We start from the raw sequence: 144179 nt of genomic DNA on the forward strand, positions 1-144179 counted from the left end.
TTTCAATTTCTACATTCAGTTCGAGTATATTCTAGAAGTATCCACAAATGTCAAGAATCTTTGAACTGGAATGTTCTGTAGCTGTATATACACTGTATGTCTTCTGGCCAGAGGCAGTTCGCTCCGTGCTGTTGTATGTGCAAGAGCTGACTAAACCTTCGTTAAGTGAAGTTAGTGTTCGTCCTTCATCTAATTACACCTTATCCTATGTGACAATATGTATACAACTCACACTTCATCAGAATTATTGTAATTGTGAAAACCTTTGCTATTGGGAATGTGGAAATTAGTTTCTAAGTGTGCAGACTCCATCAGAATTATTGTAAAAGTTGTGATAATGGGCCTGTGGAATTTAGTTGTAGTAGTAAAAAAGGATTTCCATATTAGTTTTTACTGTAGGTTTGTATATCTGAAAAAATTGTAATCTCATCCAGTGTTACTGGGAAAAAAGTAAAAAACATGGTCAACCAGTATTGCTACATGTAAGTTAAAAGTACCTCTACTTTGGAATAGAAGAGTTAGATCGAACCCAAAGAAATATATTGTACCACAAGAACTGAAATGTAATCTCAAGAATTGAAGTGTATTTGTGTGAACTGAATAAACGAAAAAAATTCGTTACCATAAGTCTTTTTTGTTTGATATATATATATATATATATATATATATATATATATATATATATATATATATATATATATAGGGTGGTCCATTGATCGTGACCGGACCAAATATCTCACGAAATAAGCGTCAAACGAAAAAACTACAAAGATCGAAACTTGTCTAGCTTCAAGGGGGAAACCAGATGGCGGTATGGTTGGCCCGCTAGATGGCGCTGCCATAGGTTAAACGGATATCAACTGCGTTTTTTTTTAAATAGGAACCCCCATTTTCTATTACATATTCATGTAGTGCATAAACAAATATGAATGTTTTGGTTGAACGACTTTTTTCGCTTTGTGATAGATGGTGCTGTAATAGTCACAAACGTGTAAGTACGTGGTATCACGTAGCATTCCGCCAGTGCGGACGGTGTTTGCTTCGTGATACATTACCCGTGTTAAAATGGACCGTTTACCAATTGCGGAAAAGGTCGATATTGTGTTGATATATGGCTATTGTGATCAAAATGCCCAACGGGCGTGTGCTATGTATGCTGCTCGGTATCCTGAACGACATCATCCAAGTGTCCGGACCGTTCGCTGGATAGTTACGTTATTTAAGGAAACGGTAAGTGTTCAGCCACATGTGAAACGTTAGTCACGACCTGCAACAAATCATGATGCCCAAGTAAGTGTGTTTTTGCTGCTGTCGCGGCTAATCCGCACATCAGTAGCTGACAAATTGCGCGAGAATCGGGAATCTCAAAAACATCGGTGTTGAGAATGCTACATCAACATCGATTGCACCTGTACCATATTTCTGTGCACCAGGAATTGCATGGCGACGACTTGAAACGTCGTGTACAGTTCTGCCGCGGGGCACAAGAGAAATTACGGGACGATGACAGATTTTTTGCATGCTTTCTATTTAGCGACGAAGCGTCATTCACCAACAGCGGTAACGTAAACCAGCATGATATGCACTATTGGGCAACGGAAAATCCACGATGGCTGCGACAAGTGGAACATCAGCGACCTTGGCGGGTTAATGCATGGTGCGGCATTATGGGAGGGAGGATTATTGGCCCCCAATTTATCGATGGCAATCTAAATGGTGCAATGTATGCTGATTTCCTACGTAATGTTCTACTGATGTTACTACAAGATATTTCACTGCATGACAGAGTGGAGATGTACTTCCAACATGACGGATGTCCGGCTCATAGCTCGTGTGCGGTTGAAGCGGTATTGAATAGCATATTTCATGACAGGTGGATTGGTTGTCGAAGCATCATACCATGGCCCCCACGTTCACTGGATTTGACGTCCCCGGATTTCTTTCGGTGGGGAAAGTTGAAGGATATTTGCTATCGTGATCCACCGACAACGCCTGACAACAAGCGTCAGCGCATTGTCAATGCATGTGCAAACATTACGGAAGGAGAACTACTCGCTGTTGAGAGGAATGTCGTTACACGTATTGCCAAATGCAAGGAGGTTGACGGACATCATTTTGAGCATTTATTGCATTAATGTGGTATTTACAGGTAATGATACATATGACAATTTTTCTGAAGATGGGTGCTATTAAGAACGTGAGGTTGCATGAAATTATGCCTATCGTGCAGCAAGAATTGGGTTATGGGAGAAGGAGGCACGTGACCACGCCTTCTTCCAAAGGAATATAGCAAACATACCTAAAATTGTATCTCTTGTGCTTGAAGAAAACCACAGACATAGGATCTCGACGAAACTGTATACTGTCAAAGTGGAAACACTGTCGAGAGAATTGTACACATATTATGAGGTAAAAATTCATTTACTTCTCATCCAACTTAAAAGTAATTTTACATTTTCATAAGCAGACACAGCAACACTGTTTTGACACAGATTCTTCCCGAGTCGATGGAGAGCAGGACACCTGTAGAATTCTGGGTCTTAAATAGCAGCACACTTGAAGATTCGACGGATCCTTGAGATCTTCTCCTTCCACTTCACGTAGATGATGGTATCTGTGTGGTCTAATAATCGAAGTGACGTCACCATATCTTTATAGGCTATGCCAGGATAATCCCAGTGAATTCCATGGTATAAATGCGTCAACCACTTCGCACTCTTCCGTGTTTTAGCGCACTTCACATCCTCGAAAGTCCACGGTGAGCAATGTTTGCTCAGAATGCCTCTATAATTCCCGCATCTTCTGTGTACACTATGAATGCAACATCTTTAAATATGAACTGTCTACGTTCATAATCATAGAAACCCTAAGCGTGTAGAATGATGTTCGCACCTTGAGATGCCATTGTGGAATGCTCTAGGTATGACGCAGCACCTGTTCATTTATACAGCTCGTTGTACAACACAGGTCAGTGGGCTGTAGTTAATCACACGGTCATGTAGAACTAGAGCATACGCCGCAGTGTGTTCCAGAAATATGCTGAAGATTCAAATTCGGTTCGTACATCTATAGGTCCAGACATAATTATCTCATTCTGTTTCGAGTAGTGTATTACGATGATCGGTGATAGCTTCTTGAATTTCCGTGGACTGAGTAGACACCATCCTCCTTCCTCTTCAGCACTTTCATACTAAGAATCACAAAACCTCGCACAGATGTCATTTGCTGGACTGTATACATTTTCATCCTCCTGCAGGTGTACATTTTCATATGGGTGCAGTTCTGAATTCAGGTAGACTCTGGCATTAGTTAACACGCAGTTGTCGAATACAGAGGAATCATTTGCTATACTCCCTCTTCTGTCAGTCTGAAACGCAAGTATGACGAATCTAGGCTTCTATAGCTGCGAAGAGGTACTAATAGCTCATGTTTGTCTGCTTGCAGTCATAGCACAGAGTACTCGAAAACCTCCCAAGAGTGAAATATTATAGTTCAGTTCTTTTATCTTGGCGGTTCGCGCATGCCCGCCCAGACGACGTGCCCTTAGCGCTAGGATTTCACCCGGAACAAGTCCCGCCCATTCAGCCCCCCTCCTCGCCTATCCGTAGTGTAAGGCCCTCCCCTAAACAGCCGCCAGTTCCGCAAACTGGAAGCTACAACAAAGTTGTTATCGTGATACTCCAACACATGTTACACTGTGACGAAATTCAGCAATGATAAGAAATTTAAGTTTTTCTGGATAGTAATATAACATGAATTTGCATTATTAAAGAAATAAAAATATTTACAGAAAATTGAAAGCATCGCCAGCAATAGAAAACAAAAAATAACGTGGTGTTATTTAAAGGCAATAAGGACAAATTTTCATTAACTAATTCACTTATTATAATACGTTTATTTGAGGGAAACAGCAGAGCAAACATACAATGCGAAAACAATGGTCTTGAATCTGTCATGTCGGTAGTAAAGCCACGGATGCAGTCGACTAACTCTGTTGTTTAAAATCAACGTTATATAGGAATAAGTGAAAGTCGTTTTGTTTATGTAGGCCCTCATAGTAACTAACGAAAATTAAAGAATATAAGAATGCCATAAAGTAGAAATGCCTAATGAAAGCAGTAAGATATTTGCGTATATGAAATATTTCATTAGTATTTACATGAGAAATGGGTGAATTTTAATTTGTAAATTCTTCCAATGCCATACCTGCGCATTATAAACGAGGTTATGAAGAGTTCTGGCTGTTTCTGTGTGATTAATGTACTATATGCTGTTGTAAACGTCTCAGGAAAATAATCTGTCGTTATTCTTTGTCCTGTCCATTTTTAACCAAAATATTTACTGATTTCATAAAAGTCATTCAAACCTTTTTTTAAAAATAATGATGATGATGTGTATGTTTGTTACAGAGCAGTTACGGAGGAAATAAATGCTGCAGTGCTTCACGGCTTTAAAACGTCCCTCATGCTGTGCTAGCTCTTCTTCCACCCCTAAAACTTTTCAGCAAAACTATTCAGTGAATAACACGCGAAAACAGCCTGGATCGATCTAGCAAGAACAAAGTAATTTTGATGCCCTCTGGAATTATAGTGAACACTGGTGCCTGTTTCGCGTATACCGTCTGAGTTCTGAAACTCGAGTGTCAGATATACCGTGGTTCCGATTTCTCCGAGCAAATTATTCTTTGATGGTAGGTTTTTCCCGTTTTAGCTTTGGGTGCTTTTTCTCACACAGAAGTATGTTTCTTCATAGGCTATTCATCTGAATACTGAGTTCTCGTATTTAAAGAATTCAGTGCTAAACTGTTTTGTCTTATGTTTGCTGTGGAAGTACCTGGCACAGCTGAGGCCAACTGTGCAAGTTTTTTGTAAGGTGTCTTTTAACCATGTGGCAAAATTTAACACTCACTCCGAGCGAGTGCAGCCGAACGCGGTAAACCACGTCGGTCAACTGAAACGATGCCCAGCAGCCGAACAAAGACCGGGGCTGAGTGGGCGGGACTCGTTCCGGGTGAACGATTCCTGCCCAGACGCGGGAAATTGCTGCGTTGCCAGTTGCACGCACCAAGAGAAGCAGCGCCATAGTATAGTCCGCAAAGTTACGTTTAGGGTGGAGCGCGCAGCTTATGAAGTAGAGCCACCACGGCCGCATTAACCCTTTCGCTGCTACTGAGACGTGCTCCCCGCATTCCGCGCTGTGCGGGATTTTGTCATCACTGCACTGCTCGCATGTGCAGACACGTGGTGTTTCGACTGCTTTGACACACTTTATCATTCGATTTCACAAAAACTATTTGGCCCAATAATTTGATTTTTACACATCTTCTTGACTGATACCTTCGCTGTTCAACGCAGTCATTGTGCAGCATTAGATGTAGTAAACCATTGCACGAAATTTTGAAGAGTTCGCAGAGGTAAAAGTTCATAGCGTATACTTTCCGTATGGTCGATTTTAGTTGTCACTAGAAATTTCAAAAAATTACATTCGAACGAATAAAATTCATGAAGTAAGACACTTCGATATTGTAGAGAAAATATTAAGCAACAAACAAGGTTTGAACTCTGAATCTTTCGTTTATCAGCCAAACACTTTAACCATTACGCTAAGGTCACTCTTCGTGCAACAGCTCCTCCAAAGGACTTGAAAAGAGCACGCAAAATACCGACAAACGCTGTTGGTATGACTACGAATTACTCACGTTTCGTCGGAGTACAATAGGAAAGAAATAATTACTGCTGTTCTTTATTGCGAAAAAGCGGTTAGTGAGAATGATACAAACGACTTTCCTTGTTATCGCCTGAATTAGGAGGCTTATTGCTTGTTTGGTTTAATTAATTAATAGAATATGAAGCAATTGGTATAAAGAATGCTTTTTTCAAACTTTCTATAAAAGAAAGTCTGCTATCAAGACATTGCTTTTCTTCAATTACTTTATTTATGACGGAACGTTTCCAAAACTGAAGACACTCTTCTGTACTCTGCACTGCAGTCGAGCTCTCGCAACGTCGTTCTCTGTTCATTGGCTGTCTGTGTATTGTGACGTCAGAAGCGCAGAACGAACCTAAACTCGGCTGCCGTCGTAAATGACGCGCACTTTAGTCATAGATATGTTTCAGAATCCAGAACTTTTAAAAGCTTCAAATGCTCCCCGTCTAATACACTGCTGTGAGGCATTTTTATCTTGCTGATTGTGATCATATTCTCCTCTTAAGATCCTTAAATGTATGAGTTACAGGGTTATTACAAATGATTGAAGCTATTTCACAGCTCTACAATAACTTTATTATTTGAGATATTTTCACAATGCTTTGCACACACATACAAAAACTCAAAAAGTTTTTTTAGACATTCACAAATGTTCGATATGTGCCCCTTTAGTGATTCGGCAGACATCAAGCCGATAATCGAGTTCCTCCCACACTCGGCGCAGCATGTCCCCATCAATGAGTTCGAAAGCATCGTTGATGCGAGCTCGCAGTTCTGGCACGTTTCTTGGTAGAGGAGGTTTAAACACTGAATCTTTCACATAACCCCACAGAAAGAAATCACATGGGGTTAAGTCGGGAGAGCGTGGAGGCCGTGACATGAATTCCTGATCGTGATCTCCACCACGACCGATCCATCGGTTTTCCAATCTCCTGTTTAAGAAATGCCGAACATCATGATGGAAGTGCGGTGGAGCACCATCCTGTTGAAAGATGAAGTTGGCGCTGTCGGTCTCCAGTTGTGGCATGAGCCAATTATCCAGCATGTCCAGATACACGTGTCCTGTAACGTTTTTTTCGCAGAAGAAAAAGGGGCCGTAAACTTTAAACCGTGAGATTGCACAAAACACATTAACTTTTGGTGAATTGCGAATTTGCTGCACGAATGCATGAGGATTCTCTACCGCCCAGATTCGCTCATTGTGTCTGTTCACTTCACCATTAAGAAAAAATGTTGCTTCATCACTGAAAACAAGTTTCGCACTGAACGCATCCTCTTCCATGAGCTGTTGCAACCGCACCGAAAATTCAAAGCGTTTGACTTTGTCATCGGGTGTCAGGGCTTGTAGCAATTGTAAACGGTAAGGCTTCTGCTTTAGCCTTTTCCGTAAGATTTTCCAAACCATCGGCTGTGGTACGTTTAGCTCCCTGCTTGCTTTATTCGTCGACTTCTGCGGGCTACGCGTGAAACTTGCCCGCACGCGTTCAACCGTTTCTTCGCTCACTGCAGGCCGACCCGTTGATTTCGCCTTACAGAGGCATCCAGAAGCTTTAAACTGCGCATACCATCGCCGAATGGAGTTAGCAGTTGGTGGATCTTTGTTGAACTTCGTCCTGAAGTGTCGTTGCACTGTTATGACTGACTGATGTGAGTGCATTTCAAGCACGACATACGCTTTCTCGGCTCCTATCGCCATTTTGTCTCACTGCGCTCTCGACCGCTCTGGCGGCAGAAACCTGAAGTGCGGATTCAGCGGAACAAAACTTTATGAGTTTTTCTACGTATCTGTAGTGTGTCGTGACCATGTGTCAATGAATGGAGCTACAGTGAATTTATGAAATCGCTTCAATCATTTGTAATAGCCCTGTATTATCTGTCACACTCCACATCAGAACGAGTTACTGTTTAGCATTCATAATAATCCGCTTCATGCGATCAAAGTAGCCTATAAGCATTTTTAGAGGTATGCATGCAGTAAATCGTTTGTACTCTGCAACTGTTCTATCCGCCAGATCGTCTATGACAATCCTGCATTTTCTAAACCATTAAAATCCGTGGATGATGCAGAGACATATGTTTTAAGGGTTGATGTTATGCCGACATGGCGTGTATGGTCGATCCCAGACCCATTGAGTTTTTATTGGATTTCTTGAAACAGGAATACTTAAGCTTTATGTGTAAGCTTGGATCCTACTGTAGTGCTCCCATTGGTTTTCTTGAATGATCCCTCCAAATATATGAAACACTTGCGCGTCTTGGTGTTGGGTGACAATTCCATCATTCTTGTTAAATGTGGTTTAAACACAAGTTATATGCGAGAAGTATTTCTGACATATAATTCGCTCATTGTACGCTACTGGACTGGGTATAATGAGTGAGGACGTCATTGCGTGGTTTCAAGCCAACTGATTTAAGAAACTCATAGTTCGCAAGTGTTAACACTCTGCGGTTTGGCAGTGAAGTCATGAGCTGTAGATTGCGTGCACTGGTTTTATACCGTACACTCATCCTTCCTTAGATGCATTTGTACAATGATTTCCTCACCACGAAAGTCAACAAGTTGATTATTCTGGCCCACAATACGCAACTCCAGATAGTCCGATGTCTGAATTGTCACTGAAAGGTATATTGCATTGGTGGGAGTCTCAACAATCTTATACCCTGTTTCAACCGAGGGGAAGAATCCGTAAACAGGATGACTCAGACAGTCGTTGATGAGACAGGAGTTCGTTGCAGTGTTACACTCGACTCGGATTGTGCTGACAGGCAGTCTGACCTGACTTGTAAAATTTACTAGGAGCCTTTTTCAAAACCTGTCCTTTTGTGAAACCCAGTAGGCACCCTTTTGAACCTTTCTGGTTAAAGTCAACCGTTTCATTCACAGTCCTTATTTCAGATTTAAGTATATTGATGTTTGCACGTAGCTCAATATCTGTTCCAGACTGTTTTAAGACTTTGTTTAAAACGTCGATATCCTATGCACCAGTTTCTATTTTCACAATACCTTTTTTACCATAAATATACAGATGCAGTTGGTTGTTAGCCTCGCTGATATTTGGGATGCTGTTGTACGTCTCCAGTCCAATCAAAGCAATACTCCATTCACCATTGCTCAAATTAATTGGTGGGAAGTAATTTGCATGTAATATAGATGATCGTTCTTTTAAAGTCAAAGTGCACAACATTGCGTCTGAACCTCAGCTGATGAAGGAATGTTTAAACCTCATCTACATATACATGGATACTCTGCAAATCTCATTCAGGTGCCTGGCGGAGGGTTCATCGAACCACCTTCACAATTCTCTATTATTCCAATCTCGTGCAGCGTCGGGAAGAACGAACACCTATATCGTTCCGTACGAGCTCTGATTCCCCTTACTTTATAATGGTGATCGTTTCTCCCTATGTAGGTCGGTGTCAGCAAAATATTTTCGCATTCGGAGGAGAAAGCTGGTGATTGGAATTTCGTGAGAAGATTCCTCTGCTACGAAAACCGCCTTTGTTTTGATTATGTCCATCTCAAATCCTGTATCATATCAGTGCCACTCTGTCCCCTATTACGCGATAATACAGAACGTGCTGCCCTTCTATGAACTTTCTCGATGTACTCCATCAGTCCTATCTGGTAAGCACAAGCGTAGGGTAAGTCGTCTCCTTAGTAAATCTGTTGCATTTCCTAAGTGTCCCGCAAATAAAACGTAGTCTTTGGTTAGCCTTCCACACATTTTCTGTGTGTTCCTTCCAATTTAAGTTGTTCGTAATTGTAATTCCTAGATATTTACTTGAATTTACGGTCTTTGGATTTGACTGATTTATTGTGAAACCGAAGTTTAACGGATTCCTTTTAGCACTCATGTGGATGACCTCATACTTTTCGTTATTTAGGCTCAATTGCCAATTTTCCCCCCATACATATATCTTTTCTAAATCGTTTTGCTATTTGTGTTGCCTTCTGATGACTTTACTAGTCGATAAATGACAGCGTCATCTGCAAACAACCTAAGACGGCTGCTCAGTTTGTCTCCCAAATCGTTTTTATAGATAAGGAACAGCAAAGGGCCTATAACACTCTACTTTGGGGAACACCAGAAATCACTTCTGTTTTACTCGATGACTTTCCAGCAATTACTACGAACTGTGATCTCTCTGACAAGAAATAACGAATCCAGTCACATAACAGATTCGATATTCCATGGGCACGCGATTTCACTACAAGCCGCTTGTGTGGTACAGTTTCAAAAGCCTTCCGGAAATCTAGAAATACGGAATCAATGTGAAATCCCTTGTCGATAACGCTCAACACATAGTGCGAGGAAAGAGCTAGTCATGTTTCACAAGAACGATGTTTTCTAAATCCGTGTTGACTGTGTGTGTTAGTAGACCGTTTTCTTCCTGCAATGTTCGAACACAATATAGGTTCTAAAATTCTGCTGCATATCGACGTTAACGATATGGGCCTGTAATTTAGTGGATTACTCCTACTACCTTTCTTGAATATTGGTGTGACCTGTGCACCTTTCCAGTCTTTGGGTACGGATCTTTCGTCGAGCGAACGGTTGTATGTAATTGTTAAGTATGGAGCTAATGCATCAGCATACTCCGAAAGGAATCTAACTGGTATACATTCTGGACCAGAAGTCTTGCTTTTATTAAGTGATTTAAGTTGCTTCACTACTATGAGGATATCCACTTCTACGTTACTCATGTTCTTGATTCGAATTCTGGAATATTTATTTCGTCTTCTTTTGTGAAGGCATTTCGGGAGTCTGTGTTTAGTAACTCCACTTTGGCAGCACTGTCTTCGACAGTATCTCCATTGCTATCGCGCAGGGTAGGCATTGATCGTGTCTTGCCGCTCGCATACTTCACATACTACCAGAATCTCTTCGGATTTTCTGCCAGGTTTCGAGACAAAGTTTCGTTGTGGAAACTATTATAAGCATCTCACATTGAAGTCCGCGCTACATTTCGAGTTAAGCTCTTCAGACCAAATTTAAATTCATTTGTCCACTTGGCAACAGTTTAATATGAAGGAGCAGAGTCCCCCAGTGTATTCTGGAAATCGGCATGAATGTTCTTTCCTTTCATACCTGTCTTTACGAAGTACTTAATCACTGCTCGAATCTGGATATTTTCCTTCTTTGCAAATCACTACGCGGGAACACCAACAGAGCCATGTCACCACCACAGCTCTCTTCCAAGAGCACTGATGTGGCACGTGTTTACAGGCAACAGTCCAATGAATATCACGTGAACAACTCGTTGCGCTAGAGCTGACCTCTTGCGGTGATTTAAGAACTTTTCATACCACCCTCGTACATTGTTAATTTGGAATGACTGGAGATTCTCTGTCAGGAAGGCGTCAAGTGAATTTTTATCTGCTTTTTTGAATAGGTATATTTCTCCATTGTTTTTGGAGGATTTGGGGGTTACAATATTCAGTCCCACTACGACAACCCTGTGTTCACTAATCCCAGTATCCGTTTTGATGCTCGTTATTAACTAAGGATTATTTGTTGCTAAGAGGTCTAGCGTGTTTTTACAACCGTTTACTATTCGTGTGAGCTCATGAACTAACTGCTCGAAATGATTTTCAGAGAATGCGTTTAGCAAAATTTCGGATGATGTTTTACGCGTACCTCCAGAATTAAACGTGTATTTTCGCCAACATATCGGGGGTAAATTAAAGTCACCACCAACTATAATTCTTGAGTTGGGTACATGTTTGAAATCAAACTGAAGTTTTCTTTGAATATTTCAGCAGTTGTATCATCGGAACTGGGAGGTAGGTAAAAGGATCCAATTATTATTTTATCCCTTTTGCCAACAATGACCTCTGCTCATATTATCTCACAGGAACTATCTACTTCAATTTCGCAACGAGATAAACTACTTCTGACAGCAACAAACACGCCACCGCCAACTGTATTTACCCTATCCTTTCGGAACACCGTTGGGTTCTTCGCAAAAATTTCAGCTGAACTTATCTCCGGCTTTAGCCAGCTTTCAGAGCCTATAACGACTTGAGCATTAGTACTTCTATTAGCACTTATAGCTCTGGTACTTTCCCAACACAGCTCATACAATTTACAACTGTTATACCAATGGTTCCTGTATCTATGTTCTTCCTGTGACTGAAGCCCTTTTTGTGCTTTCCCGAGACCCTCTAACATAAAAAAAAACGCCCAGTCCACGCCACACAGCCCCTGTTACCCGTGCCGCCGCCTCCCGCGTGTAGTAGACACCTGACATATTCAGCAGAACCCGAAACCCAACCACCCTATGGCGCATGTCGAGGAATCTGCAAACTACACAGGCACAGAACCGACTGAGCCTCTGATTGAGACCCTCTTTACCAGAGGTCCGCAATCGGTCCTATCAACTATGCTGCAAGTGGTCAGCTCTGCTTTCATCTCATAAGCTAGACTGGCAGCCTTAACCACTTCTGTTAACCGCTCGAAACAAGAGAGGATCCCTTCCGATCCAAAGTGACACACATCATTGGTACCAACATGAGCCACCAAGTGCAGTTTGCTGTACCCTGTGCTCTTCATGGCATCCAGAAGGATCCTTTCCACATCTAGAGTGACTCCACCTGGTACGCACACTGAGTGCACATTGGCTTTCTTCCACTTCTTGGCAGTCATGTCCCTAAGGGTCCCCATAATGCGCCTAATATTGGAGCTCCCAACTATCAATAATCCCACCCTCTGTGATTGCCCGGATCTTGCTCGCTGAGAGGTTTCCTCTGAAACAGGACAAGCAAATTCATCTGGCTGAGCGGCAGTATCAGTCACAGACGGCACCTAGAACCTGTCTGGCAGACTAACTGGGGAGTCCTTATGTGCGGCCCCCTGCCACACCCTGAGGCGACCTCCCACTCGACAAGAGAGGGGTCAACCTCAGCGAGAGCAGTAACTGGACTGGCCACCAGAGAGGACCGATCGGAGGACTCGGACGTGCTGGACGTCCATTGGAGCCCCACAGCTGGCCCACAACAGTGGTGCCAATCCACTGCAGCTTCAGGCTGTGTAACCAAAGCCATCACAACTTGGAGTTGAGAGCGAAGTGTCACCAACTCGGCTCACATCCACACACAACAATCACAGTCTCTATCCATACTAAAGACCATGGAAAACTAAACTACCCAGATAACAGGTTATTGGCATATGCTGCAGAACTCTACTGTAGATGCTTTTGAAAACGCAGGAACTGTGTCTAATAAATTCGATTAATATGCAGAGATTCAAAGACCTAACTACTGAAGCACTCAGGTGAAACTAAATAATTCACCTCTGATTAAGTTAAATTAATGCGCAGAAACTCAAGCAACTAAACTACCAAAGCACACAGATGAAATTTTACAATTCGCTCCTGGTTAGGAGCTGTGTCTGTCCCAGCTGACTGCTGCTCTTCCTTGCATATTCTTCTTCTTATATGTAAACGTCAAGAGAAACATGATGCACAGATGTCCGAAGAGGTTTGTATCAAAGTCCTGATAGCGCCGAAAATTGTAGAACACATATCTTCTGCGTGTGAACCATCGTTGTAATTCTTCTGGCGGTTGCAGGGTATCAAATGAGTCACAACAGTGGACAGTATTTACATGTTAGTTTTCCACATAGTCTTTGGTAATGTATCCTACGTAAATACACCTCGGAATCTTGGAATGTTGAATTTTTTTCTAACGAACTTAAGAAGATCAGTATTTGTTAGTGGCTGACCTGATAGGACTGCTAATGGTTTTTTTTTTTTTTAATTTATGAATAGACGAAGCCCTTTTCTTTACGGTCTCAAGTATAGTCCTTTTCTGATGGCTGTGTCTTCCATCATATGGTTATGTCTTCTTGCTTCTTCTAGCTGCGCTTGGGAGTTTTGCGCGTTCTTGGCTGTTCGAGTAATAGTTGCACCACCACCAGCTAGGCACTGACCGCCCAGAGAGCGGACAGGGCTGGGATGAGGAATGGAAGAAAACCACCAGACGTCTTAGGTATTAGTAGAACTCGAAGTGCTTTAACCGATCCTCTTCTTCTTCCCGCACTCTTCTGCTTCAGAGCGTTTTTAGCTGCATACATTGCTGTCGGGATATAGTTCTTTAAACACCTCTGCTTCGCACCCTTCTTCTTCTTCTTCTTGTTGAGTGCACAACGTGCAGCATTCATAACTTCCTTGAAATTCGTCACCCTAAACCCAACTTAGTTTTTCCACACATGGCTTTACCAACTACAAATGCTGCAATGCACTGACCTATATTAATATCCTTTCTTCTGCGTATTGCCTTAGCCTTATCAGCTAAAATCCGATCTCCAATGTGACGACTTGGGAGATATTTATTTGCAGCATATGCAATGTCGTGTTCCATACATGCTTCATTGAGCACATTTATCCCCGTATCACCTCGTGCCAAGCGTTTTTGAAGCTTTGCTCTAGGCACACAATAGTTATATACCTGAATGTGTAATTCCACTAGCAGTTTGTCTAGAACACCACCACCGCCTCTAATGCGTCTCCTAGCATGCATGTTATGCTACTGCTGTGGGTGGGGACTGCACACCTCATTATATAGCATCAATCCAAGTGTTTTGCGCTGCAGGAAAACCAAGCCATTTGACTAGCGCTCTATTTCCCTGACGTCTTATCACTCTCTCCAAGAGAAACACATCCAGTTCTGAGCTTATCTGCAACTCCTCAGTGTAGAAGTAACCTGTAGTTTCTTCACCTTTACTGTCCTTCAAAATGTAAGCTCTGGGATTGGTTCTTTGCACCTTTGAAACTGTAAAAATCTCTGTTGACCAGTTTGGTAGGTATGATTTCTCAAATCCAGTATTTTAATGCGATAGTACATGATATCCATGAGTCTTTTAGCATGAACATCAATTGGTCTCATTTTTATTGTGCTGTTTGGTTCGATTACACTGAGCAACTATGTCTGGGAGGATATCTGTCCATTTGTATGATCTGCGAAGATTAAAACGCATCCACATTTGACCTTTTAATTTTCTGTTCAGACGTTCCATGATACTCGCATTTAGGCGGGTGAATGTCATGTATTCCATACCGCTGCTTCACAGTCTCGAAATACCTATTGTAAAACTCTCCAGCGTGAGCAGTTTGGAGGTTCTCCAGACATCGATTCATCCCTATGCTCGACATTTCTCCCCATTTTTGTTTTAATAGGTGACGCTCCGGCAGATTTGGAGAACGTATCAATAACCATTAGAACATACTTGAATCCATTATTTTCATGTGCATATCCCCTCACAACTACAAGATCAGCCTGCCATAAGTCATCCAAACCTTTAACCATAACATGCCTACGAGGGCATGTTTTGTGTGTTGGTTTGTGCAGTTCTGTAACTACTGTCTCCATACTTACTCGAGGATACCTCTCTCTCTAACCTCAGAGATTACTCGAACGGCCTCATTCGAATGAGCTATATTACATACAGCAGCTGATGCCATGATCAGACGTAGTCGATCTATTAGCTTGTTGGGGTCGTCATAATACATTCATTGCGGGATTCAATTGTTCTCTGCGTTATGCTCAATGTCAGTACCATTGCCGCTGCTGTTGCTGTTGTTGTCGTTGTTTTCACCATCAAGTATTGGTTTTATGGTGGTTTTATATTTATTGTTGCTCTGGCTTTTTGCGATCTTATGTACATCACTCAAATGCAGTATCTCACAGCACATTTCCCTACCATTAACTGAATAATTTATGGATCTTTTCGTGGGTCTTAGGAAAATAAGATTCATTTAGCCAGGTGTTCTCTCAACCCTCCCTGAAACAGTGTCTTTGAAAATGCACAAACATGTTCAAATTGTACTTCATCTATGTACGGTAGCAGCGTCATGAGGACATTAGTCTTGCCACAATTGGATGGACCTACAACAACTGCTTGTATATTATCAGGAAGGAGTATTCCAATCTTCTTCTTCTTTTTCAGGCCTTCTTTTGTATCTTCACAGGACCTGTCAACAACAGAGTCCTTGTGCTGAGGATGTTTCACCCACCCACCGACTAAGTCAGGTACTGACAAGTAGTAGGCATATATAGAAAGATACACTTGTAAGGATGGTAATATTATTGTAGCCAATATACGTCAGTTGGTTAAGTGATGCAGCTATAATGGCTACACCCAGAATTCAGCTATATATTTATCCATGAAGAGTAACTTCATCATTCTTGTTGACAAAGAGTGGTGAGGAGGTGTTCGAGTCAGTTATCTGCTGCTGCATGATTATAGGTGCAGCACTGAAAATAATGATATTAATAAGTGTAATACTTGGACTGTAATAAGAAAGATATGAAATAAAACACAAACACAGTTTGACATTATATATTCACATTATTTATTTAAATATCACACATCGGATGCAGTATTTCTTTATCCTCTTCTTTGCATCTGCACAGTATTTCCCAGACAAAGCTTTTTGATGTGCATTAAATTTCGAGTGTATCTCCTTCAGAACGATGGGTACCTCACAATACTCTGGTTCTTCACACACACATTTAACCTGTTTCTCTTTTGGCTCTGCATTCATGTACAAACAGAGGTACTGCCCCAAATCATCAACAAGTATACTATGCACATGATAGTTTACAACATCACTGTATGCAGAGTCTATGTTTGGCAACCAGCGACTCAGTCTCTCCAATGCAAGGCATGCCACAGTATCCACATCGTGTAAGTTCATAAATCGGGCATGCCGTAGATGAACACTCTTGTCACCCAATTTCAACATAGTGCAGAATCATCATACATTCTTGTAATAGGTAGTGCCACACCATTAAGACGAATGTCAAGGGGGGTGTGAGTTGGATTATACTCTGTGGTCATCTGCTGATTGAAGTAGCACTCTGCACGACATATTTAGCTCCAGTCAAGCTTAGAAATAGAGACTTTAAAACCCTTCGAGACATTTTCAATTTCTATCCTAACATCCAAGCCCCATTCAAGATATGCTTCTATACCCACATTTATACTTTTCATTCCACTAAGAGTTAAATTGCATATAGAACTGAAAAGCATGGGTACGTTCTTATCCACAGTATCTGCACTCGTCCCTGCACTAGCACAAGGACGTTCTGCCGGGATGGGTCATGTGTTAGTGACCAGTACTGTCCTCCATCTTGCTGTTGCTTAGGAGCACCAGCAGCATTTGAGGTGTTGGGAGTGGACCGTGCATCCTCGTCACACAAATCAATGAGTGGGACAGACAATAAAAACTCTGTGTCCTGCTCCAGGAAGTAGGCTATGTGCGCTACAGGACCGTATGTGGTTTGGACATACTGGAGGTTGTTGTTATCATGGGTCTAGAGGTCGGTGCAGGTCTCAACAAGATGGCAGCTGAGGCTGATGCAGGTCCAGACACGGCAGAGGTAGATATGTTGGCGCTCGCCCCTGCGGGCTTCAATGTGTCGAAGGCTATTGCTAAACAAAGAGGAGGAGGAAGCATTACATACAGACCAAGACATGAAAACTGTGGTGTCACCGCCAGACACCACACTTGCTAGGCGGTAGCCTTTAAATCGGCCGCGGTCCATTAGTATACGTCGGACCCGTGTGTCGCCACTGTCAGTGATTGCAGACCGAGCGCCGCCACACGGCAGGTCTAGAGAGACGTCCTGGCACTCGCCTCAGTTGTACAGCCGACGTTCATAGCAATGGTTCACTGACAAATTACGCTCTCATTTGCCGAGACGATAGTTAGCATAGCCTTCAGCTACGTCATTTGCTACGACCTAGCAAGGCGCCGTATTCAATTGATATTTATTATGTGAAGCATGTACCGTCAAGAGCGATGTACACCAATTATGGATTAAAGTTAAGTATTCCAGCAACAACGTACCTTATTGGCTATATTAATTACATTTAACTGTTCCAGACCTCACGCCAGTCTGCGTGTAATTAAACGCGTGCATTTCGGCCTCCTCTAGCAACACGGTGTTGGCTCTTCTGCCAACACATCAAAAACAACCAATAATAATAATAATAATAACGCTACCTACAGACAAAGATGTGATATGGAATACTTACTTTTCCGTTTCCTTCTGTTCTCCAGGGCTGTGCTGGATCTCAACTGCTGCTGATGCTTCATGGTTCTTCTTCTTCATCTCCTTCTTCTTCTTCTTCTTCTTCTGCTGCTGCTGCTGCTGATAGCTGACTGGCTGAGATAGAGGCCAAGGTGCTGCCGAGCCTACCTTATATCCACAACATTGATGTCACCAGATACTGCCATCCTATTGCCCAGAAACTATCATGACCAGATTCAGGGTTCCTATTGGTTCCCACCCTTTTTTTCTGGACCGCCATCTTGGTTTACGTCATGGAAGGGGGGAAGGAGGCAGGGCTGACAGTACACTCCTATGGTGGTATTGTCAACTAGGCCAGTTGGTCGCCAAAACTCAAGGTGAACACCTATGGTTTATTGTGGAATAGGGGGAAGGAGATGTGGGGTGTTAGGCAATTTCAAAAAAGGAAGGCAGCATTAGTACTGAAATACATCTTCATGCCATCCTGCTGCATTGTCATTATTTGTTGAAAAGTAATCACCACATTTCATACATTATATTTTTTTCCACTCATTTTGTAGGAAGCTATGGATGGAGTCCTCAGCTATGTCTTGCATGTAGTACACTTACTAAATTCATCCCTGCTCATCACCAGCATTTCCTCAATTGTTGACATGGATGCTTGCCCCAGAATGGGTGAACGTCTTGCCTCTTGAGCTTCGGAAGAGTGACTGGACTTTTATCAAATTATCTACAATCACAGCACATGCATTTATCAGCATGAGTTGTAAAGTGCAACGTAGTCACATCCTGCTACATCTTCATCATTTGAATTCGTTATCAAATATCATTGCTATCGACACAGTCCTCAGCTGCATGATTACAGCTAATATACTCGTTAAACTCCACCTTCTCCAGCACTGACATCTCATTGAATGAATACGGTAAACAGTTACATCTGTCCTCCCAGTCCAGAAGCTAGACACAGACTGACTCCTTTTCCTGCCATTTTCCAGATGAGAGAGGGGAGAGGAGGGGAGGGGACAGAGAGAGAGGAGGTGGGTTAGGTTAGTGAAGGTAGCCCAATTGACCTATCTTCCCTCCAAAATCTGAATTTCTCGCCATGACGTCACTGTGACGTTGCCATATCTATGGCCGCCATCTTGAATCCGACATTTTGAATAAATTTGACAACAATGCAGAATGGGACAGTGTCCTTGTCGCCCTATTACTCTCTATACCTCTTCTTCTAAGTGTTGTGGGCAAACACATTACAAACTCATCACGTAAAGTGACCGCAGTGAGAAAATTAGGAGCTTACACGGAAATTTTTACCAAGAGACAATCAGCAGCGAAATTTCCATCTTTTGTTTTCTCGATAAATACGAGACAACGTTCTTCCATGAGTTGTGTGTGCCTATAAATGGATGGACTGATGTCTTAATAAGTAGACTAAATTTATATTTACATCTATATGCTTACTTCACAAGCCATCATATGGCCTGCTACCACTATTAGTCACTCCCCTTTCTATTCCACTCGCAGATAGTGCGGAAGAAACAGACTGCCTATATGCCTCATTATGAGTGCTGATTTCTATTATCTTGTCTTCGCAGTCCTTACGCAAAACGTATTTTGGCAGTGGTAGAATTCTTCTGCAGTCAGCTTCAAATGTCAGTTCTCAGTGGTGTTCCTCAAAAAGAACATTGTCCTCCCTCTCATATTTGAGTTACCTGGCAAGTGTAATCCGACTGATGAAAAAAAAAAGTTACTTGCCATGCAAAGTGACTCTCATGATCAATTTAATTAATTAGCCTCTCAATCTGGTATCAATTATGTGCTGACTGGCTGGTGGAAGCGAGGGCTAGGCTACCACAGATATGATTTGGCAGTTGGAGCGGTAATCAGGCGTTTTTTCGTTTGCAACGATATCTTTTAATGAAATTTCGGCCGCCCACCTACACAGGAAGACATGACCATCGTAATAATATCACACGTATTGCCGAATTTACACACATCAAAAAAATTTTTGCATCACCCTGGTTCAGAAATGGTTCAAATGGCTCTGAGCACTATGGGACTTAACATCTGAGGTCATCAGTCCCCTATAACTTAGACCTACTTAAACCTAACTAACCAAAGGACATCACACACACCCATGCCCGAGGCAGGATTCGAACCTGCGACCGTAACGGTCGCGCGGTTCCAGACTGTAGCGCCTAGAACCGCTCGGCCATCCCGGCCGGTCATCACCCTGGTTCCCAGAACTCCTGAAGATAGACGTTGACTGTGGATGTTGTATCATAGACACAGTCCCTTTGACTGTTCAGAGATGTTACTGAACCCTCCCAAAGATGTAAACAACCACGTCTGAGCAGCGCCTATTTGACAGAGGGGGTTCGACAGCTGATCAGTTCCAGTCATTCCACCAGGAAGGAGGTACACGGCTCGTGTTGTCTGTAGTTCAACCGTGCCTAGACGGTCAATACCGCGGTTCGATCGCGTCCACATTGTTACTTTGTGCCAGGAAGGGCTCTCAACAAAGGCAGTGTCCAGGCGTCTCGAAGTGAACCAAAGTGATGTTGTTCGGACATGGAGGAGATACAGAGAGACAGGAACTGTTGATGACATACCTCGCTCAGGCCGCCGAAGGACCACTACTGCAGTGGATGACCGCTACCTACGGATTATGGCTCAGAGGAAATCTGACAGCAACGCCACCACGTTGAATAATGCTTTTCGTGCAACCACAGGACGTCATCTTACGACTCAAACTGTGTGCAGTAGGGTGCATGAAGCGCAACTTCACTCCCGATGTCCATGCTGAGGTCCATCTTTTCAACCACAAAACCATGCATGGCGGTTGAGATGGGCCAAACAACATGCCAAGTGGATTGGCATCACGTTCTCTTCACCAATGAGTGTCGCACATGCCTTCAAGCAGACAATTATCGGAGACGTGTTTAGAGGCAGCACGGTCAGGCTGAACGCCTTTAGACACACTGTCGAGCGAGTGCAGCAAGGTGGAGGTTCCCTGCTGTTTTGGGGCGGCATTACGTGGTGCCGACGTACGCTGTTAGTGGTCATGGCAGGCGCCATAACGGCTGTACGATAGGTGAATGCCATCCTCCGACCGATAGTGTAGCCATATCGGCACCATATTGGCGAGGCATTCGTCTTCATGGACGACAATTCGCGCCCCCATCGTGCACACCTTGTGAATGACTTCCTTCAGGATAACGACATCGCTCGACTGGGCTTCGGCGTCAGGTACACGGGCTTGATGAAGTCTCCCCGTACCCACCGCGACATGCCACTGTACCAGGTTGTCCTCCTAGACACCTGGAAAATCGGAAGATTTTGCAGGTGCAGCGGGTCGGCAGCGTCAAGGTTGAGGTTGAACCACTCCAGGCCAAAGGCAAAAGGGCTCAGTGTTTCTCCTGCCAGCAGCTGGACCACGTCTCCAGATACTGCTCCATGCCTCCCCGCTGCGTCAAGTGGGCGGGGCAGCACGAGAGCAAATTTTGCGGCCTTGCCAGCGAGGACAATCCGACTTGCTGCAACTGCGGCGAACCGCATGTTGCCTGTTATAGAGGCTGTTCGGCTTTCGAGAGGGGCCGGAACCAGCGGCGAGGCGAGGGTGCTCCTACCCGTAAGGTGCACTCTTCCAGCAGCTTCGCTGCCGCCACCGAGAGCGGGTTACCTGCCCCCTCCCAGAGCTCTGACCAAACCGTCGGAGAGAGACAGCAGCCGACTGCGCCGTCCACGGCTTCGCCCGAGAAGGCGGCTACCCCCGCGGCCGCTTCTGACGAGCTGGTTGCCCGCCCGCGCAGGTGTCGCCGGCGCGTGGGGCGTGCCACCCTCGCCGCTGTGCAACAGACTGCCACTCCAGCGGCCCCCGCCGTCTCCACTGCATCACAAGCAGCTGAGCTCCGATCACTTCTGCGGTCGTTGAGCCAGCTGCTCGAGCAACTCCCGGTGCTCGTCACCGCGGTCACGGCGACCCTCCACGTCGGCGTTGTTCCTCAACCCCGCCACGAATAATCACGATATCCGTGGCCTCACCGTCTGCGCTTTTAACGCAAATTAGCTTGTACCCACAGCAAGGGGAATTCGGGGAGTTCTTGCGCGACGAGGCAATCGATATTTGCCTCGTGTGCGAGACCTTCCTGAAACCTGGGATACGTGTCAAGGTGGCCAACTATCGGTGCTACCGCACCGACAGGTTGACCCATGGCGGAGGGACGGCCGTTTACATCGAGGCTTCCCTGAAGCACCACGAAGTGCACCTTACGTCCCTCGCCGCTGTGGAAGCCACTGGGGTGGCTGTTACCACTACGGCAAGGGTCATCACCTTCATTGCGGCCTACAGGCCGCCGAGGGGACTGCTCCAGGAGGCCTGACTTCGATGCTCTACTGGCGCTGCGCGGGAAGATTTTCATTGCGGGCGACCTTAACGCCAAACACACGCAATGGAAATCCCGCATCACCGACGCCAGTGGCCGCCGCCTCATTCGCGCCACGCAACGGCGTGGCACCATTGTGCTGGGGCCTTACGACCACACTGTCTTTCCCCACCGAGGCCAGCCCGACGTGCTCGACATCGCTCTATCGAAAGGTGTCGGGTACTTCACATCTGCCACCGTCCGATGCGCCTTGTCGTCTGACCTCCTCCCAGTCGTCTTCGACACGGATGTCACCGGCGCGTCCTTGCCGGCTGCCCGCCGCAGCGATGAGGCCCGTTTGTGGGCAGAGGTGTTAGACCGCCTCGAGGGAGCACCTGATCCGGACGTGGAAGGAGCCGACGAGGCGTTCGCCTTTCCACGCGCCACACACTCGCAGCCGCCGAGGTGGTCACTCCCTGGCGGCCAGGACGGCCGCGAGAGATGTCGCGCCAACTCCCGCCGCATATCCTGGAGGCGATTACCCACAGGAATCGCCTCTTTCGGGAGTGGCAGCTGTCGGAGACGAAACGCCGCCTCAACAGGACGCGGCGCGAGATTCGGGGCGCCATCGACGAGCACAGAAACCGGGACTGGGCATTGTGGCCACCCTCACGACGACGGACGGCAGCGCATGGCGGACCGCCGAGCGCTTCCCTCGTCGACACCAGCGCGTTCCGCCTCTCCGAGTGGGTGCAAACGTTGTCTGCGAGCCCGACGCAAAGGCCAGCGTCCTCGCCGATACGTTTGCAGACAATTTTCGACCCGCTGAAGGCGTGGTTGATGTCGACCACGTCCGCCTAGTGGAGGACCGCCTGCCGGTTTTCCTCGCTGCGCGGGCCGACGACGACGAGATCGAAGAGATATCGGTGGAGGAAGTCGATTTGCAGCTTCGTCGCCTCAGTCCCAAGAAGTTGGGTGGCTCGGACGGAGTCATCAACTGCCTGTTGAAGTTGCTGCCGCCGGAGGTACACCAGACACCTTCAATAGCAAACTCTGCTCTGGGACCTTCCCTTCCGCGTGAAACGACGCGGAAGTGGTTGCCGTTCCTAAGAGCGGGAAGGACCCCTGCCAGGCAGCGAATTACCGGCCGATCAGCTTGCTCCCGTCCCTTTCAAAAGTTTTTGAGAGGCTGTACGTGGGCCGCTACGCCACGTCTCGAACCAGCAGCTAATCCCTGAGGAGCAGTTCGGGTTCCGGAGTGGCCATTCGACCAGCCAGCAGCTGTTGCGCCTAGTGGAGCAGGCGATGCGAGCGCTGGAGACGCGGGAGTCCCTAGGGGCGGTGCTTCTTGTCGTCTCCAAGGCTGCGACTGCGTGTGGCATGACGGGGTACCGACGTCACACGTGGTCCTGCTGCGCTCCTATCACTCAGGACGAACATTCCACGTCCGAGCAGACGGAGGCATCTCCACCGATCGGCAGATTCGCGCATGAGTGTCGCAGGGGTCGGTTCTCGGCCCCCTGCTGTACTCCCTCTACACAGCCGACGCTCCGAGGGTGGCACGCGTGGAGTTAGCACTTTATGCTGACGACACGGCGTTGTTCACCCGTAGCATGAACGCGGCCGAGATGCGCCAGGATGTGACGTCCTGGATGCCTGGTCCACAAAATGGCGTTTAAAATTTAACGCTGCGAAGAGCCAGGCCATCGTCTTCAGTATAAAGAGGCTGCCTCCGGACCTACAGCCGGTCACGATCATGGGAGGCCGAATCCCACGGTTGCGGACTGGCAAATACCTCGGGGTGACGCTCGATCGGCACCTGACGTGGCTGCCTCACGTCCGTGACGTCAGGGGGCGAGTAGAGGGGCGCCTTCGAGCGCCGTACTCACTGCTCAACCCTTCCTCCTCACTCCCTCCACGCCACGGCCTCTCTCTGTACCTGGCCCTGGTTCGGCCGATACTCGAGTACGCTGCCGTGGTGTGGGGCAACGCTGCCGACACGCACATCGCGACGCTCCAGCGCGTCCAGAACAGGGCGCTGCGCCTTGCCCTTCACAAGCCGCTTCGCTACGCAACGAGGCTGCTTCACGAGGAAGCAGGCGTCCCGCTACTGCGGGATCGCTTCTGGCACGTCGCCAGAGTGTTCTACAACACTGCAGAACACTCTGGCAGTCGCCTGATTCGTGGACTGGGCCGCCAGGTCCACCACAGGCCGTCCTCCTGCGGGAGTAGCCAAACTCCCGCGTTGTCGATGACGCCACTTACAGCGTCTCCATAGTCAGAGACGCTCCCTGAAGGTAGCTTAACCTGATAGGCAACTCAGTTCAACCCTGAGGTCAAAGCAGGAACAGCAGTTACGCTGCTTACACTGTCCTCACACCTGGCAGATGTCGCCAGTGTTTTACAGCAGCAGCAGCTCGACTAGAGTGGCCAGCATGTTCTCCAGACATGAGCCCTATCGAACATGCCTGGGATACATTGAAAAGGGCTGTTTATCAACAACGTGACCCACCAACCACTCTGAGGAATCTACGCCGAATCGCCGTTGAGGAATGGCACAATCTGATCCAATAGTGCCTTTATGAACTTGTGGATAGTATGCCACGATGAATACAGGCATGCATCAATGTAAGAGGACATGCTACTGGATATTAGAGGTAACGGTGTGTACTGCAATCTGGACCACCACCTCTGAAGGTTTCGCTGTATGGTCGTACAACATGCAATGTGTGGTTTTCGTGAGCAATAAAAAGGGCGGAAATGATGTTTATTCCAATTTCCTGTACAGGTTCCGCCGGCCAGGGTGGCCGAGCAGTTCTAGGCGCTACAGTCTGGAGCCGCGCGACTGCTACGGTCGCAGGTTCGAATCCTGCCTCGGGCATGGATATGTGTGACGTCCTTAGGTTAGTTAGGTTTAAGTAGTTCTAAGTTCTAGGGGACTGATGACCTTAGAAGTTAAGTCCCATAATGCTCAGAGCCATTTGAACCATTTTTTTGTACAGGTTCCGGAAATCTCGGAACCGATGTGATAAAAAACTTTTTTTGATATGCGTATAAAGCCATTGTGGTGTAAACCTGATATTTACAAGTTCCCTGTGCTGTTACCTTAAGAGACTTCGTATGTGGCGAAGTATTTGGTTACTTTAAGAGAATTCGAAAATGAGGGGCAGCCAGTGGCAGAGCTAGATCTTAGCACTCCATCAAGAGCCAAAAGTGGATGTAATATTCTAGTCCTGTGATGCAGGGCGTAATGGATATTAAGCTGATGAGAACAGATTATTTTACCTGATAAGGGAACACTTAGAGGTAATATAGGCTATGCTATGCTGTTACAGGATATACACAAGTAACGATACTTTACGTATGTGAAAATGCATGTATGCCCCAATTTCTTCTGTCTTAGAAAATACCTGCGATAAAATGGAGAAATCTACATTTCGCTTGAGAAATTCGAGGTGTATGGTCCACAACATCCCTGTCTTGCATTGGGTAAAGGGGATTTTTTAAACTGGGGGAAGGGGGTCTATGTTGGGGTGGAATTGGTTAGCACTACTGTGCTGTGCTTCACTCACTGTGTGCTACAGCTGGCGGCAGAAGTGGTCATGAGGAGTCGGCGACTGGAAGTCTCAGAATACCTTACCATGTGATGGGCAGTTAGGTACAAAGAATGCTCCGACCTGTGTGCTCTTGCCCGCAGCAGCAGCGGCTAGCGAAGTGACCAGTGTGCTGGGTGCGCAGTGACAGAAGCACACGTGTGTGTTGCATGAGAAGATTCAATATGCCGGGTATTTGCGCTGGACGATTATTCCCTTCATGTAAATTTATCATTTGACTGCTTGATAACAGTTTCTCTGACCTCTGAGCGTTCGGTAAGGCCGTCGTGTGGATACTGGGGGATGGGTGTGCAGCTGCCAGCATGGCCAGTACATGTGTGGATCTTTCCTGACAAGCGCCCACAGAACGAAACGATGTCCCTTCTGGAGTCTGATGACGTGACTGCGGCTCCCAGAAGTTGGCAGATGGTGTCCTCTTCGAGGTTCTGAGTATGTGCGATCCGTTGGATTTTTTTCACCATATATGCTTAGTGGAAAAGTTGCAGTCGAGGAATGTGCTTGTGTAATCAGACGTTGGTGCATACAACATCTCAGATATGTTTGGCTCTACGATCTATTGGGGGCAGAAATTTAATTACTTGATTTGCATTATGTTTGCGTGTGATACTCACACACTGAAAATATGTTTTTATATGAAGAAGGATCATTGTAAGGTGGTGGTTAGTGTTTTAAGCGATCTATTTCACTGCTGTAAATTGTTAAATTATTAATTTTATATGAGTAATAAAGTGTGTGATATCATGAACCGCTAAATGGTTCATGATATCATACACTTTATTACTCAGTTGGTAAGAACCTGGTAGTTGTTTTCCCATGTACGCTTCCAGTTTTAGGATATAAAATGTCTTCGCAACTACAAGCGCATATATTTTTTATATTGAAATTGCGTCAGCTCTCCCTTCTTCCCCACCATTAGTCAATAGGAACACAGTATTCTGGGGACAGATGAAAACCTCCATCTGCGTATCTGGAGATGTTGGTTCACACCACCGACAGGAAGTAGCCTCTTGAGAGAGACAGGGACAGGAAGCGAGTCTGGAATTTCCCAATCAACAGACTACCACTACATGACGCTATTGTTAGGGACCGCGAGATCAAGGGAGACTTACATCCATCTCACAGTCCATAATATATAGTATCATGATCTGTAGTTAGGACCTTGGGTGATTTTTTACCTCCTTGGCGGCCCCTGGTCGACAGACACACGCTCTTGTGCCCCCAAACAGCAGCTGCTATACCGCACTTCATTCCATTCCTCGGTGCTTACAGTTATTACATCATGGGAACTGGGGGTGGGGCCTGCTGACGTGAGCTCTACCCGTGAGGGGGGAGCCCTGTCTCCTGCAAACTGATTAAATAGAGAATACGCATCAATATATTATTGTCACTGATATGTATTTCGTGTTGTGAGATCCTTAATCTAATGTTCAAATGTGTGTGAAATCTTATTGGACTTAACTGCTAAGGTCATCAGTCCCTAAGCTTACACACTACTTAACCTAAATTATCGTAAGGACAAACAAACACACCCATGCCCGAGGGAGGACTCGAACCTCCGCCGGGACCAGCCGCACAATCCATGACTGCAGCGCCCTAGACCGCTCGGCTATTCCCGCGTGGCAGATCCTTAATCTCCAGCACAGAGTGAGTATTTTTCCCACCAATTTTATCTTGTAGGGGTAGAGGGTCAGCTGGTTGAGGGGTGTCGGTACATTCTCTCTTCTGTATCTTTATCATGGTATAAAGTTGACATAACCAGCACAACTTTATATTTTTAGGTACGTAGGACACCAATGTAATGTCATTCTGGAACGCAAATCGAGAGCTATTTACTTCTGTTCCTTTTTCGAAAAGCTTGGGTACACTTAATTGTTTTATGGACGGTGTCGACAGAAGTCAGTGAATGTTGTCTCAAGAGATGAATCGTCAGTGGGTAACAACTATACCAATTACCGAATGTGAAATTCCTAATTGTTTCGTTATTGGTTCCATTAAATGGTTCATGATATTACACACTTTATTACTCAGTTCGTAAGACCCTGGTAGTTGAAACTTCCTGGCAGATTAAAACTGTGTGCCGGACCGAGACTCGAACTCGGGACCTTTGCCTTTCACGGGCAAGTGCTCTACCGACTGAGCTAACCAAATACGACTCACGTCCCGTCCGAGTTCGAGTCTCGGTCCGGCACACAGTTTTAATCTGCCAGGAAGTTTCATATCAGCACACACTCCGCTGTAGAGTGAAAATTTCATTCTAGGAACAACCCCCAGGCTGTGGCTAAGCCATGTCTCCGCAATATCCTTTCTTTCAGGAGTGCTAGTTCTGCAAGGTTCGCAGGAGAGCTTCTGTAAAGTTTGGAACGTAGGAGACAAGGTACTGGCGGAATTAAAGCTGTGAGAACGGTGCGTGAGTCGTGCTTGGGCAGCTCAGTCGGTAGAGCACTTGCCCGCGAAAGGCAAAAGGTCCCGAGTTCGAGTCTCGGTCCGGCACACAGTTTTAATGTGCCAAGAAGTTTCATGTCAGCGCACACTCGGCTGTAGAGTGAATATTTCATTCTAGAAACAACCCTGGTAGTTGTTTTCCCATGTACGCTTCCAGTTTAAGGATATAAGATGTCTTCGCAAATACTAGCACATGTATTTTTATACCATATTTGGCTGGTTTGTTTGGAATGTATACACAGAAAGGACATTGCCCTCTGAAAGATATTAGAAACTCATCAATAGTATGGTTCTCAGAAGGCATTTATTGTTGTTGAATATTTTCATTAAAATTATCAAAAATATCTCTTATAGAAACCATATTGTGCCTTTCTTCTTTGGTCCTGGATGTTTTTATCGTCAAATCTCAAACAGTTTTGGAAAAAGTAAAACCTCTGCCGTGACACTGTAGTCAAAGGACTGCAGCTCCAGTATCATCTATACGACACAAATTGTTCAAGTTTTGAAACTTCCTGGCAGATTAAAACTGTGTGCCCGACCGAGACTCGAACTCGGGACCTTTGCCTTTCGCGGGCAAGTGCTCTACCAACTGAGCTACCGAAGCACGACTCACGCCCGGTACTCACAGCTTTACTTCTGCCAGTACCTCGTCTCCTACCTTCCAAACTTTACAGAAGCTCTCCTGCGAACCTTGCAGAACTAGCACTCCTGAAAGAAAGGATATTGCGGAGACATGGCTTAGCCACAGCCTGGGGGATGTTTCCAGAATGAGAATTTCACTCTGCAGCGGAGTGTGCGCTGATATGAAACTTCCTGGCAGATTAAAACTGTGTGCCCGACCGAGACTCGAACTCGGGACCTTTGCCTTTCGCGGGCAAGTGCTCTACCAACTGAGCTACCGAAGTGGTAGAGCACTTGCCCGCGAAAGGCAAAGGTCCCGAGTTCGAGTCTCGGTCGGGCACACAGTTTTAATCTGCCAGGAAGTTTCATATCAGCGCACACTCCGCTGCAGAGTGAAATTCTCATTCTGGAAACATCCCCCAGGCTGTGGCTAAGCCATGTCTCCGCAATATCCTTTCTTTCAGGAGTGCTAGTTCTGCAAGGTTCGCAGGAGAGCTTCTGTAAAGTTTGGAAGGTAGGAGACGAGGTACTGGCAGAAGTAAAGCTGTGAGTACCGGCCGTGAGTCGTGCTTCGGTAGCTCAGTTGGTAGAGCACTTGCCCGCGAAAGGCAAAGGTCCCGAGTTCGAGTCTCGGTCGGGCACACAGTTTTAATCTGCCAGGAAGTTTCATATCAGCGCACACTCCGCTGCAGAGTGAAATTCTCATTCTGTTCAAGTTTTGTCTGTTTGAGCAGTTTGGGCCTGCTATACATAGAAGTCCCATAAACGCCTTCAGATACTCCAAAATTGTATCTTTCATGTGGTACTGGTCTTTATTTACTGGACATTTTCCGCTTTTACTCCTTATTTGATTATTCTCATAAGGTATGTAAGTATACTATTCAAAATACTGTTTGTTATAAAGAGACTCCAACATTTAATCTCTGTTTTGGTGAGTTTTGTGACATCTTTTATTCCGGAAGAATAAGAAATAATATTCCGAGACCGAATACCAACATTTTGTCCAGGACAAACCTACATCTATTCTGTACTATCTTTGGATGTATAAAAACTGACATACTTCAGGTGACTGACTAGGAGCCACAGACACAGATTTTGGCTCTTCCTAATCGTTCAAAATACCCTACTGCTCCGAATCACTTTGTTCACTTCTCTGAGAAACGTTGTCAATCTCTTCTTTGCTCTAGGAGTCACAGGAAGTAGCATTTCAACAGTTTTCTAGAACTTCTTCTAATAATTTTTGTAGCTGACATTCATTTTCTTCATAAGACGTCTCGAGAAATATAAAATCTGAAAATAAATGAAAGAATACTATAAATAACTTTATCTCATAAACTTGCTGACAAATCAAAAATCTAACACCAACAACGATTTTGGATGTGACACACCCCAGCCGCCATTGCACACGTGCGTGTCCCATTGATGCCCATCACGACTCTAAGTGCAAAGCAGAGAAGAACAGAGTAGAAGGATATGTTATTTTGTGAACGTATTTTCTACATGATACTTAATGTAATCATTACAGTGTGGAGAAAAGGCCGTGCGCGTAATTTCAGTTCGGGGGGGGGGGGGGGGGGGGCGGAGGGGGGAGGGCGTTGATGTTCTGTTCCTATTTCAGCTAGGGACGTGGGATCAAAAACTTTTGGTTTAATCCACACCGGTGGTAATTTATATAGTCATTCGAACGTCTGTCTTAAATGTAATTTTTTTATAGTACATTAAGAAAGGTTAGAGCGACAAACCAGAGCTGGCACGCAGGCAATGTGTGCGAATCGATTAATTCCTTTTGCAAAAGATTTTAATTGGGCTGAAATTAATCCTCGGCTAATGGTACCATTTGTATGTGCACCGTTCAGATATTACGTGCAGAAACAGTCACCCTCGTTTGTATTTTACGTGCCAAATCAATCACCGTGGGGGGGAAGGGGGCTCTGATAGCTTAAATTTGGTCCACCGATGTATCCGACCTTGGTCTGAGACAGTTTTTCATCCTTTGAGAAAATTTTGCATCGTTTAAATTATACACGCAAAAAAACACGCTTTCCTGGGAGGTTCCTGAAGTGCACCACTTTTATATTGTACACATGGAGGAATCGGTTCTAACTTTCCACAAACTTAGATAATTCGATAAAGTCAAAATGAAGTTTTTATATCTAATAAGCTATATTCGTTGTCGAGATATGATGGTCCTTTCAAAAATCTAGCTTCATTCGCATTTTACGTGCAAAAGAACCGTTTTTTTGTCAGCTTTTTACTCATGCCACTTCTATACTTCGAACTTGTGCCAATTGGATAAAATTTTGTAGGATATCAACAAATACATCTATTTAATGGTCGTCCTGTTGTTTTGTGGAAGCTTTATCCGCTACCACGATATACTGGTTCAAAGTTGCGCATAAAATGCAGGTAAAATGTGGTTTAAAGTGAGACAGACGATAATAAAACGTAATTTCTTACAGTAATTATAAGAATCATTTGCAAAAATCTTTCATCATTCGGATTTTACGTGCGAAAAATCACACTTCTGCACACGAAACTGCATCACTGAAATACGTTGCATTTTAAGAGGTGCACTTGGATACAGTGTAATTAAAAGAACTTGTTATTACAGTTGATTATGGTATCGTTTGTTTATAGGTTAAAGATTTTTACTCACCAGAGACTAAAGACCACCGAAAATTTTTTGGATGTGCAAATAAATGATATACCAAACCTTAATTTTGTCCAGTCCTATACAAAATGATATACTGTTTGATTGAGCATTTGAAGTTTTGTCGATGATCACACAGAAAATTAAAGTATTTTGAAATTACTGTAAAAATAACTGTGAGAAAAAATATCACCTTGTTTCTAACCAATAGCAAATGCTTCTCTGCATTTTCTTCAAAAACTACTATACCATCTTCTACAAACTTTATTTTCAGACAAGACAACCTGTAGTTCTCCAGTTTTCGTACAGGATCGAAAAGTTGCTAGTGTTTTGTCATGCATACTTTGATTCACAATTCTGCTTGTTTCAGCCAGTCACACTCATACTTAATTTGGATTAGTTGTGGCAACATTTCACACCAAAGTTATTCATGTGAATTTCTCGAGCAGCAGATTCTTAATTTTATATTTCTGTTATGGCATACTTTAAATAAACAATGAAAAGAATTTGAAGATAAGAGATAATAACAAGATGTATGATTGTGCATTGTATCAAGTATTTATGGTTATTTTTAACATGTTTATGTATGCAGTCACATGTGTATATGAGTAAACTGTAACAATAAAACAAAAAATGAAAAACAGTTCAACAAAATTGAAAAATAATTAAAAATGTATAAGTTATAATAAAAATAATAAAAATGAAAATAGAAAAAAGTAAAACAAAAAGCCGCCCATGGGCATATCACCATGGTGGTTAGGCTTGTGTGCTCCCAGGACACAGGCAATATTGGATGGGTTCAACCATACCAAGCAGGTAACCATATAGGAGTCAGACTAACAGTGCTCAACTCAAGCAAAATGGTTAAAAACACAATAAAAAACCTATACTGGGTCAGTCATTGCCTGAGTCAACGAAAATATACATTGGTTGCCAAGCTATGGTAGCCTAATATCAATATTACTGTGCAATAGATTTGTAGAGTAATAGTTGGGGACCACAATGAAAAGCGATCCTATCATAGCACAAAAAATGTGAATATATCCTAGACACAGTTAGGGAGATAAGAAAAGAAGGGAACTAGTTTTTCGATTTATCTGGCAGATTGAAAGACATTTAAATCAAAACATCTTGATATATTCATGCTTTTTTAAAATCTTAGTTCCCCAGTGCACTGAGCAGTCTTAGCTGCAAGGTGCTGGCACACCAGGCTCTTGCAATTTATAGGTTAAAGTCCTTGATTCTGTGCCCAAAATCCAGACGATTTACCAGTCATAGTAAACAATGTTCAATATTGTATGACTGAAGAGCATACATTTAATAGCTAAAAACGTTTTTCTGGGTGGGGAGGAGGAGGGGGAATTGCAGGGAGACAGGGAGTTCAGAGGAGGATGCTGAAACAATTTCTTATTTCTGAGTATGTGGATTGATTTTTACTCCCAAATCAACCCCCCATTACATGTATAATGAGAGCTGTAAGAAAACATACAAATTTATGTGTGTCTATAGAGTGGGATGCACCTACAATAGGAAGTACCCAAAAGTGGTGGTGCATCTATAATAGGAAGTATTCCAGAGTGGGGATGCATTTACCTTAAACTTTAGTGACATATTGTGTCATATTGCGTTACATGAAAATGCCGACCGATGACCTCGCTGTTTGGTCTCTTCCACCATATCAACCAACCAACCAACCATGAAAATGCCATGTTGGATGACGTGATGGCATGTGTCATATTAATGGCATTAAATCAAGTATCTCGTTACCTTACATGACATGATGCATTATATTAAGTGATATGGGTACTAATACTGACAAGTAAAAAAGTGTGAATTGTCAAGGTGCTCTAATTTAAATGTCTTCGAAGGTGCCAGGTAAGTCGAAAAGCTAGTTCCCTTCTTTTGTATCCCTAACGTGGCCAAGAATATATTCACCTTTTGTGCTATGCTGGGACCATTTTCCATTCTGGTAAACTTCTGATTACCTCTAACTTTAAACTGTGAAACTTGTGACTTTGTAGACACATATGCGCAAAACACTTTATTTGCTGTCTATAGCTTTACTGCTTTGTGTGTTATGCATAAACGAAAAGCTGTTGGCATCCCAAAATTAGAACTTATCAGATCATTTAATAGAATTGAAAGCCTTAGCCTTCCCAACTGTTATTTTACAGCCTCACCCCAATTAATTTAGAACTTATCAGATCATTCAATAGAATTGAGAGCCTTAGCCATCCCAACTGTTATTTTACAGCCTCACCCCAATTGCACCGGGACCAACTTGTTGACTGGGGAAAAGGCATCTATTGAAAATCTCGGGTTAGTGGAGTATTGCAGAATCTCTGTGTTCTACCTTGAAGCAGCAGAAAACAACTAGTCCCCTCGCATGTCCTGCATTTCCAGTACAAATGGAAACAGTCACATGTCATTTGTGGATAGATACATGAGGCAAGTGGAGGAAGAGTTAACGTGGTGAATGAGTGTTGATTTGGAAGTGAACCATACTCGTCATATTCAATAATTAGCTCAGTTAACATTCTACTTGTCAGGAATACCATACAACCCTTCATTTCGATCACATCCGATCATTCTTCGTTTCTTTGTACCACTGTAAGACATCATCATCAACTCTAGAGTCACCAAGGCTTTATATGCCAGGAGTAACGACAGAAAAAGTTTTTGTGTCTCTTTCTTCTGATGAACACATTCAACATCGTATACATCTTTATCCTGTCATAGTCAGTGTACTGCCCAATGCAGCTTCGATATGAAATACAAATAACAACATACGTATTAAAGGGTTGGGTTGGGTTGTTTGGGGGAGGAAATTAGACAGCCAGGTCATCGGTCTCATCGGATTAGGGAAGGACAGGGAAGGAATTCGGCCATGCCCTTTCAAACGAACCATCCCGACATTTGCCTGGAGTGATTTAGGGAAATCACGGAAAACCTAAATCAGGATGGCCATACGAAGGATTGAACCGTCATCCTCTCGAATACCTATTAAAGAACAGCTACAGGACAATCAATTTGAACCTTACAGTTGCAGAATTATGTTATGACTTGTAACATATTTGGAGACGAAATGAAGATAGTAGGCATTGTGGGACTTCCCTTCGACTTCCATTTGAAACTCTTGGACAGTTCCCACTCAAATGGGAAAAACCTAAACAGTCCTCTCGCATATGCACTCTAGAATACCTTGAGCTTTGTGTTACCTTCATTTCATTTCATTCTTCATAAATTCAGAGATACTAGATATTTAACGTAATTTTTTATTTTTGTTGTGGTGTTTTAAGTGAGTGGAAAAGTTATTGTATTATTGTTTATATATAAGAGCCCAAAAAGGGACTACCTACATTTATGATTAGGTTATTATTTTCTCGAAATTTGCCAGTACACACTAACAGGATCAGAAATGCAAGGACTTAAAGTTCTATTAACCATTTTATAAAACTAAGCTGTTTAATGAGAAACAATCAGTGGTTGAAAGGCTTATAGAAACTGCACCCAACAAGTGCAAAGCGGCTTGGCAGATTATCACACAAGACATTCCCCTAATCATACACAGGAAGTATCACTTGAACCATGCAAATTGAACGAGTTCTTTGCGTCTTCAGCGAAAGAAATAGGAAACAGAATAAACTTTATCAACACATCTGCAAGTGAACTACTTGGTAAGCAGCTGCTAGTGAAACAGTCTTTCCAGTGGAAAGTTATCACTTCCACTGATGTAATAAAAGCAGTACAAAAACTCTCCAACTCTGAAACTATGGATAATTACTGGCTATCAACTTACATTATCAAGAAAACTATCAATTCTATCTGTGAACTTTTAGCCTTCATTTTCAACGTATGTCTTTAGTTCTGAACTCTCCCTGTGTCATTAAAAATGTCAAAAGCTATACGATTTTTTAAAAAGGATACAAAAATCTCCCCCAAAATTATCGACCAGTCTCAACAGTTCCCGTAATTTTCAAAATATTTGAAACTCTTATATACAATCAATTAAATGAGTTTTTGAAGAAAATAACCTCCTTTCCAACAAATGGTTTGGTTACAGACGAGGAAAAATACCACCCCAGCAGTTCTTGACATTGTAAACCAGAAAATTACTGCCTTTGAAAATAGGGATAAGGCCTCACTGGTTTTATGTGACCTAAGTAAGGTCTTTCATTGTATCCCTTTTGAAATATGGCTTGGGACACTTGAATGTTATAGAGTATGAACTACAGCACTAAAAATAATTGCTTAATTGCTTTATATTTAAGCCACAGAAAACAATAAGTTTCTGTGAGAAACAGAGATTCTCAACAGAAAATGATATAGACAGGATACCACAGGGATCAGTGCTTGGACCAGTCTTTTTCCTAATTGCCATCATTAATTTGCCATATCATGTTTCTCAGTCTGTGGTCAGTTATGCAGATGACACAGCGATAATTGCAACTCACCAGGAAACACGAACATTACAACAAATGTCAGCGGAATCACTAAATGCTGCAGTAAAACGGTGCTCTAACAAACTGCTGTGTAATCCTGATAAGAACCAGCATCTACTGTTAGTACTACGTAATGATATAGAAACTAGAACATTTAAACTTTTAGGAATCCGTATTGACTCCAAACTGAGCTGGGGAGAACACATCAGCCACAAGAATATTAAGGGTAAAATACCTGATGTGGAAACAGAGCGATTTATTTACTCCTAACTATTTAAGACTGACATTTTTTCGACTGTTCCAGTCTCACTTTTATTTTGGACTGCTATTATGAGGCCACTCTACACATATCAGTGATATATTGAAGATACAAAAAAAAGTTGTAAGAGAAATATGTAGGGTTGGAACAACAGACCACTGCTGACCTCTGTTTAGAAAACTCAATATACCAAAGGGTGTCCCACTCAAACTTCCCTGGTTTCGAGGACCCAGGAGAGAAAAACCACAGTAGATACGACAATGAAAAATGCACCACTCAAAGAATTTATATTCCCGCTTCAGAAGTGCCAAGTATCGTCGCCAGAGTGCAACATAGTCGCATGAAGTGCAAATGGCGACTCCACAGCAGTGCACGCAAGCAGTAGTGTGGTTTGAAGAAACAAAATCGCCGATTACTGTACAATGAATTTATCCTTGTGTGTATGAATGTTAGCCAGCTGATGTGAAAACAATTAAGGAATGGTATAGGAAGTTTCTGGTAACAGGAAGTGTTCTGAAACATTCTCACCTTGCACATTATGGAGTTTCCGAAGAGACAGTGGAGGACATCAGACAAACAATTCTCAGAATCCCACGTAAGTCAATTTGTAAAGCATCTAGGCAACTCGATGTACCTCGATCAACATTGCATCGTGTAGTTCACCAGCATCTTCGTGTGTGTGCTTACAAAATGCAAATTCTGCAACATCTGATGCCGAACGACAAACCATGCCGACAACAATTTGCTGTGGATTCGCTGCAGCATATTGATATGGATGCCAGCTTCACGAAAAGATGTTTATTCTCAGATGAGGCTACCTTTCATCTATCAGAAAGGGTTAATAGACATAATGTTCTAATTTGGGGTTCGCAGAATTTGCCCGTTGTCATTTAACATGTTCGTAATAGCCCTAAGCCCAGTGAATAGGTCAGTGTATCTGGACATGTTGAAGCAGTTTGTGTACCCTCAGATACAAGACTTGCAACCCAACGTCATTTTTCGACAAGATGGAGCCCCACCGCATTGGTCAACAGCTGTTCGCAGGTTCCTGGATAGGAAATTTCCCAATAGTTGGATCAGATGCGGAGGACCCATTGCCTGGCCACCACTTTCACGTGACATTACGCCGCTTGATTTCTTCATGTGGGGATTCGTGAAGGACGACATGTACGCGACGAAGTGGATGATATTCCTACATTGCGACACCATATCACTAATGTGATTGAAACAATAACGGAGGAAATGTTACAAAGAACTTGGCAAGAAATTGAATATAGACTCGATATTCTTCATGATACAAATGGTTCACGTGTAGAAGTGTATTGATGATAAACAAATAAATTCTTTGAGATGATCTACTATGTGGTGCAATTTTCATTGTCATATCTACCATGGTTTTTTTTCCTGGGTCTTTGAAATCAGGGAGGTTTGAGTGGGACACTCTGTATGTGCATGTGTGTGTGTGTGTGTGTGTGTGTGTGTGTGTGTGTGTGTGTGTGTGTATCATCACTATACATTAAAGCAAGTATCAAAGAATTTCATATAAGAGGATATATACACCAGCACAGCAGCAGAGGAAAAATTAAAATGGATATTCCAAGACACAGACCACTCATGCCCAGTCAGCTCCCCAAAAATCTTTAAGAAATTACCACCCTAAGGGTGGCTCATACCTTCAAATTATTTCAAAGAAAGCTGTATATCTGGCTGGCTGAAAATCCATTTTATATTATAACAGAATACTTTAATGAAAAAATTTGAACATATGTCTAAATGTTTGTAGTTGTGTAGATAATTCAGTATAAATGCTTGTAACTGTGATTATAATTAAGAATAAATATACATGACTGAGCATGTACTAAAGTATACCAAACACATGTTAAAACTTGAAGTGTACAGTTAAAGTCTGTAATTGTGTATGTAACTAAAAAGATCAGTATTATGTGTAAGACATAAAGCCTATTCCATTATGTTAATGGTCAATGGCAAATAATGATGAGTAAGGATCAATAAACATTAGATTCTCTCTTTACACAGTTTTGCAGCACATAAAGCTTTGGTGTAATATCGAAATATGTTACAAATAGGGGAATCATGCTGTTCAACAAACAAATAGCAGTCAAATTAAAATAATATTTTTATCTACTGAAAAAATAGGTTTTATTGTCAGCTGCAATATAAATCAAGCTTGATCTACACTGGCGCAATATGAACACTACAGACAACATTCATTTTAAAATGACCATATACTTAGATTCATTATGAAGCTGATCTACTCTCCACTAGGAGCCTACAGGTTACACAAAGAGAAAAAACTACTGTTAATGGGCGTGTCGGCCATGATCTGTCATCAAAATAATCTTGAAATCGTGTTTGTTAATGAAAGGAATTCACCCATCTGGGTATCACGAAATAAAACTAAAAAACCAAAGACTAAAGAGGAAATCACTCACATGATCTCTGTCCAAATATCTTTCCACTCCACTCATGCAAGGGCGCATGTATGATAGTCTGTATGGTGCACCAGGGGGAAGGAGGAACCACACCTGGGGGTATAGTGTATTTTTAATATTTTAGAAGACGAATGGAGACTTGTGAGTAGCCATAAAAAGTTTCAGATATGACCACATTAAAAACCTGTGTAATAATGACTTTCAAATCATCTTCTTAAAAGAAAAACACCTGAATATACTACATTTTCCTTTTCCTGGTGCCTTTGTCCTCATGGAGAAAATACGCATGGCAAAGGAAAGAGTAACCAAACTGTTAAATCTGGCTGTGGCATAAATATAACTGCTGATGTTGAGCTGGCGAATGCAAGTGAAAGGAGTACTGTATATGATTTTATGGGCGCTGATAATATTCTCATTGAGCACCTATAAACTTCTGTTTAATTGTAATGAAGATTCTGATGTTAAGGGGAGATTGTATGTGAAATTCATTGAAATTTGACATTTTCTGTTTTCTACTCCATCATATACTTTGGACTTTCCTGAACATTTTCGTATATAATACATTAAAATTAGATAATTGTGAGACCTTGAAATAATATTTTGAATGTTGACGTCTGATTGTCAAATTTTGCGGCTATGCATATACTGCCACAGTTCAGCAGTCATATCTTGGAAACTACATAGTCTAGAAGGCTATCAATTGCTTTGTTTTGTGCCTACTGCTACGTCTCAGAAGTTGGCGTTTCGTTGAAAGTAGTGTGATTATCGGCTGTTTTTGTAGTAAGCTAACTTCTATTCCTTTTTGTACCTAAATAAAATGACTAAGCGTAAACGTAATTTCGAGAAATGCAAATTTGCGGGTAACAGGTATGTGAGACCTGCATTTTCTTATAAAGTACTTGAAAATACGTGTGCTAGCAGTGAAGGAAACTACGATAATGTTTCTGAAGTGACTACACCCCCTAGTGCATCCAAAAGGAAAGTAACTTTAGAAACGGGTGACACTGGTAAAAGTAATGATATTATGGCAATCAAACCTATTTACAGAGATTCGGCAAATCCTGAACAACCAAAGAAGTGTTTACATGGGAAGACCGAGAATGTGAATGAGTCCTTCAGTAATGTTGTGTGGTGCCATGTGCCTAAAATGTATTTGTTGGCCTTATGACTCTAAAGTTAGCAGTGTCTGATGCTGTAATAACTTTTAATGGTGGAGGCTATGAAAGACTTAAGGTTCTGGAGACGTTAGGAGTAAGATTTGGACAGAACGCAGCTAAAGGACTGCAGGAACTGGATGAGCTTTGTGTATGTGAAGCAGAGTCAACTGCTCAGCACATGACACAAGAAGGAAGTAAGGAAAGGAGGAGGCAAGCACTGAGCTGATGTGGCACTGAAGAAGACACAGACTATGGGCCAGGGTAATTCTAGTGCATAAAAAACGCAGAAATGCAAGTCTGTATAAGAATTTGTTATAAAAAATTTTTAAACCTCAATATCTCTGCACTACCTTTTTTGAAATAAATTACCCATTTTCTAAAAAAGTACTGATGGTAGAGACATGAAATTTTCACCATGACAAGTGTGAGATTCAACACATATGGAACTAGAATAATTAAAATATCCTTAATTGTTTTGTTTTTATGTTCATTTATTTACGAAATTCTGTCAAACACTGAGTGTTTGAAAAAGAAAGATAACAGCCCACAATACAATTTTAGTAATAATTCTAGTTCAGTCTGTCTAGAAAGGTGCATTCAATAATTATGGAAAATTGTAAGTTGATGTCTTAAAAAGTTTCCATGATAATGGGTCACAAAATTCGATAATTTAACATTGGTGGCATTGGACATACAATGTCCCCTTAATGAGACGGAAAAAATGATAAATGTAATAATTATGAGAAAATTACTGAGGGTGAACATATTTCTGATGCATCTGACTTCAACTCTCCTTCATACAGTGATACTGCACATTTCTCAGAATTGTATTTGATCAAAAGAGTAGTGAAGTACATATCTCAAAACAAGGAAGAACTTTTGAACCTATATAACGACCAGGTGAATAAATTCAGAGAACACATCGTTGTTATGGTTTTACTTGCATCTGAAAATGACTAAATATTTAAGAAAATTGATGCTATACTCGCCATTAACAAAGAAACTACTGTTTTTGCTGGCGATTATGTGCCTGTATACAAACAAAAATAAATTTATTTCTGGGTTCTCTCAGTTGTGAACATTAAATCCAAAGATATCAAAGCATGAATGATGACATTTATGAAATTTAGAAAAACATTCTCTCTTAAAACCAGGAGGTTGTTAATGATGAGAACAGTAACTGGAGAAACATTTGACATCACCTTTTAGATATTAGACTATTTTTAGCCCAGAAAAACTTTTCTTTCCACAGTCATTGCGAAGATGTTTCATTGGTAAACAGAGAAATTTTTTTATAAATGGTGCAACTAATGGCGAAATATGATCCAGTATTGAAAGAGTATTGTTTAAAGCTTGAAGAGTATGCCAGTTACTCCAAGCGAGCGCCCTCATATTTGTGAAAATTTATACAAAATGAATTTAGTTTTATTTTGGGTGAACATGTTAAGAACTAAATTATTGCAGATATATAACAAAATAAACATTAAGAAATAATTTTTGAAAGCACTACTGATGAAAGCAGAATTGACCAACTAAGTCAAATAACTAAATACATCTACATAGAACACCACATTGTGGAAGTCAGAGAATCACTTTTAGGTTTCTTTATGTCAGACAGGACTGCAGACGTCATGTCGAAAGGTATTCAACAGCAGCTAGAAAAAGATGGCCTAGATATTAGGTTGTGTGCGGCTCAAGGTAATGACAATGCTGCATCAATGTCAGGTGTACATTAAGGTTTACAACATAAAATTCTAGCACTCAATCCAAAAGCCCTCTTCAGTCCCTGTGCTACTCATGCGTTAAATCATGTGGAGTTCATGCATTCTCATGTGTTCCTTTTAGCACCACCTGCTTTGGAGCCATAGAGAAGTTATATTAATTCTTCTTGTCTCCTACACATAGGTGGGAATTACTTGTAGAAAAATGGAAAAGAGAAACGATTGTGTGAAGCTCTCTGGAGTACTCATTAAAATTCAGTTAAGGTCAAAAAAGAAACTGTGAAAAGAATTATTATCACATCCTAGCATGTGTAATATCCAACCAAGGCAAACCTTGACATTAAATCTGCAGCAAGCTTGCTCCTTCAGCTACATATGATTTTATCTTTTTGATTTACATATATCAACTTTTGGCATATGATAATGGAGTTAGTAAATTTAGTTTGACGATATATAGTCTCCAAAAATCGCTTTGGATAAACGAGTCGCCAAATTACAAACTCTGGACGACTTTTTAGTGAGTGAACAAACTACAGTTATAGACAGATTCGCATTTTGCGAATACATATTGACGTCAGCTGTTTGCAAAACGTGAACATTTCTGACAAACTGGGATTAGAACCCAAACTTTCTGCTTATAACAAGTGGTTGTCTTAACCACTTCAGTTATCTCAGCACTCCTCCAGAACTTGCTTATATCAGTGAGTCCACAACCCTTATGTTTGCACATTTCGTGATTCTCACACAGTGAGAGACAAATATTTGGTCGTCATTTTAGCCCAATGAGTCATAGATACATCAGTAATGATTACAGGGTCTGTGTTTATACAGTGTCTGTATCTTCACATTACAAAACAGACACTGTATGAACACAGACATTGTAACCATATCACTACTGTTACCTTTGCCACTAAAAACTGCAATGATATGAACATTAACATTGACTGATGAGAAAGAAGCAGCGTAATTGAAAGAAATCTGGGTGAAATAGCTTGAGATGCTGGAATATCCATTCAAGAAGAAGTTCATCAATCAATGTTTGAATCCATAGACCAAATTATTATGAGACTGTGGACAACGATACATAGCCACGAAAGAAATCACCAACATTTTCCATGTTGTTGAAACAAAATTTATGATTTAAGGCTCTGCTGACGCTCTGGCTGTAGCTCTGGAGAATCCAGTAGAAATTTTAGATCAATTTGCTTAGGAGTAGGTGCTGCAAGAAATAAAAAGGTATTGTAGGCAATTATGTGCAACCAATGCGTGTGTGGACGTTGCTGCTAAATGGACAGCCCAAGAAATCCTTCAATTTGTAATTAAATTAGACTTCAGTGAATCACTGCCTGGTACATAACTTATAATTCAATACTTCTCGACCATTTGTGTTTTAGTCTCATCGTTTAAAAGAATTTTTTCGAAACTGAAATTTAAAAAAAAAAATTATTTGGAATTTCAGTACAACAATGTGTGACAACATTTACTACAATGATATAAATAATAAATACTATCTCATATTAAGGTTGTGAAACTAGCTGATGTTATAACTGTAGAAGCTTCATTTACAGACATATAAAATAAAAATCAATTTTCTCACTCTGTTCTTTATTATTTTTTTGCACTGTACACGATGGTTTCTAAGCAAAATGCAGATTTTTGATTAGCTTAGATTTACTTTCATTCCAACTGATCTGTAGTGAGGAGGTCCTCCAGGATGTAGAACATCTCAGAAAAACAATAATACATGACAAATATTTACAACTGAAACAAATAACTTACTGTACCGTCCACAGATCCCAAGTGGAATGATCATCACTTTTTTAATCAACACTAGAAGAAAGAATCATTTTAAAAACACTAATGCACTGAATTTAAAATAAAAAAGTTCTTTTATTTATAAGGTAACAAACATGTAATAGAACTACTACAATACTTATTTACAATGAACACATTACTGCGCTGAAATTACGCAGAAGTTACATTGTACTTACACACACACACACACACACACACACACACACACACACAAACACACAAACACACACACATACACACACACACACACACACACACACTTATTTAGAATCAACACATTACTGCACTGAAATGGTGCAGAATATATATATATATATATATTGGTTCTACCGAAAAATTCATCAGTGGAGTAGAGAGAGTTGGCCATCAATAAATCCTTTAGGCCTCTCTTAAGCTGAATTTCATTGGTTGTTAAGCTTTTTATGGCTCCTACAAGTTATTGAAAATCTGTGTTCCTGCAAACATGTAATAGAACTACTACAATACTTATTTACAATGAACACATTATTGCGCTGAAATTATGCTGAAGTTACATTGTACTAGAGAGAGTTGGCCATCAATCAATCCTTTAGGCTTCTCTTAAGCTGAATTTCATTGGTTGTTAAGCTTTTTATGGCTCCTACAAGTTATTGAAAATCTGTGTTCCTGAATAATGCACACCTTTTTGAACAAGTGTAAGTGACTTTATGTTGTGGGTTGGCAGGAGAGCCAACACCGTGTGACTAGAGGAAGCCGAAAGGCACGCGTTTTAGCTCACACAGGCTGGCGTGAGGTATGGAACAGGTCAAGGAAATTAGAATTTAGAAAAACGGACGTAGCTGGTGGAATACTTAACTTTAATCAATTAAGGATGAGCGTCGCTCTTGACTGTACATTATTCACAATATCAATAGTAACTGGTAATGGCACCTTGCTAGGTCTTAGCAAATGACGTAGCTGAAGGCTATGCTAACTATCGTCTCGGCAAATGAGAGCGTATTTGTCAGTGAACCATCGCTAGCAAAGGCTTCGTCAGTGTTGCATCGCTAGCTAAGTCGTCCGTACAACTGGGGCGAGTGCTAGGAAGTCTCTCTAGACCTGCCGTGTGGCGGCGCTCGGTCTGCAATCACTGATAGTGGCGACACGCGGGTCCGACGTATACTAACGGACCGCGGCCGATTTAAAGGCTACCACCTAGGAAGTGTGGTGTCTGGCGGTGACACCACACTTTAAATCATGGAATTCATGGAATCAATATTGGAAATATGGATAATTTCTAATATTGATTCCATGAATTGATCTGTTGGTTTGAAAAAGTGGTATATTTTTAATGACAAATTTCATTAAGGAATAACTATATTGGGAAGCAGTAGTTAGAATCCCTAGTTCCGTAAAGAGGGTTCTGCAGGATGTTCTTGAGTTCACATCACATATAACTCTTACTGCACATTATTGTGCCCAGAAAACTTTAGCTTGGCTTCATGAATTACCCCAAAAAATAATTTCATATGACATTATGGAATGAAAGTAACCATAGTATGCCAGCTTTTTCACTTTTATATCCCCTATGTCTGACACACTTCACATTGCAAATAGAGATTTGTTAAGACGCTTGAGCAGTTTTGTGGTGTGCTCCTCCCAGTTGAATTTTTATCAAGCTGTAATCCCACGAATTTAACACTGTCCACTTCTTCTATGTGCTTCTCATTCTATGTACTAGTGGGACACCCCTTACCAGTTTTGAACTGCATGTAGTGTGTTTTCAAAGTTTGGTGACAAAGAATTGGCTAGGAACCAGTGATTAATGTCCACAAATATTTTATTAGCCGACCTTTCTAAGACTACACTTGATTTGCTATTTATTGCAATGTTTGTATCATTGGCAAACAAAGCGAAATAGACATCTGGTAATGTTACTGATGAAAGGTCATTGATATACACAAGAAAAAGTAAGGGCCCTAAAATAGAATCTTGTGGGACCCCACATGTAATTAGTTCCCAGTTGGATGATACCTGATAGCTTAATATATGTCTCTTTCCTAATAACAGCCTTTGTTTCCTGCCAGAGATATAAGATTTGAAAAATTTTGCAGCATTTCCTTTTATACCATAATATTCTAATTTACTTAAAAGGATATTGTGATTTACACAGTCAAATGCCTTTAACAGATCACAAAATACACCAGATGCCTGCAATTTTTTGTCTAATGAATTGAGCACATTTTTATTGTAAGTGTAGATAGCCTTCTCAATATCAGAACCCTTTAGAAATCCAAACTGCGACTTTGACAGTCTGTTATTTGAGATAAGATGGTTATTAAGACTATTGTACATTACTTTTTCTAAAATTTTTGAGAGTGCTGGCAAAAGCGAAATTGAACGGAAATTTGATGCTATTTCTTTATCTCCCATCTTAAACAGTGGCTCTAATTCAGCATATTTCAACCATTCAGGAAATATTCCAGCGATAAACGACTGGTTACACAGGTAGCTTAATATGTTACTTAACTCAGAATCACATTCTTTAATTAACTTTGTTGATATTTCATCATACCCACTAGCTGCTTTTGATTTTAAAGATTTTATGGTGGACATTATTTCTGTTGGGGCAATGAGGGTCCAATTCATATTAAGGAAGTTACTTGAAATGTCTGGTCTGAGGTATTCCATAGCAGCATTTACAGAACCTGACAACCCCATTTTTTCAGTAACAGTTATAAAATGTGCCTTAAAAAGTTCTGCAACACTATACACATCTGTCACCAATGTATCATTTACTCTTAATGCTATTTGTCCCTCTTCATGTCTGGTTCTACCTGTCTCCTCCTTCACTATATCCCATATTGTCTTTATTTTGTTATCTGATATGACTATCTTTTCCTTGTAATATATTTGCTTTGATGTTCATATTACAGTCTTTAAAATTTTGCAATATTTCTTGTAATGTGCTATACCATCAACATCAGAACTGTTTCGGGTTGACAGATACAGTTTTCTTTTTGTTTTACAAGATACCCCTATTCCTTGAGTAATCCATGGCTTCTTTGTAGACTTTGGTCTAACGTTCGTTAGTTTTGGGGGGAAACAGTGTTCAAATAAGGTAAGCATTTCATTAGTAAAAGTGTTATATTTTCATTCATGCCATGAGCACTGTGAACATCAGTCCAGTGAATGTTTCTGAGGACTGTCCTAAAGTAATCAATTTTTGGCTTATTGATTACCCTCTAGAGCTCAGATTTAACAGATTTTATGTCCTGTTCAGTATTAACATTTAACAGGAGGAGCTGCATGTCATGGTCTGAGAGGCCACTGACTACTGGTTTTGTAATATAGTTTTGTTCATTGTACTTTTCTATAAAGATATTATCAATGGCTGTTTGTGAGCAATTGGCTATCTTAGTGGGGAACTTCACAGTGGGAATTATGTTGAATGATAGCGTTACTAACTCAAATAAGTTCTTATTGGGAGAGTCTTTAAGGAAATCTACATTGAAATCACCAGCAACCACTATTTCCTTGTTTTTGGTTGTTAAATTGGCCAGTACAGCTTCAAGGTGGTTTATGAACAGATTAAAGTTACCTGCAGGCGTTTGATATATGCTTAATATTATGAAGGATTTTTTGTGAAATTCTACTTCTGTTGCACATGCTTCCATATGCTGTACTAGGCAAAATTTATGAATGTCTATGTTCTTAAATTTATGACAGTTCCTGATGAATGTGGCAACTCCTCCTTTCTCCATTTCTGCTCTACAAAAGTGAGATGCTAACCTATACCCTGCAACACTTAAATGTTCTATACCAGTGGCCACATGATGTTCAGAGAGGCAGATTATGTCAGCTGGGTTTGAGGACTCTAATTCATCTATGCAGATAATTAATTCATTAATTTTATTTCTCAGTCCTCGAATATTTTGATGCAATAAAGACAGCTAACATTTCGCATTGACTGAGTTAAAATTGGGTAGAGTTGAAAATTGTTGAAAATTCTTAACCAGTAGCTGTTTATGTTGATGTAATAAGCTAGAATTATGTTTTTTGGTGTCTTTCTCAAACGGAAAGTTTGTCTCAGTCCTAACCACTCTTAAAATTTGATTTCTTTCTGTCCCCCCTACCCTAAAAAAGGGTCTTTTTGTATTACAGTTACTTAGAACTTAGAGTATACACATTTAAAATACTTGATTTTCTCAGCCATTATATCTATATTACTTTCTACAAGATGTACATTACAAACATACCAATTTCTAAGCAGACCAAGGACCTCATTTAGTTTCACCACCCCAGGCCTCGGACGACTTAGTCCACCATTGTTTACAGGTACAATGCTTAATTTTGTAAGCAAATTTTATATGGCTGTGCAGAACATACATTACTGGGTGACTGCCAACACAACCACTATTGTTTATATAGGATTTTAATTAGGGTCTAAAGCAACTTTAAATCTCTAAAGGCACAAATAATTTTTGTATTTCCACTTCACCATGGTATTTACACTAAAATACTAAAGCAAAAAATTATTATTATGCACTGGTATAAAAACATTTTTACAATATTGTCTGTTCTGCAGGAATATGAACTTGAGCAAGATCCACTTTCGGTTACTGGTACAATATTTTTCGAATATGTACATCACTTCAAACAGGTCTGTGTTACTTTACTACATATAAGTGATTACAAGCAATTGCTGAAAACTAGAATGAGATTTCTGTCTCACCATTTAAGAACATTTTGTCACTTAACATAGTATAATTGAAGACTGAAGCTTCCAGCAACCTGAGGATGTCCCTCATGCCATGTATTTCCCGCAGGATACCTTCTCAGACACCATATCTGTCCACATTATCACCAAGACCATACATCCCCATTGCTCCAACCTTCCCCTGCAAGCCCTACTCCTTCTCCAAGAATCCTGTCACTTGTACCACTTCTTCTTGTGGACTCATGACTGGGATACACTTACACACCACCACCAAATACAGAGACACATCAGGAATTTATTACCTGCAAATAAACTGTGGGACTGGTGCACCAGACTCAACACTACATTCCCCATTAACTCTTTGAACTATTGGAAACGATTCTATCGACTCACTGGCAATAACCCTATCCCTTACTACCTGTTCCTAAACAACAACCATCCCCTACCTGACAAACTGAGAACAGTTGTTCTCTTTGCATCGTATATCACGAACATCTCCAACCCTGACAATCCCCAGTTTCATTATTCCCTGTTCTCTACCATCCATGAACGCACAAACACCACTGTCCCACCTCTGGTTCCCAGCTTCCAGTACTTGGACAATGTATGACAAACAGAATTAAATACACCAATCACAGCACATGACACATTCTATACAAAAAACATAACTGAGAACTGTACCCTTACAACCCTTTACACCACTATTCTCTCCAGAGGTTACTATATTCAACTATGGAAAACGTCCAAAACACTACTTTTCCTGAAACTGCAAAAGCCTCCAACTGATAGCTCCTTCTACCATCCCATCTGTCTCACCTCTTCTTTAGCAAGGTCTTTGAATCCATCAACCATTGAACCAACACCACCTGTTTCCCATTAACCAGTGTGACATCCATCCCAATTTCTCCTCTAATGACCAGCTCCTGAACATTGCCCATCTCCTACCCCATCAGCTCAACTCCCATAAAATCGTTATTTTTGTCTCCCTCGACCAAGAGAAAGCCTACAACAGGTATGGCATTCTGGGCTCCTTTTAAAACATCAAATACACACACGTTCACCTTCTTGCATTCTTCCTGTCTGGTCAATAATTCTCTGACACCATTAACAAAACCAATTCCTGTACATCCCATCTCACTGCAGGAGTGCCCCAAGGCTCTGTCCTCTCCCCTCATTTATCTCCTCTATGATGATGGCGCCCTATTGGGTAAAATATTCCGGAGGTAAAATAGTCCCCCATTCGGATCTCCGGGCGGGGACTACTCAAGAGGACATCGTTATCAGGAGAAAGAAAACTGGCGTTCTACAGATCGGAGTGTGGAATATCAGATCCCTTAATCGGGCAGGTAGCTTAGAAGATTTAAAAAGGGAAATGGATAGGTTGAAGTTAGATATAGTGGGAATTAGTGAAGTTCAGTGGCAGGAGTAACAAGACTTTTGGTCAGGTGAATACATGGTTATAAATACAAAATCAAATAGGGGTAATGCAGGAGTAGGTTTAATAATGAATAAAAAAATAGGAGTGCAGGTAAACTACTGCAAACAGCATAGTGAACACATTATTGTGGCCAAGATAGACACAAAGCCCATGCCTACTACAGTAGTACAAGTTTATATGCCAACTAGTTCTGCAGACGATGAAGAAATTGATGAAAGATATGATGAGATAAAAGAAATTATTCAGGTGGGGAAGGAAATACAGTAGAAGAAGAATGGGTAGCTCTGAGGGATGAAGTAGTGAAGGCAGCAGAGGATCAAGTAGGTAAAAGGACGAGGGCTAGTACAAATCCATGGGTAACAGAAGAAATATTGAATTTAATTGATGAAAGGAGAAAATATAAAAATGCAGTAAATGAAGCAGGCAAAAGGGAATACAAACGTCTCAAAAATGAGATCGACAGGAAGTGCAAAATGACTAAGCAGCGATGGCTAGAGGACAAATGTAAGGATGTAGAGGCTTATCTCATTAGGGGCAAAATAGATACTGCCTACAGGAAAATTAAAGAGACCTTTGGAGAAAAGAGAGCCACTTGTATGAATATCAAGAGCTCAGATGGAAACCCAGTTCTAAGCAAAGAAGAGAAAGCAGAAAGGTAGAAGGAGTATATAGAGGGTCTATACATGGGCGATGTACTTGAGGACAATATTATCGAAATGGAAGAGGATGTAGATGAAGATGAAATGGGAGATACGATACTGCATGAAGAGTTTGACAGAGCACTGAAAGACCTGAGTCGAAACAAGGCCCCGGGAGTAGACAACACTCCATTAGAACTACTGACGGCCTTGGGAGAGCCAGTCCTGACAAAACTCTACCGTCTGGTGAGCAAGATGTATGAGACAGGCGAAATACCATCAGACTTCAAAGAAGAATATAATAATTCCAATCCCAAAGAAAGCAGGTGTTGACAGATGTGAAAATTACAGAACTATCAGTTTAATAAGTCACAGCTGCAAAATACTAACACGAATTCTTTACAGACGAATGGAAAAACTAGTGGAAGCCGACCTCGGGGAAGATCAGTTTGGATTCCGCAGAAATGTTGGAACACGTGAGGCAATACTAACCTTACGACGTATCTTAGAAGCAAGATTAAAGAAAAGGAAACCTACGTTTCTAGCATTTGTAGACTTTGAGAAAGCTTAGACAACGTTGACTGGAATACTCTCTTTCAAATTTTAAAGGTGGCAGGGGTAAAATACAGGGAGCGAAAAGATATTTTATAATTTGTACAGAAATCAGATGGCAGTTATAAGATTCGAGGGGCACAAAAGGGAAGCAGTGGTTGGGAAGGGAGTGAGACAGGGTTATAGCCTCTCCCCGATGTTATTCAATCTGTATATTGAGCAAGCAGTAAAGGAAACAAAAGAAAAATTCGGAGTAGATATTAAAATCCTTGGAGCAGAAATAAAAACTTTGAGGTTCGCCGATGACATTGTAATTCTGTCAGAGACAGCAAAGGACTTGGAAGAGCAGTTGAACGCCATGGACAGTATCTTGAAAGGAGGATATAAGATGAACTTCAACAAAAACAAAACGAGGATAATGGAATGTAGTCGAATTAAGTCGGGTGATGCCGAGGGAATTAGATTAGGAAATGAGACACTTAAAGTAGTAAAGGAGTTTTGCTATTTGGGGAGCAAAATAACTGACGATGGTCGAAGTAAAGAGAGATATAAAATGCAGACTGGCAATGGCAAGGAAAGTGTGGTGTCACCGCCAGACACCACACTTGCTAGGTGGTAGCTTTAAATCGGCCGCGGTCCATTAGTACATGTCGGACCCGCGTGTCGCCACTGTCAGTGATCGCAGACCGAGCGCCACCACACGGCAGGTCTCGAGAGACTTACTAGCACTCGTCCCAGTTGTACGGACGACTTAGCTAGCGATGCAACACTGACGAAGCCTCGTTTATTTGCAGAGGAGATAGTTAGAATAGCCTTCAGCTAAGTCAATGGCTACGACCTAGCAAGGCGCCATAGCAATTGATAGTTATCGTATGAAGCATGTCTCATCAAGAACGGTGTATACAAATGATGGATTAAAGTTAAGTATTCCAGAAGCTACGTACTTTTCTTTATAGCATTCATTACGTATCCTGTTTCAAACCTCACGCCATCCTGCGTGAGCTTATAGCGTGCATTTCGGCCTTCTCTAGCTATATAACAGAAAGCGTTTCTGAAAAGGAGAAATTTGTTAACATTGAGTATAGATTTAAGTGTCAGGAAGTCATTTCTGAAAGTATTTGTATGGAGTGTAGCCATGTATGGAAGTGAAACATGGACAATAAATAGTTTGGACAAGAAGAGAATAGAAGCTTTCGAAATGTGGTGCTACAGAAGAATGCTGAAGATTAGATGGGTAGAGCACATAACTAATGAGGGGGTATTGAATAGAATTGGGGAGAAGGGGAGTTTTTGGCAGAACTTGACAAGAAGAAGGGACCGGTTGGTAGGACATGTTCTGCGGCATCAGGGGATGACAAATTTAGCATTGGAGGGCAGTGTGGAGGGTAAAAATCGTAGAGGGAGACCAAGAGATGAATACAGCAAGCAGATTCAGAAGGATGTAGGTTGCAGTAAGTACTGGGAGATGAATAAGCTTGCACAGAATAGAGTAGCATGGAGAGCTGCATCAAACCAGTCTCAGGACTGCAGACCACAACAACAACAACAATGCCCATATACTCTAACCACATCCACCAGTCCAGTTCCTTCAGTATTCTGATGCCATCACATTTCTTGCCTCTACCCTACATTCCAGAAACACTAATGATCCCTACAAATCCACCTCAGTCAGTTTATCTGCTAGTGTAACTGATGGCTCCTCGAGATCAACCCTTCCAAAATCTAGGCAATAATTAAAAGATGAACCGCCTACAACTTCCATCTCCATGACCTGTACCTTATCATTTACGACTGTATTATCCATTTACGACTGTATTATCCACTAATAGACTAAATATCTTGGACTGACCCTCGACCAGCTATTTATGGGGAAACCTTATCTACTAACCATTCAACAGAAAGTTCACTATAGACTGCAACTACTAACACGCTGAACTTGTGGATTACACACCTACGCTATTATTCACACATACGAAACACTGATCTGACCCATTCTCTGTTATGCAAATGCTGCAGAGACCCCTGCCCCATCAAAGTTCTATAAGTCTCTCCAGATCCTCAAATCCCATGCACTCCATCTCATTTTCCGCATCAGTTTACCTTCCCTCACATGGAACCTCTACCAGCTCATCAAATTACCACCCCTCCTACCAGCACTGAATACCTCCACATCCCCTATACCATCTGCAAACAAGAGTACAATAACTCCACTGTCTGCACTCTGATCATCAACCCTAATATGCTGTCACACATTTACAAATGCACCCCATCATCCTTACATCTACACACACTCCATATCCTATCCCAACACAACTCCAATCAACTCCCTCTCCCATACAATGCGATTCGCCCTGGTATTTATATTTCCTAGCAACTTGAACGCTCCCCCACATACCCCACTCCACATCAGGGATCCTCTCTCCTTTTCCTTCTGCATCCATCCCCACCCCTTTCCTCTTGTTACCACTACCTTATCCACATACCAAGCTCCACTTTACCCTCTTTCTTTCCTACCTTCTGTCTTCCCACTATCATCCCCAACATATGTCTTCATCTCGATAATTTTCCTACCTAGCAGACCCCATATCTTTTATTCTCACACCCCTCAACACTATGAAACATATTCCCTCCTCCTGAAATACTTCTTTCCCAGTGCAGTACTGCGTTTCATTGCTTATTCTTATAAGAATTTCACGATTCTACAATGTTTTTTTTCTATTGTGTCTATTTTCATTTGTAGCTGTCCATCTTTGACGTTGAATTTCAGAAACAAAAGTAATCCTAATGTTTTCTGTCTGCTCTTGTTTTTAAAGTGCCTATAAAACACAAGAATTTTAATAGGGCTATGCAAGAGTAATCATTGTATATGTCAGTTTAGGATGATTAATAGAGGATTATCTATGACTCTGCTTACTGCATTAATTTGAAAATATAGTATACATTGTTGTGTTACTTAGCAGTTTTGAAAAACACTCCAATTTCTAAAAACACGCCATATATCTGCAATTACTAGGGAGAGATCTGCGAAATGCATGTCAGTCTCTCTAACACATCACAAAGAGTAATAAAAATATTACTTTCATTGTCTCAATAGGTCCTTGCCAGGCAGTTACAATTTCTTCACACATCTGCATAGAATTTTAGCAATTGAGCTTGCTGATATTACAGAAGTAAACTTTGAGCATTAGAATGACGTGTCTGTCGCCAGACATTTCCAAATTTCTCCTAAACTCTTGCTGACTGTGACTGCCTTTCACATTAACGTATTGTACTTCTGTACTTTATTTTGTATCAACGCTAATAAATTGTTGGAAAATAATTTAGGAAATCTTTCAGATCCATGATTCTGATTTCAGTCAGTAAATTCACATGTGAACAGTTGCTCCTACTTTTCAACCAATCTCGGACCCATTTCCACTTTTTTTTTTTTTTTTTTTTTTTTTTTTGTAAGCAGTAGCTAATATAATTGGGTGTTTGACATCTTGTTGTTGTGGTCTTCAGACTGAAGACATGTTTGATGCAGCTCGCCATACTACTCTATCCTTTATGAGCCTCTTCATCTCCCTGCAACCTACATCTTTCGGAATCTGCTTACTGCATTTATCTCTTGGTTTACCTCTATGACTTTTACGCCTCACGCTTCCCTCTATACTAAATTGGTGATCCCTTTATGTGTCAGGATGTGTCCTAGCAAGCCGATCCCCACAAATCTCCCGTCTCCTCCATTCTTTTCAGTACTTCCTCATTAGTTATGTGATCGATCCAACTTTTTTTTCTGTAGCACCACATTTTGAAAGCTTCTGTACTCTTTTTATCTTAATTGTTTATCATCCGTGTTTCACTTCCATACATGGCTACACTCTACACAAATACTTCCCGAAAAGATTTCATAACACTTAAATCTGTATTCAATGTTAACTAATTTCTCTTCTTCAGAAATGCTTTTCTTCCCATTGCTTTTCTGTATTTAAAATCATGTCCACTTCAGACATCATCAGTTATTTTGCTGCCAAAATAGCAAAACGCATTTACTACCTTATGTGTCTTGTTTCCTAATCTGATTCCCTTAGCAGCACCTGACCCAATTCGACTACATTCCATTATCCTTGTTTTGCTTTTGTTGCTCTTCATCGTACATCCTCTTTTCAAAACACTGTCCATTCCATTCAACTGTTCTTCCAGGTCCTTTGCTGACAGAATTACAATGTTATCGGCAAACATCAAAGTTTTTATTTCTTCTCTCTGAGTCTTAATTCTTACTCCAAATTTTTCTTTGGTTTCCTTTAGTGCTTGTTCCATGTGCAGATTGAATTATGTCAGGGATAAGATACAACCCTGTCTCACTCCCTTCTCACCCATTGTTTCCCTTTCATGCCTCTCGACTCTTATTACTGACATCTGGTTTCTGTACAAGTTGTAAACAGCATTTCACTCCCTGTATTTTACACCTGCCACCTTCAAAATTTCAAAGAGAGTATTGCAGTCAACATTGTCAAAAGCTTTCTGTAAGTCTACAAATGCTATAAATGTAGGTTTGCCTTTCCTTAAACTATCTTCCAAGATTAATCGCAGGGTCTGTATTGACTCATGAGTTTCTACATTTCTCTGGAATCCAAATTGATCTTCCCTGGGGTCGTCTTCTATGAGTTTTTCCATTTTCCGTAAAGAATTCGTGTTAGTATCTTGCAACCATGACTTGTTAAAATTATAGTTCGGTAATTTTCACACCTGCCAACAACTGCTTTCCTTGGAACTGGAATTAGCACATTCTTCTTCAAGCCTGAGGGTATTTCGCCTACCTAGCACACTAGATGGAAGAGTTTTGTCATGGCTGGCTCTTTCAAGGCTATCAGTAGTTCTGACTGAATATCATCTACTCTCAGGTCTTTGTTTCGACTTAGATCTTTCAGACCTTTGTCAAATTCTTCTCGCATTATCATATCTCCCATTTCATCTTCATTACGTCCAATTCTCTGTGTATAATTTTTCTTACAAGTTCATCTCCCTTGTATAGGCCCACTATATATTCCTTCCGCCTTTCCTTTCTTTGTTTAGGACTGGTTTACCATCTGAGCTCTTGAAATTCATACAGCTGCTTCTCTTTTCCCTAAAGGCCTCTTTAATTTTCCTGTACGTAGCGCCTGCCTTTCCCCAGCTGAAATATGTTTCTGAATGCATACATTTGTCCTCTAGCCATTCCTGCTTAGCAAACTGTGCAGAAATAATGGGCATCATTAGCTCCCTAAAACCCTCCAATTCAGCTGGGCCTGATGACCTAAATACTAATGTTTTAAAAGCCGGTAGCCAAAATGTCACTGTACCTCTGTCTGCAGCAGTCAACAATATAATAGAATCAGGCACCTTTCCAGACAGACTCAAAATAGCACAGGTAACACCCATTTTTAAGAAAGGTGACAACAACAAAATAGAAAACTACAGACCAGTCTCAATCCTTCCTGTCTTTTCCAAAATAGTTGAGAAAGTTATATACAACAGGATTATAAACTTTCCTAACAAACACAACCTGATGTTCGAAATTCAAAATGGATTCCTAAAAGGTAAATCAACTAGCACTGCAGCTGCTCAACTAATTGAAGAGGTGATAGGGGGTATCGAAAGCAAGGAACATGTGGCAGGTGTATACCTAGACCTGGAAAAAGCCTCTGATTGTGTGAACGTTGACATCCTATTAGACAAGCTATGGAAAATGGGCAATAGAGGCGCTGCTTATGACCTAATAAAGTGTTATATGAGCAATAGAAAGCAGTTTGTTCTACTTAAAACGGAACGTGGTGTCTACAAATCAGAGATCACGTACATAAAATATGGTGTGCCCCAGGGCTCAGTGTTGGGCCCCCTTCTGTTCTTGATCTATGTAAATGATATTAAATACTGTACTATAAATTCCAAAATTGTTCTGTATGCCGATGACACGTCCATTGTATGTAAAAAGAAATCGTGTAATGAACTAGAGGCAGAGTGCAACAATGTGACAAAAGAAATTGTTCAGTTTTTTAATGAAAGCCACTTAAATGTAAGCACCAGTAAACCATGTTTGATGGAGTTTAACAAAAGTAGTTTGAATAATGAAATTAAATTATACATGGGCATCGAATTGGTAAAGAAAGAGTCTAGTGTAAAATTCCTTGGCATAACAATCCAAAGCAACCTGAAATGGGACACACGTATTGACTCCCTAGCAACTAAGTTGTCAAAAAATGTATTTGAAATCAGTACTATTAGCAAGTTGTGTAGAGACAACGTAGTCCTAAAGACTGCATTCCATGCTCTTTTCTCCTCTCACTTGAACTACGGTATTGAAATTTGGGGGGCAACAACCAAAGCCAATCTAGATAAGCTACTCATTCTTCAAAAAAAGGGGTGTGAGAATAATCTGTGGAGCAAAATGATGTGTTGGCAAATGTACCAACACCTTGTAGATAGAGGAGGCCGAAATGCACGCTATCTAACGCAGACGGGCGTGAATTCTGGAACAGGATAAGTAGTGAATGCTAATAAGAAAAGTATGCAGCTCCTCGAATACTTAACTCTTATTACTTAATGTGAATACAGCATTCTTGATGAGACATTTCATACGATAACTATCAAACTATGTAAGGCTAATGGCGCCTTGCTAGGTCGTAGCCATGGACTTAGCTGAAGGCTATTCTAACTATCTGCTCGGCTAATGAGCGATGCTTCGTCCGTGTAGTCGCTAGCAATGTCGTCCGTACAACTGGGCGAGTGCTACTCCATATCTTGAGACCTGCCTTGTGGTGGCGCTCGGTCTGCGATCACACAGTGGCGACACGCGGGTCCGACATGTACTAAATGGACCACGGCCGATTTAAGCTACCACCTAGCAAGTGTGGTGTCTGGCGGTGACACCACACAAAATATAGGGAAGCTTGTCGCAACTTGTTTCCAAAAACAGAGGTGTTAACTGCTATAAACACATACATTCTAAAAGCCATATTGCTTGTGAAAAGACTGCACCCAAACACTTATTCAGATTTCCACCAGTACAATACTAGAAATAAAGAAAGATTTTACATTGGCAGCCACAGAACAGCACTTTCCGAAAGGGGGCCTCAGTATGCAGGTATAAAATTAGCTAATGCACTGCCTAGTGCAGTCATGGCTCTTCCTACAATTAAACTGAAACATCAACTTAAGAAATTTTTAGTAAAACACCCTTTCTACTCATTAGAAGAGTACCATACTTATATGAAGAACAACAAATGCTTTGTGAAATTATGTGAATAGAAATCAGTAAACATCTTATTGTAATTTTGTTGTAAATTAATGACGTATTCAGAAGAATGTGTCTTGTGTATTGTACAAATAAATTTAATCATTACTGTTTCTTTGCAAATGTGCAGTGTACCATTCGATGTTGAATAAAGCTATTATTATTATTATTATTATTTTGCCCTTCCTGTCAATCTCATTTTTTGAATGTTTGTATTCCCTTTCCGCTGCTTCATTTGCTAAATTTTAAATGTTCTACTTTAATGAATTAAGTGAATATCTCTTGTGTTATCCAAGGATTCCTACTTGCCTTTTTATCTATTTGATCCTCTGCTTCCTTCACTATTTCATCTCGTAAAGCTACCCATTCGTCTTCTACTGTACTCCTTATTTCCTTTCCCCTCTTCTAGTCAACCGTTGCCTGATGCTCCCCCTGAAACTCTCAACAATCTCTGGTTCTTTCAACTTTTTCGGTTCCCTCCTCCATAATTGCCTACCTCTCTTCCAATTTTTTTCGGTTTTAATCTACAATTCATAACCAATAAATTGTGGTCAGAGCCCCCATCTGTTCCCGGGAATGTTTAAAATCTGGTTCCTAAATCTCTGTCTAACCACTATATTGTCAATCTGAAACCTTCCCAGTGTCTCTAGGTCTCTAGGTCTCTTCAAAGTATACAACCGTCTTTTATTATTTTTAAACCAACTCGGTTTACACTAGCAAGTTATTGCAGCAATTTACATCCGCGGAGGAACTTGCCGCGCGATTTGCGAGTGTAAACATATCGCCAAGACGACTTGCGAACGTAGCAATTTATTGCGGAAGTGACTTGCACACGTTTTCCCCTTCCAGTGTAAACACCACGCAAGAAGTATCTGCAAGTAACTTGCAGCTTTTAGGATTTATTTCTATTTCTTGCAAGTAGGAAGCGCAAGTTATAGTTAGCATGTCGTCTACATAACACTCATATTTAACATTTTACTTAATGTGGTGACTTAATTTTATGCAACCATTTTATGTATTATATGCAAACAAATTTCAGGAATGGGGAAGAAACGGGAATGGATGAAGCAGGATACAGAACATTTTATTGAAGCCGTGGAGAGCTACCCCGAAATACGGAACGTGCATAACCGAGACTTTAAGGATAGAGTAAAGAAGATGAGCGCATTAAATGAAATCTCGTCGATTTCGACACATCTATAAAAGAAGTACATAGAAAGTCTGTTTACTTAGCTTGTCACTTTCCATTTTATGAGCATTAGAAGAAAAAAAAACATTTTTATAAGCATATCATTCTGTAAAATGCAGTTTATTTCAATGCAAATTTAATTTCATTGTTGTGTTTTCACATACCTTCAAATAATTTTCCCTTTTCAAGACGTTAAAATGGCTCTACATACATCGGGTACGATCAGAGAAATCGTATGAGTCTCCTACAAAGAAAAGATTTCAAAATTCAAACTTTTTTTGGTTGTATGTTTCACATAAATAAATGAAATGCCTATTTTATTCCTAGCTCACCGGTAGCTATAAACCAGAGTGACTAGCAAACGTTCTTTTGCTGAAATAGCAGTACCGAAGTTTGTGTCTCGTTTTGATATGACTGGCGTTGTTAACATCAACAAATATTCCAGATCATTTGAGGACATTCTGCAAAAGTTTTCAAAAGCATCTATGATCTTGATACTAAGTTCTTGCAAAAGGCACCAATTTGCGATGTTCTCATTATCTACTCTCTAACCCAAATACTTCTCTTTTTCTTTTTCACGTTTTGCATTACAATTACAAGAGCTGCAGCATATCTCACCCGCCTACTTGTCATTTTACACTTCGGCTCACACTTGTAGTGGTACTGAAAGCATATGTGAACAGTATCAGCAAGTTGTTGACGCAAGTTTCTTGCCAAAGAACTTGTGGAAGAATCTTGCTTAATTCTTGCGCTGCTGTGTAAACACAGCTGCAAGAGGCCAGCAATAACTTTCAGCAATAACTTCTGCAAGCGACTTGCTAGTGTAAACCCAGCTTTAGCGATGATTAAATTATGCTCTGTGCAAAACTCTACCAGGCGGCGTAGAAGTCTTAACCTTTAAAATCGCCTTGATAATTGACAATTTTTGTTAATATTATTGATAGTGTGAGGTCGCTTCAGTATATTGAAGTTTCGATAAACTACTATTATCAACAAATATTGAACGTGTTCTTTGGTAGTCATTCATTCGGCTGCGTCCATGGAGGTAATTCTTACCTCCATGGTTGCGTCTACTGGAAGTTCTTTGATGGTCATTGTTTGTGTAGTTGTGTACAGTAGCACACACACACACATACGCACACTGAATGTTGTGTATACAGTTATACACCGGCTGGCTGCACTGCGTAGTGTGTGTGGTGCCGTTTGGTTTCTGTGGGGAGAGGGTGGCTTAAAATGCTTGAGCTATAGCTGGTGTTCACCGTTAATTTACTCGTACAGTTAATTTGTATGGATAAAATGTGCGGTATTAATTAGGTTGACAAACAACGTTTCTCCGGTAGGTGATAGACAATTACATTATAAGAAATGCTAAGACATCTTACAAAAAATGCTAGAGACATATTTGGCAAATTTAGTTTTAAAAATTTGGTGAATACCTGTGAGTTACGCAAGGTCAGTTCATGTATAATCAAGTCGAGAGGAGCAACTTCATATTATGCAAATAGTTTACAAAATAGGAAATATGTCAACAACCGCCTTGGTGATGCAGGCGTCAATACCAATAGCGAAGATGGATTTGGACGAAATAAAAAAGATTCATGGACAGATTCCATACACTTGGAGCATTCTGCACTTGAATTTTTGGGATGGGTAAGTTTTCTATGCTTACTATTGTTAAATATAACAGTGTTGAATCGTTATTTCGAGTGTAACAAATTCGTGTAAATATTTGAAAGAGGTAAAGGCGAAATGATAACGCTGGCTTTATGATATTCTGCATATTACCAATAGTCTTCCATTCTCAGAAAGGGTGCTCTTTGCCTTTCAGGCATTCTGCGTGTCAGTTGAACTGACGAGTTCTTAGGTTTTTAATATTTCCTAAAACAAAAACAAATTTGCCCCTACGATACTATGAACTTTTAAATATACTAAGTTTAAAACATATAATAACATTGAGACAGAGCTGTTCACCGAATTTAGACACCATCAGTCAGAAAATGTGATAGTGTCTTCCACTGGAATAGTGTTAGAGATGAGAGACTGAGCGGGAAGTTACACAAAGCCTAGGTTAGGTTAACATGTAATAACTTGGGGGGGGGGGTGGTATTAATATGAAATTAAGGTTGTAATAATGGATGAATCATAAGTGTAGTCCAAAGGTTTAAGTTAGCTCTATAATTAATGCAATTTAAGAACCAAAGTTTCGAAGTTAATTCAGAAGACCTGTTTTACGTAATACATAAATGTGGACGATTAGTTTGATGCCGATTATGTACCGCTACATATAGTTCTATGTTACATAAAAACTGAAAAATAATCAAATTAGCGAGGGGGAGGGGTAGAACACGACTTTCCATCCCCACTTAATTTTGCTATTGACGCTCCGATGGTTCAGTGCCTAACTACATACATTATTACCTCTTGCATGTAATTGGTGTTTTTCCCCCCCACAAGGACGTTTCACGTAGCATCTGTGAAAGGCATGTTATTATTTTTTAGAAATATGTATTACTCAACCTTGTTTCCTGACATAGTCTGCATGCTTTAGGATCTCCTCCCTATGGATCTCTGAACGAAAAAGTATATCTTATCTACTTTTCGACCATCCTTTCAGGTTTAGATTGGACAGCACTAGGAATTACACCAGGAAAGTATTTAATTTTCTATATTTAATTGTTTCGGGGAAATTTCCTCATTCCAGTGATGGGCCAACCTTTAGTATTGTCGTGTTCTGTATCAGAATATAGGCTTAAAACAATCACACGTGGGTTGAACTACCTAATAAGTAAGAGGTTTGATAATATACTATGCCGGTCCATTCAAATTTGCCATTTTAGAAGGTTAACTACCTCCATTTGTCACATGTTGTCATTTAATAAGACACGTGGTAGTCTTAAAAAGTAACTATTAGCTGTAAATATTTCTGACTTACACAGTCACAACATTATTTACATAAGAATATCGTGCCCTATTGCAGCAGAGTCTGCTTAAAGTCAAAACACAGAGCAGCGTCAGCAACATCCACTGTTTGTGTATCATCAATTTTATTTTCATGCTGCAAATAAAGTGAAGGAAGCTGTAAAAGAAATTGAAACAAACAAGAATGTTTCATGTAAAAGCAGGTCACAATAGTATCACAAGCTCACTGCATCGATTTAGGTAAAGTGGATAAACTTGGAGAGGAAAATGGTGAACAATTACCCCACAGCACGACCACCACTGGGTCGTTCCACGTGAAGTGGCCTAAGGCTCCCAGCTCAACCATCTTCAGTTTTGATGAAATTTGTACAGTATGTACCTGAGGGTGCAAAGTTTCAGGGTCGCCTGTAACTTGGTTGAAATGCTAGAGCCACTTTTGTGAAGACCAGTTTTACAAGAGGTCGAAAAGTTGTGAAGAAATCTTCAGGTTTGGCATTCCACTGTTCCTAATGCAAAAGAGCTAGGCTCTTGCTTCTGGGTATAGTGGTACAACTTCTTGTACTATACCCACAAATGATGGAAGTAGAGTTCAGAAAGCAATGCATTTGGCATAGTCTCAGTTCAAAGTGGACAACACATCATGTCACAAGAAATTTGTCCCATATTTTAATGGGACGTAAGTGGTGGAGAAAGTGGGCTATAGGCCTGGTCTTTTGCCAAACTACTGTCTGTCTGGGAGTTTAGTATATCACAAATTTTGGTCTGGCTTCTGTGTTTAATTAGTGTGCTACCATGCTGTAAATTTGCTGAAAAACATGAATGTATCAAAATATATCTGTGTTCAAAGTCACGTATCTCAAAATGAACACCTACCGCATTACATTCATTAGCAGCATTTAACAGAGCATATTTTATACTATTAGAAAAATATATTTTCATTTTGGTGTCTCTTTGGGTAAGGTGCAAAAATTGTGCCCAAACTATTGATTTTTTTTGTAATTTGAGAAAAATCCTTGCATTGCTCCATAGTGGCTACACCATTACCAATCTCAGTGACTCGTAGCCCCATTGCCAAGGGGCCTCGCCTGATAGCCATGCAAAGTCAGCCACAGGTGGGTTTCTTTACTGCAGGTTCCCAAACCGAAATTTGAGCATCTAACAGGTTGTCAGGCCTGACTGTGGGTATCTAGCAGGTTCCCAAATGTGAAAGTGGGTATCCAACAGGTTCCCGGGCCTTGTTTGGGTCTCTTTGTGGTTCACAAGCCATAATGCAGAATTTTTCAGTCATTAAATGCTTTAAATTTGTTGCTGATGTCCAAAACTAGTGTTGCGGCAAACTGTATTGCCGCCCTATCATTGAAGCAGCTGGAACTGTTATGACTGTAATTATCTGTTGTTCTGAAATGCAGCATATGTCTCTTCTAACTGGCCAGTGAAATGATTGAGCAGCTCCATGAGGATTCATGACATTAATCAAGGCATCTTTTTCTTCACATGAAAGTTCAAATATTTTCTATCTACCATTTTCCCCCATAAATGCAAGCGACATACTGGCCAGGCTGTAGTTGAGTAATGACAACATGTTTACTAGCAACTTTAGCGCACTGACTAAACTCTTCATCATAAAAATATTCTATGACTCTTGCCGTCACAGCCTCGGGAAGCTTTTCCCCACATTTACCTTGGGCTGTGCCAATATTCACTGTTCAGCTTTTAAATTTCTAGCCTTACATACCATTCTTTCTGAAAAACAAAATTCTTCCATAGTCTTTTTGATAGACCAGCTTTGGGGAACAAAGGTCAAAGTTTGAATTTCCTGATTATGATTTGATATATGTAATTTGTCTTTCAGTACTAGGATCAGCTGACTGTAATCTGAACGAGTCAAGCATTGCTTGCTTGCAGATGGTTGCTCCAGTTCACTGGGATCAAGTCCTCCCACTTCTGCAACTTTCTTAATAATTGCACCTTCAGCTTGATGTATTTTTCACTTTGCATATCCTTTTGTATCCCTTGCATCAATTCGTTGAAATTTTGATGGTGATATTCCAACAGCTGTTAAGCTTGTACTCAAATTGTGAGCAACATTAGTCTCGTCATCTTCATCTGACCGAGATGTAACTTCCATCTGTGAATATTTCAGTGTATCAAATTCTTCTCAACAGGAAGGGCACTTTTTTTGGCTTGGTTTAATACCAGACACAATTATACTTTTTAGAAGGTCAGCTGTTGCTATGTTGATCAAGTGCAAACTTTTTTGTGTAGTGTGGTTTTTCTTACCAAACAGGTTGCGGCACGATCTTTGCAAAAATTCAAATCTTTGTAGGAGTAAAGTGTCATGGTGGAAGCATAGTTGAGCATTTTCAGTAGGGTGTAAACCATTCCGTCTAGTAAGTAATTGTTGTTCTTTTAAGGAAAGTTCCTTTACAGCTTTTTGTCCTTTTAGGACACTGTACGTTATTAAATGGCATGGGGAATCAGTATTTCCAAAACTGCACACATTAACTTGATCTTGGGTCATTCCATGTCAAGTCATCCAGGCCATGACACCCATTACCTACACTCCTGGAAATTGAAATAAGAACACCATGAATTCATTGTCCCAGGAAGGGGAAACTTTATTGACACATTCCTGGGGTCAGATACATCACATGATCACACTGACAGAACCACAGGCACATAGACACAGGCAACAGAGCATGCACAATGTCGGCACTAGTACAGTGTATATCCACCTTTCGCAGCAATGCAGGCTGCTATTCTCCCATGGAGACGATCGTAGAGATGCTGGATGTAGTCCTGTGGAACGGCTTGCCATGCCATTTCCACCTGGCACCTCAGTTGGACCAGCGTTCGTGCTGGACGTGCAGACCGCGTGAGACGACGCTTCATCCAGTCCCAAACATGCTCAATGGGGGACAGATCCGGAGATCTTGCTGGCCAGGGTAGTTGACTTACACCTTCTAGAGCACGTTGGGCGGCACGGGATACATGCGGACGTGCATTGTCCTGTTGGAACAGCAAGTTCCCTTGCCGGTCTAGGAATGTTAGAACGATGGGTTCGATGACGGTTTGGATGTACCGTGCACTATTCAGTGTCCCCTCGACGATCACCAGTGGTGTACGGCCAGTGTAGGAGATCGCTCCCCACACCATGATACCGGGTGTTGGCCCTGTGTGCCTCGGTCGTATGCAGTCCTGATTGTGGCGCTCACCTGCACGGCGCCAAACACGCATACGACCATCATTGGCACCAAGGCAGAAGCGACTCTCATCGCTGAAGACGACACGTCTCCATTCGTCCTTCCATTCACGCCTGTCGCGACACCACTGGAGGCGGGCTGCACGATGTTGGGGCGTGAGCGGAAGACGGCCTAACGGTGTGCGGGACCGTAGCCCAGCTTCATGGAGACGGTTGCGAATGGTCCTCGCCGATACCCCAGGAGCAACAGTGTCCCTAATTTGCTGGGAAGTGGTGGTGCGGTCCCCTACGGCACTGCGTAGGATCCTACGGTCTTGGCGTGCATCCGTGCGTCGCTGCGGTCCGGTCACAGGTCGACGGGCACATGCACCTTCCGCCGACCACTGGCGACAACATCGATGTACTGTGGAGACCTCACGCCCCACGTGTTGAGCTATTGGGCGGTACGTCCACCCGGCCTCCCGCATGCCCACTATACGCCCTCGCTCAAAGTCCGTCAACTGCACATACGGTTCACGTCCACGCTGTCGCGGCATGCTACCAGTGTTAAAGACTGCGATGGAGCTCCGTATGCCACGGCAAACTGGCTGACACTGACGGCGGCGGTGCACAAATGCTGCGCAGCTAGCGCCATTCGACGGCCAACACCACGGTTCCTGGTGTGTCCGCTGTGCCGTGCATGTGATCATTGCTTGTACAGCCCTCTCGCAGTGTCCGGAGCAAGTATGGTGGGTCTGACACACCGGTGTCAATGTGTTCTTTTTTCCATTTCCAGGAGTGTAGTTGTGAACTGAGATTTTGTGTACTGCTTTTGTATCTTATATTGAACGTTGGCCAATTTTATTTATTTATTTATTTATTCTTTTCTTACACCCTGGATCTAACTGTGAGAATTTCACATGGATGTAGTGTGTGTCAATTTTGACATTGTCAATGACAAGTACTTATAAACTACGTTTACAAGTAAAGATTAGAAAGTTACGTTACTGCTACAATGATCCATAACACAATATGATGAAATGAGAAACCTTAGGCCTACAGATGACAAAGTATAAAACATAGTAGATTAAATATAAGGTCATATAACCTAGATAGGCTAGTTAAATATAAGCAGTTAACACTGAAAGTGTTACATGTGTGGCAAGAATGTACAGCTTAATGTTCAAGTTATACGATAATACATTGATTTTAAGGCAGTTTCTCACTGTGTTTCATAAACTCTTTCAAACTGTAAAATGACATGGCTAAAAGAAATTGCCTCAGAAGCTCTTTAAATGTAGATTTGTTGGCTATTTCACATTTGATTTCTGGAGGAAGAGCATTAAATATCTTTATACCACAGTACTGTACACGATTCTGCACAACCTTCAAATTTTTACCTTCAGTGTGGAAATCATGTTTCCTCCTTGTGTTGTACTGATGGTATTCACTGTTACATTTGTATAAATCTGTGTTTTTACTTATGAAACACGTAAGTGAATATATGTATTGAGAAGTAGTTGTAAGAATTCCCTAGATTCTGGAATAGGCTTCTGTAAGTGCATCTAGGGTCTACACTACACATCACTCTTACAACATGCTTCTGAGCAATGAATGTTTTCTTTGCAAGAGGTTGATTTTCCTAGAAAATAATTCTATATGCCACCAAAGAGTGGAAGTAACCATAGTATGCTGCTTTGTAAATTTTGAAATGTTTTCTGGCGCTATACCATCTAGTGAGATATCAAGAGTTTCAAAATACTTCTCAACAATCTCTTTACTCAGAACTGCTCTCATTGTAGCAATGTTACTACACTGCTTCACTGATAAGTGTTTTGTGCATGCTTGGGGATGACTTAGCCCAGTCTAAGGTGGGAAGTCCCAAACTTAGCTACCTTCCGTCTCATTCTATCCGACAAAATTTTACTGCTCGCTCTTTCAAACAAATCGAATCGGTACCCCCAGGCACCCATTTGAATCACACAATTACACAGTTGTTGCTTTTCTTTGTATGAAGTAAAAACTATTCGTCCTCCAGGTTTCTCCCAGTGCATATTTTTCATTTTGTAGCACAAGGTCCGTGTACGTATATTGAATATTTGGGAGACTTTGTTTAGTGACATCTTTCGCGAAGAGAACAATAGTACTCGAGAAAATTGTAATCTCGTAAAAGAGTTGTTGCAACTCTCATAATTGTTTTTAAATTACGAATCAGTTCTGCACGTCTACCGTTCATAAATCTGGCTTGGTACTCTTCTATATTAGATCCTACTTGTCTCTCTATTCTATTTTGCTTTATATACATTCTGTTGGTAGCAATTGCTGAAAGTTTGATGCAGTGCGTTACTTCAAAGCAAACTGTAAAAATTTGAAAATTGGCTGCAGTTTTTAAAGAAAATATGGTATGCTGACAGTTTTTTCCCTGAATATCCTTTCGGACATGTAGTTTCTGAAAACATGTTAGAGTTGCCCAATTAAATTTTTGTAAATTAATGTTATTGTTAATTTAGAAAAATATTTTGGACAAGTGTCCCCCCCCCCCCCCCCCCCAATAATAAAGTTTTATCCCACAAAAAATCAGTTTTGAAAAATGAATGGCACTATCCTGGAGAGAAATACAATTACTACCCAAAAGACATTAACAAGATAAGTACACATAACAATATCCAAATTGAACATAAATTGCAGTACATTACATGACACATGAACACCTTCTTACTTGTGTCATAACCAAATTAAGTGAATGTAAAAATACATAGCATTTTGTTTAAAATATTTAAGCATTTTGTCAAAAGCCAATATTGTCAACACTGCCCAAAATGGTGGTGCTGCCGTCTGCATTAAAGTTGATTCGGAATTACGCATGTGACAATACATTTTGATCTCAGATAATATTTTTTTTGTATGAGAACCACTTTTCTTCCATCAACCTTGAGGACTCTTTGCTCAGAGAATAAGTATGGCAAGTTGCAGTGATGATACCAACTTAACTTAGAATACGAGGTGTGACAATAAAGTAATGAGGCTGATGTGAAAAAAAAATGTTGCTTACCGTTTTAGTCAAGTTTAGTGTTGTCTCCTTCAAAGTAGTTCCCTTGTGACTGCACACACTTTTTTCAGTGCTTCTACCATTGATGGTAACATTCCTGGAACTCATCTTCTGTAATATCCTCCAAGACCCTCGTCACAGCTTTTTGGACATCTTGTGTTGTTTGAAAATGGTGTCCCTTGACCGCCGTTTTGACTGTTGGAAATAGAAAAAAGTCGCATGGAGTGATATCTGGTGCATAAGGTGGCTGTGGTTGTACTGAAATTTGTTTTGAGGTTAAAAATTGCTGTACTGACAGAGCAGTATGGAACCATTTTTGCACAAATCTTTCTCATACCAAGATTGTGAGTTATTATTAGATGAAACATTTCTCAATTGATGTTCAGTTCTTCTGCAATCAGTTTCACGGATAATCTTAGATCAGATCGCACGAGTTCACGCACCCTGGCCAAGTTTTCATCCGTCCGTGAGGTTGATGGTCATCTACTGTGGTCTTCATCTTCAACATTCGTTCTGCTTTCACTAAACATTTTATGCCAAGAAAAAACTTGAGCTCTTGACATTACCTCCTCTCCAAAACCCTTCTGAAGCTTACCATAAGTTGTCGTTGCGTTTTCACCCAATTTAACGCAAAAAGAAATGGCATACCGTTACGCAATATTATGCGGTTCAATTTCCACGACAAATGACACAAACATGTGTTAACTTATTACAGCACATCTCACGACTGAGCAGTTGCATCGATGTGCCGCTTGGACTAGAAGCAGCTTATAGACCAAGGTCAAAGGTATTGTGCCTACGCAAGCCTGCAGGGTTGCCACATCTTAGAAAGAAAATCAGTCTCGTTACTTTATTGTCACACCTCGTATGAGAGAAAGAAACATCACAAACATCATTATCAGTCCAATAGAATGGGAGTGGTCCATGAGGATGCGTGAACCCTACTGTAACATCTCCTCCTTCACAATTCACCTTCTCAACAATTCCCAAATACCAAGAAAAGTCATATGCACATGCAACATAGCAGTTGGACTGCACAGTGCATTCTGGCATTAGTGGTGTAAGTGCATCTGAGAAATCATGCACGATACTAAAATCCGTATCACAGCTCAGCCTTTTTGCTCCAATCTTGGTTGGTGATATTGGTACAATGTGATGCATAGATCGTGTTTCAGGAATTGTTTTTGCACTTATTAAGTGCCGAGAAAGATAATGTCTGACTTGTAGCATTTCATCTTTTGAAATATTGAGAACTGAAGTGCCTTGCAGGTTCTCGTGATAGAATTCAATTACCTGTGAAGTTGTAAGTATTTGATCTTTGTAAACTCTTTGCAAACTTGTTTCTGTGACAAGTCTTTTAACAGTGCCACCAATACCATCACAGGGAGATTTGCCATGGCTGGTAGCAAAAAAGGAACAGCTGCACTTTATGCTAAAGTCATGTTCATGGTAGCAGATATTTCTGAAATTCTTAATAATTTTTATATTGTGCACCACAACCACAGCGAAATATTCAACATACACAAGATGAATTTCTGGAAATTCACACTTTAAAAAAATTCAGTACAGTCTTCTGAGTCTGGTACACCAATGCAACATCATGTTCTAGATAATCAGAAACAATACAAATACTTTTTGCTTCAGCTGTTTGTCCTTTCTGTAATATATATGGGCAGTGTGAACAGTGCAGCTGCCATTGTTCCACTGGTACCCCTGTACTTCATCTTGAACAACAAACTTGAGATTTTCACTGAAATCCATTAAAATTAACACTGATCCTGCATCAAGTGTTTCCTTCTTCATTTTCAAATAATCAGATTTCGATTGAGAAATAAAAGAGTGTGGAGTAAGTTTTTCAATTTTATTAATTAGTTTTCACAGAATTTTGATACAGAAGTGATTTGAACACTTAGTCATTCTATCGATTGATACACATTGACTGCACTATACCATCTCATTAGGATCATAGTCTTCTATTGCATTTTGTGTGTTTTATGCAATGAACTGATGGGACATTTTTCGCACAGATGAAACATATAGGTTCAGTTGTTTATATCACATGTTACTATTTTAATTATATCTTGGTATGTTTCCTTAATAGAAATGGAATTTAGAAGCAATTTAACGTTTTGGTGGTAAATGCGCACACACACACGCGCGCACACACACACACACACACACACACACACACACACACACACACACACACACACACAGTATGTACTCCTGATGGTCCTGCAAGTATACACTGTTTTGGTCGAAGAGAAGCAAATTTTGAGAATCCTTCTTTGTCTTCAGGATAATTTTTTAATAGAGAGAATACAGTTCAGTTAAATTGCTTAAAACAAGACACTTTTGTTATAGGTATTTTTGCTGGTGCTCACTTTGGCTTTTTTTCCCAGGCATTATTCTTGTGTTTTCGTCATCCAAATAAAAACTCTGTACTTTTTGCACTGTATTGTCTGGCAATATTTTTTCTCTTTTCTGCTCACTCATTGGTAAAATATCCTTCTCCATAACCCTCTGCAGGTCCGGGGTTAGAATAGGCCTGAGGTGTTCCTGCCTGTCATAAGAGGCAACTAAAAGAAGTCTCACAGTTTGGACTTCACGTGGTAGCCCCCTGTAGAGTTTGACCTCCATTCTTCAAAATTTTCCCGAAGAGTGAGCCACTTGGGGAAGGGCGCCTTACATGGTGCATTGTGTCCATCGTGTGCTGAGACCTTTCGCATCCTTCATCGATGTGGATCTGCACTTCGGCTCATTCTCCAGCTGTTGGGCGAGGCCAACCTTCTGGGTGCATTTTCCTCCATCCATTGTGCAGGAACGTTCTCTGCGCTGACAGTGATAATGGACTTGTTTACTTGTTTGCATCTGATATACAGCATGGTAGCCAGTCCATTGTGGTGGGGCTGCCACGTATCGTGTTGGTTGTAGCCCCCTGACCACACTGGAGTCGCTCTGCTGATGTCTTTGCCATTAACTCCCCATGTATGCCAAGGAGTAGATGCCCGTCACCCTGGGGCATCAGAACTCCCAGTAATGGCCGTCCTGCCAGGTGGCCTTTGCTGCGGCTGGGTGGCACCCAAGGGGAGGGCCCCTGGTCGAAGTGGGTGGCATCAGGGTGGTTGACACTTCATGAAGCGTACTACATCACCTCTTGCTGGTGGTCAACCACCAGCAGTCTCCAAGCATTCAAGGGCTCAATTTAATGCACGGAAGTATAACCACAACTCGTTCCCCCCCCCCTGACGATGCCATGGGAGGAACGCCAGGCTAAGGACGACAGTGAATCTTACTCGCCCCGGTACCCAGTATGTATGAGAGCTGATGGGGAATGCTTTGTGTCGATGCAGCATCAGTTTTTTGTAGAACATTTGGAGGACAATTTTGGGGAGGTGGAAGGATTGTCCAAAATGCAGTCAAGGTCAGTCTTAATAAAAACAGCCTCCTCTACCCAGTCACAGGCATTACTCGCTTGTGACAAGCTGAGGCTGTTTCTGTTACTATCACGCCCCATAAGAACGTAAATATAGCCCAGGGTACTATTTTCCACAGGGATCTTCTTTTGCAGTCTGACAACGAGCTGCACGCCAATTTACAGTGGCGAAGTGTCCATTTCGTCCGGCGCATCTATAGGGGTCCGAGGTATAATCAGGTTGCCACCATTGCCTTCATGCTGGCCGTCGAGGGTGACACATTACCCGAGAAGGTCAAGGTGATGGTCTACCGCTGTGATGTTATGCCATATATCCCTCCCCCGATGTGGTGCTTTAAGTGCTGGAAGTTCGGCAGTATGTCTTCCCGCTGTACTTCCAGTGTCACCTGTCGATATTATGGACAATCCTTCACATCCCAATATTCCCTGTGCCCCGCTTCTCATCTATGTCAACTGCGCAGGATTTTACAGAAAGAGAGGAAAATTATGGAATACAAGACCCTGTACGACTGACCTACACTGAGGCTAAGAGGAAATTTGAATGCTGCACCCTGTGCCTATTATATCTTCCTGTGCCGCCGCTACAAGAACAGTTATCACCCCATCAGTTCCGCCAATTCCAGTCGGGTCTCAGAGCTGTAAAACTACACCTGCCCCATTGATGGTGGGGGCGCTTCCCTCCCTGTTGCTCCTGCACACCTACTTCACGAGCAATTCCCACCATCGGGGACATTAGTCCCACCTTGCAGCTGGAGAAGTGTAAGTCTTCTTCAGCTCCTCTTGCTGTGAAGTGGTCCCTTGGCTCACTCCCTTCCCAGGATACTACCAGTGGCAAAGCGGACACCCGCCAGTGGCTGAAGTGCACACACAGGTAGCTGGTCGTAGGGCTTCACAGTCCTCCTCAGTCCCTGAGACTGAATCAGTGAAGCCCTTCCTTGCCCGAGAAACCTAAGGAGCAGCGAGAGAAACTAAAAAAGAAAAAGACCCGCTAGAACCAAGGCACTGCGATGGCACCCACACAACCGCTACCTACAAGCCCTGCATCTGAGGATGAATTGGTGATTGTTGTGTCTGCTGAGGACCTAGATCTCGCTGGGCCCTTAGACAAAATGAATGTTGATCGCACAGGTACTCATCTGGTGGCAGCAGGTGATCCTGAGGTGTAGACTGCCTCATTGAGTGTTTCATGCCTTCCCAGTCTCACGATAATGTCATACTCCAGTGGAATTGCGACGGTTTTTTCCCACCATCTGGCTGAGCTACAGCAACTGTTAAGCTTAACACCTGCTTTCTGCATTGCCCTCCAGGAAACCTGGTTCCCGTCAATGTGGGCCCCTGCCCCCCACGCTATAGGGGATATTACAAGAACCATAGCAAATGTAATAGTGTGTCAGGTGGGTTGTGCATCTGTGTCCTGAACTCGGTATGTAGTAAACCTGTGCCCCCTTCAGATGCCTCTTGAAGCTGTGGCTGTCAGGATACGGACGATGCAGGAACTAACTGTCTGCAACGTATATCTCCCTCCAGATGATGCAGTACCCCTGAACGTATTGGCTACACTGATTCAACAACTCCCTACACCTTTCCTACTTTAGGGAGATTTTAACGCCCATAACCCCTTGCAGGGTGGCACCGTGCTTACTGGCTGAGGTAGAGGTACCAAAAATTTACTGTCTCAACTTGACCTCTACCTCCTGAATACTGGGTTCACCACACATTTCAGTGAGGCTAATGGTATTTACTCGGCCATTGATTTATCGCTTTGCAGCCCAGGACCTCTCCCATCTGTCCACTGGAGAGCCAATGATCGCTTGTGTGGTAGTGACCACTTCCCCATCTTCCTGTCACTCCCCGCAGCGTCATGCCCATGGCCACCTACCCAGATGGGCTATAAACAAGGCAGACTGGGAAGCTTTCACCTCTGCTGTCTCCGTTGAATCTGCCCCACATGGTACCATCGATATGGTGGTTGAGCTGGTCACTCGAAAGATTGTTTCTGCAGTGGAAACCGCAATCTCTTGTTCCTTAGGGTGCCCGCGGTGAAAGTCAGTACCTTGGTGGTCACTGGAAATTGCTGAAGCCATTAAGGAGTGCAGGGGCTCTACAGTGACATAAGCGGCACCCTTCCCTAGAGCACTTAAAAGATCTTAAATTGCTCTGTGCCTGCGTTCGCCACCTTATAAAAAGACAGAAACAGGAGTGTTGGGAGAGGTATGTCTCAACCATTGGGTGCCATATGTCACCTTCCCAAGTCGGAACGAAGAACGGACGTGTGTTTGGGTACCAGACCCCAACAGGTGTCCCCGGCATTACCATAAATGGCGTATTTTCTACCGAAGGAAACATGATTGCCGAGCACTATGCTCGAGCCTCTGCATCAGCAGATTACCTCCAGCCTTTTGCAACCTCAAACGGCAGATGGAAAGAAAGATCCCCTTGTTCACTACACGCCACAAAGAACCTTATAACACCCCATTTACAGAGTGAGAGCTCCTCAGCGTCCTTGCAGTTTGCCTTGACACTGCTAATGGACCAGATTGGATCCACAGTCAGATGCTTAAACATCTTTCGTCCGACTACAAGCAATATCTCCTCGTCCTCTTCGACTGAATCTGGTTCGATGGTGTCTTTCCATTGCAAAGGCGGGAGAGCACCATCAACCCAGTGCTCAAAACCAGTAAAAACCCACTTGATGTGGATAGCTATTGGCCCATCAGCCTCACCTCTTTGTAAGCTGCTAGAACTTATGGTGATCCAGCGGTTGTGTTGGGTACTGGAGTCACGTGGCCTACTGGCTCCATGCCAGGGAGGTTTCTGCCAGTGTTGCTCTACCACTGATAATCTTGTGTCCCTTGAGTCTGCCATCCAAACTGCCTTTTCCACATGCAAACACCTGGTTGCCATCGTTTTTTATTTACGAAAAGCTTACGACACGACCTGGCGACATCATGTCCTTGCCACATTATGAGAGTGGGGTCTCCAGGGCCTGCTGCGATGTTTCTGTTTCCATCACGCCCCATAAGAGCTTAAATATGGTCCAGGGTATCATATTTCACACAGAGACCTTCTTTTGTAGCCTGACCATGAGTTGCGCACCCATTTTAGAGCAGTGAGGTGTCCATTTTGTCTGGCGCATCCACTGGTGTCAAAGGGATAATCAGGTTGCCACTTGTGCCTTCATCTTTGCCTTCGAGGGTGACACATTACCCGAGAAGGTCAAGGTGATGGTCTACCGCTGTGATGTAAAGCCATATATCCCTCCCTTGATGCGGTGCTTTAAGTGCTGGAAGTTTGGCCACATGTCTTCCCGCTGTACTTTCAGTGTCACCTGTCAGGATTGTGCCTTCACATCCCAATACTCCCTGTGCCCCACCTCCCACCTCTGTCAGCTGCAGAGAGCACCATTTGCCTTACTTGCCAGACTGCAGGATTCTTCAGAAAGAAAGAAAAATAGTGGAATACAAGACCCTGGACCAACTGACATACACTGAAACCAAGAGAAAATATGAGTGGCTACATCCTGTGCATATGACGTCAACCTACACTGTTGCTACGACAACAGTACTACCATCTTCCTTTCTGCCATGCACAGTTGGCTCTCAGAGCCGTCAGACTCCATCTGCCCCTTGGTGGGGGACACTTCCCTCCCTGTTCCTCCTGCACACCTACTTCAGTCCCTGAGACTGACTCGGTGAATCTCTCCCAGCCGGACAAACCTAAGGAGCACCAAGTGATCGCACAGGTACTTATCCAGTGGCAGCAGGTGACCCTGAGGCGTAGACTGCCTCATGGAGTATTTCATGCCATCTCAGTCTCACAATCAGATAATCCTCCAGTGGAATTGCGGCAGTTTTTTCCACCACTTTGCTGAGCTACAGCAGCAACTGTTAAGCTTTACACCTGCTTTCTGCATTGCCCTCTAGGGAATCTGGTTCCCGGCAATGCAGACCCCTACCCTCTTAGCTGTAAGGATTATTGCAGGAACCGTAGCGACTTCAATAGTGTCAGGTGGAGTTTTCATCGGTCCTGAACTCAGTATGTAGTGAACCTGTGCCCCTTCAAAACCCTCTTATGGTGGCTGTCACAATAAGGATGACACAGGAACTAACTGTCTGCAATGTATATCTACCTCCAGATGGTACAGTACCCCTGAACGTATTGGCTGCACTGATTGATCAACTCCCTAAACCTTTCCTACTTTTTGGAGATTTTAATGTGCATAACCCCTTGTGGGGTGGCACCATGCTTACGGCCGAGGATCTGAACAGCCTTTTCCAGATGCCAACATCTGGTTGCCGTCTTTTTTGACTTACGTAAAGCACACAAGATTACCTGGTGACATCATATCCTTGCCACATGGTATCAGTGGGGTCTCCAGGGCCCACTCCCGATTTTTATCCAAAACTTCTTGTCGCTCCATACTTTCCGTGTCCAAGTTGGTGCCCCCCCCCCCCATATCCAGGAGAATGGGGTCCTCCAGGACTCTGTATTGAGTGTATCTCTATTTTTAGTGGCCATTAATGGTCCAGCAGCAACTGTAGAGTCGTCCATCTCACCTTCTCTGTATGCAGACGACGTCTGCATTTCGTACTGCTCCTCCAGTACTGGTGTTGCTGAGTGATGCCTACAGGGAACCATCTTCAAGGCTACAGTCATGGGCTGTAGCCCACGGCTTCCAGTCTTCAGCTGCAAAGTTGTGTGTCGTGCACTTCTGTCGGCGTCGTACCGTTCATCCGGAACCAGAACGTTTCCTTAATGATGATCCACTCACTGTAGTGGAGACATATCAGTTCTTACGACTGGTTTTCGACGTCCGAATGACTTGGCTTCCTCACCTTCGTCAACTTAGGCGGAAGTGCTGGCAGCACCTCAGTGCCCTCTGCCGCCTGAGCAACACCAACTTGGGTGCAGATCACTCTACGCCTTTCAATCCTGCCTTGATTATGGGAGTCTGTTTTATGGTTCAGCGGCACCCCCAGTGTTGCGTTTACTCGACCCAGTGCACCACTGTGGTGTTTGCCTAGCGACAGGAGCATTTAGGGTGAGTCCAGTGACCAGCATCCTGGTGGAGGCCGGAGTCCCTCCATTGACAGTCAGGCGTGCACAAATACTGGCCAGTTACGTTGCACACATTCATAGTTCTCCTGAGCATCCGAATTATCGTCTCATTCTCCCAACCACTGCAGTTCATCTCCCGCATCGGCGGCCCGGGTCAGGGCTTACAATAGTGGTTCGCGTCCAGTCCCTTCTGTCTGAACTGGAGTCCCCTTTACCACCTCCACTTGAGGTCCATTCACTTACACCTCCATGGTGTAAACCTTGGCCAAAGCTTCGCCTGGACCTTTCACGTGGCCCCAAGGACTCCATTAACCCTGCGCCACTCCACTGTCATTTCCTCTCGATTCTCGACATGTACCTGGGCCATGAAGTGGTTTACACCGACAGCTCAGTGGCTGGTGGTCACGTAGGCTTTGCGTATATTCATGGAGGACATACTGAACAGCACTCCTGCAGATGGCTGCAGTGTTTTCACTGCAGAGCTGGCGGCCATAGTTCGTGCTCTTGAGCACATCCACTCGTGCCCTGCCAAATCATTTCTCCTGTGTACTGACTCCTTGAGCAGCCTACAAAGCTATCAACCAGTGCTACCCTTGTCATTCTGTGGTAGCATCTATCCAGGAGTCCATCTATGCCCTGGAACGGTCCTGTCATTCAGTGGTGTGTGTGTGGACCCCAGGCCACATCGGAATCCCAGGAAATGAACTTGTCAACAGGCTCGCCAAACAGGCTACACGGAAACCCCTTCTGCAGATTGGCATCCCCATAACTGACCTGCGTTCTGTCTTCGGCCACAGTATTTTTCGGCTTTGGGAGATGGAATGGCATAACAGTACACACAATACACTGCGTGTCATTAAGGAGACTACGAATGTGTGGAAGTCTCCGATGCGGTCCTCTCACATGAAATCACTTGTCCTCTGCCAGCTCCGCATTGGCCATACGTGGCTAACGCATGATTGCCTCTTCCGTCGCGAGAACCCACCTCGGTGTGACTGTGGCTCACAAATGACGGTTGTCCACTTTTTGCTGGACTGCCCACTTTTAGCCGCTCTGTGGCGGACTTTTAACTTTCCCAGCACTCTACCTTCAGTGCTGGGTGACAATGCCTCAACAGAAGCTTTAGTTTTACATTTTATTCGTGAGGGTGGGTTTTATCATTTGATCTAAGTTTTAGCACATGTCCTTGGTCCCTCTGTCTTCTCCACCCTAGTGCTTTTAGGGTGGAGGTTGTAATGTACTGCAGAGTGTCTGGCTTCTCCTGTTTATTCTCATGGTCAGCCAGCCATGGTAATCTGCTCTCTTGTTTTGATCTCTTCTACGTGTTTCTTGCATCTCTCTGTGGTTTCCTTGTACAATTTTGTCCACTTTAGTGTTTGTTGCTCTTCTGTCATTCTTGTGGTTTTCTCTTTTCTTCCAGCTGTGTTTTGTATGTCTCGATTGTTTTACTCCCAACCTTGTGAAATTGTTTTAATGGGAACAAGGGTCTGATGACCTAGCAGTTTGGTCCCTTCCCACCTCTTTTAAACCAACCAACTCTTCTCCATTAAAAGAGCCCTTGCTTGTCATACCAAATATTCAGAAACCTGAAATTTGAAACTGACTTTTTGTTCTGGCCAAGTTGGCAGCACAAGAGTAAGTAACTGAATTTTTTCACCATTATTTGCATATTCAATTTTCTGTTTGATTTTTTCCATGAGTTCATAATGATGTTTTACCTTTTCTTCTAGTTCTATTAAACCACTGTCAGGGATAGTGCTTGCATTAGCAGCCAGCTCAACTTCATATGTATGTGAAATTTTAGTTTTCAAAGCCCCAGCTGCTGATTCCAGTTTTTGTTTGGCTGTTGCTTACCGACTATGCTGAGCAACTGAATGCAGCTTTGCAGGAGATACTGCTAAGCTAGTTAAGCCAGTATTGAGCACAGATTTTTCTGGAGCCTGCACCTTCACATTACTGTCATTTATATAGTCTGGTGATGAGTCGTCACTTGCTTGTTTTTCATTAATAAGTTTTATACAGGTTGGGCACATTTTCTCGCCAGGAATAACGCTAAAGCCTCTCATTTTGAAGGTCTTTGCCTTTTCTAAAGTAATTTCATGCAATCCAGATGAAACAGATTGTTTATGGCACTTGAAGGGATCACAGCAAATTTTCTTGCGTAGAGAGAATCTGCGCAGGTACTTGTCCTTGTGTTTAACACACGCACATGAAACACTTAAATCACAGAATGAATGACTATTGCTTCGTCATAATAAAAGTTCTTGTTCTTCACTAGTCAGTTCATTCACACAAGTCAGGACATTATCACACATATCTTGCAGATACTTTCCAAGAAAACACTGCCTGCTTGAACTTTCCGTACTACTTCAGTCATAAAACCAATATTTGTCGTAAATAATTCAAAAGATGATTGGTATAACCTAAAAAGTAATTAAATAATGAAAAATAATTCTATCCCATTGTTTCATTACAAAAGTATTTCACATTGTTATTGTAACATTAGGGGACTTTCGGTTTGGAATGAATACTTAAAAACTGCAACAATTGAATTTTTAACCAGTAATTGACTCTGGGTACGACTCAGTACAAGACTCTGGGTACAACTCAGTACAAGAGCTCAGAACTGCATGCTCGGTGAATACATGACCCAAAACAAAAGGAACCAGATGATGCAATACATGTTGTGGCAATAAAGCAGTGTTCTCAGATATTATTGTTTCCTAGGGAATTTCAGTGTAACCAAATTCAGCAATTCAGTGGTGACATGGTAGTCATGAATTAGCAGCTTCAATATATCTTGTACTGTAATGTTGTTTTTCACACTTCCCATTGTTTCTGCAAACTGATTCTTTTTGTGTGACATAATGGAATATTTATAATAATATTGTAAATTTTCAAAAGGTATCTATGAGGGGTTCTACCTTTAAAAAATTATAATGTCCATCCATGGATTTTGTTTAAAAGAAATTATTTACAATTTTTTCTGAGATGTGTATGGTATATATTCCCTACAAGAAGCCTGACTATAAAAATATAAACCTTCCTCTTTGGGGGGGGGATCAAGCTTCCACTGCAAAAACTGTAGGAACTATTGCATTTTTAAATTACAAAGTAGCTCATCTATGAAAGCCTGAATTCCTGAACCTATACAACTTCTTTTTATCATAAGTGAAAAAGTAATTGACTTTCAACAGTTACATTTTGGAAATGTGAAAATATACACATAAACTTGCATTACACAAAATTTCAAGGATTTGCGTGATGATGGGTGTCATTTCCTAAAATTTCTGGATGATTTGATGTGGAATCCCGCTCTTGTTTTTCCATTTTAGCGACAACTTGATGTGCTTCAGGCACAAAAATCAAATTGTCGAGTCCTAAATAAAGTAAAGAAATAAAATTAACTATCATTCAGCTTCACAAAAATTACGTAGCAGTCTCGAGTACAGTTAAATGGTTAAATTTAGCAATGTACCTGTCACAAACAGGTTTAAAATCACCAAATAAAAAGCAAAATGGACATTTAAAGACTGCAGACATAATCAACAAAATTTCAAATTTAAGGTGCAATTTTTGCACCTTACCCAAAGAGACACCAAAATGAAAATAAGTTTCTCTAATAGAATGAAATATGCTCTGTTGAGGGGTGTTAATGAATGTAATGTGGTAGGTGTCCATTTTGAGACACATGACTTTGAATGCAGATATATTTTGATACATTCATGTTTTTTAGCAAATTTACAGGATGGTAGCACAGAAATTAAACACACAAGCCAGACCCAAATGTGTGATGTACTAAACACCCCGACAGACAGTAGTTTGGCAAAAGACTAGGGACATAACACACTTTCTCCACTACTTATGCCTCGTTAAAGTATGGGACAAATTTCTCGTGACGTGATTTGTTGCCCTCTTTGAACTTAGATTATGCCAAATGCATTGCTTTCTGAACTCTACTTCCATCATTTGTGTGTAGAGCACAAGAAGTTGTACCACTATACCCAGAAGCAACAGTCTAGCTCTTTTACATTAGGAACAGTGGAATGCCAAACTTGAAGATTTCTTCACGACTTTTTGGTCTCTGTAAAAGTGGTCTTCACAAAAGTGGCTCTAGCACCTCAACTAAGTTACAGGTGAGCCTGAAACTTTGCATAAGTTCATGTAGTGCCCTCAGTTATATACTGTACATATTTCATCAAAATTGGAGATGGCTGTGCTGGGAGCATGTTCTAAACTGGGACACTTGACATGGAATGACCCCACATTATTTTTAAGTGGGTATTACTTAAGTATAGTGGCTGGAAGAACCATAGTTTTGAGGGCATTACAGGAGTGTCCGATTACACCTGTCTTCTTTGACCCATGATGCCATCAATATGGCGGAAATGGCTACTTCCAGCTTATACAAAATGACTACAATGATGTCACTACATACACACACCAATAAACGCGAACAATAATAAAAATGACAAAATGATGACTCACTCCAAAAATAAAATGAAACTTAATGGGACAACCATGGAAAATTGGGCATTTAGGGCGGGGACAAGCTAAATATACACCAGTGAAAAAACACGGCACAATCTCAAAACAAATAATATAAAAAATTAAATTACTAAATTCCACTACACCAACAGGAATTGGACATTTTCCTCGACGTATATAGCTCGGCCACAGATTTTATTTTATTTTTTTTTTTTTTTTAAAGAAAAAGAAAACACCAACACCTACAGTCCCAAAAAGTGGAATTGGAAACTTCCTTTGATATATGCAGCTCAACCACAGCTTCCAATACCAAAAAACCAACAACTACAACTCTGAAAAGTGGAACCAAAACCAACTCAAAAACCCAAATATCCCATATTCGCGACATCAATTAAAACACAACTGACCTTCCATAAATATACAACACACAAAACATCATAATCACTATAGAATAAAACCAAAACAAATATTACTTACCAACAAACGCCTCTGAGACACACACACACACAATGCCACATGTCCATGGTGACCAAAAATCTGCAGAAGCTGTATGATAGTCATTGTACCATCACCTATCTCAAAACGTAGCGATACCCTCATGAACTTAACTGCCTTATCTGTACCTAACAAAAAAAGCAATAAAAAATGAGTTATTTCCCCACAACAAACACCAAACTAATCAGGCCCAAGAAAAGCGCCAAACACATAAACAAAACAAACCTTAATAACTCACTGAAAACACTTCCTCAACACTCGTTATAGCAACAAAAACATAAACTCAGAACCACGTTAGCATGATGACAACAACAACTCAAATGAACCCAATACCACATGTTAAACTCAGCATGTCCACCTCCACCTCTAGAGGGCACCATCAGATATAACAACACAACATCTACAAACACAACCAACTCAAAAACTCCATGCCGTAGTGACGTCACACACCACAACACTATTATGTCAAGGGTCAGAGCAGACGGGTGAAATCACACACTTCCATTGACCCTTTTTGAATGGATGAGTACATGATAATCAGCAAAAAATATAGTAGTGGTAATACAGGACTAGAAAATAAGAATATGTGGAACCAATATGAATAGGGAATGCGTTACAATTACGGACATAGACTAGAACCCAACACTCACAACAGTAGTATAAGTTTATGCGCCTGCTAACTCCACAGATGATGATTTTGGGAAAAATATTTAATGAGATAAGATCTTCAGACATTTAAGGGAGATGAACTTTTATTTGTGATGAGGGACTGGAATTAAATACTGGGGAAGGTAGGAAGGGGGGGGGGGGAGGGATTGGCATGAAAGAAGGTTGTATATGTGAAAGAATCCTGGAGACACCAGAATGCTGCCAGTAGATTACATAATGGTAGGAAAGAGAATTAGAAATCAGACTTTTTTTATATTCAGAAATTTTCCTCAAGCAGACATGGACTGAGTCCATAGCTCTTGTTTATGAACTCCAGATTAAAACTGAAGAATATACTTGGGAAATTCAGGAGATAGGGCTGGGATAAACTAAAAGAACTAGAGGTTTCTAAAAGATTCAAAAAGAGAATTAAGCAACAATTGGCTGGAACAGGTGAGTGAATACAGTACAAGTCAAAGAAAATAATGAAAGCAGGAAGTCAAATAGGCAAAATCCAATGGCCAGTAGAAATTCTTGTATAACACACAAACATACTGAATTTTTTGTACAAAAGGAGAAAATATAAATATCTAGCTGGAAAGAGGAATTGACATCTAAGGCATGAGGTTGGCAAGTAATAAAAAATAGTGAACCAGGAATGGCTAGAGGAGAAATGCAAAGCTGTCGATGTATGTGTGATTGTGGGAATGATAGAGGTCACCAATAGGAAAATGGTGGAAACCTTTGGAGAAAAGAAAAGGACCTGTATCTATATAAAGAGCTCAAATGGAAAGCCAGTACTAAGCAAAGAAGGGAAGGCTGAAATGTGAATCAAATATATAGAACTGTTCAAAGGAAAGTAACTTCAAGTTGGTATTATGGAAAGCAAGAGGAAGTACATGAAGTGATGGGACATGTACTGCTAGGAGAACTTGACAGAGCACTGGAAGACCTAAGTCGGAACAACTTCCTTGGAGTAGATAATATGCCTTCTGAATTACTGACATTCTTGGACAGCCAGCCATGGCTATATTATTGTGTCTAGTCTGCAAGATATATGAGACAGGTGAAATAACCTCAGGACATTTATGGTAAAATGTAAAGCAAGTGGAAGGCAACATTGGAGACAGGTTTGGGTTCCAGAGTCATGTTGGGACACACAGGGCAATACCAACCCTGTGACTTGACTTAAAAGACAGAAGCAAGTAATGCAAATCTGCCTTTACATCATTTGGAGAATTTAAAAAAAAGAAAAAAGAAAAAAGAAAAAAAAACCTTTTGACAGTGTTGACGGGAATAAATTTTTTGAAATGCAGAAGCTAACTGGGATGAAATACTGACAGCAAAAGGTTATTTTCAACCTGTACAGAAACCAGACTATAATTTTAAGAGCCGAAGGACATGAAAGGGAGGCAGTAACTGAGATGATGGTGAGAGAGAGCTGTAGCCCATCCCCTGTGTTTCACAACATTTATGTTGAGAAAGAAATAAAGTAACCCAAGGAGATATTTGAAAGGGAATAGGCTTCAGTTGAGATTACCAGTGACATTTTAATTCTGTCAGAGACAGCAAAGGACCTGGTAATCAGTCGAACAGAATTGATAGTGACTTGAAAAGAGTTTATAAAGAGAATGTCAACAAAATTAAAACAAAGGTAATGGAGTTGAGTTGAATTAAACAGGGTGATGCTGAGGGTATTAGATTAGGAAATGATACACTAAAAGTCATGGATGAGCTTTGCCATTTGGGCAGAAAAATAACTGATGATGGCGCTGAAGTAAAGAGGATATAAAATGTGGAATGACTATCGAAAGAAAAGCATTTCTGAGAAAGAAAAAATTATTAGGAAGTGCTGTTTGATAATGTTTGTCTGTATATAGCATGGCTCTATATGGAAGTGAAAAGTAGGCAGTAAGCAATATAGGCATGAAAATAATAGAAGCTTGTGAAATATAGCGCTGCCAAAGAATAATGAAGATAGGATGAGTCACTCACATAACTAATGATAAAGTACTGAATTGAACTGCGGAAAAGATAGTATTACATCACAATTTGGCGAAAAGAAGAGATCGGTTGATTTGGTATATTCTGAGGCACCAAAGAATAGTCAGTTTGGTTATGGAGTAAAATTTGTAGAGGAAGACCTATGTTTGATTGCAGTAACCTGTTTAAACTGGATGTAGGTTGCTATAATTATGCAAAGGCTTAACAGGGTAGAAAATGGAAAAAAAGGTGCATCAAACCAGTCTTCAACCCGAAGATCGCAGTTTTTGTTCCCAATTCCATTCATAACATACATGTGCCGTGATCAGTGCACTCGTGAGCTTGCGTCGATTGCAAGGAAATGGAGCTGTGCTCAGTGCTCCATGATGTAGAATGGAATAGGGAAGGACACTGTCTGAAGAAGGAAAAAAAAAAAAGGTTAAGCACCCGGAAAGGGAGAAAGAAATGAAATTCCACAAATTGAGACGGTTTTTGATGTTACTTCATTGATTACCAAATAGTCAAACTTCAAAGAACTTGACAGTATGAGCCCACCTATCAGTATGTCACTGCACTCCATCTGTCCTGGATGCATGCACTAATTCATTGGAAAGGGTATAATAAAGCCATAGTATCTTCTCCTGAGCCAAGTCGGCCCACAACTTTTGTAACTGGTTCGTGATGTCCTTGGTACTGGCACTGGATCAGAGTTGATGTCTGTTACATGTTTCATCAGGGTAGGTCTGGGGATCTTGCTGCCCATGTGAGCACCTTACCATGCCGGCAGTTTGTGGAAACACGTGTCTCGTACGGACAAGTATTGTCGTGTTGAAAAATGACACCGAGATACTGTCACAAGAGAGGTGACACGTGAAGACTGTGTATGTCCGTGACATGGCATTGTGCCATTTGACTTCCTTCAGTCACTGCCAGCCATGACCTAAATCACACTCAGTCTCTCTACACTGTGACACCAGGAGTAAAAGTACTGTGCCTGTCCAAAACATTGAAGACTGGACCTCTCGCTAGGTTGCCGCTATACTTGCCAAGGATTATCCAGCATACTACACTATTGCAATTTTTTGCTGAACACAATACAGTGCCATTCAGCAGCATCTGTACTTTCCAACCACAGCACCATCGAAACACGGCCATTTTTGTGGTGTTATTGGCAGCCTGTGCGAGTAATTCCCTAGTCTAGCTGCCACTAGCCTCCAACCAGTGGTGGGGGATGATGGAATATTGCAGGGAGTGCATTACGTGTTCTTGGGTGGTAGGCACAGTGTGAAGGGGTCGTGATGTGCTCCATGCACAATATGGTGATCCTACCATGTGGTGTCGAGACATGATCGACTGGGAGCTTGACGATGCATATGCCTGCCCTCCTATTCCCATGCAATCCGACATTCCCATGCAATTCAACATCGGGATGCTGTCACACCTGAATGCCCCACACATCTGGATACTGCACGATTTGACCAGCTGGCCAAATGGCGACACACAATGAGGTCCCTATCAGACTCTTATCAGGTGCTGATAATGCTGTCTCACAGGCGCATGTGGCATCTCCGTGTCCTTCAGTGGTCGCTAAGTCTGATGCTGTTCACTCTCCTTATTTATCCTACGAGGCATGGTAACAATAGTAAACGTGAACAACACTAGTGCACTCCAGTGGCTGTTCTACCTATCACAGAGAACTGCAACTTTAAATCATTTACATACCTGCTTATAGTGTGTATGAGTAAGAAGTTACATTGATATCAGACCATGTCTTCTGGGTGCTTAACTCCTTTTGTCAGGCAGTGTAGAACAGGAAGATGGAAAATCCAAAGAGGAGAGAATGAGTGCAGGTTGAGTGAAGTTACAGTTACTGGGCAGGGGTCTGTGTGGGACAGGGAGATTGGGGGTTTAGAGGATTGAAGGATAAGTTGCAAAGACAATCCCCATCTATGTAATTCAGAAAAGCTGGTGTTAGGAGACGATTGAAATGGTTTAGGTTGAGAAACAGTCATTGAAATCAAAGCAAGTTCTGAGCAGAATTTTCTGTCATTGAATGCTCAACTCTGTCCTCTGCCATGGTTTGGCTCTGGTTATTAACTTGACTGGACAGCTGTTTGGTGGTATTGTCCACATGAAATACTGCCATAAGTTACAGGAGTACTGTTATGTGATAAGACTGATTTCACAGGTGACACTGCCTCTGATAGGATAAGATGTGCCTGTGATTGGGCTGCAGTAAGATGTGCTGAATAGATGTATAGGACAGTCTTGCACCTGGGTCCTCCATAAAATGTGACCTATGTGGCAAGAGATTGGTAGTCAGTGCAGCATAAAGATGGACTAGGTAATTTTGTAGATTGGAGAGTATCCCTGAAGGAAGGATGCAAAAGATTGTGGCTGACTAAAATTTGATCTTCTCGTGACCAACTCTAACGAAGGCAAGTATAAAACAGTGTTTGAGAAGTGTGTGAAACTCTGTTGCAAACTTCAAGTTGTGTGGCATTCTCACTAAGACATGGTAACAGTAATAATGGTGGTGAAGATACTATCATGAGATCCACCAAGTAATTCAAATTAAATGGCTGATAGAATTAGTTGAAACACAGTTTTATCTAAAGTAAGTGCCGAAGAATAGTATCTGTTTCATAGAGCAAGTTGTTTTATGTTGTTCTTAATGAAAATGGTAGTGCTATTACTAGAATCAGAGAGTGTTAAAATCACTGATTAGGCTCAGGGTGTGTTCATAAAGTAACACAAGTGGTGTTGTAAAAAAAAAAAAAATATTCAAGATATAATTACAAAGCCAGGGCAGAAAGGCGGTCTGTATCGGTTGTAATGTCATCTGTCAAATTGGACTAATGCTTGTACGTGACTGAGTTAGATTGGAAAATGTGTCGTCATAATTACGTTCAGTCTACATCACTACTTGTAACAGTATGTAATTGTGGATCTGTAATTGTTGACAACTGTGACATGGCGTTTGATCAGTGTGCTGATGACAGCTGCACTGTCAATTGAAATCTAGATCTGCAATGCAGTTAAAAGAGAGAAGGCTTGCTGAATCAGTTGATTTGTATCAGTATAACTCTTGCCAAGTTTGGCACAGAACTTGATCACATACCGTTGTTCAATCATTTACTCCATTACAGATGAAGACACGATCTCGGAGATGAGTTTCACTGAATGAAAAAGACGCTGACACAACCACTGCTCAGACCAGACTGACTTGGGGTGCATTGTGAACCTGGTGCATCCTCCTCTCTTCCTCCTTCCCCTTCAGAGTCTAGCCCAAATGATCCAAATGCACTGCAACACACGGTCACTTCACAGTGAAATCACTTGAAATACTTTATGGACACTCCCTGTATACACATTGCATCTCAACAGCCACTAATTTGAATGGTCATAGAAGACAATCACAATGTGTTAGTAACACTTCAGAGTGGCAGAAAAGAAGTGAGGAAAGAATCCAAATTTCCACATGTTGGAAGAAAGTAGTTAACTGTTGGCAGCAAGATCATTAGAAATGGTACCTGGTGGAACACACAACCGAAATCAAGGCTACTGAGCAATTTCTTATCTTTCTCTGAAGTGAAATTGCTGCAACTGTGGGACTATCCCTCTCATTCATACCAACAGACTGGGGGTTGTTATGACTATCATAGTGAATTGAACAAGATTATGTTTGCTAGTATACAAGGCGATACAGCTAAGCTATTCTTCCCAGTTGTTTCTTGAACTGTTAAAGATACCATAATTCTATTTTCCCTGAATGAATTATGATAAATGTCTTCACTAAAGGATGCATATTCTCTCTGCATAACTATGTTAGAGATATTGGTATCAACTTTGCTTTTTCAGGTAGAATTATATTAATTTCTGCTGCTAGTCTCATAGTTCTAAATGATGAATTCAGTGACACTTCACTCTTCAGAATCTGATTAGTAGTTTTGGAGAAATTACAATATTTGGAACTTAGGATATTTCTGTTTTGCACTGGAAACCAGTTGTTACCTCATGTAGAAGTTCGCATTGTTATACAGAACTGTCATGTCAGGCTGATGGGGTGCTTTGGCTTGATGCATCTAAGGGAGACTACTTAAAAAATTGGAATAGTGGAGAAAAGTTTGATTTAAAACTGATACTAATAACACTAGGCTATGATGATTTGACTGACACATGAATGGGAATGCAAAGAACGTATCATGTAAGGATGGTTTGCCAGTTAACTATGGTGACATTTTGGCTTTTGTTCCTGCCAGAGCTTTAAAAGAAAGATGTATGTCAAAAATTACATAGATTTGTAATACAGGGGACTGAGTTATAAAGATTGGTAAATAAGAACTTTGTTTTATGAATTTGATGTAAAGATACATACTCACATTGCAGAATTACATCAGCAACAGTAGCAGAAAGGGTATCACAAAACAACTTGATCATAAACTCTTCTCTAAAATTCCATTTATATCATGAAGTTTTTTTTAATGCTGACCATCTACTGCAATAAACATTGTTGTTTCTGGTGTGAGGACTCGTAGACAGACAGATGAGATTCCTTTGACGTCATTGCATGTGCTGCTACAGTTTTGTGTTTTAAATCCTGTTAGATCATCAGAACATATGCATGGGCATAATCTTTGAGTTTACCACAGAGAAAAAAAGTCTGATGGTGTCAAATGTGGCAAATGAGCAGGCCATCTGATAACACCCACATGTCCTATCCATTGACCAGGAAAGAGCTGGCTGAATGCTTTCCTAGAACCAGATGTTCACTCTACAACCTCTGATGTTGAACCTGCCTCGGCCAGCATGGGTTCTCAACTACTTACAGAATTCTGTGTGTTCTCTGCAATCTTGTTGCTTAATCTGCTGATAAAGTGACTCGTGATACAGATGGAAGCTGTGTGGGTGCAAAATGCAAACACTAGTCGGACTTACTCCGGAGGCACTCACAATATATTTTCACCTAAGATGTGGATTATGAGCAACAGATGCTGGAACATTTTGTTTTCTCCTTACCCTCTGCCTAATATTCCAGTGCCCTTCCAACATAAGCTTTTTGCACATTCGCTGAATTGTCGTTCTTGTCAGTCACTGTCAGTCTGGATATCTTTGCACGTACAACTTAACTGTTTGCATTGTGTTCCATCTGCATTAAAGCAGTAGTATATCCAGTTTCTCTTGGTTTTTGAAAGGCTTTTTATTTTTCCTCCTAACAACCAACACTCAACACATGTAAATGACATATACAGAATGAAAGTGATATTTCTTTTTTGCTGCTTTTACACAGGTATTGTAGTGGTGCAAACAGTCTGTTTCTTCCGTATCTGGCATGATGTTTTTCCTTATTTGGGTACAAAGTTACCAACTTCCGTATGAAACAGCAATCGATTTAATGTTCAAAATGGTCAAATCTTAAGTTCTAAATGTTTTAATTGCTCCAAAACTGGTACTCAGATTTTGAACGGTAAAATACCATTGAGCTTGTCTCTCTTAGAATTACAATATTAGGATTTTCATTTTAAAAAGTGAAGTTAATACTTATGTCTCTGTAATAAATATATTTATGCAAAGAAACTGCATATTTTTTAATGAGAACCTCCTCACAATTCATCTAGGTGAAAACAAAACTAAAAACTATTAAATGGTTCCTGAAATACTGGAGCTGATCAGCTTAGCTGAATCACCATCTATAATGTGGTTGGCATGTAATATGTCATGTGTGGTAGTTATGTAGGACATGTTTCATATCGTTGATGGTTTTAGTATTAGGGTTGATTCTAATTTATATACCCAACAGGAATGTAAGTACATGGTGCAGCCAACCTACGACAAATCTGAAGTTCTGTAATTAATGAACTGTCATAGGCTGTCAAATAATTTGTGAAAAACAGAGTGCCCAATAATAACTAGTGCAATAAATGAAGTCTTGTAAATGAAGACTAATCCACTCGAAGGAGACTCCGAGTAACAGCCAAGGCCATAGTATGTGCAGTTGTTGCTATTCTCATCAGTGATACCAGTAGGCTTCTGATAAACGATCTAGTGTATCTCTGTGTAGCAGATTCTGATGTTATTGTATGATGCTGGGCACAGGTAGTGCTGATGCTCTAATGCAGGTTCAACATCAGAGGTTGTAGAGTGAACATCTGGTTGCTAGTGGAATTTGCTCTTTTTGAAGGGAGTGCTACCTAAATATTATCATCAGTGTCACCTATGCTGAAGTCCATATCTGTATATGTGAAAGCAATTAGATACCTACCCCTTATAACCAGCCCATTGGGTTGCTAGTGATCTGGATGGTATCTGTATTGATGAATGCATGTATCTCCACTGGTGCCGTTGGAATAGTGGGTGGCAGTTACTGTGTTGGCACTCTGTCCTGCAGCATTGGTGGCAGCTGTGGTACAGTGGCTGTATCTACAGAGATCAAATGGCAATACGGGACATTCAAAACCTAAATGCAGAAGATGACAATAACAGCATAGTCTGAAGATGCCCTCATTAGGTTCTGTGCAATATATCGCCCCACACTCGTTCACCATTATACGACTGACAAGGTGGTTAGTGGTTACAGGCACACACCGTGACTAGACCTGCTTTGCGTTTCATATTGAATGCAGGCAACACAGTAATGCCCATACTACTATACAAGTTCTGACCTCTAGAAAATTAGCCAGGGCTTTGTTGTGGCCAAAAAGGAATGATGGCTGACATGCAACTGGTACTGTTGGGAAACATGGTGTTAGTAATGCCTACCCAAAGTCCTCACCCCTCACACTGAGCAAGCAGATGTACTCTGTAACATACCAAACACTCTGTCCCCCCTTTTCCAACCCAACCACTCTGTGCTGTGGTTGAAAGTATAGTTCTTGTGAGAGAAGAGAACTAAGTAAATTGGAACAAGATAAGACTTGTCATCTTCCCTTACAGCAGAAATGAAAACTTCTCAGAGGCACTCATAATATGAAAGTGGATGGTGATTTGAGAAATCCTGCAGCACACTCCATTAGGCAATTTCAAATAATTGGTAAAAATACAGGGTGAACTGAACCTTCGTGCGCAGGATGTCGGCTTCATCCCGTAACGTAATGATGTGGCATTTCTTGTTGTGTGTGTGTGCAGACAGACAGAGACCAGAACAGTGACAGTACTTCTTATGAGGCTATGTAAGTTGTGGTGACAGACTGATCTGTAGCATAGTCTCAGGTCTGTTTACATTGGAAGCTAAGTTTGGTTGTGACTACAAAATCTTAGCTGTGCTGCCATACTGATCTGTAGTGTAGTCCAAGGTTTAGGTTAGGTTGTAAGTCGAGAGTTTTTTTAATTGGTGAAGTGGTATTGAATGCTTCAGTTAATCCAAAATACATTTATAAGATCGTGAACGTGATTCACTGTGGAAGGAAGAGATAAGCATCTGGAAGATGGAGTAGCTTATCTAATATGGAAATGGAGTAAAATTAAATTTATACAGGAGAATAAACTCTTAATTTTATCATGTAATAATGCATTGTGTTTTGTTTCTTATAGAGTACAGCATTGGCCATAGGATGGTGCATGAGCCAGCCATTTTTCCGAAAGTGCATTCTACCATCTGATGGAAATAAATTTGATAAAGCAGGAATTGCTCCCAATTTGACAAGAACGGTATTTGCTCAGCCGAGTACTGGAATAAATAAAACTAACAGAAGCTTCAGTTATGAAGTGACAAGAAGTACCATTGCACAACCAATTGTTGGAGTAGTTAAAAAAGACAGTCTCTCCACTCAGACTACAGCTCACAGAGTTGAAAATAGTGCACGCAGTACACTAACAGTGCAAGAGGTAAGAAAGTGCACACTATGTTCATAATCTGTTTCTTTACATATATTTAATGAAATCCATAGTCATTATATCTTATAAGCAGATTGGAATCAGTCAAGAGTTACAAGCAATTTTGCTCACATTCCTTCTACTTTGTATAGTGTGGTCCAACTAAAGGCAATTATTTGAGGATTTTTGTTTGTATATGGCACGATTTACTCAGCCAGTTACAAGGGGACTTGCAATTTAGTGTGGGTTCTGAATTGCTGTACAACTTGGCATCTTTCGCATTAACAAACATTGCTAGAGCTGAAAGAAGTGAAAAATGACACACAACTCGTTGAACTGACTGGGAGTCAAAACTAAGACCTTTGGATCTGTAGTGTGACACTTTGCCAGAGAGCCAAAAAGATTTTTTATACTTAAGAGCTATATTACATGTTTTCAGCTCTACAGCAGGTTGGCCCTTGTGTATGATGGTTCCATAATGAGTAACAGAGAGTTTGAGAGTATTGTCATTGTAATTAAGATATATAAGAAAAATTTGAAGTAGGAATTAAAATCCATGGAGAAGAAATAAAAACTTTGGAGTTTGCTGATGACATTGTAATTCTGTCAGACAGCAAAGGATCTGGAAGACCAGTTGAATGGAATGGATGGTCTTCAAAGGAGTATATAAGATGAAAATCAACAAAAGCAAAACGAGGATAATAAAATGTAGTCTAATTACATCAGGCGATGCTGAGGGAAATAGATAAGGAAATCAGACATTTAAAGTAGTAGATGAGTTTTGCTATTTAGGGAGCAAAATAACTGATGATGGTAAAAGTGGAGATGATATAAAATGTATACTGGCAATGGCAAGAAAAGTGTTTCCTGAAGAAGAGAAATTTGTTAACATTGAGTATAGATTTAAGTGTCAGGAAGTCTTTCCTAAAAGAATTTGTATGGAGTGTAGCCATGTATGGATGTAAAACATGGATGATAAATAGTTTAGACAAGAAGAGAATAGAAGCTTTCAAAATGTGGTGCTACAGAAGAATGCTGAAGATTAGATGGGTAGATCACATAACTAATGAGAAGGTACTGAATAGAATTGGGGAGAAGATGAATTTGTGGCACAAGTTGACTAGAAGAAGGGATCAGTTGGCAGGACATGTTTTGAGGCATCAAGCGATCACCAAGTTTGTATTGGAGGGCTGCATGGATGGTAAAAATCGTAGAGGGAGACCAGGAGATTAATACACTAAGCAGATTCAGAAGGATATAGGATGCAATAGTTACTTGGAGATGAAGCTTGCACAGGATAGAGTAGCGCACATGGAGAGCTACATCAAACTGCTCTCTGGATTGAAGACCACAACAACAATTAAGATAGTCACATTCTTCAGAAAAGTACATTAAAGGTACATCTCCCCCCAGTTGTGGTTATTAATGTTAATATGAAAGAGAACAAACTGCCTTCAGTCACAAATTGTGATTTTTATTCCAATACATGATGCATTTCAAGCCCTTGGGGGCTGAAGTTGAGCCCCCCCCCTTTCCCAGGGCTCAAAATGCATTGTGTATTGCAATAAAAATCAATATTTGTGACTGAAGATGGTGGTTTTCTTTTTTACAGAAGTAATATAATCACAGCAGTAACATTGCCAGTAATGGACATAATTAGGTGGTAATGTAGGTGGAAGAGGTGTTGGCTCTCCTCTTAAGTCTCACTTTGTTATCTCATTAACTATGATACTTCATGGGCCACTGTACCATGGAAAGATGGCACTGATAATTAGTTATTTTTTCAGCAAATGAATCATTATTAACTATTTAGTGCTTGATCCTTGTAGTATTAAAAGCTGAAAAGTTCCTGATAAACACTTACCTCTGTTGCATTGTGTACAAATCTGCCAAAATTGACAAAACCCCTTTAAGATTTTTACAAAACAATTGGTCATAGCATTAGATGTTATATGTCATGAATTGATGATCTGTGGTTGGCTTCACTTCTCTGATGGCCAAGAAACACAGATTTGGATGTGGAATGAAATAAATCTTTTTGTTAACTAGTTTCAAAATCTTGGTTTAGTTACATTCATTTTAAGTAAAAATCTCAAATTAACTTAAACCTGATTGTATATGTCTGTGTGGAGAGAAATCATTGGTTTTAGTTGTAGTATCATCAGACGTTAACTACCATAAGACTTGTGTATTGTATTAAAAGCACTCTCATACAATATGAGAGTACATTTTAACAAAATGAGAGGTTGTCAAGATGCAACCTACCTCTCATGTAGAATCCACTACAGGAATACTGACTTCTACACTCACTACACTGTACAAACTACATTGGATGAAATAGAGCTATGGGGGAAGTTGAGATTAAGAGCAAACGATGCAGCACATTATTAGTCTATTTCTGCCCACTTACTATTCAACATAGGGTCCATTGCTTTCTGCAGTCTAGTTATGCATAAAAACAAACAAGTAAGTGGCTTTTACAAAGATTGCAGATAGACGACCATACAAATGACATGGACTAGATTTAGGATGTCACATTCATTTTGCACATCCTCTGCATGTGCCCATGAAAAGTCCAAACACTAGTTGCAACATTCAACATATAAAAACGTAACATCGCTAATCATAGTAAATTTGGAAGAAAGTACTATGAGATGTGACACTGATGTGTTACTTAATACGAGGACATACGGAGCATTGCTCATTGCTTTCCACATTAGTGTTGGTTAAAACTCAACCTTATGTGTATATGTTAACAAGGACAACTGCTGTGGCATTTTCTAACTTTATGAACTCTCCATACTTTGAATAACAGTTTGTGCACATCTTCACAAACATTCAGAAATAATTTGTTTCATGGTTGTTTTAGTTAATATTGAAGTAATAATGTTTGCATACCATTGTGTAATAATTAATAAACAAATTAAGTTTCTCTGTAGTATCTGTCTTACATTGTTATTGGCTTTAGTTAACAGTTGTCAGTAATTTTTGGCAGTTTGAGCGTGACATCAATAGCCTTTCTACCCCTAGTAGCTGTAATGGTCAACATTCACTGTCACATTTTTGCAGCCACATTACTCCACTCTCAGGTTGTAACAAGCCTCCTGTCACTGAATAGAGTTGTATGCTTGATGTCAAATGAGGTGAACCCTCTAAAGTCTTGCTCTGCCAGTGTTCTTCAGTAAAATTTTACCTGTTGGACTGGAGATGTCTTACAACAAGCTATATTAGACTTTAAAAGTATAACAACGTAGCAAAAAAAAAAAATTGCGAGCTCTCTGATGGAGACATCACAAGAAACCAGTTTCTCCTCTCCCAGCTCACTTAGTGCATTACAGTCTGTCCAGCAAAAATACCCAGCTCTCAGAATAATTCATAATTATCCAGGCTACGCACCAGTGTTTACAAATAACAAGTCATGGTGTTGTATGTTGGTATGTTACTCCATGACAACTCAACAGACAAGTTTTAGTGTATACAATAACAGAGACTCACTTCTTTGCTGATAAAAAGATCAATAGAGTATCACTGAGAAGAAAAGTTTGTGAATTCAGAAAACAGTAAACTGTGATATAGTGTAGACACTTCAACATAAGCTGGCCACTAGCATGAACAAATGACGACTTAAGCCGCCGTGGGAAGAGGAGCAATTCAGGGGAATAAGTCCCACCTGCCTCTTACACGGCCAGCAACCTACATTTGTGGTTTATGCTTCTCTAAAAGTGAAGCTGTCGCATCGTGATGGTAACAATCGCTGATTATTTTTAGGGTTGTAGAAGTAGCACCAGAACCCCATGATGGACCTGGAGTATCTTCTTCACTCATTTTGAAATAAGAAAAGAAAGCAGCGAGGAACACACAACATAATGTAAAGTGGACTACACAGACTGTGTGGTAATGGTTACCCGAATCTCTTGCTGAGATTGGCAGTGCCGTAAACGCAGAACAGACCTCTGTTGGTATTCTGTGCTACCTATGTTCAAAATGCCTTCCACCTAAAACTGCCTTGATGACGTTTCTGCCCAAGAGATAAAAGAGGTAGTCATGTGGCCATTCTCAAAATATGTTTCCATTCACGATGTTGGAAGGAAATTACCTTAATCTGATTTCACATAGAGCAGTTTGCTTTGGACACATGGGTACCTTTTCCATGGAAAGGATCTGCTTGTTTCTGATGGTTATGGCATGCCACTTTCAGTAACAGCACATATTTTCTTATCAGGTTCAGTAAATTGTTCTACATTTAGTTTCTCTTATTATTGGGAGCATATTTCTCTCATATTAAGAATGATTGGACACTATTGACAAAGGAAACTAAAAATAAAAAGAAAAGCAAGGTTCTATAATTATATTTATCTTCATTGTGCTCTCCCTCATTCAAGTTATATGATAAAAAATTATGGCATACCTGCAGTGAAACAATGCATCCATGGCACATTTTCTGTTGATTGTTCTACCACCCCAAATATTGCAGTAACTTAATATCCTCAGCACTCCATTAACTTTGTGTCAAATCATGTGTGAAATATGTAGGATTCTTTTATGAATATAAATTAATATGGCAAGCTAACTTTGCACAACAGTAGTTTTGTACAAAAATTCATGTTAGTTGTAAATATATTAGAGCAGCGTAATTAGTCATAAAAGTGCTGTGAACTTCACATTTTATATTAATAATACCATTCTGTTTGATGGAACAGTGCTGCAGATACAGGATTTAATTTATTGAAAACCCATTATTTGTTACTTGAGTATAACTTATGTACCACTGAACATAGACCCAGTAGTTGTTAAGTGCCAGCCTACAAACCCATAGATTGAGGGTGCAGTCCTCACTTGGTAGGACTTATGTGAGGAAAAATGCCAAGTTGCATCATGATTTAGAGTCGATCTTCATATATACGTTCTTCAATGGGTTGTGTCCGTCAATTAACTTTCGATGTGACAGTGCCTAGTGAAGCACTATGGTGTTTAAACCAACATTTTGGTTAAGGCAAACTTCAATTACTAGTTAATAGTTTTTTAATTCACTATAACAAATATCATATTATTTTTTCTCATCAGTAATACTTTTCTCATGCATTTCAAACAATTGCTTTAATTTTTTCCTGTAAGAGAATGTCTTAGCAATATTCTACTTTCACCTGTAAAGCTAATGGGTCATTTGTTGTATGTATACAGGTTGTTTTAGTAGGTGATGGGCATACCTTGGAAGATAATAATATAGACTTTTCTGGGGGTGGGGAGACATATATTCAGTTTGATGTACAAATGTTGGAGAGTCACAACATTTGACAGATTGATTACTGGAATCCAAACATTAGTTGTTCAAAGATAGAAACTGTAGTGTCGGCAGACTTGCCAACACTACGCACACTAATTGAAAAAGGCGGCCAAGATGCACGCGCTAACTCACGCAGGCGGGCGTTAGGTCTGAAACAGGATACGTAATGAATGCTATAAAGAAAAGTACGTAGCTGCTGGAATACTTAACTTTAATCCATCCTTGTTGTACATCGCTCTTGACGATACAGTTGAGACTCTGTAGATACATGCAATGTAATGCTAATGGCGCCTTGCTAGGTCGTAGCCATTGACTTAGCTGAAGGCTATTCTAACTATCTGCTCTGCAAATAAGCGAGGCTTCGTCAGTGTGCATCGCTAGCTAAGTCGTCCGTACAACTGGGGTGAGTGCTAGTACGTCTCTCGAGACCTGCCGTGTGGTGGCGCTCGGTCTGCGATCACTGACAGTGGCGACACGTGGGTCCGACATGTACTAATGGACCGCGGCCGATTTAAAGCTACCACCTAGCAAGTGTGGTGTCTGGCGGTGACACCACAGAAACAGCTTAAGAAAAGGGATGAAATAATGAGTCCACACTACCTTGCCCCAGTTAAAAATGTTGTTGGAATTTGCCAGCATAGTTGAAAATACTCTGTGATGCCATGGGCATTTACACATGCCACTTATGGTGACATCATGTACCTCTATGAAATTTGCAGATTTGATTGCTTCTGTTCAAGAGTGCCAGAGATAGTTTCCTAAAAGAAGACTAGCCTGTAGCACAGGCTGTTCCAGCTCTTGCACTCTCTGCTCTACAGAGTGTTGTCACTTACTCTGAACAATCAGGTGCACCACCATGTGGCACTGCGAGCCTTTTGATCTGCCACCCGCACCTTACAAAATGACTGACATACTCTTAAGTGCTATGGAGAAATTTTTTGCCACATCAGGGGAATAGGAAGCTAAACAAGTAAAGAAACTGAGTAAGTGTATTGGCCTTCTGAAATTTGACTTCTCCAGACCAAGAGCAGAAATATATTGGGCATCAAGGAGTTCACAGCATTAATAAAGAGGATACTCTTCATTGTCACATCCTGAAGGAAAGATTATTCCTTGGTTCTTATTTTGATTACTAGGAACAGCTGCTCAGAAGGGTAAGTAGGCCCAGACATGCACATGATCTGGGCATCATTTTTGTGCAACGTGGGAGATGTTTTTTGTTGTAATGAATGGGACCACCATGACACATTTAGCATTGAGCAAAGCTGAATTGTGGAAATCTGTGACTTCTAACTGGAGTGACGGTGCCAAATCATCAGGTGAAAAAGAGAAATGGGTGCTGAACAGTTTCATTTCTATTTCCAAAATGGTGGGCTTTCAGAATCTTTTTTTCAAAAGACGTAGTGAGCTACTTCATCTTGGTTTGGTAACTGCGAAAACTAGTACCTTCAGGTAGTTTTAAAGGAGTCAAAAGACTTAAGAATGTTAAACTTTCATTACTCATTTGCCTTTCAAAGAAAAATTTTTTGATGAATGCTCTGATGTGGTGGTGGATGTCATTAGCTGCTCTTTGCCCTGCAATGACAAATTTAAGTTGTTGGGATGCATAGTTGTCAGCTAGGAACACTAGATCTGATATTCATTTTAAATTTTTAAGACAGTGCGTTTCTTCCCCATTCAGTTTGTGAGAGAGAGAGAGAGAGAGAGAGAGAGAGAGAGAGAGATTTCCTTATTAATGTTTCCTTATTAATGACAAAGAAAACATCAAGAAATTTCCGCTGACTAAGTCAATGAACTGTACTGTGGTAAGATATGTCACCTTACTCTGTTTCCATATCTTGCAGGAATCCTTTGAATTGACATTGGTTTGCCATGTGAGACCACACAAAATTCACCCACTCGACCACAGCTTTCATTATGCCTCCTAGCTCTACTATTTTAGCACACAGTGCTTCAGTGAAAGAAGCCGTGAACAATCAAAACATCTTTCTGGAATTCACTTTTTAGAGTATATTTTAAATTAGAATCAAAACCCTGAAGGTGCCAGATCATTTGTGATCCACCGTCTGTGGCTACAGAATGTAGTTTATCTTATGGTAAATTCATATTGTTCACTGATTCACAAATATGCGAAGTCCTAGAGCAGTGTAATGGAGCAGTACCACATCCCAGAGTTTCTCCGTTACTTGCAGCTCCATCTACACCATGCACAGTTACTGAAAGCTGAGCACTGTTGTATAGATCAGTGCTTTTGTCAAGTGCAAATGAAAAGACAATCAAGTTCTCGGCTTTTTTCCTGAGCTGCATCTCAGAATTTTCTGCCGTATCCAGGATTTGATGAGGTTCTGTTCGCTTCAAAAGGCAAACCCATTGAATTGCCTGCAGCTCCCTCAAAAACAAACATTCTTCAACTGCTATCATATACAATTTTACAAGAGGTCCCACTGAAAATGAATTGTCATTTGTTGCTTTAATGTGGTGACTTTTTAGCTTGCTCAAACTGCTGCCTCATTCACATTTCCTTCACTATCATTCACTTGAAAAGTATAAACACAATACAGTATGTAAACTAATCTCATATATTACTATAAATTCTGTCCTAAAAATTCCTTTTTTAAATTTGAGTCTCCTGGTATGTTGTTCGTAAGCCTGGTTACTAACATGCTATGTGCTTTGCCTTCTACCTGCTTGTAACGTGTTACATGAGGATGTTTACATTGACACTGTATGTTGTACTTTGTAGCAGAATTATGCATTTTGTGACATGCAGGCACTGTGGACATCCATCCCTATCAGTAAATAGAAATGTAGCCTCCAATTGAGACATGGTTTCCACAACTAGCCATTGCTGTTATTGAATGCACATTGTTGGTTCAAATGGCTCTGCGCACTATGGCACTTAACATCTGAGGTCACCAGTCCCCTAGAACATAGAACTACTTAAACCTAACTAACCTAAGGACATCACACACATCCATGCCCGAGGCAGGATTCGAACCTGCGACCGTAGCAGTCGCGCGGTTCCGGACTACAGCGCCTAGAACCGCATGGCCACCTCGGCCGGCAATGCACATTGTTGCATCAGTTATGGCTTCATGCAACCAGGGAGCAGTAAATTCATTTTCCACCCCCATGTGCATTACAATCTGCTGCAGTGAACTCTCTGGAGTGCTTCTGCTCTGTGGGGCACTGTTGGAACAGCCTGTTGCAGAACAATGTATTCAAAGACATTAAACACTGCATGAATATGGTCTCTTCCCAATGTCTGTGTGATATCAGTATGCATTAAAAGCCAAAAAGTGTTACATCATAAACTATTGCGAATAGTGTTTATGTTGATGTGGAACAGTCTGAAGGGGAAATAGCATACAATCAGCCAGTCAGGTTTTAATTATTGTATGTTTCCTCCTGAAACCCTGTGCATACTTTAACTGTGACATAACTAAGTTTTATGTTATATTAAGTTTCTTCTACATTGTATTAAGTTTCTTCTACATTTTAGGCTCTGGATAAAGCTACAGACAATTTAGCACAAATTCAGAAAGCACTAGCTGGTGCTGTTGATAATAAGCTTGGAGTGAAGCACATGGAATCAGGAAAAAAGAAGCTAGCAGCTACATACTTTCTAAAATCAGCAAAGCTGGGCAACAGAACATCTATATTTAATATGGGCATTTGCTATGAAATGGGCCTTGGTGTAGAGAAGGATTTGACTCAGGTGGGTTGGAGCATCCTTTATTTTTTATATATATATAATGTTATATATGTTTATATATATATAATGTTAAAAATCTTCTGTTTACATCCAAGCAATTTCTTGCGTTGCTGTACCACCTTTAGCAAAAAAGGCCCAAAATTTCTCACGGTTATGTCAACTTGAAAGTAAGCTACAGTCCAACGTAAAAAAGGGAAAAAATCATGCAAGTAGATATATTCTGCCACTTTTCTGTTTAGTTACCTCCATCAGGACAAATGGAATGCTACATGCTACTAGGTGTGCGTGCGTGCATGCACGGGCTGGGAGGGGGGAGGGGGGGGGGGGAGCAGCTCAGTTTCTCAGAAGTGTAATTTGAAGTTGGCAGATTGTTGTTTAGAACAGAATGTCCCACCAGATTCAGCACAACAGTGCTGGAAACTGGATTCAAACACTAAAATGTTGTATTTTTACAAAAAGGCCTTTTTCATTAACTGATTTCTGTTGAAACTTGAGGTTGATATGTAAGAATATTTACTAATGTTTCATCCACATTTGTGGATGACATCTTCACAGATGAAGACAAGGAGGAAATGTTAATGAGTAATTTCCTGCATTGATGCAGCTTCTCAGCCTGGAAGTTTCAAGAAAAGAGAGGGCACTGGTTTTGAAAATCTTTGTTCAACCCTATTAATATATAATTGGTTTTATGTAAATGAAGGTGGGGGTGGGGGGAAGGAAGGAACTGTTGATTTCAACTGCATTGGGACTTTATGTGGAATCTGTAACAACGAGTGAAAATGTGTGCCAGACCAGGATTCGAAACCTGGATCTCCTGCTTACTAGGCAGTTGCATTAACCACTGTGCATTCCACAGTGTTGATCACAGTTACGTGGAATATCTTGGCATGTCACTCGGCTGGCCCACATTCCCACCTAGCATCACCTATCTGCAGTCCCTGTCCATGCCCTCCAGGCTCGCTGTTTTGATATTCCCATAAGAAATCGAACGTAGTTGTGCATCCAGACTGAAGGTGGTGGGTTTATTGACCATTGAGGTGAACCAGTTATATGAATGTATGGTGTTTGTTCTTTCAGACATGTCTGAAAGAACAGACACCACACATTATATAAATAATTTATTTTGTTACTCATTTACCATGATCCTCTTTCATTAACTTATTTTTGTATAAAATTCTTTTGCAGGCAGCTTCATGTTACAGAATGGCTGCAGAGAAAGGACATCCAACTGCAATATACAATCTTGGTGTTTTTCATATGTATGGTTTAGGTGGTGTTGCAAAGGACCTCTCTCATGCTCAAGAACTTTTCAAGTATGCTGCATCACTTGGTCAAAGGGAAGCAAAGGAAGCATATACCAAACTTTCATCTTATTTAGAAAGAAAGCAAAGGTTAAAGCAATCCACAGATATGTCAGCACAGTGTACAAGTAGCATAAAGTTGTCAGAAACATCATCAGATAAGAAAGCAACCCTCTTAACGGATAGACTGTCTGCTAATGTATTATATCACAGATCTAAATTTAATGAAGTAGTAGTGCCAACTACCAGTGCCCATGATAAGTGGACACAAGATTTTATTAATCGTGTCTCTTATTTACACAGGCCAGGATAGAACTCCAATAGAAAATTTCTTTCAGTCTCTGCCACAAGTGCAAGTGACATTACTTGTGTTTGAGGATTGGGTGGGTGTGAGTCAAGGAATTCATACTCTTATTCAAGCATTTTTGAGGACAGGTCTGAGGTTGATAGAGGAATTTTCATTGTTAATCTTTGCTAGTGATTTTATGGGAAACGAAGCCTCATTTTGGGTTTTTGGCTGCATATTTAGCTGTGGTTATATCCAAGGCCACATTTAAGAAGCACAAAAATGGTGATAATGATATTTTAGAGGAACAACAATGTTTTTGAAAAACTTAAAAATTTCTGAGAAATATTAGTATTACTTTTGGGTACTATTAGTGTCTTACAATTTTAGTGCAACTAATTTTTATTAGACCACTATTTATAATGCAACTTAGTATGCTACTGTTTATTTCTTTCATTTTGTGTTAATGTGACATGTGCTTTTATATCCTAAGGTGCAAGTCAAATTTAAACGGTCTATGTTCTACAAACTTAGAGAAAACTAAATGTAAATATTTTGAAAATTCTGAACTAAACAGCAGTTACATGCTCTTTGACATTTGGAATACTCACTCATTTTAGAGCCTGTGGCAGTATTGAAGGCAACCACTGGTTAATGAATTTCAGTGACAATTTTAAATTGTTTTATAAGAATTGTTCCCTCCCTTAGGTCATAGATGGACCAACTAAAGATACAGAATCCTGTTGCAGGAATAATCTCACTTGTTGGGTTGTCCCACACAGGTATCAGATCATCCCATTGCATATGTAAATATCTGGGCTTTTCCCACTTTTCAAACTGCCGCTGTACTAATGATAAAAATACATGCATCTAATAAGTTAACTAACTACTTTTATAGAGGTTGCATTGCTTATAAACATTGACCTACTCAATGTCTTCTTCCATATTTCTCTTGTTAATGCCATTCTTACTTATATGTGCCCGCTTTTCTGTCCTTGTGTGTTATTTCCATGACTTTGAGCACTGTACCTTGTGCATTTTTAATCCACATTTTACTACATTTCTTCTTCCAATAAGATGGAGTCTCATAAGTTACCAAATTGTCACTTTGTTATTCTACAAATAGTCTTTCTACATTGAAATTATGGCCATAAAGTTATTGACTAGTATATGTGTTGTCATTGAGACATCCTGTTGTGACAGAACAATAGTATCTTGTAGACAGGAGAGAGTGCTTGCCTTGTTAGATCCATTGTTTCCCTCTCTAGTACCATTTGTTTGGAGCTCTGCAGAGGGAAGCCAATTACTGAACGTCAACTTCGCTGCTACTGTTCACCTGATTGTAACATAAGCGTATCTAATAAATCCATGATAAGTGACTCCGCAGCCAATATATAACTTGTGTTTACAGGCATGTTGAAATTACAATGTTCAGTAAACTCATCTATTACTAATGACTCTTCCCCCACTTCTCAGCTTGTTTTTCCCTATTACTCTACATCTCTGATTATAATTTGATGTATGCTTCATTTATTTTGCAGTTTGAAGAGTTCTTCTTTCTGCTACTCACACACAACTGTAATGACTGTCCTTCCTTGTTGTGAAAAAGTATATTCCCATTTCTCTGTATTTCTTTATATTTCTTATTTTCACTTCATTTAGTCATTATATTTATATCTTTTTATTAATTTGGTTCAGCTTACCTGTCTAAGTCACTTTATGTGTCCAGAACTGTTTTTCCCCATGCACATTTAAATGAGCAGTTGATTTTTATTCTTTCAGCATGTTTTTCATGTGTACAGGACTCAATTTCATTTATTGTTGTATTTATATTTTCTGTAAGTTTCTTCTTTGAGTTACTGTGTGAGCATCATGTGGTTACCTTCACTCCCTCTTCGTTTCTTCTTGGTTTACTGCAGCTCCTAAATCGCCCATTGATCCTGCAGTTCCGAAATTTCGTTTCTGTATTGTGCGTGTTTCAACCCTCATATAGTTCTTATAGCCACTGAGTATCGTCTTCTGTAATATCATAGGATACAATTGACATCGTTCACTGGCCAAACAAATGTCGAAATAAATTATTTTTTAAGAAAAGAAGTGATCACTGATATCAGACTAAAAATAATAGTCAAACAAATATACTTGTCTTTTCATTTAATGTAAGAACTGGACATTGTGAGGTGTTTAAATTAGTGTACTTAAGTGGCTGAAATATTCTGCTTTTGACTTGTGATGGAGTATTCTTCTGTAGCTGAAACTGGCTGCCAGTTACTTTAAATGGTTTCTTAACTGTATCTTCAGTGTGATTCTAGTGTTAAAAAAAAAGGCACTAGTTTTGCTTTTAATACATAAACAATGCTTCTGATAGTATCTAGTGGACTGTGTTAAATTTTTAAAATCCAGAGATCTTGTGAATTGTGAAACTGAAAAAATAAATTTTTGTGTACTTTGTAGTTGTCTTAATATCACATGCAAATATTTTAAAAATTAATTCTCTTGTGTTGCTTCACATAAAATTTTTTTCAGAAAATCTAAGAAGTAACAAGAACTTTGCTCAGAGATTGAGATTCCTTATCCAGTAAGTACAGAGTGTAGTACTGTTGTTTCTGGTGCATGAAAGTATGACAAGAAAAACTGAATTCTGACATTTATCTTCTAAAAAGAGGATAAAAAAATATGCCAGTCATAAACACCCTTGTATACACTTTTCTGATCTAACCAGACATTTGCTTACTGGGAGTGCTCTCCTATCTCATAGAGGTTCTGTAAATCTAAAGACTACACTTCTGAATTATTTGAACACATAACTGAACTTAAAATGCCTGTTTTTCGTGTTTAGATAAGTTATCTTGAATATTAACTCTTTCATAAAAAGGATGACCTGAGATATTGCCGACAATGAATAAATAAGTCCCAGGAACATTATCAGAAACATTCAATTGTCATGTTGCATAAAAATACAGCACTGTCTAGATCAGAGGCTCAGACGATTCTGCAGCAGCTGAGTCCCATTGAAAATTAGTGGCAGTGCTGCAAATAGTTGTCATGTATACCCCTTTATACTGTACGTGGCACATGTGCCACCCACCCCAGCTGCTGCCCCCAAGACTGGGCTGAGCTGGTGGTGCCGCTGATAGCAGAATACCGGTGCCAACAATACATCACACTCAAACACTTGGTCCAGCTGCATCAAAGAGTTTTGTGTTTTGATGCATGGAGTACAGGGACAGGGTTCTACATCTTACTAAGAGGAAAACCCTTGTCTTTATTGATCAAATTGCCTGGCAGCCAAATTTCAATTGCCTCTTAACCCATGTGTATGTTGATGAAATTTGATGAGAGTCTGGTAGTTGCCAGTACTTCCAGAGTCTCATCAAATTTCATCCCATGTGCCTCATTTTAAAAAATGTTCCACTTCTGCTGATTTTTCAGGCCATTGTAGTATCATGTGACAGTAGTGTTGTACACACCCATCAGGTGCTGTACAATTCAAGTGGCTGATCTAAGCCTTTCCACATTGACATGGAATTTTGTATATGCTAAGCTTTCTAAGTCTGAAATCATCTTTGTCAGAGATAAGTATTCCCCAAATATCGGAAGGTGGACACAAAACGTTCTTAATGTTAAAACTCTTTAAAATTCTTTCAGTCTTAAACAACATGCCCCCAGCATTAGGCATGAAATACATTGATCAATGTTCCCCTTCATACACTCCCAGGGAAAGTCTATTTAACCTCGTCCTACAGTGCCAGAAAGGGATACACTTTGATACCCCGTGATTAATCTTTCAAATAAGGAGATGTGGGGGCCCACAGTGGTGGTGTTGGAGAAAGGTTTAAATTTTACTCTCACTCCAAGGAGGCTTCCTGTTACAGAATTTATCTGTTATTTAGCACAAGCACTACACAGCTTCTCTGAATACCAGGAAGAAGAAATTAGGCAAGAAGTGTTCACATGTTCCATCAGTCTTCGCCACCATGAAATAACATCTCTTATGTGGAGAGAACAGCTATTTGTTCCCTTAGGAATGATGACGTAGTTTTACCAGCTGACAAGGGGAATACCAAAGTTGTTTCGACATGAGATGATTACATCCTTAAAACAGATTCATTGCTCGGTGTCCTGAATTACAGATGCTGATGTTTATGTTGATGATTATGATGATGATGATTATGATGATGATGATGTAGATGTAGTAGTGACCTACAGAAAAGATTAAGCTCAAGACTCTCTCTGTTGTGAAAATGTGTACATTTTTAGAAGAGTTCCGCAAAAAAAAAAAATCGTACTGATGCTGTTGTTCCGCATAGCTGGTATGGTCTACCAAAGATACATAAGGAAGGGGTATCCTTACATCCTATAGTTCATAATTTGTGTGCACCCACTTATAACTGGGCAACATACAAAACATTTGTTCTTAACCCATACATTGGCAAGTGTGAAAACCATATCTCCAATTCAGTAGATTTTATTTGAAGGCTGAAGTCTTTGAAGCTGGAACCTTCAGATTTACTTTTGATCTTTGATGTGTTCTCTCTCTTCACATAAGCCCTTTTGAAGGTTCCTCGGGTCTTATTAGTGAAAAACTGGATGAAGAGTTGATAACTATCTGTCATCATGTACTGACATCCACATATTTTTCATTTAATTGAAACATTTTTGCCAGTTTATTCATGGAGCTTTGCATCCAACATGTTTCTGGAGACATGTTGACAATACATTTTTTGTTTGGCCATGGGGAAGTGATGCTCTTATGGGAGAAATTCCATTTTTGAATGTCATGGTTTACAGGAAACGTGATGGTACTTTGGGACATAGTGTTTACTTAAAGCTGATAAACAGGTTTTTGAAATGTCAACCATTTACTGTAATGATACTGCAATACAAATCTGAAGTGTTAACTGTACAACTTTGATAATGGTGTATTCAAGTATTAGTATATTTTAAATTCACAATTGCATTTATTATATTAATTTAATTGTTGATCAATTTCACTTCGCCCGTGGCATGAATCTGATCACTAATTTATTTCTTATGCAAAAACAAGATCAGTTGTCCTGTGTAGTTAATCAGATCACTATTTTAGAATATGTTGGTGTATTTACAACAACATATTACATTTTCTAGTCCACATAAGTTTTCAAAGGTACATTAAATTCCAACATTAATGCTGTGAAACACTTGCATTCAGGAAAGTTGGCAAATAGATTTCAGTATCAGCATGAAAGATGTTGACTCGGTATCATAAATATCTATGCATTCAAGTATATATTTACCTCACCTTCTATGTTCTGTCTCAACTTTTTTTAATGATTTGGGCTTGTTATACCTCAGTTACTTCTTTAATTTTTAGAAAGACAAAGTAAATGTTACCATCAAAAACTATATCTCGGAAACATCATTTCATAAGTGTCATTAGAGAGGTTATCAAGTTTATCAGTAAAAAACCTGAACCTTCATTTCATAAAAAATTTCACTGCGGTAAAATCATTTTTATTGAATTCTTGGCCATCCCTATCCTTCTCTTTGCCGATCCCTTCATTTTCATTTGACTGGTGCTGTTGTACATTATTGTTAGATATTCTGGAGATAGAATCAGAATCACAAGATAGAGACACACAACTTTCAGCACTGTCACATTCATTGAAATATCTGCCAATAATACTTTCATTAGGATGAATGCATTTCAGTTACATTCTGAAGTCTGCTATCCAAAAAACTTCTGGTGAGTCCTTGTGTTATGTATTAGTTTCGTCTGAAATCTGTGAAATGACCTTATCAGGACAGAAGGAGAAATTCCTACTTTTCAAAACCCTGATATAACATACAGGCACCTTTCAACAACCAAGGAAATTTATATTTTGTTGCCACCATCTAGTATTCGTTTCACAGCCATCTAACTTATTTCTCCAGGCAATTTCTAGGGGTCTAAAAAGGTCACATCAAGTGGCTGACAAATATTAGTAGAGTTAGGTGATAGAAGCACAAATTGAATGTTATGTTCCAGGCACAGTTTAATATGTTACGTGATGGATGCCTTGAGAGATTTGAACCTATAATAACTTTCAGTCTCACTAAAAGCCAGATGTAATGCAAGACAGTTTGAATAAATCATGATTCAAACACTGTTAGATCAAGCGAATCACTTTTGTTCGTATTATAACCTGCACCAGTTGAAGCTCTATCTGTTCAAGTATCATAGAGATGTTTTGCCATATAAACTGTGTATGGTGGGCCGGCCAAAGTGGCCGTGCGGTTAAAGGCGCTGCAGTCTGGAACCGCAAGGCCGCTATGGTCGCAGGTTCGAATCCTGCCTCGGGCATGGATATTTGTGATGTCCTTAGGTTAGTTAGGTTTAACTAGTTCTAAGTTCTAGGGAACTAATGACCTCAGCAGTTGAGTCCCATAGTGCTCAGAGCCTTAGCCTGTGTATGGTGGGAGCGTTGTGCTGTCGACAGTCACTGCTATCATTACCCTGATATTTGAATTAATACTATCCACAACCCTTTCAGGATCTCTTGTACTTCACTTCACCATTACATTCACTTGTTTAGGATCATCACTAAAGCTGGTCTCATCATAGTTTACGATGTTGAAGGGAGGAACACAATTCAAGGACACTTCAAGTCACTTGATATAATCACTCACTGTTTCTTGAGTAACTGCTATCTTTTCCCTCTTCACATTTTTCATTTACTCTAGCTGTTGGTGTGTTATTTCATTTCAGAAAACATTTTACCCACACACAACTCTGTTGATTGTCATGAACTCTTTTTTTCAGTTGGCCCTGCTCGGTTAAAAGATGCCTGTACAGTGTTCCTAACATTATTATTCCTTAAACAAAATCATCTTTGTGCACATTACAATATTCTTTCAACTGGATTTATTCACCATTATTAGTTATTGCTCTTTGGCCGTCTATTTTATATTTGTATCAATGTTGTATAAAATACTGCGTATTTTCTGAATCTTTACAAATCCTTAAGTTTCCCGATTTTACAGTCTTCATGACATATAGTTGAATTTCTGGGTTGGATTTAGAACATCCTTGCTATACTTGCATGATTGGATCTACCCTACAAAAATGCAGTTTTGTAATTAGCATGCATAGCATAAGCAGTTCATTTAAAAATAAAACAGCAGCACCTGAGATGTTCATAGGCAACTAAAAATATTACAACAACGAATAATACACTGGAAATACATAATGCCAACAGAAGGTTTCATACTGATGTATTTACTTTACAAGGGCAGTACATGAATTTCTTATCTACTGGCATTGTCATTTGTTTTTACCATGTGCTCCAATATGCTATCGTTACAGATAAATCTGTCGATAATTCACAACAATGGTCAGTAAGGGTTCTTGTCAATACACTGCATTCAGATATCTAAATGTTGCAAAGCAGGTAAATGATCGGATTCACACCACCTGGTCAGATTCACCTCATTTTAGGGTAACGGTCGCTATCTGCATGCTTAGTGTTGCCATCCACCCGGCAAAAGCATGGCATCCTTAGGATTCTGACACGCAGATCATATGCTATTTCCAGTGTGGACAGTTTGACATGGAAACTGGCAAACTGGATGGCTGTGTTTAAAGAAAATGGATACTCAGAAGCAGATTCATTGGGCTATGTAGTCTGGACCAACCCTGGAGGTGCATCAAGAGGAGCCTAGATCTGTGGCCTCTTTTCCTTTTGTTGGGGGTGTATTGTTAAAGACTTATAAGGAGTTTCAGCATGAAGCGAGTATTCTGTCCACCTTCCAAGATCAGGGCACTACTCGACTCTGTCAAAGATGATTTGGACTAGGAAGCATGGTGTATACAAAACCCGGTGTCTGTTGGGAAAGCTACCTTCGGACATTCAGTATGCACAGTTCAGGACAGGTGCGAGAAATATCGCCATCCCAGTAGGCTACAACAGTTTGACAAAATCGGTGTTAGCAGAATATTGTTTAAATGAGGGGCACGGGATGAATTTGATAAGACTTTGATAGTTGCCAGTACTTCTGGGTTTAGGAGCAGTGTTTGTAAAGAGGGAATTGAAATTAGGCTGGCAGATGATTTGATTTAGAAAGACAAGGGTTTTTCTTTGAATAGGACATGGAACTGTGTACTATTTCACAACAAAACACTACACTATTTGATGCAACTGGCCTGAGTGTTTGAAGATAGTCTTTCAGTGCAATTTATTGTTTCTGCCAGTGTTCTTCTAGGGGTGGCGTCATTAGCACAGTCTTAGGGGCAACAGCTGTAGTTGGTGGCACATGCGCCATGTATTGTATGGAAGCCTACACTATGTGATTAAAAGTGTCCAGACACCCCCAAAAACATATCTTTTTCATATTAAGTGCATTGTGCTGCCACCTACTGCCAGGTACTCCATGTCGGAGACATCAGTAATCATTAGACATCGTGAGAGAGCAGAGTGGGGCGCTCCACGGAGCTCACAGACTTTGAATGTCAAGTGATTGGGTGTCACTTGTGTCATACATCTGTACGCAAGATTTCCACATTCCCAAACATCCCTAGGTCCACTGAGACTGCCAACAGGTGAAGAGGGTCATAAAGTGTAATAGGCGGACATCTATCCAGACCATCACACAGGAATTCATAACTGTATCAGGCTCCACTGCAAGTACTATGACAGTTAGGCGGGAGGTGAGAAAACTTGGATTTCATGGTCGAGCGGCTGCTCTTAAGCCACACATCATGCCGGTAAACACAAAATGATGCCTCGCTTGGTGTAAAGACCGTAAATATTGGACGATTGAACAGTGGGAAAAGTTGCGTGGAGTTACGAATCACAGTACACAGTGTGGCGATCCGATGGCATGGTGTGGGTATGGCAAATGCCCGGTGAACGTCATCTGCCAGCGTTTGTAGAGCCAACAATAAAATTCAGAGGCAGTGGTGTTATGGTGTGGTCGTGTTTTTCATGGAGGGGCTTGCATCACTTGTTGTTTAGCGTGGCGCTATGACAGCACAGGCCTACATTGATGTTTTAAGCACATTCTTGCTTCCCACTGTTGAAGAGCAATTAGGGGATGGTGACTGTATCTTTAAAGGCAGTCAAGCACCTGTTCATAATGCACAGCCTGTGGCGGAGTGGTGACACGACAATAACATCCCTTCAGTGGACTGGCCTGCACAGAGACCTAACCTGAATCCTATAGAACACCTTTGGGATGTTTTGGAATGCCGACTTCATGCCAGGCCTCACCGACCGACATCGATACCTCTCTTCAGTGCAGCACTCCGTAAAGAATGGGCTGCCATTCCCCAAAAAACCTTCCAGCACCTGATTGAACGTATGCGTGCGAGAGTGGGAGCTGTCATCAAGGCTAAGGGTGGGCCAACACCATATTGAATTCCACCATTACTGATGGAGGGTGTCACAAACTTGTAAGTCATTTTCAGCCAGGGGTCCAGATACTTTTGATCACATAGTGTGTATAGGACAACAGTTTGCAGCCTTAGCATCAGCAGCAGCATTATCATGAAGATGGTGGACAGATGAAGCATCAAAATGTTGAGTCACATTGATTTTAGGGTCTGGCAGAAAACCCGAGGGGACTACCAAGATTTATCTCACCAGGAAAGCCTACAAAGTCACAAAATGTGTTATTAGTAAACTGTAGGAACATGCATGGTAGGTTCCCAAAACTATGCTCATATTAAAGATAATAGTGTCCATGTAGTATTAGTAACTGAAAGCTGGCTGAAACCAAAAATGAACAGCATTGAAGTACTAACTTGAGGTTGCAGTACATATCGCAAGGGTAGGCTGGGTGCCAGTGGTGGTGGTGGCAGCATATTTATTGGCACAAAAAACAATATCTAGTGAGATTATTACAGATTCCAAATGTGAAATAGTCTAGGTGAAGTTAAGCACCAGAAGTGGGTCAAACATGATAATGTGATGATTTTATAGCCATCTGCATCAGGAGCTGCAGTGTCAGACTGCTTGAGAGAGAACTTGGAGGTTATCACCAGTATGTTTCCTGATCATGTTATTGTAAAAGGGGAAATTTGTACTAGCCATTTATAGGAGGAGAGAGTCATACAATTAAAACTGGACCGGAGGAAGATATTCATGTGAGGCTGTTTTCAATTATTTGTCTGAAAACTAATCTGAGCAGATAGTTCAAGAAATAGTGTGTGAAGGTAATGCCTTTAGACCTCCTAATAACTAACAGACTGAACTTCTTGATTTAGTGAATGTCGAGGAGTAATTGACCAACCTTTTTGATTTAGTGAATGTTGAGGAGAGAACTGTGATCATAAGGCTGTGATAGCATCAATGAATTTAGATGTTACAAGGAATTTTGAAAAGGGTATTCAAATATTTTTGTCTAGGAAGAGCAATGGGACAAAATGCAGAGTATCAAAGTAGTGATCATCACATATTCAGCTGTGAGGAGGAATATGTGGAGCACAAATCAGTAAAACTGAAACTCATTGTACAATATGCCTTAGACAAATATGTGCCGAGCAAGTTTGTGAGGAATGGAAAAGATCCACCGTGGTTCAATAGCTGTGTAAGAAGTTGCCATGAAAGCAGAGAGATTTTCCTCTCTGGTGTAAGTGAAATGAAGCCAACATGAGCATGAAGAGAGCAATGCGAGGAGCATTCAGTGAATTGCAAGGAAAGAGCTTATTAAAAATCCTAAGAAATATTTGGTTTTATGTAAAGTTAGTAATCAAATCAAAATCATCTCTTAAATCACTCGGTCACCATCTGGTACTGAAACAGATGATGACAGAGAGAAGGCCAAAATACTGAATTTGGTCTTCCAGAATTTTTTCACCAGTTCCTCTGAATTATCACACAAATGCTGAAATGACAGATACAGTTATAGGTATTTGCAGAACAGAAAATCAACAAACTGTTCAACAGTGGGAAGGCAACAGGACCAGATGAAGTACCGGTTAGGTTCTACAGAAACTATGTGATAGAACTTGACTGATTCTAGTAGTAGTTTATCGTAGATCACTGGGGCAATGAAAGGTACCTAGAGATCGCAAAAAAAGTGTATATCATTCCTATTATCAAGAAAAGCCATCACACCAAAGCACAAAATTATAGGCCTGTATCCCTGGCATTGGTCAGTTGTAAAATTATGGAATGTGTTTTATGCTCAAGCGTAATGATGATTTTTGACAGTGAAAATATCCTCTATTTAATTCAATGTGGATTCTGCAGAGATCATGTGAAACAAAGGTACCGTTTGCCCACGAGATCCAAAGCATTGTAGACAAAGACATTTAGGTTGATACCATGTTTCTCAATTTCCAGAAGGCATTCAGTATAATTCTACACTGTTTAGTGAACAAAATACAAGCTTATCAAGATTGGATCAGATCTGTGATTGAATACACGACTTCCTTGCAGACAGAACACTACACATCTTTCTTGATGGAATATTGTTGACAAATGTAAAGGTTAATTAGGGAGTACCCAAGAGTGTATAATATGGCCATTATTATTAATGATCTAGAGAATAACATTGGAGGCGCTGTGAGCCTATTGACAAATGATGCTCTTAGTGCAGGAAGGTTGCAATGTCAGACAACTGTAGCAAAATGCAGTAAGAATTGCACAGGAGTGACAGTGCAGGGAATAGCTGTCAACCCTGGACACAAATAAATAGAATGTATTGTGCATAAGTAGGTGAAGAGATACCCTACAGGTGGAAAATCACAGGAGAGAGTAATTGCTGTAAAATACGAAGTAATAACTGTCTGGAGTCACATGAAGTAGAATAACTTAAAAAAAACAAGTACACTATGAGGTATGTCCACCTTTTTGATGGCTTGAACACTGCTTGGGAAGCTTTCAATGAGACACCGTCATTATAACTCGTCCCAAAGGTGTTCTGTCCAGTTCAGTTTGGGACTGTGGGCGAGCCAGTCCATTTCAAGAATGTTTTTGACCACAAATCATTGCCTTGCATATGCTGCTTTACTACAATGTATGTTGTCATGATCATCATTTCTGAACTGTTCCTCTACTGCACACAGTACACAGTGCCGTAAAATGTTCTGATATCTTTCTGCATTTAGTGCTTTCTTATGTGCAATAAGGAGACCACACCCTAACTACAGAAAGCACCCCCATACTGTAATACCATATCCTCCATACTTCATGGTTGGCACTATGCATGATGCCTGGTAATGTTGCCTAGGCATCCGCCAAACCCAAACCCTTCCATTGTATTGCCACACGGTATCTTTCCAGTCATCTAGTGTAAGATAATTGTAACTTGATTAGTATCATTTCACTGGGACAGATCTGTACTTCAAAAATTTGAAAGGGCAGAATTAAGCATTTGCTTATGTCCACATCAGCTTACATAATTTTCAGGTTTTGTTGTTGTTTGTATTCAGTTTGTTTGATTATTCCACAATGTGGGTAATTTCTTAATTGTTGTCATTTGTATGGCCACTCTCACCACTATATTTCTGCAGTTTTACAGTAATACTGAAATGTTACTCCAATAAAACTGCATGTGGGCTAATTTTATAGGACTGTGATGTTTTGGACAAACTAATTTTTCTTGTGGTAAAATATGTTTTTGCGGTAATTTAATACTAATGAAGTGAATAATTCATTTGATTTTTCGAACAAATTTTTATCATGACAGCTTATTGTGTACTTTAATGTACCTCTGTACATTAACAACAATAATCAATTTTTGAAATTGTAATGTAATTGGATATATAAAAAATCTACTCACAAAGTGGTAGCAGGAGAACACGTACATATAAAGGTACTAAAATTTGCAATCTTTTGGAGCCAGTGGCTCCTCCTCCTGGCAGAAGTGTCGATGACAGAGAAGGAAGAGGAGTGAAGAAGAAGGACTGGTGAGGTTTAGGAAATGGAGAGAATTCAGAAAAGTACCCCAGAACCTGGATCAGGGGATATTTATTGGACAGGATGAGAAGGAAAGAGATTGCTGGGGACTGCAAGTACAGAAACAAAGTAAATACCCCGTTAAGGTGGACAGCTATCATCCCATTACTCTTACTAATGTTCTATGCGAGTTGCCCAGATGTGGTGAGGCAGTGGCTGTTTTGGTGCTGTTCCAGGGTGGATTTCGCGAAAGCTGTTCAACTGCTGACAATTTGATATGCTTGGAGTCTGCTGTCCGGTCAGCTTTTGCCCAGTGTCAACACCTTATCACTGTCTTCAACTTGCAAAAGGCTTAAGACACCACATGGCTTCATCAGATCCTCGTTACCCTACATGAGTGGGGTCTGCCCCCAATTTTTGTCCAGAATTGTTTGTCACACGTTAGTTTCTGGCTTGAAGTTGGTGCTTTTCACAGTACCACCCATACACAAGAGAATGGGGTCACACATGGGTTTCTATTGAGTGTGCCTCTTTTTGTAGTGGCTATCAATGGTCTAGCTGCAGCTGTGGAGGCTACAGAATTACCCTCTCTCTGTGTTGTTGATTTTTGCATTTACTATTGCTCTTCCACTGTCAATGTTTCTGTACACCTGCTACAGGTTGCCATACAAAAGGCGCAGTCCTGGGCTCCCACACGTTGTCCACTTTTCAGCCACCAAGACATGCCATACATTTTTGTTGCCATCATACTGTCCATCCACAACCAGAATCTACTCGATAATCAGCTGCTCAGTGTGGTGGAGTCTTACCACTTTATGAGACTAGTCTTTGCTGCCCATTTGGTGTGGCTTACCCACCTTTGCCAATTTAAGCAAATGTGCTGCTGACACTAATACTCTTCACTGCCTCAGTAACACCAGCTGGGATGCAGACTGCTCTACACTTCTGCAGTTTTTCACAGCTCTGTTCCTGTCCCATCTATGATATGGTAGTTGGGCATATGGCTCAGCATTGCAGTTGCCATTGTGAGGTCCAACTTATTACAGATGTCATTCAGATCAGCCCTGTGAACAGCCTAATCGCAGAGGCCTCCACTATAAATCAAGCACCAGGTGCAGCTCCATCATGCAACATGCACTCGTTGCCCCCTCCCCCATCCCCTCCCGAGCTTCCATACACTATGCCCTTTTTCCTGATAGGAAGATCCACCTCCCACAACAGCGGCCTAGGTCTGGAGTCATGATTTCAGTTCACATACAGTGTATGTGCTCTGAAATCCAGCATCCCCCACTGTTGCCTCATGTCAGGAAACAATAGCCTATATCCCCATGGTATCTGTCCCATCCTTGGATCTGTCTCGACCTAGCTATCAAGGGTTGGTAGTGCAGTGGTTAGCACACTGGACTCACATTTGGGTGGATGACGGTTCAATGTCGTGTCCAGCTGTCCTGATTTAGGTTTTCGTGATGTACCTAAATTGCTTAAGGCAAATGGTCACTTTACTCCTGCAGCCTTTCCTAATCCAAGCTTGTGCTCCATTTCTAATGACTTTGATGTTGATGGGACATTAAACGCTATCCTCCTCCTCCTCCTCCTCCTCCTCCTCCATTCTACCATTCTCTGTTGGCTTCACATTGACCACACTTGGCTGACCCTTGGCCACATTGTACAACATGTGGATCCACCCCCCTGTTTGTGTGGTACTTGTCTAATGGTGGCCCACATCCTACTCGACTGCCCCAATTTGGCCATCTTACAGTGAATCCTTATACTTGCTGGCATCCTGCCTCTAGTGCTAGCAGATAATGCCAAATAGCTGATCTTGTTTTACCTGTAAACAGGGGTTTCTACTCCTCTCTGTGAGATAGGTCACATTGGTCTTGTCAGCTATTTGAGGATTTAGAAGGGTACCCTGTTGTCTGCTGCAACCCAGGGGGGGCCATGGCAGTTCTTACTGAGGAGTCCAGCCAGGCTCCAACCCTGCTCACCTTTTTAATTCTTCTTATTCTTTTACATCTGTCATTGGTTTATGAACTCATCATTGTTGTTCTCTTTTCTGAGATTTTATCAACTTGTTTGTGTTACTGGTTTTCATATGGTAATGGAGGGTGTGAAAATACTGGTCAGGTGCAGAAGGCACATCTCCCATTGCATAACATGCTCCTGGGGCTCCAGCTGCTTTCTGGTCAGACTATCTCTGCCATCTTCACTCTCATACCACTCTCTCACTTCTACTTGCATCTGTCTCTTGATTTGATTGATTTTCAGTTACATTTGGGTTCATCAGGATTTGATTTCTGTGTTCTTCCTCTCTGAGGACTCTTCCCAGCTGGACACATATAGGAGAGAGTGACTAATGACCTCGTAGTTTGGCCCATCAATCCAGTCCAATCCAATCTGTAAGCAGTGTCATTTAATGAGTTATGAAGGAGCATGGTGTCAGCTCAGTGTTGTCTGGGCAGTTGTCTGAACCAAGTAGCTACTTAGTTGTCGTCATAAGGCTGAGTGCACCCCTTTCCAGCATTCCCACCAAGGAAAAATCCTCAGCAGTTCTGGGAATCAAACCCAGATCATCCACATAGCAGCCAGAGATGGTACAACTGGATGTATGTTGCACTAGTTATGCAGAAATGAAGAGGCTTACACAGGATAGACTAACATGGAGAGCTGCATCAAACCAATCTTTGGTCTGAAGTCCACAACAACATGTTGAATTTTTCTGACACCAACTATAGGCACCACGAAGTTCTCATGCCCTGCTGCACTAGGTAGTTTCAAAATTAGGCAGTTATGAATACAGTTTTCTTCAATACCTATTGGATCACGTTCAATAAACTTTTCTTCATGAATTCATCCAGGAATCACAAAAGCAGAGTGTCTATGTTTGCATCAAATGTGAACAGCAAGGCATTCACTCCATTTGTCATAGACATTATCCATGGAAAAACAAAAACAAAAAAAATTACTTTATAATTTCTAAAATGATGAGCGGTGTTAGACACTGGCACCAGTTTCCAATGTCTGTAAGTGAGATCCTTGAAGGGCTCTGGAACATCAAGTGTTCTGAAATGGTAGGCAGTAAGAACTTTGTTGCAAACATATATTTGGACAAAACGATAATTTTTAGCACATCATAGAACGAAGTAAAACCACACTCATCAAACCACACGTTGCTAGTCATGGAAATCTCCACCAAGACAATTCATATCCCCCCCCCCCCCCATTAGTGGAAACACTATCCCCCAGCCCCTTCTACAATCCTGATAACATTGCTCCAGCAGACTTTTTTTTCCACTCCCTCTCCAGTCAAGACACTCCTGAAAGCAGGCCATTTTGAGACCAACAACAACCTGCAAGCTGCTATTACACATGCCCTAAAAGACTCAGCCCAGGGCTTCCAGTATGCCTACAACACTCGGAAAGCTTGCTGGCAAAAATGTGTTGACATAGGAGAGTCGTATTTTTTTTTTTTTTAATTTGCTTAATTGTACCGTTCTGATCAATAAATTATTTTTTAAATACTTAGTCATACTACTTCCTGCATAAGCCTTCCACATTAGAAAACTAAATATATTTGATAACTACAAGTTGAAGGAAAAAAAGATAATGTCTGTCAAATGGTTCAGTCGTATTACAACTTCATGTGATCAGTGTCAATAACAGTAATCATGTTAATGAGTGGTTTTTACTTTCCTTTCCTTGTATGGTTCTGTACGATAATATTTCAACATTTTGTCCTTACCTCTCTCAACAGAAGTCCCATGGAGGAATGCTCACTGTACTGTGCATGTGCTGCCCCCCCCCCCCCTCCCCACCCCACCCCACCACACACACACACTTGTTTTAATTTAACTGATTAATTTGTAAGGCATTTTCCACTTGAGTTACGAGATTCTAGACAACTTAATAGAATTGCTGTTTATCATGATACAACAACAATGATGTGTTCATCAAACTCTCTGAAGCAGTTTGCATTCATCAGCATGCAGAAATGTAACTACTATCCAACATAATTGTATAAAATATTTGAAATATTTGTGCTCTTACTGAATATCATTTAAAGTGGTTTGCAGTTACACTCCACAGCAAAACAATTGGGCCACTGTGTACAAAAATGGTAGAAAATTCGGACCGATTGACAATATCAGCAGAAAAACTGGTCTATGCCATGACATCAAGCAGAGGAAGCTGGTCATTGATTCTGGAAATGTGAGATACCCAATGCCCAGTCTCGATTCACATATCCCTCGTATGCTAAGGACTAATTATGTGGTTGGCTAGCAGGGGTGATGAGACAGATTATGGACCTGAGAGAACTGAATTGCAGTGCAGCAACTGGATACATCCACATCTACATACATACTCCACAAACCATAGTACAATACATGGCATTTCCTTTCCTGTCCCTCTCGCAAACAGAACGAGGGAAAAAAAACTGCCTATAAGCCACCACATGAGCTCTAATTTCTCTCATCTTATCTTCATGGTTAATATGCAAAATGAGGTGACAAAAGTCATGGGATACCTCCTAATATTGGTCGGACCTCCTTTTGCCTGGACTCAACTCGACATCGCGTGGACTCAACAAGTCATTGGAAGTCACCAGCAGAAATACTTAGCCATGCTGCCTCTATAACCATCCATAATTGTGAAAGTGTTGATGGTGCAGGATTTTATGCACGAACTGAGCTCTTGCACATACTGTCCAGAATGTTCTTCAAACCAGTTGCAAACAGTTGTGGTCCAGTGACATGGTGATTTGTCATCCATAAAAATTCCATTGTCTTTTGGGGACAGGAAGTCCATGAAAGGATGCAAATGACCTCCAAGTAGACAAACGTAACCAGAGGACACAGTCTGTTCCATGTAAATACAGCCACCACCAGCTTGCACAGCACCTTGTTCACAATTTGGGTCCATGGCATCATGGTGTCTGCACCACGCTTGAACCCTATCATCAGCTCATACCAACTCAAATCAGAACTGATCTTGCCAGGCCAAGGTTTTCCAGTCATCTAGGGTCCAACCAATACGGTCACAAGCCATGCCCGGGGGAGGTCTGCAGGCGTGTGCTATTAGCAAAGGCACTTACATGGGGCATCTGCTATCATAGCCCATTAATGCCAGATTTTGCCGCACTGTCCTAATGGATACATTCGTCATATGTCCCACACTGATTTCTGCAGTTATTTCACACAGTGTTGCTTGTCTGTTAGCACTGACAACTCTACTCAAACGCTGCTGCTCTCGGTCGTCAAGTGTAGGCTATCGGCTATTGCGTTGCCTATGGTGAGAGGTAATGCCTGAAATTTGATATTCTCAGTACACACTCGACACTGTGGATCTCAGAATACTGTATTCCCTAAGGATTTCCGAAATGGAATCTCCCGTGTGTCTAGGTCCAACTACCATTGCACGTTCAAAATCTGTTAATTCATGTTGTGCTGCCGTAATCACATCAGAAACCTTTTTACATGAATCGTGTAAGTATAAATGGCAGCTCTGCCAGTGCACTGCCATTTATACCTGGTGTACACGATACTAACACCATCTGCATATTGTGCATATCACAGTCGCACTACTTCTCTCACCTCAGTGTATGATGGCAGCAATAAAATCAATGCCAGTTCTCTACATTTCCACAATAGTGTCTTGTGAAGTGTCGTCTTCCCTCCAGGGAGTCCCGTTTGAGTTCGCAAAGCGTCTCTATAATGACAGTGATAAAATGTACTGGTAACAAATCTCAGTATGCCTCTGATTTGCTATGTCTTCCTTTATTCTGACCTGGTGGTGATCACAAATACTCAAGCAGTACTCAAGAATGGGTCGACTAGTGTTCCACACACTGTCTCCTTTATAGATTTGCTACACTTTCTCAAAATTCTCCCTGTAGTAACACTGTTCACGTTTACGTAGCACTTCACTTAGCATAGACCGGGACTGAGTCCTAGGCAGTCCCGATGTTAACTGACTAGGCACGGCCCGTGCTGCCTGAGTTGTTGTTGTTACGCCGGCAGAGGTCGCATCCGAATTCTCGCGTGCCCTGTGGTGGACGGGACTCTACTTGCGGCAACTACCATCCGTGACGCGCCATGCCGATGTGCGCCTCCCTCGATCTGTCTGGTGGCTACTGCACTCCTCCTCCTTCGGGGGGTGAAGCCACTGTGATCCACTGCGTCAGAAGGGGGAGCGTCGGGCAGGGGCGATGACCTCCATATCCATTGGAAGGCGGGAGTCGAGGGGATCTGCCAACCCTCGAGCCGGAACCTTCGAATACGGCTGGAAGTGACCCACACAAAGAGGCCCCCATCGTCCCACCACCGGAGCCCAGGACAGAACGAGCGACAAACCGTTGAACTCCGGATCCTGTTCCACCTCGGTAGCGGCAAGACCCAGTGGCGGGGTTGATGGGGAAGGGACGACCACAGGTGAACCAGCCTCCTGAGAAACCGGGCCTGCGAGGGGGGCCGGCTCTCGCTGGGGCATCTCGAACAATGGCGATACTGGTGCTGGAGCTACTGAAGGCTGAGAACCATCGCAGTGCGGCCGAGTCACAGTGGGGAGAGGCGGTAACGTCCCCTGAGAAACCAAAACGGGTGCCGGCAATGGGGAAGACTGTGTCCGAGAGGTCGGAGGGTGGTTGCTCAAACGTGGACGTAGCTGATTTTGGTGCCGACGTACCACCCGGTCCCCTGCCTGCAAGGTATAGAGCCGGCGGCCATTTCAGCGCAGGACCACCGCCGGTATCCAACGTGGATTGCGACCAAACCCATGGGCCCAGACCAACATACCCAGTGGAAAGCCAGGTACTCCGTGTTGCGAAGACTGGCGAGGACCAGGCCGGAAGAGGTGCAGCAGAGTCCTAGGTTGGCGCCCATGGAGGAGCTCTGCGGGGCTGTGTTCTCCCATTGGTGTGGTCCGGTATGCCGTCAGGAAAAACGTCAATGCTTCCTCCGCAGGAAATTCGTGCACATACTTTTTCATCTGCGTCTTAAATGTGTGCACCATGCACTCGGCTTCCCCATTCGATTGTGGATGGAAGGGGGGAGAGCAAACGTGCCGAATACCGAAGCGCCTACAAAAATCCTGGAAGGTCTGCGAAATAAACTGCGATCCATTGTCCGAGACCAGGGTGATTGGCAGACCTTCCACAGAAAAGATTTTGGCTAGTGCCTGGATTGCAACTTCTGAAGTGGTTGAGGAGCAGTGAACCACATATGGCAATCGGGAATAAGCATCAATGACAATGAGCCAAAAGCCATTGAGAAACGGGCCCGCAAAATCGATGTGAACACGTTCCCATGCTTGGGTTGCTGGCGGCCATGAAGAGAACGCTGCCGTGGGAGATGTCTGTTGGCTCACACACTGGGAACAGGCGGCCACCAAGTGCTCAATTTCTCTGTCAATACCGGGCCAGTACACATGTCTGCGAGCCAAGATTTTAGTACGGGAAACACCCCAGTGCCCCGCATGTAATAACGTGAGGACCTCCCTTCGTAAACTTGCAGGAACAACCACGCGAGGAGCTGTATCATCGGTAGCCAGAAGGAGAACTCCTTCCAAGACCGAGAGGCAGTCTCGTAGAATAAAATAATTATGAAGAGGGTCCGAGGCCTGGCCTGGACGGCGGGATGACCACCCCTGCTGAATGAGGCGAACTACTTGCCAGAGAACCGGGTCAGCTGCCATTTCCCTGCAACTCTAGAACTAGTGATCGGGAAGCCATCAACCACTTGGCGGGACGCCACATCCAAATGAAAACACACAATCTCCTCTCAATCGAACGTAGGATCCGGGCCCACCGGAAGACGGGAAAGAGCGTTGGCGTTGGCATGCTGTCCAGTAGGGCGAAAATGAATGTCATAATGGTACTCAGAGAGGAACAAGGCCCAGCGCTGCAGTCTGTGGGCCGCCCTATCCGGAATTTGAGAGGCGGGGCCAAATAACGAAATTAACGGCTTATGGTCAGTGATTAACTGAAACTTCATGCCATACAAGAAAGGGTGAAACTTGGTAACAGCGTAGACAATGGCCAAAGCCTGTTTTTCCACCTGGGAGTAATGGGCCTGCGCGGGACTAGAGTTTTAGACGCAAACGCCAGTGGTTGCTCGGAATTGTGTGTGTTGCGATGGGCCAGGACCGCCCCCACCCCATACTGCGAAGCATCTGTAGCCAGGACCAACGGCTTATGGGGGTCAAAAGTAGCCAAACAAGGCGCTGATGTGAGGAGGCCCTTCAATGAGGTGAAAGCTCGCCTGCATACAGGCGACCAATGAAAAGGAACACCCTTGCAGTACAGGGGGCGGCCTATGGTGGAAGCCCTGGGAATGAACCGGTGGTAATAGCCTATCTTGTCTAAAAAAGTTTGTAACTCTTTCAGCGAAGCGGGCTGAGGAAGGTCGACGATACCTTGGACCAAACTTCCTAGTGGCTGGATGCCGTGCCGAGAGATGGTGTAGCCCACATACTCAATGGACGGTTGGAAGAAGTTTGACTTATGTAGGTTTCAATGCCAGCCCACAGACCTGAATTTGAGAAAGAGGGTGCGAAGGTTGTGCAAGTGTTCCTTCGTGCTGCGGCCTGTGACAGTTATGTCATCCAGGTAATTAATACAATGAGGGATTGTCGGCGTGACGTGCTCAAGATAACGCTGGAATATCGCCGCGGCACTGGATATTCCGAAGGCCAACCGCTGGTATTGGTAAAGGCCAAACGGTGTGTTGACGACCGCCAGCCGTTTGGAGTCCTCATCAAGTGGTATCTGATGATAAGCCTCCGAAAGATCGATTTTCGAAAAATATTGGCCTCCCGCCACGGCAGAGAACAATTCATCCGCACAAGGCAAAGGATAGGTGTCCACCACCAATTGGAAATTAATGGTGGCCTTGAAGTTGCGACAAAGACGTAATTTTCCCGAAGGCTTCCTTACAATAACGAGGGGCGAAGCCCACTCACTAGAAGAAAATGGGAAGAACGACCCCTAGGGCTGTCAGCCGGTCTAGCTCTTCCTTTACCTGAGGGCGGAGAGCCAAGGGGATCTGCCTCGCGCGTAGAAAACGCGGGCGAGCTGACGCCTTCAACGTTAAGTGAGCTTCAAAATCTGAAACATGCCTCAGGCCCTCCTCAAAGATATCTGTAAAGTCTGAGATCAAAGATTCCAATGATTGATAGGGAACGTCTTCGGAGACCAACTGTATGGTGTCAGCGATAGAAAAACCGAAAGCTTGAAAGGCATCCAGGCCAAAAAGGTTAGTGGAGCTCGTATCACTGACAACAATAAAAGTAATAGGCCGAGTGACTGATTTGTAAGTTACGTCGGTAGTGAATTGACCCAGTAGGGGAATGAACTGTTTACCATAACAGCGTAGACGCCGGTAAACTGGCGCCAACGGGGGCGACCCAAGGTCGTAGTAAGTTTGTGCATTCAACAAAGAAACTGCCGCGCCCGTATCTACTTGCAGTTGTAATCGGCGAGTTTGTAGGCCGATGCGTCGGGAGCCTGGCCCGATGAAACTTCCTGAATGTCAACGTCCATGTCCTCTGTACCTGCTTCCTTCGATTCTTTTGAGGCTGAACGGCAAACTTTAGCAATGTGACATTTTTTATTACATTTGCGACAAACGGCCCAACGCTGCGGGCACTCTGACCGATCGTGATGTATATAGCACGACGCACAGGATGGCAACAGGGGCCGGCGGCCGGAATTCTGTTTACGCGCCGTGCGGGAGCGGCCGTAACGGCCGGATTGTACCGCTCGCACGTCGTCCACCTCGGACACAGTGGATGCGCCGCCCTGAACCGCCGCGACGTCGCACCACGCTTCCAGCTGTTGACTTGCGGCGTGAGAGACTTCATACGATTGAGCAATGGACAGGACTTCCTCAAGGGAAGGGTCTTCTAACTGCAGGGCCCGTTGCCGGACCTTCCTATCAGGGGCCGAACGAACAATGACGTCGCGTACCATAACGTGGGCATACGACTCTCGCGACTGCTCCGTGACAAAATGACACTTGCGACTAACACCGTGCAGGGTAGCGGCCCACGCCCGGTAAGACTGATGGGGCTGTTTCTTGCATTGATAGAACTCGACCCTAGCCGCCACAACATGCGTGCGGCGGCGATAATATGAAGACAGCAATGAACACAATGCGTCAAAAGACAAGGACGAGGGTTCCTGCAACGGCGCTAGCTGCCGCAAAACTTGATACAGCGAGGGAGATATCCAAGACAAGAAGAGAGCACGACATACCTCCGCATCGGCAAAATGAAACGCCTGGAAATGCTGCCGAAGGCGATGTTCATATGCGTCCCAATCCTCCGCCGTCTCGTCATACGGGGGAAAGGGAGGAGGGAACGGCGCTGGAGCAGACTGCGTGGAGAGCAACGCCAGAAGCACTTGTTTCATGGTGGCCATGAGCTCCGTCTGCTGCTCAACCAAAACACGCACTAAATCCTCCATGCCGTGGAGAAGCTGCGAAACCGGAACAACGACGCAACACGCGAAAGAACGACCCTACTCGTCGCCAATTGTGTATTAACACTGTTCACGTTTACGTAGCACTTCACTTGGCATAGACCGGGACTGAGTCCTAGGCAGGCCCGATGTTAACTGACTGGGCACTGCCCGTGCTGCCTGAGTTGTTGTTGTTGTTGTTGTTGTTGTTACGCCGGCAGAGGTCGCGTCCGAATTCTCGCGTGCCCTCTGGTGGACAGGACTCTACTTGCGGCAACTACCGTCCGTGACGCGCCTTGCCGATGTGCGCCTCCCCCGATCTGTCTGGTGGCTACTGCACTCCCAATAAAGTGAAGTCGAGCATTCACCTTCCCTACTCCCAGCCTGATGTGCTGATTCCATTTCATATCACTGTGCGATGTTACGTGTAGATGTGACTTTGTGAAGCTGTACACTACTAATGTTTTATTCACGTTTCAGGATTGTTTTTTTTTCCTACTCATCTACATTAGCTTACATTTTTTTCAGATTTAGAGCAAACTACTATTCATCACACTAACTAGAAATTCTTTCCAAATCACCTTGTATCTTGTTGCAGTCACTCAACCACTACACCTTCCCATACATCACAGTGTCATAGCAAACAGACGTAAATTGTTGTGCACCCTGCCCATCAGATTATTTATGTGTACAAAGAACAAGAGCAGTCTTGTCTGTACCTTTGTGGACTTGCTATCGAGGGCAACATACTATGTTAGGTTACTTATAGTGTCTTCAGCCCACTCGCACATCTGGGACCCTCTTCCATATGCCTGTACCTTCGTTACCATATCAGTCTACAGTGGGGCACCTTTTGAAACACGTTTCTGAAATCCAGGAATATGGAATCTGCCTGTTGGCCGCCTCCTGTGGTTTGTAGGATATCGTGGAAAAATGGAAATCTGAGAGTTTCAAATGAGCAATTCTTTCCAAATCCGGGCTGATTTGTGGTCAGAAGCTATTCTGTCTGAAGAAAATTTATTATATTCGAATTCAGAATGTGTTCAAGAACTTGCACTAAGGTATAATAGCGAAAGTTGCGTGCTTCATGCATTGAACTTCTTATGGACACACGAATTTGTTCTAATTTTTGCTTGTCGATATTTGCGCGGTCTTTATTACCATCAAATATGAGGTCCAGATGATGTAAATCTTCTGTGAATGCACTTACAAGGGCTCACTATCAATTAGTGAGGTTTAACTAGCAGATCTCATGAGAAGAGTCTGCCATAGCTCACTCTCTGATTCAGTCTAAACTTGACAGGGTGGTGTAGAGGGATACCTAATTATGTGATCAAAAGTATCCGGACACCTGGCTGAAAATTACTTAAAAGTTCGTTGCGCCCTCCATCGGTAATGCTGGAATTCAATATGGTGTTGGTCCACCCTTAGCCGTGATGACAGCTTCCACTCTCGCAGGTATACGTTCAGTCAGGTGCTGGAAGGTTTCTTGGGGAATGGCAGTGTGGTGTCACCGCCAGACACCACACTTGCTAGGTGGTAGCTTAAATCGGCCGCGGTCCATTTAGTACATGTCGGACCCGCGTGTCGCCAGTGTGTGATCGCAGACCTAGCGCCACCACAAGGCAGGTCTCGAGAGACGATATAGCACTCGCCCCAGTTGTACGAGGAGATTGCTAGCGACCATACGGACGAAGCCTTCCTCTCATTTGCCGAGAGCCAGTTAGAATAGCCTTCTGCTAAGTCCATGGCTACGACCTAGCAAGGCGCCATTAGCCTTACCTACTTTGAGAGTTATAGTATAAATGTTTCAAGAAGAATGCTGTAGTCATCAACTAATAAAGTTAAGTATAAAGCAGTTACGTACTTTTCTTGCTACCATTCAATAGTTATCCTGTTCCAGAATTGACGCCCGTCGGCGTGTGTGTGTACTCGTGCCTTCCTTTCTTTCGGCTACCCGTCACTGTGGACTGGCTGCCTTGTCAGTCCACTTCAGGCAGCCCATTCTTCACGGAGTGCTGCTCTGAAGAGAGGTATCGATGTCGGTCGGTGAGGCCTGGCACTAAGTCGACGTTCCAAAACATCCCATAGGTGTTCTGTGGGATTCAGTGCGAACTCTGTGCAGGCCAGTCCATTACAGAGATGTCATTGTCGAGTAACCCCTCCGCCACAGGTCGTGCATTATGAACAGGTGCTCGATCATGTTGAAACATGCAATCGGCTTCCCCGAACTGCTCTTCAACAGTGGGAAGCAAGAAGGTGCTTAAAACATCAGTGTAGGCTTGTGCTGCGATAGTGCCATGCTAAACAACGAGCGATGCAAGCCCTCTCCATGAAAAACACGACCACGCCATAACACCATCCTCTCCGAATTTTATTGTTGGCACTACACACGCTGGCAGATGACGTTCACCGGGCATTCGCCATAGCCACACCTTGCCATCGGATCGCCACATTGTGTACCGTGATTCGTCACTCCACACAACGTTTTTCCATTGTTCAATCATCCAATGTTTACGCCCCTTACACCAAGCGAGGCGTCGTTTGGCATTTACCGGCGTGATGTGTGGCTTAGGAGCAGCCGCTCGACCATGAAATCCAAGTTTTCTCACCTCCCAAATAACTATCATAGTATTTGCAGTGGATCCTGATGCAGTTTAGAATTCCTGTGTGATAGTCTGGATAGATGTCTGCCTATTACACATTATGATCCTCTCCAGCTATCGATGGTCTCTGTCAGTCAACAGACGAGTTCGTCCTGTACTCTTTTGTGCTGTACGTGTCCCTTCAGGGTTCCAACTCACTATTACATAGGAAACAGTGGAAATAATGGTTCAAATGTCCCTAAGCACTATGGGACTTAACATCTGAGGTCATCAGTCCCCTAGACTTAGAACTACTTAAACCTAGCTAACATAAGGACATAACACACATCCATGCCCGAGGCAGGATTCGAACCTGCGACCGTAGCAGCAGCAGCGCGGTTCCGGACTGAAGCGCCTAGAACCGCTCGGCCACAGCGGCCGGCGAAACAGTGGACCTAGGGATGGTTAGGAGTGTGGAAATCTCGTGTACAGACTTATGACACAAGTGACACCCAATCACCTTACCACATTCGAAGTCCGTGAGTTGCGCGGAGCGTCCTATTCTGCTCTCTCACAAAGTCTAATGATTACTGAGGTCGCTGATACGGAGTACCTGGCAGTAGGTGGCAGCACAATGCACCTAATATGAAAAACGTATGTTTTTTTTGGGGCTGTCCTGATACTTTTGATCACACATGGTATTTTGGCTTCGATGCTAACAACCAATAGCTTCTGAGAAGATGACAAAGTTTCTACGTGACTTCATCAGGCTACTTGGACAGCATATAACCAAGTGTATTTGTAGCGCAGTGGCTAAGAATGCAGTTCCGAAATTTTGGGCCATATATTCTCTTTCGTCTTCGTGGAGGTATGTGACATAAATATTTTTTATGACATCGTGAAATGCAATGGAATTAATGGCAAAGGAAATAAATATTTCAAATCTTATTGAAACAAATTTTATCATCAAAACTGATACAGGTTAATACCTTCCAGAAAACTGCGACCAATAGTATGCAAGGAGTCAGCAACAAATTTGGTGCTTGAGTCCATCAGGACAGTGGAATGACATCAGAATGTGCACGCAATAGCCACAAAATGTGAAAAACTCTCAAAAGAAACCTATCAAAAGTTTCAGGACAAAATTTTGCGACCTTACTTAAAAATGGAGCCGTTTCTCTACATTCAGGGTGTATACAAACCGGGAAAAACTCGGGAATTTTTTCATCCGGGAGAAAGCCGGGAAAACACGGGAATTTTTTTAGAATTCCGGGAATTTTTCATTGATTTAGTTTTCAGTTAAATTTTTGTAATTTTGACTGGTAAGAACCGATACTCTAACAACGGATATTACTGTATCCCGCTACTGCAGAATAATACTCAAACAATAAAACATAAACGAGAGAAAAAACGAAAATAACTTAAATTGCAAAGGAAATGCGCCATACGCAACAATGACACACAGTGCTCATGCAAGCGTCTGCCAACAGCAAAATGTGTCAAAGGCTTTAGGAAGACTGTGCAATGTTTCATAACAACAAACTACTTCCGATGAGCGTGAAGTCACAACTGTTTACATTATATTCGTTTTAGCAGTTAGGAGCGGGCTCATGGGCATACCCAGTCGAGTCGCGTTTGGGCATTAGATTCTCCCGCTTCTGGCGACAGGAATGTGGCTATTGGCTGTGCAAGCAGTCGCAGCAAGCAGCTAGATGCTACCAAGATAAGTGGGCGCCAAATTCACGAGGGGAAAAAAAACCTTGTTTCACAAAGCGCCCAGCATCCTGTGCACGTTTGTGTATCGATTGTTCATATGATTTTGAAACGCTTCCCTGTTGCTTTTTGAACACATTTTAAGTTGATTTCTGAATGAATTATAAGCTGATTTTTGAAAGCGTGCATAGTGTACGTGATGTCTCTGTCAGGAGAATCCTCGTCGCATCTAGAAATAAACTTTCCGCAGACAAAAGGGGACGGGGCTATACGAGCTGAACGGTGTAAAGCCGAACGGATGAATGCCAGTCGCTGTCTGATTATGTAGTTGATTGGGTTTGCGAATGATCAGCGTTGTTATAATTACTAGCGAAATCCATAGATTCAGACTACCAGAATGGAAATAAACGACCGACAGGAATAGGAGAAAGATTACGTATTATCTTCTCGGTGTATCCAAGAAAATGAAATTTTGACAGAAAATTTTTGGCCAGATCGCTATACTAGTAAGGACCAGTTGTACAAATCCGGCTAGCAGCCGCTTAAGTTCTATTCTGGAAGTAACGCGGAAAACGTGTAGTACGAACACGTAATAACCCCTAGCCGGAAAACAATCGCGGGACAACTAAACCTGTGATTCTGGCAGGGTTAGTGAAATTAATCGCGAACAAATTTTGACAATGGCAGGAATAGCTGCAGAATTGGTGATGACAAGATTGTTTGTTAGAACAAGGAAGGAAAAGAAACGGGGACATCAGACAAATTATAGAAGACTAAGACGATTCCAAATTTACATAAAAATTTCTTAATACTACTTTCCGATCTCATGCCTGAGAAGCTGGTGCGTATGAATGAAATGTGAAACTATTTCCTAACATAAAGCTTTTCGCGTGTACTAGACCTAATAGGCATTTGATATTGGCACTTCGTGAATTATATTCTGTCGTGTTATAAAAATGGCCATTCGTGCCAAAACAGTCTCGTTTATTTGGTTTGTCTTACAAAATTGCTCTAATATTAGAAAGGTCTATTTTGTTTTATCTAGCAGAGTGACAAAATAGACGTAATCAGATCGAGAAACCACACCAGTCTTGGGTATTATTTGTGTTAACAGCTTTTTCAGCATTAGATAACGACATTTCGATTTTTCATGTAGCGAACCGTTTGACGAGCTTTGATGAGGTAATAGATTCTTTCGCAGAAAGGAAAGCAGGCCATGTAAAGCTGTAGCAAGATTAGAGAGAAAAAAAATGCTCGGAGCTAAGGATTGAAGAAATGTGTACTTTCTTGCTTGTCTCTTTTCTTTATAGGTTTTGTGTATCCTATATTTAATTTTATGTCACACAAAACAGCAAGTTATTAGCTAATAGGCAATAAAGAGTCTTTTTTTTTAAAAAAAAAAAAAAAAAAAAAAAAAAAAAAAAGAGGTGCAGGCTGCCAAACAGGCCGACTGGGAGCAGGAGAGGCACCACAGGACATTTTAATTTCCACTGTCCTGTGTAGGTTTGATGGCATCTATTACAAAATATACACGTTTCAATTCCACATAGCAAAATACAGTGACGTGATATAGAAGAATGCTTTATGTAGAGGCGTGGCAGTGGACTTTGACACACTTAAGACCAAATAACATGTCGTACATTTCCTCGAACACACATGTTTCAGACTTTTCAGAAAGATGTGCGCTACAAGATGACTATATTTTTGAAAATTCGATTTTTTTTTTAGTATTCACCCGCTTCGCAAATATCGTAGATCCTAGGCTGATGCGCAGAGCAGTCTGAGTTATAGAGGACAGCCTCCACGTGACCCTTGTTTACATTTAGCGATTTTGCTGTTTCCCCTTCGTTTACTCTCACGTCAAATGAAAGCAAAACAGATATCTGTGGCCGGGAGCTATCAAGTGAATTAAACTACATTCACATAATTACGGAAGGCTAAAATATGTCATTAGCTTCAGATTTTATTTTATTTCCACCTTTGACTGTCAAGCATTAATCGCCTTGCAGTACAATGAAGTTATTTTTGTCTGTTTGCTAAAGAAATTTGACTTTTATAAATTTTTTCCGCAGAGGCAGTCAATGTATTTGAAACGAAATGTTTAATTCATCAGTACTGGCTAGTTTCAACTTTTCTGTGCATTTCAAGTGCACATTTTCATCTTCTAGCACATATGGTATCTTGCCATAATAAAGAACCAAACATGACATAATACAGTACTGGTGCTCCAAGAAAATTTACATCCCGAAAACGACGCTGAAAAGCTTAAATCAGGTAGAGGTCTACTTCATTGGGAATCTGGACATATGAATGTGCACTTTAAGTATACACTTTAAATGTGCACATTTTAGTATGGTTCACGAAATTCCGATACTCTTGGAGTATCCTCTGATGTCTTGTTTCTTTTATGACATAATGTATGATCTTTCAATGTTTTACACATACGTACATACGGGCTTCCTACGTCACCGTAGCTGCGCAAGCGCATTGTCGCCTGTTATCTGCGTTCTCTGGAAACTGCTGCAACGAACCTATTTCTAACAGGTCGCGGGAAAATATTGTGAATGGTGGTTTGATAAGCGTTCTTTTCGAAGTAAATATCCTTTTAGATAAGTTGAACTATGTGCGAGAATGTATCATTAATTTCTTAAGTCACAGAGCGTTTGACTCTCATATAAAAATCAGCTCTTTGATGACGAGCCATTTAGAAGAATTTCGAACCCTGAAGATCAGACATTTATGTCATTATTAAAAATTTTGCTGGCACATTTGTGTGATATATCTTAAAGTATAACACGCGCAAAAAAGATCAACATTATATGTGAAATCTTAGCTTCTCTTGCAGCTTATTAACCTTAGAGCTCAATATTATATGTGAAAGCCTTGCTTTTCTTGTAGCAACACTACGTATATTAATTTAAACTACACTCCTGGAAATTGAAATAAGAACACCGTGAATTCATTGTCCCAGGAAGGGGAAACTTTATTGACACACTCCTGGGGTCAGATACATCACATGATCACACTGACAGAACCACAGGCACATAGACACAGGCAACAGAGCATGCACAATGTCGGCACTAGTACAGTGTATATCCACCTTTCGCAGCAATGCAGGCTGCTATTCTCCCATGGAGACGATCGTAGAGATGCTGGATGTAGTCCTGTGGAACGGCTTGCCATGCCATTTCCACCTGGCGCCTCAGTTGGACCAGCGTTCGTGCTGGACGTGCAGACCGCGTGAGACGACGCTTCATCCAGTCCCAAACATGCTCAATGGGGGACAGATCCGGAGATCTTGCTGGCCAGGGTAGTTGACTTACACCTTCTAGAGCACGTTGGGTGGCACGGGATACATGCGGACGTGCGTTGTCCTGTTGGAACAGCAAGTTCCCTTGCCGGTCTAGGAATGGTAGAACGATGGGTTCGATGACGGTTTGGATGTACCGTGCACTATTCAGTGTCCCCTCGACGATCACCACTGGTGTACGGCCAGTGTAGGAGATCGCTCCCCACACCATGATGCCGGGTGTTGGCCCTGTGTGCCTCGGTCGTATGCAGTCCTGATTGTGGCGCTCACCTGCACGGCGCCAAACACGCATACGACCATCATTGGCACCAAGGCAGAAGCGACTCTCATCGCTGAAGACGACACGTCTCCATTCGTCCCTCCATTCACGCCTGTCGCGACACCACTGGAGGCGGGCTGCACGATGTTGGGGCGTGAGCGGACGACGGCCTAACGGTGTGCGGGACCGTAGCCCAGCTTCATGGAGACGGTTGCGAATGGTCCTCGCCGATACCCCAGGAGCAACAGTGTCCCTAATTTGCTGGGAAGTGGCGGTGCGGTCCCCTACGGCACTGCGTAGGATCCTACGGTCTTGGCGTGCATCCGTGCGTCGCTGCGGTCCGGTCCCAGGTCGACGGGCACGTGCACCTTCCGCCGACCACTGGCGACAACATCGATGTACTGTGGAGACCTCACGCCCCACGTGTTGAGCAATTCGGCGGTACGTCCACCCGGCCTCCCGCATGCCCACTATACGCCCTCGCTCAAAGTCCGTCAACTGCACATAAGGTTCACGTCCACGCTGTCGCGGCATGCTACCAGTGTTAAAGACTGCGATGGAGCTCCGTATGCCACGGCAAACTGGCTGACACTGACGGCGGCGGTGCACAAATGCTGCGCAGCTAGCGCCATTCGACGGCCAACACCGCGGTTCCTGGTGTGTCCGCTGTGCCGTGCGTGTGATCATTGCTTGTACAGCCCTCTCGCAGTGTCCGGAGCAAGTATGGTGGGTCTGACACACCGGTGTCAATGTGTTCTTTTTTCCATTTCCAGGTGTGTATTAACTTTCCCTGTTTGTGTGTTCGTGCTACATAACAGTGATGCTGCTGTTGGCTGGCTACATCATGTGCCCTATCCTCTTGAATATCCGCTGTCATCGGCTGCCGAGATCACATGACATGAGCTATGACTGGCTTACAGAAATGCATCGCAATCTCGATTTCAGTGATTCAGAAAGTAACATGCGGTGTTTGGTGGAATTCCAATGTATACTTTCGTAATACGAAAATACGCAACGTACATGTGGCTGCACATAAAAGATATTTCCAAAACGTGTCTTTTTCTCTGAGTTTCGTTTTCTAAAGTGCCGGGAACCTCTATGCCCGTGTATAAAACCTTAACCATTCAAAGGATTCATAAGGGAAAATATACTGTCACTTAACACGGAAAGGGCGTATTTTCACTCGGGAGAAAGTGAATTTTTAACCGGGAAATCCGGGAATTTTTCTTCCTTGTCCGCGTATACACCCTGTCAGTTGACTCACGGTGTGAGCAAACTGATCGCTGCTTATACGATAGGCTATTTGTCGACGAAACTGGAATACGAACATGTTCATTAAAAGTAATTCCATGAAAGTATGTACCGTTGTGGCGGGCTGACCGCCGAAATCGATATAGGCTTACAAAATCGACGCTAAGAACAATGAAGGCGTATACAGGGTGGTCCATTGATCGTGACCGGGCCAAATATCTCACGAAATAAGCATTTTAGACGAAGAGTTGGTAACAGATAGGTTTTTCAAATTAAAATACAGAACGTAGGTACGTTTGAACATTTTATTTCGGTTGTTCCAATGTGATACATGTACCTTTGTGAACTTATCATATCTGAGAACGCATGCTGTTACCTGATTACCTGTAAATACCACATTAATGCAATAAATGCTCAAAATGATGTCCGTCAACCTCAGTGCATTTGGCAATACATGTAACGACATTCCTCTCAACAGTGAGTACACAGTCTAATATATACAGTCGCGACACTCGCTGATTTTTGTTATACACCATCACAACAGCGCCCCAAGTGGTGGAGAAGCTACGCTGCTGAATATGCTATTCAGTAAATGTAAACAGTATCTTTTATATTAATCTTTAACATGGTTTTTTAAAAAAGGCAGCGTATGTAGCGCAATCAGTTGCAGTAATGATAAGAAGAAGACACCACATTTGTCATTCCTCAGGTTTCCTAAGGACGCTGAGAGGTATGAAACATCACATTAGAGCGCACTTTATTTACGATTTTTTTCTAAACTGTATTGAATTACTGAATTTTTCTTTTTTTAGGAGCAAGAAATGGTTAATAAATAGTAGAAGACAGGACCTGCTGCAAAAAGATGTCCTTTATTTGTACAATAACGTAAAGTCTTGTGCGTTACATTTCGAGTCAAACCAGTTCATGAGCGCGGAAAAGAAGACATTGGTATGGAATGCAGTGCCTACATTATTTGACGTGGCGAATAAGCCACAACTAGTGACGATGAAGAGAATGTTGCCATACAAACGTGAAAGTGTTACTGCAAAAACAATACAATTGTCTCCTGACACAGAAGAAACAGCTACCACAAGTGTTCCTACATGAGAGACATATATAAAATCACTAACAACGGAATCTGCAACACAGACATCTTTTGAAGATGAAGTGCTTAGATTACGTGAAATTATTCGCCTGTTGGAAAATCGTGTGAAATGTAAAAACATGCAAATCATTAGACTTTGGGTCTAAGGCGCTGCAGTCATGGACTATGCGGCTGGTCCCGGCGGAGGTTCGAGTCCTCCCTCGGGCATGGATGTGTGTGTTTGTCCTTAGGATGATTCAGGTTAAGTAATGTGTAAACTTAGCAGTTAAGTCCCATAAGATTTCACACACATTTAAACATTTTTAATTAGACTATGTACAAAATTACTACGTGACAAGGAAAGTGCCCATCGTAAGAATAAACTGCAACCACAACGTCACAGGCCACACTTTAAAAAGTATTGGTTCCAATTACTTGAAAAAAGATGCTCTCGATTTATTGATAAGCCAGATCAGTATACCACTAAATGGAAAACGTGGTGCGAGATGGAAAGATGAAACTAAATTATTTGTACTTAATTTGTTGTATTATAGTACTCAGGCATAGAGTTTTTTATCACACTGTTTTAGCCTTCCATCGGTACGTACCCTACAAAGGTATGTAGAAGATATACAATTAAATTGTGGGATAAATAATAACGTATTTCATCTCTTAAAGCAGAAAGTGCAGCAGTTACCAGAAACTGATATAATTGTTAATTTGTCTATGGATGAGATGTCACTAATGGAAAATTTGATATACGACAGCTGTAGCGATCGTGTTATTGGATTTGAAGACATGGGTTTCATACATACATCTGTGGTTGCCAATACTGCATTAGTTATAATGATTAACGGCATATTCTCAAATTTTAAACAGCCATTAGTATATTATTTCTCCAAAGGAACAGTAGGAGCCACCCACCTGATGCACATATTTTTTTAAGTTGTCAAAAAACTCACAGAGATTGGTTTGGTTGTAAAAACATGTGTGGCTGACCAACGCTCGAATTTTGTGGAGTGGAGGCACAGACTGGGTATCACACCAGTTAATCCACGCTTAGTACACGAAGGAAGTAAGATCTACTTTTTTATGACACCCTATACTTGGTAAAAAGCGTACGTAATAATTTATTCTGGTATGACATTATCCACATAACTGATGAAGGATGGATGGTTCAAATGGCTCTGAGCACTATGGGACTCAACATCTTAGGTCATAAGTCCCCTAGAACTTAGAACTACTTAAACCTAACTAACCTAAGGATATCACACACACCCATGCCCGAGGCAGGATTCGAACCTGCGACCGTAGCAGTCCCGCGGTTCCGGACTGCAGCGACAGAACCGCGAGACCACCGCGGCCAGCGATGAAGGATGGATTGTCACTGCTTCACGGAAGGACATTTGTCAGTTGTACTCAAGTGATTGTGAAAGGAAGTACAAGTTGGCCCCCAAGCTCACTAAAAGAGCTGTCCAATTGCCAGCATTTTCAAAAATGAAGGTAAACACTGCAGTTCGTGTGTTGAGTCATACAGTAGCAACAAGCATTGAGACACTTGTTACTTGTGGCACCATATCATCATCTGCTACAGCTACAGCAGATTTTTGCCAAAAAGTAAACGATATTTTTGACATACTTAATGCATATAGTGTTAAAGGGCCTGTATCCTTAAGGAACTGCATTACAAGTGCCTCAAGACATTTGGAAATATTAAAGACACTGAAGCCATGGATACAGTCATGGAAATTTATAGATGTTGATGGAAAAGATTTTTCATCTTGGATTAAGTGTGTTAAAGGAGTTCTGAGTAACATAAACGCTTTGAACATGTTTGTTGATGATGTTTTGGATGGAACCAAGTTACATTTATTACCACGCAAAATTAATCAAGATCCACTGGAAAACGTTTTCTCAGTGATAAGGCATAAAGGTGATTTTTTGTAGCAACCTATCACCACGACAGTTTTGTGCTGCATTCAATAATTGTGCTTTAAGCAAATTAATGAAGACACACAGTGTAGCTACCTCCAATTGTGAGGGGATCAACTGGGGTCAGACAATAGTGGATATGAAAGCAACGCCCAAATTGCTTTTGTTGGACATCAGTGACACATGTTCAGTGATCAGACTACCAAATGTGGAAGTCCAAACAGATCTCGTAGAGGCAAACAGCATGAGATACATGTTTGGTCATGTATTAAAGAAACTGCTTACAATTCATGACTGTTATAAATGTAGGGCAGTACTTGTAGATGGCATCTAACACTTAGATGCAAATGACAAAGTTTATTGTCATTTTAAAAGTTATGAAGGCTACTTTGGTAGCCTATTTATTTGTAAAGAAGATGTCAAAGAATTTTTAACTCATTGTGAGACTAAGATGACTTCTACTTTTGATGAATATGCTCACATAAGTAATTGTGGTGCTTTCTTTGTGAACATGTTGATGGACATCCCCAATTTTCCACCTGGGTGCTGTGCTGAAACCAAGCTGTTGTTAATAAGACTGTTTGTGGAAGTGAGGCTCTTTTACATTATTGAATTCAGGAATCAAGACTTAGTCTGTAGGAGCAAGAGAAGAAATAAAAAGTCATGAAGCTGGCGCATTCATTTAATTTTATTTTCAGTAAATGTATCAATGGGATATAATAAAGTTTTAAAACAGTCATGCTTTTTATTGAGAAAACCTGATACCACAAAGAATAAGATGGAAATTCTATTTTTGGAAGCAGGCTTCCTGCAAAACACAACGTAATGAAAAGTGATAAGTCACTTCATTTTTACACAAGGAAGAGCATCTACAGGGTGTTACAAAAAGGTATGGCCAAACTTTCAGGAAACATTCCTCACACACAAATAAATAAAAGATGTTATGTGGACATGTGTCCGGAAACGCTTAATCTCCATGTTAGAGCTCATTTTAGTTTCGTCCACCTACGCTCAATGGAGCATGTTATCATGATTTCATATGGGACACTCTACCTGTGCTGCTAGAACATGTGCCTTTACAAGTACGACACAACATGTGGTTCATGCGCGATGGAGCTCCTGCACATTTCAGTTGAACTGTTCGTATGCTTCTCAACAACGGATTCGGTGACCGATGGACTGGTAGAGGCGGACCAATTCCATGGTCTCCACGTTCTCCTGACCTCAACCTTCTAGACTTTCATTTATGGGGGCATTTGAAAGCTCTTGTCTATGAAACCCCGGTACCAAATGTAGAGACTCTTCATGCTCTTATTGTGCACGGCTGTGATACAATACGCAATTCTCCAGGGCTGCATCAGCGCATAAGGGATTCCATGCGACAGAGGGTGGATACATGTATCCTCGCTAACGGAAGACATTTTGAACATTTCCTGTAACAAAGTGTGGTACATTCTGTTGCTGTGTGTTTCCATTCCATGATTAATGTGATTTGAAGAGAATTAATAAAATGAGCTCTAACGTGGAAAGTAAGCGTTTCTGGACACATGTTCACATAACATATTTTCTTTCTTTGTATGTGAGGAATGTTTCCTGAAAGTTTGGCCATTCCTTTTTGTAACACCCTGTATATACTTCGTATGTGGGATATACAGTGTGTATTCTCTTACTTTCAGTGGAATAAGTGTGATTGTATGCTACTTCTTAATTATTTCTTCAAGAATATGTTGCAACTTATGTCACTTCATTCAATAGTTTGGATTTGTTTACTTATATTTGATGATCGTTTGTCTCTCACTGTTCTCCTAACACTTGTGACGCAAAAATATACTAACTATTTTGTAAATTACGTACAAAACGAATTAAAAACAAACATTATTTTTACGTCGCATCTGCTGTCAGAGGAAGGCGAGCTTTCTGGCCGCTAGGGGCGCTAGTGTCACTTGAATTGTCAAATGGTAACAACTTTCACAGCAGTGAGTGTCGCGACTGTATATATTAGACTGTGGTGAGTAGTTCGCCTTCCGTAATGCTTGCACATGCATTGCAAATGCACTGACGCATGTTGTCAGACGTTGTTGGTGGATCACGATAGCAAATATCCTCCAACTTTCCCCACAGATAGAAATCTGTTGAACGTGTGGGCCATGGTATGGTGCTTCGACGACCAATCCACCTGTCATGAAATATGCTATTCAATACCGCTTCAACCGCACACGATCAGTGTGCCGGACATCCATCATGTTGGAAGTACATCGCCATTCTGTCATGCAGTAAAACATCTTGTAGTAACATCGGTAGAACATTACGTAGGACATCAGCATACAGTGCACCATTTAGATTGCCATCGATAAAATGAGGGCCAACTATCCTTCCTCCCATATTGCCGCACAATACATTAACCCGTGAAGGTCGCTGATGTTCCACTTGTCGCAGCCATCGTGGATTTTCCGTTGCCCAATGGTGCATATTATGCCGGTTCACGTTACCGCTGTTGGTGAATGATGCTTTGTCGCTAAATAGAACGCGTGCAAAAAATCTGTCATCGTCCCGTAATTTCTCTTGTGCCCAGTGGCAAAACTGTACACGACGTTCAAAGTCGTCGCCATGCTATTCCTGGTGCATAGAAATATGGTACAGGTGCAATCAATGTTGATGTAGCATTCTCAACACCGAAGTTTTTGAGATTCCCGATTCTCCCCCAATTTGTCTGCTACTGATGTGCGGATTAGCCGCGACAGCAGCTAAAACACCTACTTGGGCATCATCATTTGTTGCAGGTCGTGGTTGACCTTTCACATGTGGTTGAACACTTCCTGTTTCCTTAAATAACGTAACTATCCGGCGAACGTTCCGGACACTTGGATCATGTCGTCCAGGATACCGAGCAGCATACATAGCACACGCCCGTTGGGCATATTGATCACGATAGCCATACGTCAACATGATATCGACCTTTTCTGCAATTGGTAAACAGTCCATTTTAACACGGGTAATGTATCACGAAGCAAATACCGTCCGCACTGGCAGAATATTACGTGATACCACGTAGTTATACGTTTGTGCCTATTACAGCGCCATCTATCTCAAAGCGAAAAAAGTAGTCCAACTAAAACATTCATATTTCTTTACGAACTACTCGAATATGTAATAAAAATGGGGGTTCCTATTTAAAAAAACGCAGTTGATATCCGTTTGACCTATGGCAGCGACATGTAGCGGGCCAACCATAGCGCCATCTGGTTTCCCCCTTCAATCTAGACAAGTTTCGTTCTTTGTAGTTTTTTCGTTTGATGGTTATTTCGTGAGATATTTGGCCCGGTCACTGTCAATGGACCACCCTGTATATATATATATATATATATATATATATATATATATATATATATATCTTTGTTTTGATGACTGTCTTTCTGTTTAGTTGTTGTCTTGCTGTGTGCTCTTATGACTGACGTGTTCATATATTACTGTGTGTGGATTTTCGTTAATAAAGTGATACAATACACGTCAACAATATCGGTATGTTATTCTGCATACTCACTGCTACAAAGATTCCACATGGGTGGCCTATGACAACTGCACGTTTTCTATGAACTCAGTAAACATGCAGCACTATCAACCTACCGTTACAAAGAATACTGCGGACCATCAAAGGTTATTGGTACCTTCTGCCAGTTCTCATTGTGCTTTTTGCGGACTGCGTAGTACCACAAACAGTACGAAGCCACCCAACTCTGAAGCTGCTAGTGAGAGTGACTACAAGCCTCTTCCGACATATGTACATGGACGTGTAGATTCCATGTGGCGACGTTCCATATTTCCTCCCGTGGATCTGATATACGTATTGCTAATGGAGGAGTAGCAGCAGAGACTGATACCTGGAAGTGTTACAGGACCTGTGCTGGATCCTACTCCTCCCAATTCGACTTGTGCTTCCTCACCAGTTTTAGAGGTGACAAATCCATTCTTATCCCTCAGCATAGCTTGGTCAGCACACCACGCCATAAGATTTCATGGTTTTCTACAATACTACAGTTGATCGATGGGGTTACATCTGATGGTATGGCAGGATCGACTCTGTTAGGGGCATATAGGTACTTTTCCAGCAATCCATTGTTGAGCGTTGTTACCCTACCAGAACAACCACAAACTCGGTTTGTACTTGTAAAATCAGTGTGCTCCACTCACAACATTATTGATGATACAGTGAAACATTCTGCATTACTCTATCACATAGTAGAGCATGCTTCTATCATCAGCAGTGTCATCCTGTCACCGCCTGCTTTTAACAAATTTGAGTCAGCCAAGATGGCATTACATTGAAGACTGTGCAAGTCACCTGAGAAACAAATTCAACAGGCAGTTTTCTCAGAGCAGTTGAACAGATAGACGCCCTCGCAGTTTTGGTGCCTTCTATGAACTCTAATAGGTCCTACATTAATACCAGACAGTATACTGTGGCCCCTATGGGCAAGTAAATTGCCTCACTGGATTATAGTGTTCTCAACAAAAAACTTGCGTAAGAGGTAAAATTGCAGACGGCAGACTACTCAGCAGCAACCAGCGGAACATGTACTCAGCAGTGATATTATGATTCGACTTGGCAGGCAGTTATTGAGCAAAGCCAACCACATACACTGTTTCACAACATGCCACCTACAGAGCAATGACAGCCATCTTGGCCTTCACCACAGCTGGCAGGGGCTGATGTGGACCAAACACATCCTAAACTCCCAATGCTTCCACTACATCTCACATCCTATGGGTAACGAAATGAACCACAGTCAGCTGACAACAACAAACCAACTAGTGCTACTTACCACTCAGGGTGTTACCAGCAACAAACAGATTGTGTGGTGGTACTGGTTCCACATGCGCTTCGAAAAGGCCATGCATAATTCCTCTCCTCCTCGAGCACAAACATGCTGTTCACAATTTCATTCGGCGTCAGAGATTGCAGTATTCTGAAAATATGCCAAAACTCCAACCACGTGAATCAAACTAGTTTTCTTCCAGCATCTGGATGCAATGGCCGCCTCTGCATACTTGACAGTAGTACAACTCATATTTTCTGTTGGACATGGATACTGAGATCAGCATGATCCCAAACACCACTACTCTTCCTCACATTGCAAATCTGTCTCCTCAACTGAAGGCGGCAAATGTTCGATTATTATAATTTGTGACTCTATTGTATGCAATGTTGACTATGGAAACAGCCAAAGTTTCACATGGACTTTCAAGCAAGGGGACATGAATGAACTCCCATTAAGGGCAGATTTTCTCTGCCATTTTCCCCTTGTGTCCAGGTCTGAGAGAAGAAGTGCTCTTCAACACAGCATCTAGTGATAGCACAACATGTTGAACCTGTGTGCAAGTTTTTGCAGTTATGATCCTTGTGCGACATCCAACTGGCTGTAGCTAATAAATTGTACACGGGCACCAAAAGGGAACGTTTCGCATTGCAAGAGGAAAATTCCTTGTTATGTACAGCCCTGTACAACCAATGTAACAAACTGGCAGAGGTTAAACATCAGCATTCATCGTGGTCGAATTGTTAACAAAGGGCATGTTCTTGCAACAGTGCATCGGGTTCCCTGATTCACAGAGCATTGGCTTCCCAGATTCATTTGGTTCAGAAAAAAAATCAGACGAGTAGAGCTCATTCTCTGAGGGTTCCATACAAACTTAATTATGTATATAGATAATAATAATAATAATAATTTCGTGTGAGTCAATGGCCTGGTGTAATAACATTATTTTGCATTATTAATAAAAATGATGGCTAGTGATACTAATAATAACACTAATAATGCGAATCAAATAATGGAGGAATTAAGAATGATATCAATTACACTAAAGCGCCAAAGAAACTGGTATAATCAAGTGTTTTCAAATACAGAGATACATAAACAAGCAGAATATGGTTTGCGGTCTGTAACTCCTGTATAAGATATCTAGTGCCTGGCACAGTTGTTAGATCGGTTACTCCTGCAACAATGACAGGTTATCAAGATTTAAGTGAGTCTGAACGTTGCATTATAGTTGG

The 144179-nt window shown here is 41.6% G+C and overlaps 1 protein-coding gene across 1 annotated transcript; it reads left to right on the plus strand.

The window, feature by feature from the left end:
- The first annotated feature begins 60088 nt into the window (after window positions 1-60088).
- Window positions 60089-105146, plus strand: LOC126471470 (uncharacterized). Its single transcript, XM_050099667.1, has 4 exons — window positions 60089-60678; window positions 91816-92109; window positions 100884-101099; window positions 102282-105146. Exons 1-4 carry the CDS (start codon window positions 60394-60396, stop codon window positions 102708-102710), a joined length of 1224 nt encoding a protein of 407 aa, XP_049955624.1. The 5' UTR covers window positions 60089-60393; the 3' UTR covers window positions 102711-105146.
- Window positions 105147-144179: the final 39033 nt, after the last annotated feature.

This window comes from Schistocerca serialis, chromosome 3, assembly GCF_023864345.2.
Source record: "Schistocerca serialis cubense isolate TAMUIC-IGC-003099 chromosome 3, iqSchSeri2.2, whole genome shotgun sequence".
Classification (NCBI taxonomy): Eukaryota; Metazoa; Arthropoda; class Insecta; order Orthoptera; family Acrididae; genus Schistocerca; species Schistocerca serialis.

Bases quoted from the DNA above. Each gene is read 5' to 3' on its own strand.
- LOC126471470 (XM_050099667.1), top strand. From the start codon at position 60,394: ATGCTAAGACATCTTACAAAAAATGCTAGAGACATATTTGGCAAATTT. The intron at 60,679-91,815 runs GTAAGTTTTCTA...TGTTTCTTATAG, and splicing joins CACTTGAATTTTTGGGATGG to AGTACAGCATTGGCCATAGG. The intron at 92,110-100,883 runs GTAAGAAAGTGC...TCTACATTTTAG, and splicing joins GTACACTAACAGTGCAAGAG to GCTCTGGATAAAGCTACAGA.